The 118,168-nt window shown below is 36.5% G+C and overlaps 1 protein-coding gene across 2 annotated transcripts; it reads right to left on the bottom strand.

The window, feature by feature from the left end:
* Positions 1–1,165: 1,165 nt before the first annotated feature.
* Positions 1,166–73,956, bottom strand: LOC129747684 (protein drumstick). 2 transcript variants are annotated; one of them, XM_055741997.1, is made up of 4 exons: positions 73,014–73,956; positions 27,489–28,080; positions 14,374–14,394; positions 1,166–2,649 (listed from the first exon to the last, which is right to left on the bottom strand). In XM_055741997.1, exons 2-4 carry the CDS (start codon positions 27,710–27,712, stop codon positions 2,598–2,600), a joined length of 297 nt encoding a protein of 98 aa, XP_055597972.1. In that variant the 5' UTR covers positions 27,713–28,080; positions 73,014–73,956; the 3' UTR covers positions 1,166–2,597. The 2 variants fall into 2 exon arrangements, with proteins under 2 accessions (XP_055597972.1, XP_055597973.1); XM_055741998.1 differs by lacking the exon at positions 73,014–73,956 and adding an exon at positions 42,675–43,123.
* Positions 73,957–118,168: the final 44,212 nt, after the last annotated feature.

Consider the following 118,168-nt stretch of genomic DNA (forward strand, 5'->3'; position numbering starts at 1 on the left):
TATGTTTCCGGATTTGTGAATCGGCGTAATCGATGCATTTTTCCAGGCATTGGGAAAAATACCCTCCATCAATGACTGGTTGAAAATAATCGACATAGGAACGGACAATGAGTCAGCGCATTTTTTTACCAGAGCTGGTGGAATTCCATCCGGACCAGGACCTTTCGATTCATCCAACGCGGCCATCTTGCGGAACACATCATTCGGTGATAAAATCAGCATATCCAGGTTGAAGTCTCGGCTCTGCAAACTATTCAGGTACGATTCCGACAAAGGTGGTGAGTTATTACTTAGCACGCTCTGAAAGAATGACGAGAATAGATCTGCAGCAGCCCGCGGCGTCGCAGCGGTTGTGTCGTTTACATACTGTAAATTAAACTTATACCATCTTGAATCCAATGAATCAAGGAACTAATTTGTTCTGCAAGAAAACATCAAAATATTTACCCTAACACCTCCCAAACCCCCCCTTCCCCTCCCCTTCCACCCGAAACAATTCACCCCATTTTGCGATGAATAATAATAATTAATAATAAGGACGTTTTCTTTTTGGTTCTCAGAAATCAACTCAACACAAAAATTATTTACAGCGTTCACATTTGCGTTTATTTCACTTTTTCGCTTGCTCATGCGGGCGTCCTCTTTTACGTTGTTTTTTTTATTGAACTTAATTTGTTTACCATCTTCGGAAAAATTAAATAGATTCAATTTGTTTTCGTTTGTTTCAATGTTTGTTTCTTGAATCGGTGTGATGCAATACGATGATCTATGAATGCGCAGTTTTGTTTCTAAATGTCCTGACTCTAACAGTAGCAGCAAAAGATGAACTTTATGGTTTCAAGGTAAACGATTCTCGTTTTATTCGATTGTTTTTTGTTTTTCTATTAACAAACGAGAGACTACGGCTATTCAGTTATTCAGCATCAATGGAACTATTTTCTTAGTTGCGGTGAACAAGTTAGAAAAATACAATAAATCAGACATCACTGAATGGAATCGTGAGAAGTGCAGACAGATTGCGAAAGAAAGTTCTGGGAAATTTTGCTGGCCCTTTATGAGAAGGAATGTGAAGCATAATCGAGGTCAGAATTTCATGTCCATATTGCGGTGACTGGGCAAAAAGTTGAAAAGGTCGAAAGGAAAACGAGTGACTTTTTTCACTTGATTTGTTTTTTTTTTGTGTTTTTTTTTTGTCGTTTTTATTTTGTTCCGCTTACTTTTTTTAGGTAGACTAGAATCTATTCTAAGCACGGCTTGAGTGAGATACAGAATAGTGTGGATCAAGAGCTTTGAGAGGTGCTTCAGGAAATCGATATGAATTCGAGTGGATCGTTGATTTATGGGAATATTTTCGATATTTTCATCACCAGAACTTCATGGTTAGAAAATTAATGATGATAGGAAAGTGCCGAAAAGAGCAAAAAGTGTGTCACTTAGTTGATCTTTCCTTGTGAAACAGAATGTGTGTGCTCAACTTTCGAGCGAATGGTTGGATGCTTTAGTTGTATCTTTGCAGAGTTGTCAACAAATTTATCGAATTAAATAAGCTTATGACACGGACAGTTCATGATAGTTGGTTAGGAATATTTCGAACCCATTCGAGAGGTTCTCAAACAAGTTGGGGGAAATTCCCTTTCAGAATAGAGGAGAAAAATATCACAAAATCATGAACATTCAACAAAATAAAACCCGATCGGTTCAGCTCCGATTAGACAAAACTCGCATGACAAATTGGGGGGAATAAAATCCTGACAATAAATTCGTTGCAGTCACTATGATTCTAATAATTACAATTTATGTAACTGGGATACTTTGCGCTTTTTTTACTTTAAATATATCATATATTCATAACTACATAACTACGGCAAAATGATTATATAATGTTAATTGTTCGTATATAAATTAGTGCAACTAGCCTACAGTTTTTTTTTCTTCTTCTAACATAGTCAAGTGAAATGCTATTCCTACTCCTTCTCTCAGTAAAGTGTGAATATTTCGATGTTCTTTTTTTAACTTCATCATCATTCACAATAACGTACATCGGCTAATTTTTATGTAAAAAAGTAAAGCAATAAAAACAAGATTAAAGCATTCGTCTCGCTCTCGCAGCTATTTACAGGTGGATGGACTAGTGGCCCATATTTTATGTTTTGCGTTATTTTTTTTTATTTATTAGTAGTAGTAATTGATTTTTGTATGCTTCATCGATGTCCATATTTTGATTATCGGTTTTGAAGTTTAACTTCAATGCTGATCTGTATTTTGCGCTCATTGCCCTAACTAAGTTCTATTTCCGCAAATAAAATGTACAACTTTTAAAATTTGATCGTATAATTTTGTTTAAAAAGATAAATAATTTGCTCCACTCTTTTGTTACAATGAGCGCCTGGAATGACCTTCCCGAGGTTCGTTTTCAAGGATGAGAGAAGTTTGCATTTGTTACATTAAATAATAGAAAAAATAATAATTCCAATAATGAATAAAATAATAATTATAATAATATTAAAACAGTGGCCATCTTTCGATTAGTTTTCTTCTTCTTGTTGTTTTCCCTTTTTTTTTGCTTAAAACTGATCTTACTAACGTAGAAAGAAAGCCTAGTATGCTCGATTGTTGTTGCTACCATTCATGCCGTACGTGTGAATCGATCTGGAAAGAAAGAAAGAAGAAATATAAGGTCAAAAACATTTTTTCAAACAGATTTTCATAAATTTAATTTTTTGATGCCAATTGATGATAATTTAAAAAAAAAATTAGGAACTTCTCTTCTTGATCTGAAAAAAAAATCTTTATTCTTAACTCACAACCAAGGTTGCCGAAAAATATTCTGACTTTCTGTCTTTTACCCAAGAATTCTGTGATGCTATTTCCATGATTGAAAAGTCATTTAAAATGGATCTTTTTTACATTTTACTTCAAAAAATCAATTAACTTTACCAATCTGATCATTTTTTTTTAATTCAAGATAAGAAATCAAAAATTTAAAGGACACAGATTCTGTGTTAAAAATTTACTCAAAATAACTGTGAAATTATAGATTTTTCTATAATTTCGGCAACCTTGCTCAAAAGGTCCAATGTCAAATTCTCAATTTTTTATTTAATATTCTCAATTGGTGATTAATATTCTGAATTTTTTATTTTTCTTAAATGCTCGACTCTCAACTCTCAAAGCCAAGCTCTAAATTTTCGATTTTCAACGTCATTTCAAGATTTTTATTTCTCAATTCTGTACTCTCAATCCTCAGTAAATATTTCTAAGTTTCCAACGTTTTGACCCTCATTGGATCTTATTTAGGGCCGACTGTCTTGTTTAGATCGACTCAGTAATTTTTCGCTCTTGAAAAAGGTTCAAAAAGTATTAAAACGTTGAAATCGTAAAATAATTCGTCATTTTCGATAGATACAAGACTATAGATGGGCTTGTGATATAGCTCAGTTAGCAAGCCAGTAAGTTGCCTCCTGAGTCGATGTCCGTGAGTTCGAGCCCAAGAGTAAACATCTAACACATCTGTACCGGACAAATTTTATATAATAAGGCCGGAACGAATATCAGTCTCATCACATTCTTCCTCTTTCGAAATTTCCAAAAAAAAAACCCGAAGAGGGGAATACATAAAGTTTGAAGTATTTTATTGAAAATTCGAAAAATTTATCAAATTTCCGAAAAATTACAAGAGCGAGAAAAACAAATTGTTAGAGATGATACATAGCACATTTTAATGTTTTTATATAATTCAATTTTTGGTAAAAAATTACTCGATTTTCAAGTTTTGTGCAATGATACAGTATGCAATTTTGTTGCATACAAGGTTTCTTGCAATTTATTCTGGTATATTAGTTTTTTGCATTATTTTTTATTATCCAAGTATGTGCATTTGTTTGCATTTTCCGGTCAAAATAACACAAGAAACTTCCGGACAATCGATTCGCACATCAGAATTCTTTAGAAGCTTCCACATTTGGACATTCGATGGGATTTTTTTGTAGAGGCGCTGCCCTAGAATATTCAATGCAATGTCGGTTGGTCCAGAACAAATAAATTGAAAAAAAGGTTTTAAAAACATGTTGAAATATTTTGATAAACAAACCTCTGTTGTGTTGTGAGCATACTTGGTTGAATGATTCAACTGAATCAAAGCAATAGAAAGATTCCTTACCGTGGTTGAATTAAAAGGAATCTGAGTTTTGAGATAAATTTCTTGACCGTACAGCCATACGAAAAATTTCGCCGCACCCCATTTCTCGTTCGTAAGCTTTTGTAAACATGAAGCTACGTCATCGTGAATCGACGCATAAGAGCAAGTTCACTGGTGTTTTGAAAAAGTGGTAGAAATTTTGACACTTACGGCACATTTTGAAAATTTTGCCATGCAAAAACATTTTCAAGATCTGTGGCCTTCTAGTTTTTTTTACAACACGTGTTGTATTTTCGCATGCTGTGATGCAAAAATAGCAATATTTTTATCACATACGGCAGAAATAGAAACAGTGTTGTAAAAAAATACAACGCCTCAAGATCTTGAAAACATTTTTGCATGGTAAATTTTTCAAAATGTCAAAATTTCTACCACTTTTTCCCAACACCAGTGAACTTGCTCTAATCGTCACATAACCAAAAACAAGGCTGTAGACCACGGTTTTTTTCAAAATTCAGTGACATGAGAAATAAAAATCAGGATGCATGGTTTGACGGAAATTTCGGTCGAACTGAGGACCTTTTTTTGGCCATCAATCCTCATTTTGACCTCAACTAATGTCTTTAATGCAGTTCCATACCACTCATTTTTCATCATATTCACAAAAACTAGGGAAAAAAGGAGGCTTATCAGGTTATCATGTTGTGCCTCCAAAAATCAGGCGAATCGAGAAAAATCAGGCACATTGGCAACACTACTGTAGACCAAAAAATTCTCGAAAGAATATTGTTCAATTCTCCATTCTCGATCTAAGCACCCCATTTTTTTTGTTCTCAACTCTCAGTACTAAATCATTAGTTCTCAATGTCCAAATGTCAATTCTCATTTTTCTATATTTGGCCTCAATGGTTTCATCGACATTTTTAGATAACATACATATAATCGATTCATTATTCTGCCTTAATTTCAATTCATAATTGACTATACTCAGTTTAATACTTCCAAATATTCATTCCAATTCACTTTTCTTCATCCGCAATTCTCAAATATCGTGTTCTAAATTTGCTGTTTTTATAAGCTAAACCCTTCATTTCATATTTTTTATTTTCCTTACAATAATGTTATGCACTTTGAAATGATTTCTATATCAACAAAAATCAGACATAATAATAAAGATTTATCACTTTTTTTCGTACAAAATCTGTTGATAGTTTGTAACTTTATGAAACGCAGGGTTAAGTTCCATTTTTTTTCCTTCCATTTTAATATTTTAACAAAGTTCAGAGTTCTGAGCACTGAGTTCTTAGTTACAAAGTTACAAAGTCTAGTGAGATCTGAGTCTTAATTTTGAATTCCATGTTCTGAGTAACGTGTTTTAGGATTTTCGTTCCGAGTTCTGAATCCTGAGCTTGAATTCTGAGTTCGTGAGTTTTATTTAAGTGCTAAGTTTTAAGTTCAAAATTCTTAACATTCATGCTTTTAAGTATTAAGTTCCGGATTGGGAGTTCTGAGTTTCAATTCTGAGCTCTATTTAAATGCAGAGTTCACATTTCTGAGTGCTATTTATGTTCTTAGTTCAATGGTTTGAGTCAAATGTCTCAAGTCTAAGGTTGTCATATTCCGGACAAATCCTTTCAATTTAATCAAAAACCCTGGCTGACTATTAGGCCTCCAACCAAGGTTGTCGAGACCTCAAAAAGAACTGCATTATCACAGAGTTTTGAGCAAAATTTCGTCACAGAATTTGTGTCACAGATCACAGAATGAAAATTTTCACAGAATTCACAGGTTTTTCTAAAATTTGTACAAATTTTTAAAATTATAAATTTTTTTGAACCTTTCGACTTTTTTCCTGACTATATTTCATGCTAACAAGGTCACGTAAATTGATATTTTCTTTTCAAGCTGTAAGCAGTTTCCAATTTGTTGATGTTTCACATGATTTCCCATTGAACTTCATAAAAATATAGCCTCGCAGAAAACTGTCACAGAATTTTAGGTTCAAATAACAGAATTCGAGAATTCGTTTCCTTCCAACACAATTTTTTTTTATAAAATGAATAAATCCGGGCTTTATGAAATAAAATCCGGGGTCGAACTGTTCTCAAATGTTGTATTGAATATCCGGGAAAACCAGGATAAAACCTGGCAATCTGGCAACTTTACTTTAGTCTAAGGCCGATGACATAGTGAATGCGATGCGATGCGAAACGGCGAATGCGATTCAATGCAGCGAACCACATTTGATGAAAATGTATGTGAATCGCTTAAACCTGACATACTCAACGCGGCGAAGCAGATGTCAATTTGTTCCGCCGCTCGAGTTCGCATTGGCCGCGTTCGCCAATTCGCATCGCATCCCCCTTACTATATGTCATCGGCCTAAGGCTGCCAGATTGCCCAGTTTTATCTGGATTTGCCCGGATATTTAATACTAAATTTAAAAACAGTCCGGCCCGGCCCGGTTGCCCGCATTTCATTGAAAAATGCCTGGATTTTGCCAGGATTTATTCACTTTATTTGGCAAATTAAACAAATAAACACCTCCAAATCGAACTTTTTTAGCAAGTTTTTTAAAAATAATCATGAAAGGTTTTTTTGGAAGCCTAAAATACGGTTCAAAATCTATTGATAAGTTTTGATTAAAAAAAAATTTTCATTTTTTTTCTTGATTTTTGTTGAGGAATTTCTGAGTTTTGAGAAATTTTGCTCGGTATTGCCCGAATTTATGGTCATCACTTTAAAATCGAATGCCTGGAATTTGCCAGGTTTTAAATGAAAATTGCCCTGTTTGTCCGGCCCGGATACGTGCTGCAAAAATTCTGGCAACCTTACTCTAGTCCCTCGTTTTAGTTTCAAATTCAGATTTCTGAATTCTAGATATTTCAGAAAAGAGGTACGTATGCCGATTACTGTGGTCTGTGTTATCTTAATTACGATTCCCTATTTTCGGTTGAGCTCTGAGTTATGAATCTTCGAGCTTCGACTTCTAAAATTCCAAATCTGAACAATAGGATCTCGGTATCGATTTTTCGACTGTTTAATAAGCTTTTTGGGGGAAAATTTCCAACGTTTCGATCCTTATAAGATCATCATTAGGGACTGTCATTTTATTATATTTTTGGATAATAATTTTTGGATATTTTCGGTCTGAGATTTTAATCAAACAACTTTTTATTTGAAATGCCCGACGATTCGACCATTTTTTGTGGTCTTTCTCAAGGTAATTGTCTGTCCCTTGAGAAAGACCACAAAAAATGGTCGAAACGTCGGGTGTTTCAAATAAAAAGTTGTTTGATTAAAATCTCAGACCGAAAAAAGCCAAAAATTGTTATCCAAAAACATCTTCCCGGTCGAAAACATAAATCTTATTTTAATATACACTGCCGGCCAAAAGTTTGGGATCACCCACTAAAAAACATGCAAATTTTGATCGTTCATATCTCAGCCGTCTTAAGACGTATTGAAAATCTTCTGATCTCATTTGAAAGATAATGAGCAATAGCTATCTCGGAGGTATTTTGCCCAAATATAATGTTTTAGTTTTGAACTTAAAACTTAACCTAAAGTTAGAACATTTTCAAAAAATCGCACTCAATATTCAAAGCCGATCATCTCGGGATAGGGTGGACCAAATCTCAAAATTTGAGTGGCATTAGAATTCCTGTTCTTTACTTCTCAAAACACAATCAAAAAATTTTGTGAAAAAATTCAAAAACGTATTTTTAATTAATAAAATAGACACTTGAGTTATCGTCCAAAAGTTTGGGATCACCTCTTTGTATGGTGAGTTTGGGATCATTCTTATAAAAACATGCTAATTTATTTTATTCATATCTTTCTCATCTAACATCGTATTGCAGATCTGAAGGGTTCATTTGGAAGCTAAGGAATTGTTGTTTTTTAATAAATTCATTCAAAAATTATATTTTAAGGTGAGAACTATTAAAAAAATCTGGGAACTTTCAAAAAAACAATAAATTTCAGGTGATTTTTTTATGGTTAACACTTCAAAATATAATTTTTGAATGAATTTATTAAAAAACAACAATTCCTTAGCTTCCAAATGAACCCTTCAGATCTGCAATACGATGTTAGATGAGAAAGATATGAATAAAATAAATTAGCATGTTTTTATAAGAATGATCCCAAACTCACCATACAAAGAGGTGATCCCAAACTTTTGGACGATAACTCAAGTGTCTATTTTATTAATTAAAAACACGTTTTTGAATTTTTTCACAAAATTTTTTGATTGTGTTTTGAGAAGTAAAGAACAGGAATTCTAATGCCACTCAAATTTTGAGATTTGGTCCACCCTATCCCGAGATGATCGGCTTTGAATATTGAGTGCGATTTTTTGAAAATGTTCTAACTTTAGGTTAAGTTTTAAGTTCAAAACTAAAACATTATATTTGGGCAGAATACCTCCGAGATAGCTATTGCTCATTATCTTTCAAATGAGATCAGAAGATTTTCAATATGTCCTAAGACGGCTGAGATATGAACGATCAAAATTTGCATGTTTTTTAGTGGGTGATCCCAAACTTTTGGCCGGCAGTGTATGTTAACACAGTTTTATAAATCAGTTCACAAAAAAGACATCGATAACATACATTCCACTTACGGAAATATTTTTCGAACAATATGCACATAAGAAAAGTTAAATCACAACATAAATACACAAATACAGGAACACAAACCCAGAAACACACCACCTTACACAAACTCGTCATGATCAGATAAAAAAAACAGTTGAAAAGTGAAAAATTAAACTGCGTGACAACTAGATGCTGGTGAATAAAAATCCAAAAATTGTATGACAAAACGGTTATTCAACCGCAAAACTTCGTACACAGTAAATTAAAAAACAACATTTATTGCAACAATACCCATATTTATTTGAAAAATATTGTAACAGATATACAAGACAGCATTATCTGATCAGCCGAATCAATCCAAAGCAAAAAGACGATATTTTTTCGGTAAAAAATTTTATAGTAAGTGAACTGATTTATAAAACTGTGTTAACATATAAGAAAATTACAATCCCTGATGATGATCCTATAAGGATCAAAACGTTGGATCTTAAATAAATAATCGTCTTTGCTATTTAAATTGAAAAAAAACAGAAAAATTTAAAAAAAAATATGAGAAAAAAAAATGAAAAAAATTAAAATAAAACTAAAAAAAAGTCAAAAAATATATGTATAAAAGTTTAAAAAAAAAACAAAAACAATGTTAAGTTTCGACATCAAAGCCTTGAGTTCTAAGTTCCAAACTCTGAAGTCTGATCAATCCAGAGATATTAATTTTAAGGTCTGAGTTTTGGGTTCTGATTTTCAAATCCAGAATTCTGAGTTCCTTATATTGGTTTTTAAGATTTGAGCTCTGAGTTCTGAATTCATAGTTCTGTATGATTTTATGGTTAAGTTCACCACCGTTTAGTTTAATTCATTTTTGTAAATTTATTTTCGGCATATCGGAGAAAATATATATTCTTGGAGAAAGAAAACCAGAATTGAAAATTGATAAAGATGAATAGAAAAGTTAGGAGAAAATTAACAGATGTTAAAAAGAACTAAAGAGCATTTTTACGCAAAAAACTTATTAACGTACACCATACTTTAACCAGCAACATTTAATTATTTAGGAGAAGTAGGACCGGGATAGAGGTGGCACTACATTAACCTATACACGTGTACGTTAGTAAGTTTTCCTCGCAAAAATGCTTTTCGCTCTTTTCAACATCTGTAAAAAATTTTCCTAACTTTTCTATCCATCTTTAACAATTTTCAATTCTGATATTTTTTCTCCAAAAATATACATTTTCACCGATATTCCGGAAATAAGTTTACAGAATTTTAAGTTTTGTATTCTAAGTTCTGCTGAGTTTAAAATTGTTAGTTCTAAATTCTGGGTTCTGAGATTTGAGGCTCTTGAATTCTATGTTTGTAGGTTTGTATTATAAATTTCGTGGTATGAATTCTGAGTTCAGAAATTTTTTTTTATCGGAGTCTGTACCAGAGGATGAAGAATTAGTATTAGTTTAAATTCTCTTTAGTAAACTTATACCGACCAAACATTTTTATAGGTATATTTTTAAACAAACTTTGTTATACGTTTCATATAGGTACATTATAAAATCATCGCATAAAACCTGAAAAACACCATTTACCTACCAAAGTGGAGGCGATGTTCATATTTTTAACTTTTGACCAGAGCGATAAGAATTATACAAATTGAACGATATTCAACACCTTATACGTACATCCTGAAAGTATGCGAGACAGCGCAAGTTTTGCTGTCAATATTTGCTGCTTCCTTATTGGACAATTTTTCCAAATGAACCAACTGATTTTGAGCAATCTGGTTGCACTGCTAATCAAAGAGAAAAACGTGGTTGTTTTCTCACTTGAATCCCGCGCGGGAAAACAATTTGCAAACATGGCGGACTTTTTATCATGTCCGATTTATACCGACTTTAAGTTACAATTTTCACGATCGTTTACTTTTTTGGTAGGAATTGCTATCATTCCTAATGCCATTTTATGTTTGCTGGGTAAAGTTCAGAACCCTGAGCTTGAATTTTTTATTTCTGAGTTCTCATATTTGAGTTCTGAGCCCAGATATCAGAATTTTATGTTGAATATTTTGGACCATTTCGATTTGATATATATTAATTCTTATTTTTGAATAAGTTCAGAGAACCTAATTATAAGTTAACTTTTAAAAAAATTGAGTTCTGAGCTTCAAATTTAAATTAAGACTCCTCCAACCTATTCGAGATTTTTATTTTACTCTAAGCGTATTCTAGCTTGGAAACAAATTTTTTCTCCTGCTTTTGGATTTTGGTTACAGGGTTTTGATTTTTTCAATTTTTTTAACTTCATTCAGTATATATTTCAAACAATTTGAATGCGTCAAACATTAAATTAGCGATTATATATCCAAAAATATAAAAATAACTAATTTTGTGTGATATTTTAACAATTCAAGCTATTAAAAAAACAATTTCGTTTTTGCCGTTAATTTCGTAGTTAGAGGTCAATATAGTTATTTCCCTTGGAGAATTTTTTTTCTCTCATAGAATTCATAGTTCATGCAGTAGAGGTTTAAATTTCTTAATTCTTTATTTTTCAAATTCCTTAAAGAGTTTCAAATTAAGAGTTCTGATTTATGAATTACCAAATTTTCACAATCAATATTTTTGTTGCGGATTAGCCTCGCGACAGAGTTTCGAACGCAATATAAACACCCTTTTTAGCTTGATTTTGATCAGCTTAAAAGCTACAAACAAATTTTATTTTTAATTATTTTTTCAGAAAGTTAATATGAAAAGGACTTACATTTTAGTGTTTTAACTGAATTCTTCAATTGCAATAGATATCGGGTTGTAATTCCACGGTTTTACTCTAATAATTCGACCACGTTTGGCTCTTCCTCACTTTTATTATTTCCGTTCGATGACAGCTCTTCGTTGTGCACCCTCACCAATTCTGCTTGGTTTTGCATGGTTGCCAGTTCCGTTTTTAGCTGAGCCGTTGCTCGAATCGGAGGGTCGACGGATGTACAGTTGGCCTCAACAATCTCCCCCCCGTAAGACGATGTTGTTCCTCCACCAATCTCGTCCTTACACTCGTCCACGACGTCGATCACGGCCAGATTCCCCACAGCTCGACGCATTTTTCCTGAATTGGTTTGAACCACCGCCTGTCTGGCAACCTTGTCTTTTCCAAGAGTGACCTCGATAATCTTTCCTCGGACCCAACTGTTTCGTTGTTTTCCGTCAGCAACGAAGACAAGATCACCAACCTCGATGGGTTTCGTGTTGTTAAACCACTTGGTGCGTCTGGCGATGGTTGGAAGGTACTCCCTTAACCATCTTCTCCAGAACCCGTCTAAAATATGTTGTGCTAGATTCCAGCTGCTCCGTAGACACTCAAGGGCACTGGTGGAATCCTTCGGTGGTTGTTTGACTCCGGTTGAGCTACCAAGAAGGAAATGGTTTGGTGTTAAGGCCTCATCTGTCGCACCGTTCAGTGGTATGTACGTCAACGGCCGGCTATTTATCATGCTCTCGGCTTCCAAGATGATTGTTTCAAACGTCTCGTCATCAGGGACTCTAGGAATGTCATGAAAGGCACGGATCGCACTAGGCGCTCCCAGACTCCGCCTGTGTGAGGTGCTGCTGGTGGGTTGAAGTACCATTTGGTGTTGGTGTTAGTAAATGTCTCCGCGCATCTTTGGTTGATGTTGTTAAGTTGACGTTGCAGCTCATTAGCGGCTCCTCTAAAGTTTGTGCCATTATCGGTATATATTTCGGCTGGAGCACCACGTCGAGCTATAAAGCGGCGTATGCAGAATTTACAGGAGACAGTGGAGAGGCTGTGGGCGACTTCGAGATGGATAGCCCTGGTTGTAAAGCATGTGAAGAGCGCTACCCAGCGCTTCACATGCGATCGACCAACCCTAACCAGGATTGGTCCAAAATAATCCAGACCAACGTAGGTGAAAGGTCGCTGGAACGCTACGAGCCGAGCCTTCGGTAAAGGAGCCATCATCGGTTGCATCGGGGAACTGCCGTAGACCTTGCACCATTGACAACGGGAACCTACAGTGCGTATCAGCTTCCGAAGTCCCGTTATGTAGAAAAGCTGGCGGATCTCGTTGAAAACAGTTTCGGCATTTCGATGCAAGTAGCGGCGGTGATAGTAATCTACAAGAAGGAACGTTATAGGATGGTTTTTGGCTAGGATTATAGGACACTTAGCTTCGATCGGCAAGTTGGGGGCGGCGCCGATACGACCGTCCATTCTGACCAATCCCTCTTCATCGATGTAAGCTGATAATTTGTATAGCGGACTGGTGATCGGCACCACCCCCGCAGGCTTTTTATTTTGGACTCTCCGTAATGCGACCATTTCCTCTGGAAACGATTCTCGTTGGATAATCTGCAGTAATACCATTTCAGCTTGGCGTAGATACTTTTGGTCGAGAAGTTCTAGAGACTTCGGTTCGTTTGATGTTTCGCTGCGACTTCGCGGGGTGCCAAATCGAAATGCATAAGCGATTGTTCGTTGCATTCTCTCCCACTTGTGGAATCGGTGAACGTCAATTAGTTTCTCGTCGGTTTTCTTTGCATGAAAGTGACTTGAGCGCAATTCTTCATTCCCGTTTGCTGGATTCCATTTTTGTTCTGGCCACGAATCTTCGCTGCCCCAGAGGAAATCTGGTCCACGCAACCATCTGCTCTCGGCTTCAAAGCATGGTCCCCGACCCCATTTGGTGGCTTCGTCTGCTACGTTGCTGCGAGAAGGTACCCATTTCCATTCCATGATGTTTGTTGATGTTAAAATTTCTCCAATCCTACACGCCACGTATGAATGATACTTGCGTGTATCAGAATGAATCCAGTGGAGCACTGTCGCTGAGTCGGTCCAGAAAAACCGTTCAGTTATTGGTATTTGATGGTTTTTTTGTATGAAATCTGCTAGTCGTGTTCCCAACACTGCTGACTGTAGTTCGAGCCTTGGGATGGACAGCGTTTTAACAGGGGCGACCTTAGATTTCCCACCCACTAGGGAACACCGAATTACGCCTCCGTCGGTGTAGCGAAAATAGGCGACACAAGCGTATGCCTCTTCGCTGGCGTCGACAAGCACATGGAGTTGGATTGGTTTGCAAAGCTCGGGGACAGCCGCCCCGAAGTAGGATCTTGGAATATGAATGTTACCCAATCCAGAGAACAAATTGGTCCATCGTTTCCAGTTAGAGAATATTTCATCATTTACTTCGTCGTCCCAGTTACATCCAGTTTTCCACAGTTTTTGTATGATTATTTTTCCTTGAATTATGAATGCGGCCAGCAATCCGAGTGGGTCATATATGGTCATTATTATTCATTTCCTCATTCCAATTTTAGTGATACTAATCCATATTTTTTACAAAAGGTTCTCAATTTAAAGTTGAAATTTCGGATATTCAAATCCTCGCTTTGTTCCAAATAAAACGTAAGCATTTGAATTCACTTGAATACAGACAAAATTTATTAAAAATTGATTAAAAAATTGAAAATATTTTGAATAGATAAACCAAAATAACAAAACTTTAAGAAACGTTGTACTCCGTTTTCAAATTTTTTGTTCATTGGCCAAAACTCAACTTTTTGCTCCAAATGTACAATACGTTATCATAGAATAAGTATTTAAGAATATAAGTTTTAATGAACTTACCGCCAAATACATTGACTGCACCTGGAATGAAAAATAAATAAACACACATTAGTATACGAAATTTTGCTTGAAGGCTGTATTTAATATGATCAAAAAAAACCACCATAATCGGTTGTCATCCAATTAATACTTAAAGAAAACACCCAATCACAAAAAAAAACAAGAATCCCATAATCGGAACTCATTTCACACCAGCTTCAAAATACCCTCGAGTTAACTAGCATGTCAAAAGATTATCGCTAGGAGCTAACCAGGCGGCAGCTCTTTGATTTTCGGCGTTTTTTTTTCGCCTCGACTGGACTAGGTTAGAGTTCTAAAATTTCCTTTCCGATTCCCTCGACTTCAAACCTCAGTGCCCAGTCCAAGAGGTTTAAAATAAATTAACAAGAGTGTAAATATTTACCCCACAAACTAGTGCCATGCGAGTGGGAAATACTTAATAATGATTGTTTGGAGAGACAAACAGAAACACACTGCGCCGAGTCGTCGAGTTTGCTTGTTGAAGGTTCTTTCTTTTGAAAAAAAAAATAAAAGTTCTTCCCTGCAGTGTGTTTTTCTATGGAAAGAAACGTGCGACAGAGAAACGCAAACAGATCGCACGCCTCATGAGCAGAAAAAACCCTCGGGACGGCAATATCTCACGGCTCTTTTGGAGAGAGAGAAAAGTTTTGTAATTTATGATCCGAAAGAATGTTGTGCCGAATAAATTTACAACAACCCCATCCAGGTATGATAACCAGAGTTGCCAACTGATTTTTAAAATAGAAAAGTCTGAAAGATTTTGAAAAAAATGTCTGAAAAAATCTTGTTGGCAAATTTTGTAGGCGGGGTCCGTTTTTTTAGTCGACATATCGCAATGCTGCAGATACTCTCAAATCGTATCAAAATCGCTTTGGTGCTGCCAAAATCAATGCCTTGGATCTAACATGCTTTGCCTAATTCCTTGTTTCTCATGTATCATTTCCCATTTGTAATACCTATACACTTTTTATGCCTAATTTTAATATTTTTTCGGTCATATTATGTCCAAACCCAAAATCTGGAAGGTTGACATCACTGATGATAACTCTGAGCACAACGATCTGGGAATGGGAGCGGTGATGGATGAGCGCGGACTTTCGGCTATCAGTAGAGATGATTACTCAATTAACCTCATTAGAACATTAGGTTGGGAGCGCGCTGCCTTCCAATTAGGTGTTTTGTTTATTTATGAAAACAATATTTGTCTTTCGCAATTGCTGCGTAGAATTGATACCATCGAACAGTCCCACGGTCTCAAGCGGAAAATTGTTTGTATCAATAGATACGTTTGAATCAGCTAATGAAAATCGTCTTGATCTCCTGAGCGATAGCATTACTTCTTCAGAAACTTCAAACTACTTCTGTAGCATCTCAAGTTTAACTAACTTGTATACTAATCAGTGCTGTATGTAGAATTAGGATCACTAGTAGTTGTCTGAATCAATATGCTGGTGGCTGGTAGAAGCAGTTCAATTTGTAAAGCTGAATAATGCGACGTCTAGTGTGTATTCTCGGTCAAACGCGGCGTACCTCAAGGAAGTCACCCGAAAACCCTTCTTTTCGTCACTGTTATGAACTAATTCCCCGGAGTGTTTCGTGACGAGTTTGTACAGAAATACGCAAATGATCTTAAAATGTTCCTTCCTAATCAGCATCTCAAGTTTAGTTAAACTTTTCCAAACGTGCTTTAAAGTGTTACTGAATGTTATCACAGTAGCCTAGGATTTGATAAAAAAAATCCCCTTTCTTTACAAGATAAAAATCTTTCTAAATTCCAAGTGACTAACAATAAATAAAGAACGTTCTTGAAACAATGTCGAATACCAAACTGAACGTAATGGATGGAAAATAATCAACTATCGAGAGGTTGCAGCCTAAAGAAGAAGTTGCATAATTTCAATGCCGATTTGATCTAACTCTATGCCGACAATGTGCTGAAACGTGAGTTTCACCAAATTAGTGACTACTATCACAAAGGCTCCAGCTCCCTAGCAAAATTCACCAATTTGGATAATTCATGTCAGAAACAAAAAATTTAAAAAAAAAAGTCTGGCGGAGAGTGAGCATCGGACTAAAAAAAAACTTTTTTAACTCGTCTTGCCAGTCGGACCTCTTTACCAGTGTAAAACATATCTAAATTTTACCACCATGAAAAACGTTCCAACATGAGCACGTTGCATCAACTAACAAATCAACAAGTTTAAACCAGAACAAACCCCAATTCCAAATAACATTTTGCATGTTTTACAAAAAAGGCAAAGGCGTTTGCGAGTTTAATTTATGAAATTGCCATACACAAACACACAAAAATTTAATATTAAAATCAATGAATCTTCCTAAACAATTGAATGAATTTGATTTATTTGAGATGCGCGAGGAAGTCCAATTGTGTATAGATTCTGTGTTGAAATTGTATACCAGAAACTATTGATATTAGGGATATGTACTTTAAGAAATCATCCTGTATTCTGAATACTGCATTGTGAAACGACGTGAAATTAATTGAAGTCAAAGTGAGATTCATTCAGCGATTCACAGTTCCAGCGTTCGTTGCAATCAAAGTGTCTTAAACATAAAAGGTATTCAGGACAGACAGGAAATTTTTGCCAGTTAATTGCTGACGTAGGGGAAAACTGTACAAGACGCACCAGCGGGGTAAGATGGCTCATGCCATTAATTCTTCAAAAATACACTAGACTACGGCTTCGAAAGATGTTTTTCTTCATTTTTATTGCAGCAAACAAGCGTTTTCATCATTCAATAGATGATAAGTTCACAAAAACTACTTTAGCTCTTAGAAACAGAAGAATTAATGGAATCAGCGAGAAACTTGTTATTTTTTATAAGTAACAAATAAGGTTTTATGGTGAACCAGCCTGCGCAATTTGATGAAACTACAGCTTATCGTCTTTCCACTCGTGTGCACTTTCGGAAGACTATAAATATTTAGTTGAATTTCACTAACTTCCCAAAAATTTTCACAAATAAGAAAACATACGAAAATTGGGGCAGAACGCTCACAAGACCACGTGTTTTACGCTCAAATTTTTAATGCTGATAACTTTTGAGAAAAACCGAACTTCAAAACTAAAAGACGTTCTTTGTATTTGCTGTCTCCCAAATGACGATGAGAATGCATAAATGTAACGAATATCGTCTATTTTCAAGTTTAAAAGGTGCACCAATATTTGATTCGAAAAAGTCATATGAATTATTCGTTATTTGTTACAGTCTTTGGCTTAATCTGGTAATCTATAATTGAATCGTACATTCTTGTCCGATGTTTAATATTGAATTTAAATTTTTTTATCAACTTGAGGCTTGTTGGACCTAATTGAATATGAAAATTAAAAAATCGTCTACTACCCGCTCTTTAGAGAAATATCACAAAAAAATATTTTGATTTTTTGGCTCTCCACATGCATTGGTTAATTCACAATAGAACAATAGCAATAATTCAGGGCTGGGAAAAAACATAAATTAAAAGTAGTACTCAAACGTCAAATTGGTGTGATTAAATCACCTACCAGTAAGCAGATAATAAATTTTGTTTGATTACAATGATCATTACAAAAACATTTTTTCAAGTCTTTAAGAGAGTTTGACATTGAAAAGGTTTACTAATTTTACCAAACTGAGCATGCCTTATCTGCCTTATAAAACAATAGTATTGTTGATGTTGTATGGTTCCAGCACGAGATTCTATCTGAAACCATTACAACTCTTTTCTAAAAGTGCTCAGTTTTTTGCCAAATAGTAAAAAAAATGCAGCAAAAATGCTGCAACGAATTTCTATTTGCCTGACCTAGGTAATGATGATTGCAAACAACTCAAACTTGATTCGTGGTGACGCAGCAGTGTTACTAAATATTCTGAGTGGTTAACTCAGAATACCACACATAATTGAGAACGTTAATAAGTGAGGTTATCGCTTCAGTGTAGTAATGCGAATAGCTATCGCTTATGTTATAAGTAGTTATTTAAGGCCTTGACGAACAAAACGAATAAAGATTAGCTCTATTCCACCTCTAAAACCTGTGTTATTTCGACAAAACCTTTAATCAGAAAAAAAAAATATTTTTATGATTTCAGTGCTCTATTAATCATGTTTTTGCTCTTTCACATCTTTTCAAGATCGAGTATTGGTCAATGACCCGAGATGATAGTGATGGTACAAAGACCCCAAAGTCAATCAGTGTAAAAATATAAGGGAAATTTTTCCTGAATAGTTGTATTGATAACTTTTGGATTCTCATGTAGAAAAACGTCTTTTCCAACCATCGAAAAAAGAATGGTATGGTACAACATCAAGGAGCATAGAAATATCTTAGCGTTTATGCTTTCAACAAAAAAAAATTAAATAAACACGGGAACGTATAGTACTGTTGCCTAGGTTTCATCCTCCCTTGTGTTCCAGTTGTCTTTGCGTCCAATACTGCACAGTGGGCTCGGCCGTGTCAAAATGAGTAGTAAATGTATTTTTGCTACTCACCGAGATGCTGACAAGATCTGGCTGTGTATGTATCATAAGCATAAGTATTTATTTAAGAAATTGCCATAATGGAAGGAAAAACATCACACTAAGTCAACTTACATTCAGTGTGTTCTACCATTCATTTATATTAATGTGTGGAGACACCCTAAATCCTTTTTTAATCAAAATATATTCACTTGAAAAAGTCCATTCTTTAAGATAAACTGGATTCATAAATGGTTTTTATACCAAGTTGTTGTTTCGATGTAACGTCTAATTCTGTTTGTAGTTTAGTCAATACGTTTTGAGTACTTTGAGGCCTCAAAGGTTGACTTGTCATGGTCTTCCAACAACGAACTGTAGACGGACCTTCTAACGCTTTTAGATTTATAGAATTATGATAGTAAGAGAATTAAAATAATTAAATAAGTCAAATGTTTGCAGAATTCGACAATCAATCAAACAAATGGTGACAAATTAAGCATGGAAGGGTATTTGAGTACGTCCCTTTTTTCCAATAGGAAGGCAGGAAGGGAAGGAGGGGGCTCTCTAACAATTTTTACATAACTCAAAAACTAATCAAGCAAATGGTACCAAATTTGGCATGGGAGGCTACTTGAATACGAAAAATGTTTCCATGATTATTTGAGACCCCTCCCTTCTTCCAGTGGGGGTATAGGGAGAGGGGCTTCCACACCTTTTTTATTTCACTCGAGAATAATTTAGCGAATCGAACCAAATTTAGCTTAGAAGGGTATTTGAGTAGATCAATCATTTCTAAGATGGTTTTAGACTCATCTTTTATCCCAGTGAGGACATAGAACGAGGGGATGGGCCACCGTACAATTATTTTAACAATTGGAGAATTAGTTGAGCAAACTGAACCAAATTTGCCATGGAGGATATTTGGATATGGGAAAAGGTTCTATGGTTGGTTCTGTTTCCTCCCTTTTTTCCATTGGGAGGAAAGGAAGAGAGCAGGGGACATTCATACAATTCTACTCTGGGAATCCCGATAACTTAAAAGCGGAATGAATCGTATATTTCCAAATGATGAAACAAGTAGGGAGGATGGGGCTCCCATAAATTATTTTCATACCATGAGAAATTATCGAGCAAATGGAACTATTTTTGGCATTTGAGAACATTTGGATCCGATAAAGGACATTATAGTTGTTTGAGATTCCTCCCTGATCTCAGTGAGGAGATAGAAAAAGGAGAGGATTCCAGCATTCAATTTTTTTTTCAAGATATTTATCTATTTTGAAAATAATTAGACTGATTACAAAAGGCACCGAACTTTGTATGGGATTGTATTTTGAAACGATTGATGTTTTTCTGATTATTTGAGACCCTTTCCTCTATCAAGTGTGAAGATAGGTAAGGGTAAGCATTGCATAACTCTAGAGCTATTCGAATAAAGAAACAAGAATTTGTATATCTATTTATTTGGCACGAGCATTATTCTTTGATTAATTAAGACCTCCTTTCTTCCAGTTAGTGAGTCAGGAGGAGAAGACGGGAGCTCCTTAAATTTTTGTTTCATTAATGTATTCCAGTGCGGAGATAAAAAGTGAAAAGGGGGGATCTCATACATTTTTTTTTTAATATCTCGATTACTTTTTGCAAATGGTGCCAAATTTGTCCTGGGAAACACGGCATTTTTATTTGAGACTACTAACTTCTTTTCAGTAGGGAAATAGAAAAAGGAGAGGGGTTCAACCAAACATTTTTTTTTAATTCGAGAAATAATCGGGCAAATATTGCTTAGAGAGATTAGAAAACAAGAATTGTTTTCATGATTATTTAAAAGGGGAGTTCCACTTGTGTTATGAGTAGGAAGGAGAATTTTGTACAAGTAAAACATGTATTTTGGCAGGATTTACGAACTTATGAATAAATAAATACAGAAATAGTTTTAAGTACAGAAATAAAAAAAATAGAGGAAATAAGAAATAGAGATTTTTCAAAAAGTATACAATTATTTCACTGAGAATGACTGCGATAGAGCATATTTTCCAGATATTTCAGACTAAGCGTGTAACATTCAAGTCAATGAAATTGATTATGTTAATGTTTACGAAGAACTTTGAAAACTTGATGCTTTAAAAGGAACGGGGTCTCATGGACTCTGGCCTTGTTTTCTAAAAAAAATTGGCGATTGAACTAACTGACCCTCTTCTAATTCTTTTCAATATGTCGTTCAATCATAGAAAAGTACCTAAATTGTGGAAAATATCTTTTTTAATTGCAATTTCCAATTCCAAAAAAAAACAGATAAACGGAATTATCGAGGAGAAGCTATTCTATCTTGCATTCCCATACTATTTGAATCAATTATGAATGATAAAACTTATAAACAAGTAAAAAATATTAACGAACAAATAACATGGTTTCTTCAAAGGACGCTACAGCATCAAATCTTCTCGAATTCGTTCCATACGTTATCAATGCCATGAGCAAAGGCTTTCATGTTGAGTCTATTTATACCGACTTCAGCAAAGCCTTAGATCGCATCGACATACCACTTTTAATCTTCAAATTAAAGACTTTCATCCAAATCTACTCTCCTGGTTACTACCATACTTAACCGATCAAACCCAAATTGTTCGCTGCCTAAAAGAGTTATCAAAAGCCATAGTTAACCTCTGGTGTGACTCAGGGGTCTCATTTAGGACCTCTTCTTTACATACTGACATTTCCTTTAATCTGAAACGGGTTGATTGCTTATGTATGCTGTCGATATTAAACTATTTCTAAAAATTATTTATTGAATTCTGCCAAGTTGATAAGATACCTAGCAGGACCTGCTCGGCAGGGCACAAAATTAATCTTTCATCCCTTTCTCTTTTTTCAAATCTATCGATCGGCTACTAGGATGTGGCCGGCGCCGTTATTGACTTTCAAAGAGAGAGCAACAGTTTTGTGCAGTGTAAATGAGCTGTTCAATATTCCTGGTCCTGGATCAATCACAGAGTAGCAACCATATTGGCGATGTGGAACTTGGTTAACTGAGTCACGCCAGCGATCGTGAAACACGATGTAATTGTTATCATAATATGATTTTGGAATAAGTAAGTACCTATTGCAGACATTTCGGGTTTTACGGTTAAAAGTGGATGTGAGTATTCAATCAAGCTTAGCATTGTAAGAGGATTCAAATATTTAAATATTTAAATTCTTATAATCAAAATATTGCTGACTACAAGGCGCCTGATACATGCATTGCATATGCATATTGTTACGTAAAATATAGATAAAAGTGGATTAGGCACACTAAAATCCAAAAAAATCCAAAAGTGTATCTGTACCGGCCATGCTCTGTTTCTAAGATTTAGTAGCCACAAATTTTCCAAGTGATGAACGCTCCGGAGCGGTAGCGTCTCGTTATCAAAAAGCCCGAATCAAACCAAATTAAGCCATTCAGTTCACAACAGCTGCATGCAACAGCAACACTCGTAGACAACAACGACGACGCTGACGACGATCTCAATTGCACTACGCCTCTTTTATAAGTTAATTGGAGACCGTGCCGCCATCATCCAGGTCTCGCGGCCGCCGCCGCCGTGACAAGGTATACAATTTCATTCCACTGAAGTGATATAATGCGGACATCAAAGATTATCACGGCTCTGTTACCTTTCAAAACATACAGGTACATATACCTTTTCTAACCGTGGATACATTCTCAAAAATAAAGCGACAGCAGAAGAGAGAATAAAGCCAGGTCTAGTTTTTTGAGCGCGTCAAAAAATTCAAAATATTTGCACGCAAATTAACTTCTCGACAACCAAAAACCGGGTGTCCGATTTCGTTCCCGAAAAGAGGAAGAAACAAAAAAAAAACAGGTGATTCCACTGGCCCTGGTTCACAGTCAGTGTGGTGGCAGGATGGCGTAGCGCGCAGATTACTGATAAAATCTAGCCGCCAAGACGATTGTTTAATCCAAGCAAAAAAAAAGGAAACACAAAGTTTCTTTGGGCTCATAGGATTTCGATTCCTCGATCGCGGTGGTCGCAAACCATTCATTCATTATACGCATGTGGGAGAAGAACTAGTCTCGGTTTTCAGCTTGGAACCGCTTGTTTTCTCCCAAGGGGTACAATTTCATAGTTCCGGTCGGCAGAGACCACCGAAATTTGCCCGGCTCCTCTCACAGCCCAAAAGGTGTGTGTAGATTATTCGGGAAATAGAGTAATAAAACGTGTTGGGTCTGTGGGATCGGAGGGCTTTTACAGCTGCGCGCTCGAGGTTACCCTGAGACAAACGACCGGGCAACAGATAAGTTACGACCGGTGAGTTCACAGCTCAACCCGAGATCTACCCGGATCGAGTGTCATTTTCCCTTTCCAGGCGTGTTTATTATCAACTCAACCTCTCCCGAGCCCTCCTAGCCGTTCCTCTCGCTAGCCATCCGAGTTGCTTTCGTTGACTAATTGAGAAACAACGACCCGAAACTTGTCGTCCACACGCAGGCAGAACATGTTTGGATCAATCCGAATCAACGAATCGTTTATTGATATGTTGTTTGTAGCCTGGCTCCAACTTTTCTATTTTTTTATGTCAGTCCGATCGATAGAGCGGAAGAATAGCCGAATTGATGAGTGACCACCACCAGTTTGTCGAGCGAGCGAGAGACAGGCTCGCGCATCCCGAGGAGCCATCCGACCGAATGATCATGCTTGCCCATACCCATCATCATGGGAATCGCGCCACCATCGTAGATTCCGAACGCCGAGTGATGAGCGTGGAGACTTACATATCTCTAGTTCCCAAATGAGTCAAAATGGGGAAATCGATCGCCAGCTTGTTCACATTTTATCGAATGTCCGATTGGGTACTGGTTTGGGCGATTGTGGCATTGTGGCTAAGCTTTACAATGAATTAGTTTTTATCGAGCGATAAATTTTCGACGAGTTCACACGATACTAGAACGCCTCTTCTGCATTGTTACGCTTGGTTGGATCATAAGAAGGTGAACGTTTTGGTCATGAGCTGAGAAAGAATTCTCTCAATGAACCCAATTACAAATTTACTCATTGACTTTAATGATCTTTAAACAACGTTAAAACGTTCCTTTTTGTTGCGTTTGAATAAAGAGCCTTGTTTTCAATTGTGGCTTTTGATGCACCAACACAAAGTCATAATAAAAATGATAATAAATAAAAATTCTCATAACTTTAAAAAATCATAATACTAAAATACTAAAATTGATAGTTATAAACAAATACAGACTTTTAGAATATTGTTTTTTTTACAAAAAGAACATACCTACATAAAACTTTCAAGTGGTTCGAATCATTTGCTTCGAGTATAACTTCTAGTCAGCCCTAACCCCTTAACACTGCGACATGTAAACCAAATAAGCACCAGCTTCAGCGCCGATTCCCTTAGCATTGCTATACTATCGCAAAAGTGTTGAACTTGCATGTGTTTAGTTCAAAAATTGCTGAGCAACTAATCGAATTCACACAAATTTTTATTTTATAAGCCGAAAATGTCACGTGCGCACGCATGACACAAAATTAAGGTAAAATGTAAAGCATAATAAATAGAGACAAAGGGTGGAACACACGTAACGACAAACAACAGCTTGCTATGATCCGTTGATTTTTCTCGCGGGTCAATTGAAAGTACACTGACGGCCAATAGTTTGCGATCACCCCATCTAAAAAAAGAAAACACACTTCACATTTGTTAAATTTTGAGCTATAAATTGCCTTGCACTTCAAATTATCGAAAGAGCTACTCAAGTCATCGATCAAAAGTTTTGAATCACCCCGCAGTATGGTTTATCGGCCAAAAGTTTGGGATAGATCTTCGAAAAACATGCAACTAAATTCAATTTGTGTCTCTGTTATCAAACAACGTACTTTTAATCTGATAAGCAATTTTCTATGATATTTAGTTAACGTTTTTCTAGTCATACTTCATGAAAACTTCAACTGATAATTGATTATTTTCCGATCATTTTTACCAAAATGTCTTACTTTAAAAAACTTTTTTGACCATAGCTTTGCCATTAAAAAGGGTGATACGGTCAAAATTTGGTGAATATCAACTTGACATATTTCTTTCAATTTTGCATTTAAAAAACCTGAACACCCCTCATTTTGAAGGTGTGTGTGTGTGTAGAATGTTGCTCCTATTTTGATTTCGGAATTCACTCTTCAGTTGTCAAAATGCCGTCCAAGAAAGAAGAGCAGTGTATCAAAATTTTGCTCCCGCATCGCGAAAATCCGAGCTACTCGCACGCAAACCCGGCAAAATCGCTGAAAGTTGCCAAATCAACCGTTACAAATGTAATTAAAGTGTTTGGGGAACGTTTGTCGACAGCCAGGAAGTCTGGATAGGGGGGAAATCGAAAACCGGAAGCCGCTGAGACGACAAAGAGAGTTGCCGGTAGTTTCAAGCGAAACCCTAACCTCTCTCTCCGAGATGCCGCAAATAAGCTGGGTGTATCGTCTACAACCGTGCATCGAGCCAGAAAACGAGCCGGACTATCGACTTACAAGAAGGTAGTGACTCCAAATCGCGATGATAATCAAAATACGACGGCCAAAGCGCGATCCCGGAGGCTGTACACGACGATGCTGACGAAGTTTGACTGCGTGGTAATGGACGACGAAACCTACGTCAAAGCCGACTACAAGCAGCTTCCGGGACAGGAGTTTTATACGGTAAAAGGAAGGGGAATGGTAGAACATATTTTCAAGCACATGAAACTGTCAAAGTCCGCGAAGAAATATCTGGTTTGGCAAGCCATCTGTACCTGTAGCTTGAAATGCAGCATTTTCATAGCTTCCGGGACTGTCAACCACGAAATTTACGTGAAAGAGTGTTTGAATAAACGTCTGCTGCCTTTCCTGAAGAAACACGGTTGTTCCGTACTGTTTTGGCCGGATTTGGCATCTTGCCATAACGGTTGAAAGGCCATGGAGTGGTACGCCACCAACAACGTGCAGGTGGTTCCCAAGGACAAGAACCCTCCCAACACGCCAGAGCTCCGCCCAATTGAGAAATACTGGGCTATTGTCAAGCGGAACCTAAAGAAGACCAAAAACACTGCTAAGGACGAGCAGCAGTTCAAGGCAAACTGGCTTTCTGCGGCGAAGAAGGTGGACAAGGTGGCTGTACAAAATCTGATGGCAGGGGTTAAGCGTAAGGCCCGGCAATTCGGATTTGGAAAAGCGGAAGCCTAACTGAATATTTTTCCCGAATTTTATACTAATTAAACTACAAAAAGAAATTTAATTTGATTTTTTAAATATACGATTTCACCGATTTACACGCGTTTTTCCTTGACCAAATTTTGACCGTATTACCCTTTAAGAATTAGAGCAAATCTGTTGGGTTTAATTTATACATTTTATCAAATACATACGAAGGAAAGATTTGCAATGTGTCATAAGTTGGCTCAGATATAGCTGCTAAAAATTGTCATATCAGGAAATTATTTAAAAACAAAACTGTAGCTAGTGTAGCTGTACCGCGGTAATGATTATTTTAAAGTCTTTCATTTAAGAATATCTAGTCCTAAGGACTGGTTTTGAAAGTCCAGGCATTTTTCCTTGAAATTCGCATGATGACCTTTTGCCGTATCACAATCTTAGGTTGCTTTCACGGGGGCAGATTGGCTAGCTTGAAAGCTTTTTAGATGTATGTAGGTTATGGCCAAAAACTTGAAACGGAGGAAATGGATGAATTACTCCGTGAGAGCCTTTGAATTGTTGGTGCTGACTGAGTGGGCAGCACCTTCAGCGGTGCCAACAACTTCGGGAACACACATCCGCAACCATAAAATTTTTCAACACAACTTGCCAATTGATTTTCCCAGCAGGTTCACTAATAACTTTTCTAGCACAAATTCGTATTGTCGCATTATTGGCATTGGTGTACCAACACAAAACCTATCCGAAATGTTCTTCGAAAGAGATGTCCGTTAATGAAGCGCAATTTTCGTGACGCGAGATCAAGAATTTCATTTTGTACCCCTATTGTGTTGCCGTAAAACGTAATTCTAAGTCAAAAATCGGTTAAAAATACGACACAAATGGTACTGAATCACACTAGAATAACGCTAGAAAATAAAAGGGGTTTTTTTTGCATAACAAAAAGAGACTTAAGCCTTTGGTTGGTTCGTAATTATACTGTAACAGTACTGTAACTGTACTGTAACTGTACTGTAACTGTACTGTAACTGTACTGTAACTGTACTGTAACTGTACTGTAACTGTACTGTAACTATACTGTAACTGTACTGCAACTGTACTGTAACTGTACTGTAACTGTACTGTAACTGTACTGTAACTATACTGTAACTGTACTGCAACTGTACTGTAACTGTACTGTAACTGTACTGTAACTGTACTGTAACTGTACTGTAACTGTACTGTAACTGTACTGTAACTGTACTGTAACTGTACTGTAACTGTACTGTAACTGTACTGTAACTGTACTGTAACTGTACTGTAACTGTACTGTAACTGTACTGTAACTGTACTGTAACTGTACTGTAACTGTACTGTAACTGTACTGTAACTGTACTGTAACTGTACTGTAACTGTACTCTGAAATCTCTTTTCCAATCAAGGATAGCACAGATATGCATCTAACTTACCGTATTGCACGGATGTTGTCCTGCCGCTTGAAGTACTTGCCGCACACCTCGCAGCTGAAGGTCACCTCCGGGCTCTTGTGGGTGCGCTCGTGGATCATCAGGTTGTACGGTTTGGTGAAGCGCCGCTGGCAGAACTTGCACACGAACTCGGTCTTCGGCCGCATCTTGCGCCGGTAGTCGGCCCTGCAGTCGTCGTTGTCGATTCGCATCAGTGTGGCAAACATTTTGATGGATTTGTGGGGGTACGGGTTCGGGTTTCCGCGGGGAATTGGAGGTTGAAAGTGTTTTTTGTTTGATTCAATTAACTTGAGAGAGCTTGATTTATGACGTGTGATGTTCGGCGTTTATTTTTGGTTGCTTTTAGCGTTTTTCTCCAGATCGTTGTTGACTTGATGGGAAAATGAGAATCGATTTGTTTTGTTTTATTGGTCTGCTTACGTCGGGATTAGTCACCAGTTCGGGGGAATTTGCCAAAATCTTCGCGCAACCAGAGACAGAACTCGCGTGTAGCCTGTCAACGAGAAACACTGTCACGATCACTCACACTTGGCACTGCAGCAAAACTGTTCCCAATATATCCGAGCGAGCTCTCCTGCAATGGGAAAAACACGAGACAAAAAGACACATGGGTGAGAAAAATGAACGGTCATGTTTTTGCTTTATCTAAATTGCTGAAATTACTCCGCTCGCCCGGCTCGGTGGCGGTGTTTTATTTTTTAGTAGAAGTTAATATACGAATCATGGTGTGCAATATACATATATATCTCAAGTATAAAGTATAAATATTTATACGAATGGGAGTGCTGTCTGCCCGATCAATATTGTACGTAGCTGTGAACTTTTCTTTTGCGGATCGGCCACCGGGATTGCCGCAAGGCTCGAAGCAAGGTTGAGACCCCAGCGTTGCTGCTAGAAGTATGTTCCCACACATCCCATTCACAGACTTCTCAATATAAACGATCTCGATGTGATGCGTCATTCTTCGTCGCTACGGCCGGCAGCAGCAAGTCAACAGCAGATCAATAATAGTTATCGTTCGATTTTATTGGCATCGTGTAGCGATGCGAAAATCCTATGGAACCAAAATGCTATGCAAGACGAGAAAGGAGTGAGTGATCCACCTTTGGAGTCTGTGTCTATGTCTAGAGATGAATCACTGACTGCAGTGGAGGAAGACCAAACAGACGATTTGTCGCAAGCCAAGGTTGAGCAAATATGAAATTAGGCTTCTTCGAACGATCGATCAAAATCGAACTTCTTCGGTTGTCTTCGCCATTGTTACTTGTACATAATTCATCAACAAATTGTTTAACGGGGATTGTGTATTAATCACTTCCTTGAGCTGATGTTGGAGTCTTTTTTTCTCCCTGATCGTGGGCGTCATTAGCTTTCATCGTAACGCCACCACGACTCGATACGAGAGACAAGTCATGACTTCTGAGGTATGCTTGTAACTATGTACAGACGGTGGAACGAAATTAGTCTTTTCCCCGATTTGCGGCTCAGTGAGTGGGAGTTATTGTCTGGGTTGAAACACTACCTTCCAGAGACACATTGTTCCTTGCTTTTGAACCCAGCAAAGGTGCTTTAAATTAATGGTGAAGCATAGTGCAGAATGACGACATGCTCATGAGAAGGTAGCAAAAACTGACAGCCTTTTTGAAGATGGAAATGTATTTTTGTTCTAATATATTTTTTTTTAATTCAATCTACAGATGCATATACTCAATATCTTATTAACCTTAATACCAGACTATAGTTAGCTAATTTAGTGGTTTCAAAGCTCCAGACCTGTAAATAAGGGGGACTAAGGGAATTCCTTTGTTTTCACCTTGATTACTTGCTATATAAAAGAAGGTGTCATTTTGCAACTTTTTTCGAATTTCAAAAACCCTGTAGTCTAAAAAAATCATTTTTTGTCAAAACTAACGACAGAATTATTGCAAATTTTTAAAAAAAAATTTAAAACCCGGATTTTGATTTGAAATTTTGTTTGGAAAAAATGAAATGGTTCAGAGTTTAGAAAAAAATCATAAACTGCATATTCTTGGATGCTACTAAGAAAATGCAAACGTAATACTCCATCATAAAAAATGAGGTTGCTAAACTCTACGACTATAGGTATCGTTGGATGGCTTTTGGCAAATTGACCAGTAATTTAAGTAAATGAGATCACAAGCTCTCATGCTCTGGTGCTGCCTTTCTATACTTGTCAGCAGAAAAGGTAACCAATTCTCGAGTATATACTACGAAGAGTTAAACATAGTATTCCGATGTAAACAAATCAATGAAAGTGCCTTAGCTGGAGGTTTAAGTTTACATAATATGAGTATGCATTGCTCAGTTATATTGTAAGAAAAGCAAAAATAGCTTAAATTTATAAATTGATGTTTCACTTAGAACGAATGTTTCTCTATTCCTACTAGCTTAAAAGTCTGTTTAGTCTAATTTTTTTTTGCACACATCAGTATTACATCGAAATCTCAAATGATGTATAAGATGAATGTTCAAAAACTCATGAATAAATCCAAATCTGCTATCCTTATTTTAAAGGTTGTTTGAACTGGTTAAAATTGAAACCAGTTCAACCAACCTATAAAATAACTTTCCCAGAAAAATCATTATTTATATTCAATTTGCACAAAAACAAACATCAACCAAGTCAATATTTTCACCCGTATTGCGTCTCGATAGCTGAGGGGATCTGTGGTCAGTCCCAGAGAAACTGGACTGCGGTTTGGTGCCCCCATATGGGCCGAGATATGATCGAGTATCAGCTCGATTCAGTATATGGAAAATAAGTTGCGGTTTTTACCGATAAAAAAGTTGGCCCCCAGGACGAAGGCCTTTTACCCGACGAAGGCGCTTGGGCCGTCGTCGTTGTTGCTATTATTGATATTCGTTGGCCACGGGGCTGATGTTTGCGGTTAGCTCTCCAAATTGATCGATTATGGTGACATTCATTCATTCGGAGCCCCTTCCACTTTCCGTTTTTGTTTGTGTTTTGTCGGCTCCCCCAAAGAGTGGCACTATAAAACTGCATCCGTGACTGACAGATTGGGTAATGTGGGGTTTGTGACCGGGTGGTGTCATTTGAGAATCGGTGGATTTTCCGCGAATTCTCGGATAACAGTGTCTCTGCTCGGAGGCCGACCTTCTGCAGCGAGATCATTTCCGAGGAACTCAGCCTCCCTCTCGCACAACGCGGTTCGATATGATCCGATTTCTGAAATCGATGCGAAAAAATGACATTCGTTCGCTCTTTTTTGGGGTCCAATCGAAGCGGGTGTGGTCGCGCAAAAATATTGTACCTGGAATTCGCCGCTGAGCATCGAATTACGCGCATCGTTATTCAAGTTAGCGAGAGCGACACCTTTGCAGCCGAAAAAAGTGGGCCTTTTCAAGCTACCGCCTCAGCTGTAATTTCAAATCCAAATGGCCACGAAGTAGATACATACACCTACTTTACGTTCATGCGCTAAGCGACCCCTGATTTATGTAATGCGATCAATTTACCGCGAGTTGTCAGCGCAAAATGGAATGAACTTTTAAGTAAGGCAACCGAAAAAAAAATCGGCACAAGCTATAATGGTGTACAAAACCGTGAGTTTAATGCACGTCTTTACAAGCAGGGCGACATTTTCGTGTTTTTTTTTTTCAATTTCTAGAGACCAGTTGGAGGTCTCACCCGATTTAAAAGTGGTTGAACTACGCGTGTCGTTTAGGATTGGTCTGCGGTGTTTTATGAAACGCCAACCATGTTGCGAAGTTGGAGGTTCCCAAGCGAAAAAGATCTTCAACCCACGTAAATATGGAATAAACGTGGCGGGGTCCAGATCAACGAATAAAAAATTGCAAATGGAACGATTTCAGCAGCAGCCCCCACCGACCGGTGACAGAACGGCAGCGATCTATTTTAAGGTGGGAATATTGTTGTTTAAGCGAGCGGTGTTTTCAGGCCATCACCATCATCATCAAAATCGGTAAGTTACAACAGTGTCACTTTTGAGGCCGTCGGTAGTTCAAAGGTGCCGTTTTAAAGGGTGCTGCAGCGCTGGAAACTTATACTTTTAAGTTCTAGTTTAGTTCTTCGTTTAATTTTTATTTGCGAAAGGAACGCACTACCTCAACAGACTGACATAACTGCTTTTGTTATTAAACAAACTATATGCTACCACGAAAATTTTTGAGCAAAACCTTCTTTAGAAATTTTTTATAAAAACCTACTAGCAAAATGTCAAAATGCCGGAATGTTTTAATATCATTTGGTAGTGGAAGCTTCGTAAACTGGCATAAAAAAATGTTGATACATTTTAGTATTTCAACTAACATTTATTCAAAAGTAAGGCCGGAACAAATTTTAAATCCTTCTTTTGTCACTCGGGGTTGTTTATTATGATTGTGGATTTATAAAACTTGAATGTGTATTTGAGACACTTCAGACAAAAATCTTTCGAATTACTTGAAAGGCTGGTGCGAATTTTGGATTGAATAGAGAATATAATATAATTAAAATAAATAAACTTCCGTTTGCAACCATGTTAGGGTGGTTTAACTGGTTTTACCGAAACCGGTAAAACCGTTCATTTTCTAAATCCCGAAAATACCGACTTTTGGACGGTAAAAAACCGGTGTTTCCGGTAAATTTTTCACCATTATTTGGCATTGCAATAAAATTGAAAAAAGGTAGATGGTTTTTTCCAAATACTCCAAATACAAATACTCAAATTTTGTTCAATCAGCTTCAAAATCTAAGCTCAATAAACCTTACTGAGATTTGATTGAGGCTGGGTCATTCAGCATAAAGCCATGAGGCCGAAAGCCATTCGGCCGTAGGTCATTCCGCCGATGGACGTTAGGCCGAATGGACTATCTGACCGAAGAGGCCACAAGGCCGAATGGGTTATTCGGCCGACGGTTATCCAGCCGAAGGCGGTTAGGCCAAAAGGACGCAAGGCCGAAAGGATGTTCGACCGAATGGTGACTAAGCCGAATGGTCACTAGGCCGAATGGTTAATATGCCGATTGGTCATTAGGCCGAATGGTCATTTGGCCGAATGGTCATTTGGCCGAAATGTTATTAAGCCCAATGGTCGTAAGGCCGAGTGGTGGCAAGGCCGAAAGGTCTCAAGGCCGAATGTTCGTAAGGTCCAATGGATGTTAGGCCGAACGGTCGTTAGGCCGAAAGGTCATTAGGCAGAAAGGTCGTTAGGCCGAATGATCATAATGATGAATGATCTTCATGAATGGGTGCTAGGTCAATAAGAAACCTTTTACACTTGTCTGCATGCTAGGCCGAATGGTCATGAGGCCTAATGGTCGTTAGGCCGAATGGCTGTTGGGCCGAATGGCTGTTAGGCCGAATGGCTGTTAGGCCGAATGGACGATAGGCCGAATGTTCATAAGGCCGAATGGACGATAGGACGAATGTTCATATGGACGAATGGCCACTAGGGCGAATGGTCGCAAAGCCGAATGGTCGAATCCTGCCGTGCATCCATTCGGCCTGATGACCATTCGGACTGATGACTTTTCAGGCCTAACGGCCATTCGGCCTAACATGCAAAAAAGCGATAACAAGTCTTATAGGCCTAGCATAAATTCGGCCCAACGACCATTCAGGCGAACAACCATTCGGCCTAACGACCTTCTAGCATCCATTCGGCCTTACGACCATTCAGCATTATGACCTTGCGGCCTAATGACCATTCGGCCTAGTGACTATTCGGCCTAACGACGATTCGACCAAGCATCCATTCGCCCTCACGAACATTTGGCCCGACGACCATTCGGCCTAACGATCTTTCGGCCTAGCATCCATTCGGCCTTACGACATTGCGGCTTAGTGACCATTCGGCCTAATAACTATTCGGCCGAATGACCATTCGGCCAAATGACCATTCGGCCTAGTGACCATTCGGCCTATCGTCCATTCGTCCTAATGACCATTCGGCCAAATAATATTCGGCCAAATATCCTTCGTTCTAATGTCCCATTCAGCCTATTGTCCTATTCGGCCGAACATCCGTCGGCCTTTTAACCCATTCGGCCTAGCGACCTTCGGCCTTACATCTTTCGGCCTATCGGCCTTCGGCCGAATGTACGGCCCCCAGCTGCCATCGCTCTCCTATTTGATGTTTTTTCATGACTGAAAAGATGATACAGCTACAGGAAATTTAAGGATTCACTATAATTCCTGTATTTTTCATTTAAAAAAAACTGGAATCCGTTCAAATTATTTGAAAATGTCAAAAAAACAGGCCAAGTTTTATCGTTCTAAGCGGGACCGGGCTTTCACAAATTTAAAAATTTTAAACCTAAAATTTAGAAAAATGAATATAAACTTTCCAATTCATTTTAAAACATAAAATGTTTCAACAGAATCAGTATTTAAACACATATTTGAAAGTATGTATGAATTTTATTTATCAATATATTTTTGGTGAATGATGGAACTCTGTTGTTTTCTTAACGCTATTGAAGCATTTTCTTTTTCCAGACAAAACAGTAGGGTAAATGATCTTGAGCGGAACTAGTCGAAATCTGATCTTGAGCGGAACCATTTATTTTTCCTAAGATATAGGCAATGATTGATTATGAATCTTATCAAAATGTTGAAAAAACACTTTTTCAAAATCTTTTCAAACAAGCATTAACATTTCTGCTAAAGTTTATTAACTGAAATAATGTTATGAGAAGATTTAAAAACATACGCATTTCTGCTGCAATTTTCATCAATCTACGCTGACTTTTAACGTCAATTTATGTAACCCTTGGCCGTTATAAACTGATTCTTAATGACTAAAATGGTAGAAAAATTCTTAAAGAAGCATTGTTCGGGTTTAAGTAACAAGTTTTACATCAAAATATCAATAAATCGCGTAGTTTTTAAAAGTAAAATATGATCTTGAGTGGAACCATCTTTGATCTTGAGCGGAACTACTAGCTTCCGAAATAAACCGCTAGGTGCGCTGTCTTATGCCTAATGCCTCACACGCGATTTTTACCCCTGAATATATGCAGCACCTTTGTATTTTCCTTATCATATCAGCTTTAGGGAAAGAAAAGATGTAAAATTAAATTCGAATAAAACAAAAATTAATTAATTGGTGTCATAGCGTACCAAGCTAGGCACACAAAAAGTTTAAATTTTTGGGGTACAAGAAATGTGTTTTTGATTCTTTCTTTCAGAGGGTCGGCGGGAAGGAGGAGGAAGGCTTTCATACATACTTTTGGCATAATTCGAGAACTAATGACGCCAATAAAGTTAAGTCATTTTTTCAGAATAAGATTCAATCTTCATTGCCATTACTATTCGTTCTTTAAGAAGTAGCATTCATTTAAAGAGGTTGTTTTATATGTTCAAATTCCAATTGAAAACGATATACTACCTAATAAACAAAAATTTAAATTGTTTTTAACACACATTCCTTCAGTTTTACAAAGTGTAGCAAAGCACACCGGGCTAGCTATTTTATAATATTCCACGATTCAATTGGTGAAACTCTATCCAATTCCCTTGTGTTTGATTTTACACTTGAGCTCGAACTGGAAGTCGGTTTGAGGAATGATTGTTTTATCAATTGAGCTAAACAATTAATGTTTCCGTAAATTTTAAAAATAAATAAATTTAATCTTGATTCATAAGAAACTGGAATTTATAATAAACTTTATTCTATGAATGAGTTGCTTAGAGCAAGATTGCCGAAATCACAGAAAAATCTGTTTTTCACAGAATTTTGAGGAAACTTTCATCACAGATTTCACAGAATTTTTGAACTTTGATCGGATTTCCATAATTATAATTTTTTTTGGTCAATACCAAATTTAGGTTTCTTACTTTGAATTAGAAAAATATGAAAAGATTCTCCGTAAACTGATTTTTCCTAACTAAAATTTAAAAATAATCTATTTTATCATGAATTTCCAATGAAATTAAAAGAATTTAAGGGAATGAGAAATGACAAAAAATCAGATTTTTTTCTCAAAAACATTGATTTAGAGCAATGTACCGTTTTTTTTTGCAAAATCTGTAATTTCAGGCATCTTCTTATGTATTTCTGACTCTGTCGTTACCTTCAAAAATCGTTCGGGTCAATATGATTCAAAGCGTCTTAATCTTAATTACAATATACTGAGGAACTGACATTTTTGAGAGACCAAATATGTTCTATGAAAATGTTAATCAAATTAACGAGAAAAAACTAAATCTTAAGTTTGAAATATCAATTCATTTAGAAATGAGATCCAGCAATGCAAAGACAAAATTGGATATCTTTGTTATGAGTTAGATTTTTTTTTCTAGCGGAAAATCCAGAATAGCGGTCAAAAAAATCATTGGACCCCCACATATTAATACATCGTCAAATAGATGTATTCTTAACAATTCCAGAAATTAAAAAAGTACCCAAATACTGCAAAGTTGTCAGAAATTATAAACAATTTAAAAATACAATTGTTTTTTGGGACTTTTTTCATCCGGAGACAACTACAGACAACCTAGTAGAACAAATTCACTTTCTTTTAAAATATTTAGAAACTAGAAAAAATAACCTACACGATGAATCCAATATCATAAAAATCGGTCAAAATTTGCGGCCATGGGAATAACAACAAATTACAAGTCAAATTTCCCCGAAACGCAGATTTTGCGAACAGCTTTGGAAGGTTAAGCAAGCAATAAATTTGAACGGATATTTTGAGAACAACTTTGGAACGCTAAGTTTCTTTTTTTACGTTAAAACATAAATTTTTGAACTTTAAAATCTTCAAAGATGAAATTTAATTGAAATTTCACAGTTACACAAGTATTAGGAATGAGAGCTATTAAAGATGATGACAGAAGAAAATGGTTCCGCTCAAGATCATATTTTAGTTCCGCTCAAGATCAGCGTGGTTCCGCTCAAGATCAGAATTCTTACTCCAGTAAAACAACTCTAGAGATATTAGGATTTACTCTAAAATATTCTAAAAATCATCATTAGAAAGCAGAAACCAAGATCTATCCGCTGAACTGAAAATTTTTTTGTTCGGATATAACCCACAGCCATACCGCTTGATCAACTGTTTCGAGTTGCGTCGAACTGAGCCATTTAGTTCCGCTCAAGATCATTTACACAAAGTTTTTAAAAATTTACAAAATTCTTATTGCAACAACAGAGCGTACGGATCTGATCCAAGAAAACTATATTTTTAGCTGAATTTTGACTAATTTTTTAATAGAATTAATTCCTAGTTCTTCGTTTTAGTTTTGGAAAGGCAAACTAAATGCGATCATGACTGTGGTTGCGGGGAAAACATCCGTATTTTGGAACCAAAAACTTTGTGACAGTGACTTTGTGATTTGTTCAATCAAATTAAGTCATTTTTTTACCAAAAAAAAAGATTTTGTATATTAAATTTCTAAAAATTTTCATGAACGACTATGAAAAAATTGGGTTCTAGAGGGTCAATATAGGCGACAAAAGTGAGCATCCTCTTGGCTGGACTGCAGTTCAAATCGACAAAATAACCATTTAAATATTATCTGAACCGAAGATTACCAACTGTTGAATAAGTTTAACTATTTTATTGCAGATTTGTTCGCTGTCCTCATAACTTAACTACAAATTCGATTCTTATTGACATTCAGGACAATTCAGGACATTTCAAACACCAATTTTCAAAAATCAGAATAATTCGAGAGTTTTTCAAAAATCAGGACGGTTTTTCGAAAATCAGGACAGATCTTGAAAAATCAAGACACCTGGCACCTCTGACAAAGATCCGAAGAAATTCACAGCATAATACTTGCATTTCTGTTGTCATCTCGTCTCTACTCCCACAAAACAGACTCTACTCCAATAATGGACTTCCTTTCCCTTCAAAGACTAAGGAGACTGAAAAAAAACACCGGCCAAAAGGCAGACGATCAATGCAGTGTGTTTTTTGGTAATCGGCGGTGGCAGAAGGACTATAACAATAAACTTTCGTTTGCTAACCGACTTAGATGGTGCATTGGGTAGGATATCGGACTGGCAAGCCGAATTGAGATGTTGCACGGAGTTTGATAATCAATATTTTTTATGAATTATCCAAGGATGGAAAGCCCGTAAAATGTTTTTCTTTATGTAGAATGTAGTGGTAAGTTTGCTAAATTGGCATTGGATTTCTGCAACGTCTTCTTAGATTGAGTTTTCTTCAAGAAGTGAAACTAAACAAGTTCAGAATTTTAAAAAAATCATTTAAACTTTCAAATTCATTCATTAAATAATGTTTTGACACATCAAAAAGCTGGGTACCATGTGACTTCGATTGTCAACAGAATGACCAATAGACTAATATCCATTGCTTTATAACTAACCTCTTAGATTACTTTTTTTAATATCGTTTCATTTTCAATTTTTGCTGATAGGAAACATTCTTTAAAAAAATTATTTCAGTCTCAATTTTATTTTGTGTTTTTTTTTCGATATGCTGAACATGGAAGTTCAAAACGCCAGAATCTTCAAAATTAGTCATTAAGATATTGGCATCACAAATTCAATTCAAGCAAATATCTATTTTTTTAAATGCCCGACGTTTCGACCATTTTTTGTGGTTCATAACTCCAACATTCATAACATCCATAACTCAAAACGACAGTTACAGTGTGCCATCGAAAATCGGATGAGAAATTGTTTTTTAATCCCGATTATAGAAGTAATTTGATTGTGAAAAATTAAATTGAATTAAAATAACAAACATATACTGACAGAAGAGCAGCGAACACTGAACACTTGAACGTTGGAAAAAAACGATATCTGACAAAAACAACCGTTAAAGAAGTGAGATTACATACTTTAAACCAGACTCTTAACAATGCTCATAGTTATTTTGAAACTAATAAAATTCGGGGACTCTTGAGGAAGACCACCAAAAACGGTCGAAACGTCGGAAATTTTAAAATTCTTTTTTTAGTTATTTGCTTGAAATCCAAGAACAAAAAATAGCCAAAAATGGAACATTAAACATAAAAAACGGTCTATAACATAAACCTAACAGTTTTTTTGAATATAGATCATTTTTGACCTGATCTGAAATTTATTTTAGAATACTGATTTATTTTTTTATCTGGTGTTATATTCTAATTTTTCTTTTCCTTTGCATCAATTCTTATATCCGAAGCTATTAATTCTAGTGTTATTCGAAATTTTAAATCGTATTCGTTTTCTGGTGTTTTACAAAGATTGTTTTCTAATTTATAAACAAGACTGCTTTAAATTTATATTCGAACAAATTTCCTATTCATAATAAAAAAAAAAACACTATTTTGGATAATTTATGAATGACTTATCAGAAAAACAAGCATTGATTTGAAACTTTGATTCTGAATCGTGTCAGTTTAGTTTGCTATTTTTTCGATTAAGTGTTTTAGTCATAAGTAGGAAAATGATTTTAAAAATCAATTCCTTTTTTTGTGCATTTTTGGCACTGTTATTATTTCTAGTTGATTTTGAATTTCTTTATAATCGTATTAGAGTTGAATCTGACTTCTAAACTGAATTTTATCAGAGTTCTAAACTGAAATTTGAATGTAGGTATTGTGCTATGGCCTTCAATTCTTCAATTTCCAAATTGAGATTGGCTTGAGACATTGCAACTGCTCAACCTATCGAAGCTATTTTTCGTTCAGAAGATTTGTTTCAAAAAACCACTTGCTTGCCGTTGCCACTTCTGAACTGCACAGCAGGAACCAATTAGAGCCGTCGAGTGTTCGATAGCAGCATTTTTACGACCCATTCAACACCACCACCGTACCTCCTTGGTAAAGGGGAGAAAACCCCCCTCAGAAGCGGGAAGGTGACACCTGGGGGTTAGCACAAATCATATGACAGAACACGCTAACCTCTCCCGTTCGTTCTCATGTATGCTTTGCGAGGGGTTTGCTATCATTTTTGTAGGTGAACGTCAACGTCGCACAAATGGGTATAGCAGCTCCGCGATTTTATACCGCAATTTTGCGGCACTAAGTGGCTGTCCCGCGTTTTTCTTCCGCGCCGCCGCCCGCCGGCCGGTTTAGTTTTATTTGCAAACATATATTTTAAACTGTACCCTGAAAGCTCCCACAGTCCCACAGCCTATATGCTGTTAACTTCTGAAGGAGCACTTAAGGTGTCTTTAAAGCTTGGAGCGACGTTGTTGTTGTTGATGTTATGAATCGATCCCTCCCGCAACCCCCTTCTAGAAACCCAGCCTAACCTTTGCTAAGAGAGAGGGCGCAGACAGCTTTAAAAGCGATCATCAAACCCAAACTTATCAGACTACCTGACTCGTAAACCCAGCGAGCGACTATAACGCAACCAAAACGACATTAGTCCCAGCTGATGATGACTGCGCGCACCTCGGAAGCGTAACCGGGGTTCGCGAAAACAAGCCTAATTGCTTTCGGCGAAATCGACCTGTCTTCGAAAAATAAGCACCCTATTATAACACCTCTCAGTATATGCCGCGCTCATCTAGAGTCGATAATCTTTCGAGACACCCTCAGAACTTGGGGCCTTAATGGGGACATTCATCATCTGCTGACTGAATGAGTGGCTTATTTAGTCGCCTTCTCTGCAGCATCGCTTATCTTTAGTGCGCGACGACGGACGCGAAGCCATCGTAGGTGGTTTTATTTTTTCCGAGGAGATTGTCACAGCGCAAATGTGCCGTGACCCCAAACAGTCACCGGGTTTATGCGGCTACCCATTTTTTTTTTAAATGTTTCCCAGGCTAGCTCTACTGGCCGGAGACACTCTTAAAACCGTTAAACTAGTTTTGAAGGTCCACACGGAAGTTCTCTGAAGTGACTCCCGGCTAACGAGCATTGGTATACAGTAAACAAAATTTGTTGGGTACTTGAGGTACCTTTAAAGCGGAAATGGGAACAGATTGTTTGTTGGACGGGGAGATCATTGCATAAAATGGGAAGCTAGGTATGTTAGGGTTGATTCTACACACTTGAGTGGTGTCGGATTCGAAATTCAAAATGTTTCTCTCAATGAACTTTAAAGAAAATGCCTATGATTAATAAATGCACGGAATGAAAATAAAATCAAAGTATAGCTCAGCCTAACTTACATAAGCTAATATTTAAAAAAAAATAATTAGTTCAAAACAAACTTATAATGCTATGGGGTAAGCTTTTTTGATTACTAGTTCGATTTCCCATTAAGAGATGGCACTTATCAAAATGGTTCCATTGGACAAAAATTTGTATGGAAAAATTGAGAGTTACCTTTTATAAATTTTTTTGGCGTAACTGGCACACTTTTTTGAAACTTCCAAAGATTCCCACACATTTTCCGGATCCTTTGAACCCGGTGCTGGTTTCGAAAGAGGTGGTGAAAGTTGTTAAAATCGCGAAAAACTGTCGGTGGAAGAGTATATTTTTTTTTTTGTTTTGGTTTTCTATTCTAGGGCCAGCCGGGCTGCCTGTTGGGATATATTTTTATGTTTCGTAAAATTTTCAGACTTGACACAGAATAAAAATCTAAATAAAAGATTTGCTTTTTTTGTTAAACTGTTAAATCGTAACGGCAGATGTCAAGCTATTTTTCGGAAAATCCATAGTAGTACTGTGACAAAGAGTTCCTAAAGTAAATTATAAGCAAGAGACTTAAATGGCAGACGGATTGATTTTGAATATTAACTACGCTTAACGAGAAGGTTCAATTAAAGCGTATTGTATGGATGACCCCTTTTGCCGACCCCTGACACAAAATTCAATACCTGAAATCAATTGCCCGTCCATCCAAACCCCAATGTGCAAATTTTCATCTCAATACAGCTTATAATAAAGTCAATATCACTAAAACAATATTTGTGATGTATGGACGACCCCCTTCAAAATGGGTCATCCGAAAATATAAAGATTTCTTAAAAATTTAATTCATTATAAAATAGAGAGGTGATAAAACCATTGTGTATACCGAAAATTACTATGCTTAAATGATGGAAAAGTATGGAAATAATGTCCAGAATATCCACAAAGTTTTAACCAATTGTAAGAGTGAAGTACATGATCGGGAATTACGGTTAAAGATCATCAGGTAATTCCAGCATTTTAAATTATGTAGATCTCTGAAATTTACAAAAAAATTGTCCTCAAGTGGATAGAATTGTTACCCAGCAATCAATCATGTAACCTAAACCTCAAAATACAAATTTTTGCTAGTTCCAGAGCTCGAAAGCTGTGTATCCGATGCCGTGCCAATGCAACAGATAAATTTTGATGGACGATAAAACTCGTGAAAAAATTTTTTTTCACAAGTTGAATTCTATATCATTTTTTATTATAACTAGGTCCCTAGCAGAATGACGTTTATGTTTGCTGGTTGTTTTTGGGAAAAAACATGATTAGGTAAGACTCCGCTCCGACGAAAACTTTGGATTTCGATGTTTTCAAAAGCCTAAAAAGAGCAACATAGTTTGAAAACTGCGCCATTTACGATCTCAACTAATCGATTTTAACTTCAATTGAGTGTTGTGATAATTCTACTATGTTAATATTTGATTTTGTCAACTAACATTTCAGTAAAAACGTGTTTCAGTGGCACAAAAATAATCAAGTTTTGGTAATTTCGAAACAGCTGAATCCATCAAATTGTCTCATCTTTCTGTCATATAAGAAGTATTTGTCAAAAAAGTAACGGAAATTTAAGAAAATGAATGCAATCACCTAAATCAGCGATTAAATGAAATATAGATTAAAAATCTGATTAATATCATAACTAAAAAAAAGGGTGCGTGACCGATAGGAGATACCTAGAATAAAGTATAATTATTTCTGACAAAAAAGGGTAAATAATATATTACATATTTATCCATAAATAATCATAAGATTATCTTTATTTCCTACTCAGAAAGTTTTTCGATTAAACGAATGGTTTTCCGGAGGTTGCCCATCCGGAAGTTAAACATTGTCGTCACCAAATTTCAAATACAAATGTTAACTTCAAACAAAATAGTGTTAATAAATAGCTCAGTTTCGCTACGTTCGATAAACATATCCCCGAAAAAGATAGAGAAAATTCTAATTTCAACAGACTTTTCAATACTTACTCTATCTAAAATTCCCAAACCAGAAATAAAAGTCGATAAATTCTGAATAAAGTTTCAGAATCTGTAGATTTGATAGGGAAAGAAAAAATCATCTTTGCAAAAAAAAAACAAAAATCTTACCAAATAATCCTTCGCCGCAAACGCACCGATAATCCATAAATCGCAAAACCAACAGCAATGAACAAACTAAACTGCAAATATTTGCTGATAATTTACACCAAGCCACACGTTTGTTACCTTTCGGAATCTGCACCGAAAATGCCGACCTCGCTCATCAGATCTGCAGCACTGCAAAGAATCTGTTCACCAGATGCTGCACTGGGATGAGGGTTTCACGCTTGTTGGCAGAAGAAAATCTTCAAATCACACTCCTTATAACAACCAACAAAAACAACAAAATAGCATACAGCTTCAACATCAGCTGTTGCAGCACACAAAAACCAATAATCACACCGGACCAAAGAATAATAAATAACAAAAACGAACCGGGCAAACTGCGCGCGTAACTCCAGCAGGTTCACGAATTGATGTCGTATGTTTGACTTTTTCCTCCCGACCCGCTCGATCGATGATGATATGATTGAATGAGGAAGCCTTACGACGACGTAAGCCCGGAGGACCCAAGTCAGCAGGATCAGCGCAGAGGATGATGGACAGGAAATTGGGCACTCTTGCGTCGTTGTGACTTTGTAGGTGGGGAGAGAAGAGGACAGAACTACCACAGTCTTCGTCAGGTGAGAACGAGACGGTGCCAAGTAAGGACACACCTTCTCCCTGATCACTCTCTTGGTCTTGGTCTCAGCAGAAGGAATTAGCAGCAGCAGCAGTAACAGAACAAGCAACAACAAGAAACAACTCCGGCGATCTCTACACAGAAGTGTGTGCAAGGCTGGGCAGGACCAGCTTCATGTTTTTTTCCCTCACTGTATTCCTTGCCTTGCCAAGTCGGTATTTGGAACAGTGGAAGGCAAGGAACAATAACAATAACAACGACACCAGAAATCAACTCCGGTGGTTGCGAGACAACCGCTGCTGAGTACACACCTTGAAAAGTCAGAACTCCTCTATTTAGCAGCAACAGCAACAACACCAGTCGCAAGAGGTAAAGTAGAAGAACATAAGCAAACCTCCTGGAGGTGAGGTAAAGTAAAACAGCCAAAAGGTCAATGCGGTGAGGTGGCCTCTGTTTTGGCCGCAGCCGGCCGCCACACATTCGGGGTTTTCTCTCCTTTTATGATGGTGTGACATTACACCCGCCCGTGTGGTTCAACCTTTCAGGAGGGTGGACAGGATAGCTGAAGCGATGCAGAAAGATATGTACAAATGATGGCCTATTTGGATTCTTGAAATTTCTTTGATGTCCCATTTAGACCTATACTTTTAGTTTTCCGGAAATATAAGCATAACATAACAAAAATTATGTATGTATATCTTGCCAATTCTCTGAATGTGTGCTTTGTAATATGCAACATTATACTGCTGTAAAAATTGACTTTCGATCCCATATGTTTTTTTCTATATCCTTTTTTACCCAAGCATCAGTTTAAAATATGAGATTTGGTTCTTAATTAAATTTGCGAAACAAAACATCTTTTTTGTTATTGTTTTATCCATTCTTAAGCTACATTTTTTGCTAAATGATTAAAAACTTAGTGTTTTTTGGAAAAAGCTATGATTATTAAAAAAAAATAAAGTGGCTTTGGCAAATGACGATGCTATTTCTTGAAATTAAAAAGTATACCGTCCATTGGGGCAACATGCAATACTTTTCAACTTCAGTGGCTTCTAAAAAACATACGTCCACAGGTAATAATAACATTTATGCATCAAAAGTTTTAAGGTTTTAAGGTTAGGTTGACATAGTCAGAAAAATAATTCGTTTCTTCAGTTAATTTTTTTTTCAAAAAACAAGCGATTTTCACTATACTTAGAAAAAGGAGTAACTTGCAACCAACTTAGTTTTTATCTAATGAAAACGTTTATAAATTACCTAATAGCTCTTGATACATTTTTGATGGCTTAAAACCTGTTGAATCTGTTGAAACTAATTTTTACATTTTTTTTCTGAACATGAGGACGTCACATACATTTAAAAAAACATAATACAAAAAATAAATGTTAAAATGAATGAAATTTTTATGTAGACAAACGCGTGATGCAAAACTTAAACAGCAAATTTTCTCGAAACACGTCAGGTGGCTTATACGATTTTGTTACAGTTTCGTCAGCAATTGGTTGACGCGTATAATTTAAATAACCTATCTATTTTTACTTTCATAGTCAAGTTTTGTTCACGTTAATTCTCTCGTTTACCATTTTTTTCAACTTTTTTTCAGCCTCTCAAACAAGTGTTGAATTGTTTGTTGGGTATTTATTACTACACGTAAAATATTGGCCGATTTTCTGTGGCCAGGTGGCTTTTGGATCTAGTTTTAAAACGTAAAACAACTCACTTTCCGGTGCCTCAATGATAAGTTAAGGAAGTCCTTTATCATCAGCTCCGCGAAAATAACTGATTTATGTTTTCTTCCAAAACCTAAGTAGATTTTGTTTGGCTTTAGTACTGTAGCGTACCCAAACAACATAAAGCCTTTTAACCCTCAAAAATAAAAATAAAATCTCTGAAAACAAACAACTTCTGTTTCATAAAAATCCTCAAGATTTTGAAAAAGTTTAAAGATTTTTTTTCAACAATTGCATAACTACAGGGGTTGAAGAGCTAAATTTTCAGTACTTCTTCGGTTGAAATTTTTAAACATATCAACAATTCCTTCTTCGATTTTGAAGCATAGAAGGAATGTCTCATAACTATAATGTAACATAATTTTTGTTAAAATTTTTCTAAAAATAACTGAGATATTTAAACTTATACAAAAATTAAACTAGGTACACATTTAACGGGGGGTTTATTTTTCATCACTTCAACCTAACTGAGGATCATATTTTACACAATAATCAAGCCTGAATATTACTCTTAGACCTTAATGTCAATATTTTTATGAAGGTTACGAAATAATGATTTTCAAAAAATAGGTACATTTCCAGATTTTCAATGTTTTTTTTTATTTCTCTAATCTATAGCTTTTGTAAACTACTTGTCAAACTGTGTTTTGAAACATTCTGCGCAAAATAAGGTAACATAATGATTTGCTTTGGATTTATGGCGGTTATAGTAAATCCCGTCTAAAAGCAAGGTTGAGTTTTAGAGAGTTAATTAAATACAAAAATACCATAATTTCAAGTTACATTTTTCATGAGCGAATGAAATAGTGTGGACTATTCTATTCACATCGTCGTACCATTTCTTATTACGTTAATAAATATTTAACAGCAAGTTCGATACCCTGGTTTAAGCAAATGGTTCAGAATAAGTCCCTCAGAAATTATGTAGGGCCTATTTTCGACATGAGTCAAAGTGCCTCGAGCAAGCAAACTAATTTTTAAAGTCTGCTTCATTTAATATTGGAACAAATTCTTTTGTTCATTGTGGCGCTCCTAGTGGACGGATTTGCAAACTTTTTTCACCCACGTGTCGGGAAATTCATTATCTTTCACCATGTATTTATGTCATAACACCAAACGATAGCATTTTGTAAACAACCGCCATGGAAGCCGAACGGAGAGATCAAATTGTGCACAGTTTTCTTGAAAATCCATTGTTGTCGGCATCGAAACTAGCTTAAAATGCCCAGAAATACCGTATGGCGTGTTATCAAGCAGTACAAGGAAGCGTCGGAGCGTCGGAGTGGAACTGTCGACCGGAAACTGCATGGGGAAGTCATCAAGGCCGTCAAGAGGAATCCCAATCTTTCAGACCGCGATTTGGCCAATAAGTTCCAGGCCGCTCACAGTACAGTGCGACGAATTCGTCTCCGGGAAGGAATAAGGTCATTCCGAGCCAGCAAACAGCCAAATCGGACGCTGAAGCAGAACAATGTGGCCAGAATCCGTGCTCGAAAGCTGTACGACCAAGTGCTGACCAAGTTCGACGGATGTATTCTGATGGACGATGAGACCTACGTGAAGGCGGACTTTGGGCAAATCCCAGGTCAAAAATTTTATTTGGCGACGGCTCGGGGGGATGTACCTGCAAAATTTAAGTTCGTGTTTGCGGATAAATTCGCCCGCAAGTACATGATTTGGCAGGGGATATGCAGTTGTGGACAGAAAACCAAAGTCTTTCTCACTGACAAGACAATGACATCAGAAGTCTACAAAAAAGAGTGCCTACAGAAACGGATTCTGCCGTTAATTCGTGCCCACGACCGTCCAGTAATGTTTTGGCCGGACCTCGCAAGCTGCCATTACAGCAAAACGGTTATGGAATGGTACGCAACGAACAGGGTCAGCGTAATACCGAAGGACCTCAACCCCCCAAACTGCCCCCAGTTCCGGCCGATAGAGAAATACTGGGAAATCACGAAGCGGAGGCTTAAGGCAAAGGGAAAACTTGTTAGGAACATGACTCAAATGAAGAACTGGTGGAATCAAATCGCCAAAACGGTGGACGAAAAGGGTGTGCGCCGCCCAATGTGCCGTATTACGGGAAAAGTACGAGAATTTCTTCGAAACAGCATGAATATTTTTTTTAATTTTTTTTATGAAAGAGTAAAGAAAATGCTACATTTGTATGAAAAACAAATTATGAACTCGTTAATAAATGACTGAACTACACGCAATTGTTTGTGTTCCAATATTAAATGAAGCAGACTTTAAATGTTTTATCATAGCTGGAAACATGTTTTAAGTTGTTGAATTCATCACAGCTATGCAGAAAAGCTCTTGAAAGTTATCTCCAATAATGGCACGGCCTTGAGTCGACCAGACTGTGAACAATCAAAACTTTATTATCAATTTTCTATTTCTTATCAGCTCATTTTAACGGAATGATACATATGATTAGAATAATGAAATGGAGCTTTAACTATATTAGTTCAAATTTTTCATGATCAACTTGATTTATGAGTGAAATATTGATAAATAGATGCAAGGTGATCGAAAATATATACTCGGTCAAAAAATAAGTCCGTTACCCTATATTAACAAGTACATTTTTTTAGCAAAATGTCAAAAATGAGTTCAAAAGTGAAATTTAAAAAAAAATCTCAGAAGAACAAGATTTGACTTATGCTAAAAAATAACTCAAATCTTGTTCTTCTTAGATTTTTTTAAAATATCATTTTTGAACTCAGCTCCTGATTTTCATTAGAATCATGGATCAGTCAATAAATTTGTAATTTTTTATAATTTTATAAACTAGTGTAATGCATCCCTACACCATACCGAAATATCAACGAAATGCGAAAAAAAATACCCATTCAATTTTGAATATCTCACCACAGTAAACAAGTATCGCGTTACAATCTTCTAAAAACTTGTTCCTTATTGTGTGAACTTAAATTCTGCACTTCCAAGAGTATGTATATTTTCAGAAAGCCATTTTTCACCTAATGGCACCAATCTGGAGAGAACCGCTTTGAAAAAATGTTAGAAAAATCACCCTCTACAAATTTAACCAATCTAGTGTTCATACAAGAACAAAATCAATTCCAAAATAGTGGAAGAATAGAAGTGGCTTTTGAAGTGGTTGAATTCAAAATGAAAGGATTGCAAAAATCAGCAATTTTGATACATCACATGAGCTTTTATGAACCACTTTTTTCTTCAATTTAGAAACTCTATCCGGTGGAACATATTTTTATTTTCATGTTTCTTATCGATTATATCGTTTTGTGGCTACTAACTGTATGATTTTATTAGATTCGTATGAATGAATTGACAAAATTTACATATGAATTAACTTTCAAAATGTTTAAATTAAATTGATTTGTTCTAATTGAATTTTTGCTAAAACATGCTTAAACATAATGTTTTCCTCAGACACGAATGCCACAAAGATGATAAAGTGCCGCTAAATGAAAATAATGAAAATAAAAGCATGTTTTAACATTTAGGAAGAAGCATGCTGTATGAGCATTGGAATGTCAACGGATCTGTGAAAAAAAAATGTCATGATCGAATTTCGAAAACCTACCAGATACATTTTGAAGACTGGCCCAAAAAACCTGACATGTGCAAAATTTCTGCTCAATCGATCTTGATTTATAGGTGCCTCAAAGCGCTCAAAGTTTCGGTTTTTTTACCCTCGAAAATCACCAAAAGGGGACTAAAGAAATTCGGGAAATCGATATTTTAGTTTTTATGCCAAAAGACTTAAAAATGTTTGAAAGATGGAGATCTGGTGACATCTCGGTAATTGAATGATATCTCGGTGAAATTCATTAACGTCTTTTAGGCTTTATGTTCGAAGCGATTGCATTGATGCATTGATTAAAAATGATGATTTGTAAGCTAATTTGTCAACCGGCTGTGGGTGTGGGAAAGTAACACTTTCCCATTATACCAAACTTGGCAGCTCAATTTTAAACAAAGGATTATTTCCAAATCTGACCCAACTTTATCATTGCAATAAAGTTGATCAAGCTTCAAATAAAAATAAAAAAAAAAGGTTCAGTGTTTTATGTTAACAAAGAAAAACTCTTATATGTTTTCTATAGATTTCGAACACTGTATCTTTCAAAGTTTCAATAACAAATGAAAAAGTAAAACAATTTGATCATTTGTTTTTTTGGGAAATTTGTGAAATTGGTTGACTCGTCCTTTCGGAATGGATAAACCTACCTGGTTTAAAATCCTTGAGAAAAAAGAATCAAAAGTTGAATCGTCCATTTTATTTTCGACGGAGTCACACTAATACTATTAGTATTTACAAGCATTAAGAAGCATTTCATGTTTCTACTATTATTCAATAAAATGTTCAAGCTATTGGACAGTAGACAGGAATAATACATATTTTCGACCAATGTTGGTGACCTTTTCAATTTTCAGCCTAATTTTTGTTCAACGATGAAGGGTTTCACTGCTGCTGCTTATACTTCTTCTTAATCTTCTTCTTAATCTTCTTCTTCTTCTTCTTCTTCTTTTTCTTCCTTTTCTTCTTCAACAAGCATCCTGGAAAATGAAAGAATTGCGTCCATCATTTTTCTTTTCAAAATAACCTCTGTTCCATGTAATCACGCATTGCAGAGATTACTATGGCCAGGCCAACCATGTAGTAAATGCCTCAGAAGATACCGGAACATGGGTAGAAATAAAGCATGCAGCTCCCTACCAAACGTTTGGTATAGGTTTTTATAAAATAATGCAATGTTAAAGTATAAATAAGTAAAAAGGATAGATCTCACCAATTATGTTTTCATCGAGAGGACACACTTTTCACTGATCCAGCTTCGTGCGTTTTAGTTTGCAGGAGCAGAGCTGATGCGTTTATAGTATCGGCTACTTTGGCACCGGAGCTTCCGAAGCCTCTTCTCACATCTTTCCGGTGTATGGAATATTCACGAGATTTTTTCATAAGCTACAGCGCACTTCATAATAATGTTCATGTTCGTCTTCGTAGCTATGATCAACTGGATTCGATGATCTTTAAATCTTTCTTTACACTATTTTCCTACTTCAGGAAAAACTTTTTCAACAGAGCGAAGATTTCTTACAAGGCAACGCCTACTTGAAACCACGCAACGGTAAAGGGTTCCACTGCTCGATATATTAAATAGACAAAATTAATCAATTACTAATCCGTATATTTTCATTTAATTCTGTACTTTCAAGTTTGATGTTAATCATATTATACCACATATAATAAATTTTAAAACTTTCATCTTATATGGAAATGAATTGAAATGAATGATCTGTACCGATTTTCAACTAAACAACTGAATATTGCCCCAATTTTCCATACTTATATCCTGAATTCATTGAATCAGACCGATTTCAGCTAAACAACACTGCCTTCTACATCACAGAGAATGTTTATCGAATATACGATGATTTTCATAGCTGAATCAATTGTGAAATCAAGCGAATTTTGGAAAAGATAACCTAAACAACCAACAGTCCCATATCTACTTAAATGCGTACCTTCGAAAATAATAGTTCGCGGAACAAGGTTCTAAAGGGAATTCGTACCCAATTTTCTCGAATAGCCTTTTTGTGACATGCCAACTGCATCTGCAATTGCATGAGTACCATGAAATGTAAACGAACATCACAAAATGGCATAGAATAAGGTTGCCAGATTGCCCGGTTTTATCCGGATTTGCCCGAATATTTGATACAAAATTTGGAAAAAGTCCGACCCGGCCCGGTCGCCCGGATTTATTCACTTTATTTGCCAAATCAAACAAAAAAAATTATGATGTAAATTTTTTATTCATGTCTCTAAAACGAAATTTTTTGAGCAAGCTTAATAAAAATAATCATGAAAGGTTTTTGGAAGCCTAAATACGAATTAAATTCTGATGAGTTTTAACGAAAAAATTTTTTTTTCTATTTTTGTCGAGTAATTCCTGGATTTTGAGCGAAATTGCTAGGATGGATGCTTCGGCAGAAACTGCGTTGAATCTCTGCACCCTTGGTGGATAACAAAAGAAAAAATGTCTCGAGATAACACCAAGTTTCGACGTTTCAAGCATTATTAAATCATATTGCATAAAAATTAAAATTTCGGTATTTCCGATTTCCTTTAGTTCCTCCTTAGGTGATTTTTGATTGTCAATGAACCAAAACTTTGTGCGCCATTAGGCACCTCTAATTAAAGTCCGATTCAGCTGAAATTTTTCACAGGTCAGTCCTATACGCCAATTTACTAAATGTATACGTTCTGAATTCAAAATTCGATCATGAAATCGATTGCCATCCTATTCGACAGGATAATTTTTTTTTGAATTTTTTCTTTGAATTTCAATCAATTTCTAGTATAATAAATCGTAAACCACTTTTCCTTGTACTTCCTTAAGGGGGGGGGGGGGGGTGGTGGTTAGGGTCTAGCACTTTCAAAAAATCGATTTTTTTTATTTTTTTATTTTATTATTGTAAAACATTTCAAGAATGTTGTGTCAAATTTTCAAGTCAATTGAAGCAAAACTGTAGAAGTTATAGGCCTTTATCTCCTCCTATCTAATACTGCAACGAAGCAAGATCAGAAAATTCAAACGCGTTTTTCTCGAATGCACATTTTTAAAGTCCGTGGACATCGTCATTTGAAAACTACTTATCCGATTCTTTTCAAATTTGGAACATATTTTCTACATATAAAATACCAGACCCCAACGTTTTCTTTTTTTGTTTTTTTTTTTACTTTGGAGAGATTTTACAGATAAAAAATGGCGGATTTTTTCGTGAAAAATCGTAGTTTTTACTTCAATCAGCCACAAAAATTTTATTAAAAAATTTTTAAGTTAAATAAAAACGTTGGGGTCCAGAAAAACATCTATTAAAAATATTTTGCTCTGATTTGTTGACTTCAGATGATTCTGTGCTGAGATACAGTGTCCACCGCAAATCTGGTTTTTAAAAGGCATCCTCGAATATGCTCCGTCACCGGCTCATTTTTCAATATTTTTCTACGAAAAAATTACTAAATGTTCTTTTAACAATGCTTTGTATAATGCAAAAAAATTGAATACATTTGTTTGAACGATAGCTCTAGAAAAAAATCGTGAAAATGGTGTTTTTTTTTACCTGTTAGACCCTACCCCCCCCCCCCCCCCCCCTTAACGAATGTGTCATTTGGTACATGATGCATCATACAATGTACAAACTTTCTATCAAAATTGTAGCTCAATCAAACACTTTTGAATTTCGAGACAAACAGGGCAATGTTGATTTTCGAATTAAAAATAAAAGAAGTACATAAAATAAAATAGTGTTTAAATTTAAACATACATACGTTGCTCAGAAAAGATTCCATTCCCTTTCGATGGCGCCCGTCAGAAATTTGAATATCTGCCAAATGGATGAATAAATGGCAAATATTCAATTTTATTTTCGTAGTATTATCCATTACTCGTGAAATAAATTCATAAGATTATTGTGAAATTGTTTTCTGTACCCAAATTATTCACGAAATATGAACATGATTCTCGAGGTTTTTTCTAATATGTTTTGAGGACAACTCGTCTTATCAATGGCTAACTAGCTAGCGCTAGCATGGGTGACGAAAAGATCACCACTTTCACACGTTTTCACGAGCTCGAGGCGGCTAAACAACAATTGTTCGTCGCTGATAGAGACAAGCGGCGGCGGCGGTCGACGCATATAAATCGTAAAAAGGACCGGCCGAGTCGGCAAAACATCAATCAACACCAATCGGTTGTTGGTTTGGTTTGGTTAGCGGTTTCCTTGTCTCGTTTCCCAGCTCGTTTGTTGTGTTGTTGCTTCGAGGAGATAAGAAACCGTCTTCTTCGCACGTCGTCATCAAAGAATGGCAATCTGTGTAGGAAAACGATGTGTGAACGGACATTGACAATTTGAAAGACATGGTGATGGACGCCACGCCGTTCTGTTGAGAGCCATCAATTGCGGTTTTTGATGGGGCGTAACACCGGCGGCGGCTTGATTGGAAATAGGTGCTAAAATGTGCCATTAAGCTTGAGAAAGCTTGAACTATTCCATTTAGATGAGTAGACGGTTAAAGAGGCTGTTAAATGATTAAAACTGACCATGGAGTTCCACTGAATTTACTCGAATAATGTGAAAAAGTGACTCTTCTTTTCTTTATGGCGACCGTCAAAATTTTGATTGATCCAAATTCAACTACGTTTGAAGATAATCGTGACAGATATTTTGTAAATTTTGTTCATAAAATTCCATCAGTAACTATGTATGCAAATTAAACTTCTCAAAGTTGAAAGACCTATTCATATTTTTTTTCAATACACATTTGCATCCAAAGTATAGCGTCGTGCAATGTTTGCTTCCATAAATCTGTTATTACTCATCATCGCTTTACAGGCAAATCCGCGAACTGCATCCAGAATAAGACTATCAATGAATTATGGGGACAAGATTCGCACTCGGACAGAGAATTCAACTTTCGTGTGGTCAGAAGTTGTTGTTTGTGAGATCCAAAGCTTTGGGTGCTGGTCATTTTATGGATAATCCACATTTATGACAGGTTTGCTCGCTCGACAACTTCAACGGACCAAAGCGTTCAGAAGTTTTCAGTTTGCACTCAATAACAATTTGCCACAAGAGGTGTGGAGATTCGCTGCTGGAAGAAAGAAACAAGCAAGGATTCCACCCTGTAAATATTTTCTCCTGCCAAGGAAGCTTCTCCAGTTGCCACAATAAACAGTAATTATTTATGGCGGTGCTGATTGCCCGAATGAGATGTGGCTTGGTTAGTTGAATCTTAACTGGTTTTTCGTCACGAAAGAGACGCAGGAATTGGTTCGCGCATCGGAAGGTGCATCATCATGTGGGGGTTCTTCCTTCGCGAATTCTACGGCATCCGCTTAGATTCAGGTGACGATAAGTCATAAAGATATCCGAAACACGGTCTATCTTGTTTTCAATGTGTTGAACGGATGCACAATAAGGAAAAAGTGTATAAAACGCGAAGAAATTCAAATCTTCCCACGTACACGAACCAAATCTATGAAAATATACTTTCCCTTAGTGAAAACGTCCGGAAAATCGAATGTACATAGTTTCAGACGCCGCACGAGCTTGCAAACGAAGATATTGTGCCTTTTTAACATCTAATTCCCATTTATTTTTGTAAACAATCCAGAAAAATACTTATTTAGACTAGAAAATGTCGAACAAAAATAGACCTATCTTATGTGATTTTTTTTCCGAGGAATCAAATAAAGGCTATTTGAGCATCAAACGTATCGGTAAATGGCGGTATGGGTGATTTTACCTTCGATTCCCTCATACTTTTCAATGAATTATGAAAAAAAATAAGTTCGAACTTGAAAATTTTGAACTAAATGAGACCTATCTTGTGTGACTTTTCCGAGAAATCGAATGAAGGCTGTTTGAGCCACCGCAGTCATCGAAAAATAAAGTTATGGCTTCATTATTTGAAAAATGTAGGGGGATTGAGGCTTAAAACACAAAATAAGTCTCATTTGGTTCAACATTTCCATCATTTTGATACCAATTAGCACAGAAGACTTGGAACATCAATAACAGTTATTTTGATTAACCATCAATCATCAATAACAATTAAATTTTTAAGATGGACAATGTTGCTGCATACATTTAGGGGCAAAAATTATAAACATTTCTGAATATTGTTTGGCTTCAAAAACAAATGAAATTTTACCTTCACCCTTCCCTTGGTCCTTCCACTGTTCCTATGTTCTTCTTTTATTCAAACTTAACCATTTGATAGGGTTTTAGCCTTTGTTCTTTACAGGCTTTCTCATAGAAAATATCCGTTTTTTTAATATCCAAAAATTATTAAAAAATTGACCATAAACATAACTCTAAAACTATACCTACACAAAGGAAGAAAGTTAAACTTTCATAAAAAAAAACAACCCATTTGCTTCTAAATGCTATCATTTTATCAGGAGAGGTGTTAATTTAGAAGTCATCGAAAAAACAGATAGTTTAAAACTTTAAAACTACATTTAAAGTAATTTTAAAAAAACCCCAACTACAAACCAAATTAAGCCTATTTGAAACTCAATTTATGGCTTTCAAACGTAGGAAACAGTTTTCAGATATTTTAACTTCAAACTAAGTTAATGATAATTATCTCAAAAAATTCATGTTGATCAAAGTTACCCCGATGATCAAAGTTCCCCCAGTTTACGGTACTCTAGAAAAAATATTCGATTAGGGTGACTGAGCCTACTACTAATGACCTCTTATTCTTCTTCAAGCCTATCATACCGCTTTTTGCCATAAAAGATAGTACTAATAAAATATTCAACGCTTTTTAAAATGTAATTTCTCTTCAGTATTAAAACAGATAGCACAGTTAGTGGGGCGCATTTTGAGGAATCAGAGCGAATAAGAAAAAAATCACGTTTTTCAACAGTCCAAGCCAAAGTTTGAAAGGAAACCTCTTTCACTGTGATGAATATGATCTACACTAACCATTTTTCGCTCAAATCATAAGAAAATCAATGGAAAATTCGAACAATTTGTAAAGGGTCCAGAAATAAGACACTTTCAACCATGATATTCCATTTTCATCAATTAAAGTTTGAATTTTAAATTGAGGCATTATTTAGAACTTATATTGAAAATTTCTATTATTTTGTGTCAGGTTTATGCAAATAAACTACAAGCGATCACAAATGTGTTCTAACAAATGTGCTGCTGACAGTGCTAACTAATAGTGAAATATTTTAAAATATCCATAACAACAATTTTAGAGATTTTTTCTAAACGTTAAAAAGCTGTAATTCTTTTTCCCGATAATGTCTGATTTAAAATTCAATTTTCAGTAAACTTTTCGATTTTTCTCGAAAAATCAAGCTTCTTATAAGTATTTTTGATCCAGGTCAAATAAAAGGAAACAATTCCAGTACAAAAACAGGAACAAAAGGTTCAAACAACTTTCAACTTGCTAATCATTCGTATCTTTGTAGATCTATCAATAACGGCAACACCTATGTTAAAAATTCTCATTGAAACTTGCAGATGAGATCATAAAAAATAAGTGGACTTTCTAAAAAATATAAAACTCCCGTCCATTTATAAGAAAATAATGAATTTAAAAAAAATCACCGCTTAAAGGGTCCAAAGCAATCCTACATAAAAAAAAAAGATTTTTTTTAATTTTTTTTTTATTATTTCAGGTCTTTTGACTGCTTATTTGAAAGCTATTTTAATGTAGGATGAAAATAAAAAATCTCAAAAAAATTGGTTTACATAACCAATGAGTTTGTTGATTTATATAACCTCTGCAAAAATATTTAATGAAATAATTGAAAACCCTAGAAAGCATAAACTGCCATTTTTAACACTTTTCTCTGGATTCAGATTTTTTATTATTTTGAAATTATTATAACTTTTTTCATGAAATGATGAGCTTCATTTCATGTCAGCAATAAATGAAGCTTAAGAACAGGCAAAACCATAAATAAAAAGCAAACTTCCTTTCAAGCTCATTTGATATTTTCTAGATGAATTTATTTGCAAAAAAATTCTTCTCCCATACAAATTTTCAAACGAAGTTGAAACATGTTGCGCTGATTCAGGAATTAACCAAATCATCTCAAATTTTGCACTGATGCTTGGTGACCCAAAAGCCATCTAGAATATATATGCGAGCAAAAAGTCAATTTTTGCAGTGATCTAATGAATACATAAAGAAAAGTGAAAAACTGAGTAGATTCTATCTAATTAATCAGGTTTTAGTTATTTTTTTATTATAAGTTATTTATTTTAAATTCCAATTTTCCTTAATAAGTCCTAGAAGTTACCAATTTGTTTATGAAGTTTAAGAAATGAATAAGGCATTTGAAGGCTTTATTTTAAAGAACAGATTTTTGTACATATTTAATTAAATTTACAAATCATAGGCTAATTTTTTAACCACATGCTTTACCATTTAGCATTCGTGAAAATGTATCAAATATGTTTTAAGAAATAAAAGTAAGGGATTAAGTTTGCGGTTCAAATAGATTTATTCTCTACTCTTGTAAACTCGATTGAAATTTAAGATAGAAATATTGTTTAACAACAATATTGTTTAACAACAATATTTCTATCTTAAATTATTTCCAAGTGTCTCGATATATTTCCAAGAGAATTTTCACTTGCAGATTGAGTACAAGTTCTTTAACCAACAAAAATTTCATTTTTAATTTAGTTCATAATTAGGATCTTTTAATATTGTTTTTACTGCGATCTGCTGCATATTGATTCATTAATGAAATTCTCGCACTTATATTTAAATCTTCAATAAAACTTAATTTCGAGCTTAAACTGAATATTTATTTTTAATTCCGAATATGAACCCTGCATTTTCAACCTGAGTTCAGAAACTACCGAATTTTAAGAACGTTTTTTTTTGCCCGACGTTTCGGCATTTGATCTTGGCCTTCTTCAAGGGATAATTTGCATTATACTGTATATGTTCCTGAGTGTGGGGGGAGAGTGGGGATACTCGATCCCATTTTCTTATTTTCACCATATCTTTTTGGAAAAATAAAGCAACTCGCCGTCTTTGACATTTTCTGACAGCTTGTAACTTCAAGTTTCCATGCTCCAAAAATTAGAACGATACTTGAACCCGTTGATGAACTAGAAGCATTTTCGTGGGATTAAGAAAATTGCGATTTTTCTGAAGTTAAGGGAGACTTGATCCCATATTTAAGGAGGCTTGATCTTTTATTCAGGAATCATCAACAAAACCCCAAGATAGAATGTTAATTGACTATTTTGGTCATGTTTGTTCTTATTTCAAATTTAAAACAGACATAAGAAGAACATTCTATAACTTTGTCTCAACGCTAATAACATTGCATACTTAACGGCGCTATTTTTATAATTAAGAGAAAATTAATTATTTTCGCTCTTTTCTTCAGACAATTGTTTGATAAATATTAGTTTTTGGATAAATATTAGTAATTTCGTAATCAGCAATCATAACGATTAATTCAGAAGAAGAATATGCCGTTTCGAACCCATAATCAACATTTTAGAAAACTTTTTCTGAAAAAAGTTGAGAGTTTTCCATTGCTTTGAAAATATGGCATTAAGAAGTTCATTTTACACTCGAACGATTGATACATTGGAACGAACATTTTTTTCATAATTTTCCCATGTAAGGAACATTTTTAAGTGATGGAAAAAGATCTTCAAGTTACATTTGTGAAATTTTTCAAACAAAGTTCAATTACTCAAACAATTATTTTGTTAGAAAACTTTAAACTACAAACATTGTTATTTTGCTCATTTTGGCATATTTTTCTAGAACATTTGATCTTTGTAAGACATACCAGTTTCGAGATATAGCTAAGGAATCAAGTATGCCCAGGGATCAAGTATCCTCATTCTCCCCTACTGTGTGAAGAGAATTTCTATCGGATTTTAACCTATTACAATGAATTTACTCAATCGTAGAGGTCGTAATTAAATAAAACTGTTGAATTTTATGTGGACACATTTCTCGTAGCTTACTTGTAAAAATGGTGTGGATTTGTTTACAAACAATTGTTGTAAAAATCTATAATTTGCTTTCTAAAGACTGAAATGCCAATTAGAAAATAAAGAACATGAACGTTTTTTGAATCTAAATTCCAGATAATAATGAATTATGTATAAACGAAAAAGCGAAATTTGTATCAGAACCCTCAACCAGAAATTTCTTGTTCGAGTTCTGAATTTTTGGTTTTCAATTTTCACCATTATGAAACTAAATAAGTTGATTCCAATTTTAAACAAGAATTAATAGCATAAATTTCAATTCCAAGTCTTAAATATGGTTTGTAATTTTGAATATTCTCTTTTCATACTGCAAAATGATGAGTTTCGAATATGCAAATTGCATTTTATTTAAATTTGAAAGGCAAAACCAAGATTCGTGTCTGGATTTTGTCACAATCTGACAAAACCCGAGACTTTTGTATTGAAATTTTTCCAAAATCCGGTAAAAAGCCAGGCTATTTTTTAAATTATTCAATAAATATCATGCAGAAAACACTTAAAAAATTGTTAAAACAATTTAAATTATTGAGACTCAATTAAAATTTCTGTTTCATTATGCAAACAAAGTGAAAAGAAAAGACAAAATCTGGGCAATCTGGTAAGTTTAGTCTAATCTCATTAAATTTTGATAATCGGGACTAAATTTCTATCACCATGAAAATTGAAAAAACTGTATTAAATCTGTGTACCTGAAAAAAGATTTCGAATGTTTAGCTTTAGTCCTGAGTTGAGATTTATACTCTTGAGTAATTTTAGTCGTTCAAAAGAATTTTATTAGGAAATTGAAACTATCAGTTTACAGAAGAACATTTCGTTTTGAAGTGTTGGACCTTCATGGGGGGGGGGGGGAGATTTAGACCCCAAAATCCCCCCCGTTCCTACGGCCATGCAAGGGGTAATAAAAATGTTTTCCAAGATGTGTTGTTCGATGAAACTTTCATAAACAAACTTAATTTTAGTTGCTATTTTTAATCTCATATCAAAATTATTTTTTCCTATCCTCAAACAAACCTTTTATCTAAGTTTTTCATTTATCACTCCGAGGAATGCATCAATTAGTGATGGAATTTCAAATAATCCCTGCGGAGATCTAACATTCCTGCGGTAGACATATTGATTCAAGAGAAGAGAGAACAAGAAAAAAGCAACTCGACGACAGAAAACCCGACGGCACAATTAGAACCACACGACCCATACTCCTGAGTCCACCAGAGGAATCCCCCTGAGCTGAGAGCTGTGTAATGATAGTGCACTTTTCGGCGATTTTCCCTCCCTCCTAAATGGTTCTAATCCTGGATATCATCGGCACCCATCGAACTATTATTATTATCATCACCGGGATCATCATCATCATCATCATCAGCACCATCAATAACCTCTCGAGGCATTTGAAGGGTGTCATTTTTTTTTTCTCAACCACTCAACGGGAAAGATCCTTTTTTCGGGCTATCAAATCGATGAATGAACCGACTCAATAGCCGACAACACTTTGTCAAGGGTTTTCCATAGAATGGCCACGGTTCAGAATGGGATTGGAACGAGACCCTTGTGGGTTCAAGTATAGGTAGGTAAGGATAGATCCGTCAAGAGAAAAAAAACCTAGCTGCCTCGTTACGGATAATTATGTATTTCAACAACGACACGCCGAATGCCACAATCCATTCTGTATTTAGGAGGAATTTCAAGAGATCGGACTGAGCAGAGGTCGCGTTCCGTGTCGGTTTTGATTCCGAACAAAGGTCAAAATCGATTCACAAAGGTTTCGGGTACAAATCGAAAGGAACTCCTGCGTGTCCTTTACTGACCGAGATGCAGAGAGAGATCTATAAAATAAACAAATCCGATCGATCGATCGATTGCCGTCTGTCCGTACGTCTTCGGGTCAACATGAAAAATGAATTCCATGACTCGGCACAATGCAGGCAAATTCTTCGGAATCAAACAACTTTAAGAAAATCCACTTTTGAGATGGTGCATTGCCGCTACATTTTTATGTTCCATCCCTTGTCTTTTTTTGGTGCTGATATCAGGCGTCTACGGAACAATTCCGTAAAAATGTGGCAGCTAAAGAACTGGAAACTGAAAAAAAAATCGTTCTCAAAAGCGCTCACCAAATCGTCGATGGTCAGATTATGGCCGAAAGATATGTCTTTATTTATTGCTGGGAAACTATTCCGCATATGTATACATACTTATATTTGCGTACCACTTCTCCTCAGAATGAATGCCAACAGAAGTGAATGTTTCGAATTTGGACTGTGGAGAATTTTTGGAACGATTTATGTTGAGCTTTTAGAAGGGTTCTGACAAACATCTCAATTCGGAAGTCTGTGAGTTTATTTCATTCCACATGTGTGAGTTTTTTATGAATTATAATTTTTTGACGGATCTTCATATTCGAATCTTTGACTAGTTATTTTTGTTTTCTACCTTCACATCCATGTTGTAAGATTTTTTAGTGACTCTAGGCTATAGCAACTAAAACCGAAATGTAAATGAATTTTTCATAATTCATGTCTTAATTTCAAAATCAAAATATCAGTTGGATTACTTTTCGATATTTTGGAAGTTTATTTTATGTAGTTGAGTTTTAGAAAATAAAAACGTTTTTACCAGTTGTCCAGACGTTTCGAGCTACTATAGCTTTCGCTCCTCTTCAGAGGATACTAAAATTATATTTTGAAATTAAATCTTACACTTAATTAATAAATTTTAAAATAAAGCTTACAATTTTCTAGCCTTCGTCTATACAATTTGTTCTGGCTCAGTTTGTTTTGTTGTGCGTTTACTTTTTCTTGTCATTATTTGTGTCAGTTTTGTTACGATAGGGTCGTAAACTGTTTTAAAATTACATGAGTTCGTTTGCCTATTAGCTACGTTCTGATTATCTTTTAGTTTAATATAAAATGTTTCGGCAGTTATTCTTGCATTGTAGCCTGTTACACGTTCTAGAATTTTAGTGTTTTCAAAGTCAAATAAATGCCCGGTTTCCAAGCAATTTTGGAAGTTTTAGCATAGAAAAATAAGGTCGAATTTCTAAGAGATAGCATAAAATTTTAAATGAAAAGAATTATTAAATGAATTAATTAATAAATGAAAAAATTTTTTAAAAAATCTAAACTTAATTTATATATCTGCATCGCTGCGCCAATGAATTTACTTCACTAGAACCGGTATGAAATTCTGAATATTTGTAATAAATTCTATACTTCGTATTTTGAAATGACGTAGGAAACTACTTCTTCTTCATTTTCTTTCAACAACATAGCCAAAACATGAAAACATCTTGGAAAATGAAACAACTTACGACCATCATTTTTCAATTAAACGTTACATTAAACCCAGTAAACATGAAATCGTATCAGAAATGATAAATTAAATAAGTCGTTTACGTTGGTGTTGCAAATCGCAATTCCAATTGCATAGTGAAAAGATCGTATAGAATGTTGTCTGAAGTCAGTTTATATCAGATATGATATGAAGTCCGCCATGTTTGTAAACTTTGAAATGGTTTTGCTCCCGCGCGGGCTTCAACTGAGATCATCATCGTCGTGTTCTCTTTGCAACCAGTAGTGCATCCAGTTGGCTAAAAATCAGATGCGAATTGAGTAATACTGAACAATGAGAGAACTGGAAAATATTGTCGCTGGCAACAGTTTGAAGGGTTTAAAGGCTATTAGAGTAAAATCTTGCGCTCTCTTGCATTCTTACAATAGTTACGAATAAATTGTTGGATAGCGCGCAATTGGTGTAGTTTTCGTCGCTTAAGAAAGACATTCTGGAACAAGGGAAGGAAGAAAGCGTGGAGTTCCCTACCAAACGTTTCATATGGATTACTTAAATACCTAAAAAATATAAATTGCTATACTAATCTTATTAAATCAAGGATTCGGATAAGCGCTTGAAATAGAAGAAAAGTTTGGATCTCACGAAATAAGTCTTCGTTGTTTTCGACTAGAAAACTCTCCCTTTAGTCCGGATCGACTGTCGTTTAAATTCCTTCAGCATTCCCCCAACCAGCAAAGCATAAACCACTCCGAGAACTTCCGCTGGTCACTTATTCAATCATTTTCCACTGTTTAGTTTTAAAATTGCTAGTTTAACTTTAATTGAATTAAAATTTTTGATGGTCGAAAACAAAAACGCGTGCGTTTCCCAAAAGTCATGGCTTACTCTTATGGAATGTAGTATGAAACTACTTTGCCAGAAAATGTCCACGCCTCCGGCGGAATTTAATCCTATATCACTCTAGAGTAAGGTTGTTAGATTGCACGGTTTGATCCGGGTTTGCCCGGATATTTTAAAGAAAATTTGAGGATAATCCGACCCGGCCCGGTTGCCCGGATTTGATTGAAAAATGCCAAGATTTTGCCCGGATTTATTGGATTTAAAAAATAAACATCTCTAAAATGAAATTTTTTGAGCAAGTTTTATGAATAAAATCATGAAAGTTTTTTTGGAAGCCTGAAATACGATTCAAAATCTGTCAATAAGTTTTGATTAAATAAAAAATTATATTTAATTTTTTTTCTTGATTTTTGCTTGGTAATTTCTGGTTTTTGAGAAAATTTGCCCGGATTTTCCTTGAATTTATGGTCGTTACTTTTGAAATCGAAAGGCCCGGATTTTGCCTGGTTTTTAGATAAAATTTCCCGGTTTGTCAGGCCCGGATTCGTACTGAAAAAATTCTGCAACCTTACTCTAGAGCCTACCGTCTTGGCTTATGGCATTCCATTTTACGACAAAACATGAAATTGAAAAAAGGTAACCAAAGCGTTGTTATTAAGGTTTGTATGCAAAGTCAGAATTAGAAACCAGCCATTTTAACTTTCAAATTAATTCACAGATATTAACTACTCTAAGCAGTCAAACTTATAAGTGAAAAAAGTAGAAGACCCAACAATCCACTTGAAGGATGAAAAAATATATCGAAAATAAACAATATGTGTCTTGAAACCTTTTTTGCAGATACAAAACATTCTTCAAAAAACCAATTTTAATCTCAAATTTTAATTTTTTTTGTATTTTCTAAATGCTCAATTCCACCTTTCAAAAATTTGTAATTTGTAAAAATTATTTAAATTATTTTTATTGTGTAGGCATTATTTTAAATCAAATTTTAACACTATGGAGATGCATCCACTTTTAAATGAGGGTTAAAGCTTGAATTTCAAATTGCAATACAAAGATAATTTCATATCATTCACACTTTAACATGATTTCTAAATTAGTTTTTAAAGACCACAAATTTCCACTCTGTTTTTAATGCCCTTGGGTAAGATCGCCAGAATTTTTCAGCACGTAACCTGGCCGGACAAAAAGGGCAATTTTATCTAAAAACCAGGCAAAATCCGGGCATTTGATTTTAATAGTGACGACTATAAATCCGTGCAATATCCTGGCAAATTTTCTCATAAACCCAGAAGTTACTCAACAAAAATCGAGAAATTTTTTTTTATAATTTTCATCAAAACTCATCGACAGATTTTGAATCTTGTTTTAGGCTTCCAAAAAAACTTTCAAGATTATTTTTATCAAACTTGCTCTAAAAATTTTGTTTTGAAGGTGTTCGTTGTTTTTTTGTTTGATTTGCCAAATGAAGTGAATAAATCCGAGCAAATACATACATTTTTCAATGGCCGGGCTGTTTCCAAATTTTGCATTAAATATCCGTGCAAACTCGGATCAAACCGGGCAATCTGGCAACCTTACTCTTGGGTCAATTAATTATGCAAAAGTGCATGTTTTACAGGTATGTTGTTGCCACCTTCTCCCTTTTCCAAAGTTGGAAGGGCTCAAAAACTACCATAAAAAATAAAAATTTTCAGTATTTAAATAACGTCTCATGCCACATTTAGCATCTCTCTAAAAAAATTAGGCTTCTTTTGCTTGATAAGTTCCCGATTTGATCAACAAAAGTAAAATTATGTAAACTTTCCAATCCACTTTTGGAAACTTTTCTACTGTGACTGAAACAATTTTGACGGTTCATTGATTAAAAAGTTCGGGTTTTACACCGTTTTTTGTGGTTGTGGTTATAATCTTGAAAAAAATCAAAAAATTTGATCCCTCTAAAAATAAAATATCTTACCATATCGTCGCAAGATTGGACAAAAAAACCTCCGAACTCTCTTCGGGATCAATGTTTAAGCTCTAAAGTGAACGCTAAATAAATCCAACAATACAATATTTGATTTGATGCCCGGTAGAACGCGATAAAGCGTTTGAATGACTTGAATTTGTTAAACAATCAGATAGTTTAATAACTAAGAACAAAAAACACCAGATCAGTGAAAAAAATTGTTCGTAATAATAAATTCATATGACGAGCTTAAAAATTATTTGCTTGAACTACAACAGCAATCACAATATGTACTCTCTTTGGTTGAGTTTTCAATTGAAATCTAAAAGCCATGCGTCAAAAGCTCGGATCGATTGGAATCGATTTTGACATTTCATTTGTATAGATTGTGATTTTATTTTTCAGACGTCGCTTCTCTTAGCTGATGTATAGTCTTTTTTCGAAACATGATTTCTAGATTATTTTTTATCTCAGACTTTGAATAACGTAAACATATATTGTTGTAGCTGAATTCTGTCTGAGAGTTATATTTGGGTTACATTAGGAGGTTTACAAAACTATAAATTTTGTACAAATCTTTTAAGATCCAAGAGATATCGCGATTTTAAGCAAAGAGTGTCAAATTGACAAAAGGGAGTTTCTTTGTATGGATTTCAGGGAGCTTCCATAAAAATGTAAGGATGCCAAGTTGAAAATTTCAAGATTTTTTGTGGGTCCCAGAAGAGATTCTTTTTTTATTTTGATGCACCTGAACAAAGTTACAAGCCGCCAAACTTCCTATTTTGTCCTATTGGCACTCAAGAGCAGATGAGGGTTAAAATTTCATTGTTAAAGCCTTTATTCATCAATAAAATATTTTTACTGTGCTTCTTAGCTTGGTGTTAAATAATGCTAAAAAATATAAAAAACGACATTTTTTAACTCGAATTAGTAAACAAAAAGTGTGTTGAGGTGCAGGTATAAGCGCTGATGTGGTTTAGTGGTTAGGCTGGCGCGAGTCTGGTAACCCAGGCGTACTGGGTTCGATTCCCGGTATCGGCAATAAAAGCTTTCGGGTTCAAATCCCATAAGTTGCCGACAGGTAAGATGCGTTTCATTGTATCAGGTATCAGAATGGGGGTAGGCTTAATAGCGGCATATATTTCAGAGGGAATGCATCTGGGGATAATCTGAAGAGACTATTGCAAGCGGAGTGGATTGCCAACCATTGTAGGTCTCTGAAGGTTGGATGACTTCCCTCGACGAACCATCGGCCGTGAAAGCTTGAGAAGCAATTCGAAGGCCAAGCCACACAGACATAGGCTGGGCCTTGCTACCGATGGGGGAACCATACATACATACAAAAAGTGTGTTGAGGTGCAGGTTTTAAAAGGCAAAATAGTTTATTTCAAAACCGTACAGAAAGTTAAGAATAAGATGTATTGTGAGTTACTTATGAAATCAATCTTTACTGCCACTTTTCCCCTCTTCGAAGCAACTGCGGATATATTTTTGTTCTGTTTATGTAACTTTTCAGCTCATCTTAAGCAATTCAATTAAGTGTTTTCCAATAGCATTTTGCTAATATTAAATATTTAGCTTCATATATGTATGACATGCTATATCAAAACTACATTTTGGGACGACTTGTGATTCTATTAATTCTATGGTTTTATGATGTTTGTGACGAAACGAGAAAAATGTAAAAAAAAATCAATGCTCGCTTAATAAACCTTGATACATTTTTATTGTTTTTTTGAAGATTAGCTATTGAAAATCAAAAGATACATTCTAGAAATAAAAAAAAACAAAAATATGTTTAGAAAACATTTTTGGACAATATAACATTGTCATTACCCTTATCTTTACTGTAACTTGTAATGAAAAGTTTTCAGGCTATCATTTTCTTTTATTTCCCACAATGTATGTGTCACAAAACTTTTGGTCACATATCAAAAGCAACGTATCGAAATTTAAATATGTGGTGTTGAAATAAGGATTGGTCTATCTTGGATCAATCGTTTTAACTCAGAATTTCAATATTTTGAATCGATTCTTTAAGTTGAATAAAAATCGATTAGATCGGTTTATTTTCGATTCAATTTTTTGCTTCTTTGAGTTGTTTTTGTTTTCGTTGAACCGGATGTATTTAGGTCTTATTTTGAGCTTAAAATTAAGGTCAAACAATGCGTAGTGAATATCGATGCTTAAAATGAGATCGGCTTTTGTGGTATATTCTTTTACAGATAAAAATATATTGAGTTAATGAACTAAATCGGTTGAAATAAAAAAAAACATGTTATAATTTTTACATTTTTCGATAAACAATTTTTCAACTCATAAGGTTTTATATTTGCAGTAACTACTCCCCTACTTTCCCTATAATTGAGCTTCCTCTGCTGGAAATGACAAGAAGCACCCGATTCCGGTACCTTTCGCAGTGTATAGCAGCAGTAGATAAATGACCACTTTCATGCTTAGCTGGTCAAGAACAACGGTGAGAACTGCCTCCAGGGAAATTCGAGCATCAAGTAGTGGAATCTTGTCCGGTAGAACCGGAAAACGGGAGTGGAGGACGTTAATGGCCTGTGAAAAATCCCACCTTTCAGGAATCCCATAATAATCACTATCTCAGCCGGGATGGTCGATGTCTTGGTCTTGCCGCGTGTCGTGTTTAAATGTCAAATGCGCCTCCCGATCCTTCCTGTTCCCAGTTGTTTCGAGAATCGGAGAAAAAATATAGGGGAAAACTGCCCGGCAAGAGGATTTCATGGCCTGATACATCGACCGACGGTGGTGGTCGACAAGTCAGGTTGACCAGTTCTTCCAACAAACGGAAACCTACGCGCGAATCAGCGAAACACCGATAACGAAGTGCAAACTTTCCGGTCCGGCCGAAGCGGAGTTTGCTTCTGGGGGCATATTTATTGTGGACAGAAAGTGTCCTACCAACAGTTCGAGTTCCTAGACTTTCAAAGGGGGGGGGGGGGGGGGGGTCACTCAGAGGGGCTCGCGGAAATTGGTTAAGCCGAGCGAGAATGATGTTCTACATCGGTTAAGAATGTTGGACCTTAGGAAGCGATCTTGTGACTCGCAAGTTGCGAGTAATGTTAGGTAAGTTTTCGACATTTTGAAAACTGGTACCGTTGAAATGTATCTTTTGCTTCAAGCAACAATAAAAGTCCACAAGATTACTCAGAGCCTCTGAGTCAGAGGTCCTAAAGTCCCTCGGGCTCAATAAGTTCCAATAAAGTCTTTGTAAAATGTCCTATACAAGACTATAAAGACCTGGGGCAGGAAGACTGAATAATAAATAAATTAAAAAAAACGTTCAAACGTCAAATTTCCCTCATCAATCTACTGACCAGTGCAAAGGTTCAAAATTTACTTTCCTATTTAGTGATTTTCAATAAAACTTTTTTGATATTGAAAAGCACTTGTTTTGTATTAAACAATTATTTAATCAGATTTTGTTTTGTTCTGGCAAATTCTTGCAGGTTCAGGCGCATTAATTCGCTCAAATTTCGTTGAAATTTTTGAAGCTGATAAATAATAATTGTTTGATTAATGGTTGTTCTCAAAATAGCTTAAATAACAGAGTATATTTACAACAAAGTTGATAGACTGGCATTGATAATCTAGCTGGTATATTCGATTTCGATGCTTACTTTAGAATCTGTTGCAATTAACTCAGAAGACGTAAATTTAGCACTTAAACAGCTGAATAACATGACACGCCACTCGAAACTAATCATATAAAGTTAAAATTTGAACGATTACAAATCTTTTCGAAAATGCTGGCTTTTTGCCGAACAGTAAAAAAGACTATATACAAAACTATACAGTGAATTTCAGTCTTCCTCCCCTAGATAAAGACTGTATAGCGGACGGTTTTGAAGAGAATATTGAAAGTATCTTAAATAACAATAAGGAAATAACTTTGAAAATAATTCATCAACTTTGGAAAGAGCGTTTGTTAAATTACAAAAATCTTATTAAAAATTTTAGACACAAATTGATTATTTAAATTCCTTTGACAATTTTTTGAATGTAAGTCCAAAATACTGTTTTAGCTGGCTGTTATTCTGAAAAAAAAAACTATAAACAAATTCAAAATTCAAAGGAGTAATTTAATTGTATTTTAAAATTGGCTTTATAAAAGCTCAAAAGAGTTTAAAGCAGATATTTTTTCTTATAAAAAGGATATTTATCTGTTTGGGGATCGACTGATTTTCGTGTTTTTTTCTGGGAAATTCCGGCTTGCAGTCTATTTTAGAGCAAAAACGATTTTTGTTTTATGTATCCAACGTTTCAATCCGTTTTGGATCTTCTTCAGGGACTAAAAAGTGTCGTTTTCTTAGTCTAAGACTTAGAATTTCTAGAATTTAAACAATACTCGTAAAATATTACTCCACGACTAAAAACGTCAAAATTTCTTATAAATGGTTCTATTTATTTGCCTTCAGATCTCTATTTTCAAAATATCCCTCTACGATTGTAGGTTTTAGCTTACGAGCTTATGATGGTTACGATCTCAGATTACCTGATTTTGGATTTACAATTCAACTGAGCATTTCTACATTTTGATTTCTGAATTTCGATCTCCGGTTTTCATTTTTTAAATTCTGATTTCCGATTTTCAGTAAGCGAGTGAGGGTTGCTGATTTTAGATACTGATCTAGTATTTTCAACGATTAGCGTACAATTTCATGCCTACGAAAATATCGATTCTGCTTTGCTACGTTTCTTTTACTGATTTTCAATTTCTTCTTTCTATTTTATTTACCATTTACGATTTCTGTAGCTGAATTATTTATTAAAATCCTAAAAAAACTGAACTTTTTTTTCATTTTCATTACAAACCCTTTTCAAAAAAATTCATCGATCATGTTTTTAAATCGGATGGAAAAATAAGAGAAATGTAAAATCAATTTTTGATTGCCGTTTTAAGATTTTAGATCTCAGAAATTGGATTTCAGATTCTTGATATCAAATTCTAAATCTCAGATTAAAGATCTCAAATTTTTAATCTCAGATTCAAGATATCTGATTCTAGATTCAATTCAATTTCAGATTTCTGATCTCAGATTTTAGTTTTCAGGTTTCACATTTTCGATCTTTGATTTCAGTTTTTATACTCAGATTTAAAATTTCTAAATAGTTGTTTATGCAACAAGTTGCAAAAGTAGATGTTTTCAGCACGAATCGTAAATTTATCCAACGAGGCTTGTCGAATTAGATAATTACGTCGAGTGTTGGAAAAATCAAGTTTTGCAACGAGTTCCACACACAATTTTATGCAAATTCTAAAAATTACTCTTAAAATCCATTAATTAACCTACAAGAAGGGAATATGAATAATTTCCGTATGTGGACGACCATGCCAATTAATGAAAAATTCCTGATCAAGTAGGTCATGAACAGTACTTTTGCAAGCAAAAAAACCGTGTCGAAAAGTAGCACTTTTCGATACTGTTTTCAGTGTCTTAAAGTTGGTTTTTGAGCACTGAATTGAATAAAACATATAAAAGGTTTCAGTACAAAGATAGAACCATTAATTGTGGACGCAAATTCATTTTGTTGTGTTTGTTGTGTTATTACAATTTTTCACAACTAGGATATTTAATATTTGATAATTGAGTTTGTCTAGAAAAAAAAAACCTCAAAACAGTCCTGGAAGTAGGCGTTGATCGTTTTGGAACGCACGCGATTTTTTTCACTCTTCAAAATTTTCTACTATATAAATCTTATTCAAGTTGAAAATAGTAGAAAAATTTCGAAAATATCATCAGCTTATCACGGGAACTAAGGCGCATTTGATGGATGTAACTGTTTTAAGATGTGTCGTCTTTAAATGTGGGGAACGAAGTTTCTGAAATGAGTGTAGGGTGAAGTAAACTTTTGAAAGTTGTTGAGGGCAAGAATTAGAAAGCACTGCACTGTTATTGATTTTTTGCCTTTTGCATTATGCAGCGATGAAGACTGAGACAAGAAATAACGCCATGGCCAAAGTGTTAAAGTACTGCTCGATGGGGTTCCGGAAATGTGTGCCCAAATTTTCTTAAATGATTCCTGGAGGAAGATCAATGTTGTTCTCGTGGGTTGAGGCTGACCTGACAGGAATATTCTGGTTTAATTTAGAAATACAGACCCCGTTCGTTTTTGGCAACATTCGATTTTGGCAACATTAACAAACGGTTTTTAGAAACAACATTACCTTTTAGTTTTCGTTATAACCGGACCAATTAACTTAGACAAACCCCATAAATTCGTGTTTATGTTCTGAAATGGTGATAAAATGCAACAATCGAAACAAAAGTTTTTACAAAAATTTATAAAGTCCTCAAAAATGACAAAAAGATGAAAAATTCAAAAAGTTAAAAAACAAATTCATACAAAAGACTGAAAATGACAAAAAACAACTAAAAAATTATGAAGAATGACAAAAACAGCGAATATAACAAATGCAAATAAACATTATAAACAAAACTATAAAAGTGCTAAAAGAATCAAAAACATAATGAAAAAAAAAATTAGAAATTACTACAAATTGTCGAAAATTGACTAAAACTAACATTTTCGGTGATAAAAATAGATATTTTGTAAAAATAACTGAAAAAACTAGAGGAAAAAAAACCGTTCGATTTTGGCAACATCCGATTTTGCCAACACAAAATGTACGGGCGTGTTGCCAAAATCGAACGGGGTCTGTAGCTGCTTGTGGAAACTGTTTTGTATGCCTACTTTGTTATTTTTTTTTTCTTGATGTAGATTCCAAATGCACCTAAATGTAGCATTTGAGTATGTTAGTGTATAATTGTAGCACTTACCCCTTGGTAGTGCTACAATTATTGTTGATGAGTTAAGCATGAACAATATTTATATGTGCGGTCGAGACTTTCCGTACCGACTCAGGTTGAAAGACCTTACAGCCACTGGTGAGTGAAACATACATAAATACATACATACATAGAAAAAAAACTCAAAACAATCCTTAAGCTTAATCATAAATAAAAAGTCAACTGCTTAACCAGGAAAATCACGTTTACCTTCTGAAATAGTATGTATACGTAATAAAATAACAAACCATAGTTTTAAGTGCTTCATTTTAAAACGAAACTGAAGATTTATCTTGGATCATTCAAAACCCTAACTATTCAATTTTAAATTTTCATTCCTCAACATAACAATATATTCTTTATATTGAGAAAGTTCTGCTTGAATTATTTATCTTTTCTGGGATTGAATTAGCCCAAGTCACCTTCGTTTGTCATAATTTAGTGATTATTTATTAATTGAATTGTTATTGGTATTTAAACGTGCCTGTAGTTTGAAGGCTCCACTTAATTATTACTTCCATTTTGTAATTGGTAAGATATTATCTGAAGCTAACAAGCCTTTTGTTCCCGCTGAAAAAAACATAAATAATTGTTTGCCCAGCAACCAATCGCAGCCGCCTTCCTACCCGATGAAAACAATCGGCCATCCAATCAAAAACCAGTAGCCAAAACGGAACAACCGAAGCAAGATTGGCCGATGGAGGAGATCGAAATCACCAACCACGAGCACGAGCCAGGCAACCCGAAAGAGAGCAGCTACTGGTCTTTGTTTACCTCGCGCAAGCTGCCAGCTGCACCGCGTGCGTCGCGTAACACCGGTAGCGATCTCTTTCCAGCGAAAGGAAATTTCCCCGGGCACGGACAGCGAAAGACAGGACAGCTAGCGAGCGAGAGAGAGAGTCAGAGAGAGGACCAGAGAAAACAGTAGCAGTCCTTTGCCGAAACAACCGAACGAGGAACAACCAACAGAACCAGTAGCAATAATTAGAGACAACCAAACGAAACGGACACGTACGCGTTCGTTCGTCGTGCTGCCTTTCCGTGCCTTTTCTTCGCATTTTACGATTGCACAGTAAATACGGACGTGTGTGCGTGTGTGAAAGCTTACGAAAAAACGGGTTTGGTTTCCACGGGAAAAGGGCGGATCGAAAACCGGTAGCCGATATTCTCCATTTTTGCGCGTTAGAACAGAGTTGTTTTTTTCGGGTGTAATTGGTACGATAATTGGAAAGGTTTTTCGACAGGCCTTTGTTTGGTGAAAATTCGAGGAACGAATCGCGATGCCGTCGGCATTATTCGATCGGTTGCTTCGATTAGAAGAAAGCCGTCGGTTGGTACCAAGTCAAGTTTGCTGTGTTGGTGAAAGCCACGAACAGTAGCAGAACGGTAGCTCGTGGTCCCACCAAAGAATGGCAAAGGAAAGAGATGAAAAAGTAGGCGGTGTAAATACGGTAGCTCAAACGACGCTTTGTGACAACCAGAGGGCTTCTATTGAACTTGGTTATTTTCGGGATAAAGTGAGTAGAAAATATGTCTTACCTTCTTGACGTAGAGCTCCAGGTAAAAATCCAGTTATGTCTGCAGTTGACACTTTTTATTTCTTAAGGTAATTAGAATCACTTGCACAATTTGCATATCACATCGGATTGCTATCAAATCACTTTTCTTTTGCTTTCAGATAAGATTAAGTTCCCTCACAATTGATGGATATCACTTTTGCTTATAGCAATCACTTTTCCTTTAAAATTTAACCACAATTGGTAAGTTGTAAATCATAGAAATGCAATTATTCTGCAATTTTTCCATACAACTATCTAGAGACGAGTTGATTCTTCGGGCCGACCCGATCGGACGCTCCAAGCCTTAGCACAGTCGAAAAAATTGTGAGAGTTAATAATATCGCAGATGTAATATAACTTCCGAACGCTTCTGTGCGTATCGCTATTATGACTAAATTGATCTTCCGCACTTGAAGGTAGGCGCAGGCAGCGACCCCCAAGTTTGTACAGCCAAGATGAAGATGATGAGACGGGCTCTACTGCTCTACTCACAACACGGCAGCGCGCAATAATACACAACCGAAATAAGCTCAGGCAAGCAAGCTCACACGAGGAGGGCCGAGACCAATGCGCGCAGGCAGCTCACAGGAGGCAAAACGCGTCGGAACGTGTGTGTATGCGCCTTCACAGTCACAGCACAGCACACACCTATCGGCAGCAGCAGTCGGACGGATTACGGAGACGGAGCCGGAGACGACGACGTCGATCGACCACGACAACAACGGCAGCAACAGCAGCAGCAAAGCGAGCAGCGAGAGTCAATCGGGTAACCCGAAAAATTTAAAAGTTATGACGGAGAATTGCAGGAAGGTGGCTACCAAAAAACGGCCTGTTTAGTACGCTGGACTTGGAACGAGTGTTGCGAGCGTTTGCTAGTAACAGAAGTCAAAAGACTTTCTGGCATAGTAGCTGCGAACTGGAAACTGCAGACATCTACTGTACTTAACCGCACCGCATGTCTCGCCCAGCGATTGGGGAAGCATATATGGTAAACAGGCGAACGAGCAAGCGAGATAGCAACTATCCAAAAAAAACTCGAGAAGTCAGGAGAAACCTACACTAGTAGCTGCTTTATTGATGCCCCCCGTAGCACCGTAGACCCCTAGAGTGCGTACATTAAATCTCTTTCTATATACTGCTGGCTGCTAAAGCCAAGCTGCCGTCTTGGAAGTTCAGCGCAGTTCAGCTCAATCCTTGACAATCTGACTCTCCTCAAGTTATATGGGATGATTTCTAACCTAAAGCAACAGAAAAAAATAACCCGAAAGCCAACGAACAGATCACGGCACTTTCTGCCACCGCTGATGACTTTAATCTTGCGCCTAGGTTCTCTTTCTCGTTCGTTCGTTCTGCCCGCGCTCATTCATATCTATCGGATGCCCCGTCTCGGTCCCACGTGTACTGCGGCTACAATTCCTAATTCTCCCATTCACTCATTCCCATTCAAAGCCATTATCCCATAAACATCGGCATCGGAAGGAGCCCTCGTCGTCCGTCCCGTCCACTGCCGGCCCACTGTTGCTGATTCACGACGGCTTTGTCTTCACCGGCCTACGCTCGCGCAATGTGAAGCGAGTGTGAGTGGAATAGCTGGGCGGCCGATATCAAGAGCAAACCAGTGCTGCCGGTGTGATGAGACCAAGTGAGTGGAATGTTTTTGGTTTGGTGTTGATTAATTATGTTCTCATACACCCATAGAAGAGGTTGCAAAAATCCAATGCCTATTTAGCATATCTCTGTGCCGATAATGCGCTGAAATGTGCACTGTGCCGAAGACGGTATGTTTGAAAAACCGTAACTGGCATAAGGACTCGGCTCCCAACCAAAATGATGACCACTACATTCAAGCGAAACAAGAAAAACCTATTCCTATTGGATAATTCATCCCAGAAACAAAAAAAAAATTAAAACCACAGCGCCGTAGTGAGGAATCGAACTCAAATTACCTATCATAGCGTCTTGCCAGACCGGTATTTTAACCAGTGTACTATTCAAGCTTCATACAGGACGAGGGATATTTGTCATAGGCTTTCTGTCACCGATCAATCGAAAAAAACGCACAACGGCGGCTTCCCGGCGTTTGGCCTTCTTTCAATGCATTCCTTTGTCTTTCGATGGAAACGGGAAAGGGAACGGGAGTGAAGGAACGGGAAACCCATTGAATGAGAACTGTGCTTTGCTTACTGCCTGCTATTACATACACACGCTACATATACACAGCTGCTAAAGCCGGGCAGCTTGGCCGGTGCGTGGTTGTTTGCCGGTAAATTGAAGGAATGTTTTTTTTGTTGCTTTTACTGCATACACACGCACAGCTTGGCCGTGGTTTGCCGGTGCCAGTGGATTGAATTAGAAGGATATTTTTGTTGTTGCTTTTGCTACATTCACACGCACAGTGCTCGGTTCGCTGGCTGCCTGGTGTTGGCCGGTATTTATTTCTATCCTTCTTCGTCTTGTGATGCGATAGGGAGGGACGTGCAAACGTTTTTATTTTGTTTCTTTCAGACATACGCAATTCGGTTAACTTGGGAGATTAATGCCAGTGGGAGCAAATCGAATCAGCACCGGTCGCGTTATCTTCTTGTACCAATGATGCTATGTAATTGGCTACACGCCATTGGCACAGAGGCTGAATTTTGGGTGTAGAAAGTCAAAACCACTGCCATAAGGAACTTACTTGTGCTTCTTTTAATTTTATTTGTAAATTGACGGTCAGTTACTCAAATATATTGACATAGGTTCTCTCCTACACGTGACAACGTTTTTGCATTGCTTGTGTAATTTAATAGAAATATGTGAAACTACGTATGAATATGTACATTAAAACCAGTTTTGTTAGAGCAATCGATGTATGTGCATAAATGATTGGACGAAAAAAACCAAAAAAAGTGATTTTTCAGTTTAGCAAGATATGTGATATTTCCATACAAACTTGGGCGTCTTTTTCAGGATTTTCATCCACTGGGATGATCCATGCCTGAAACTTGGGCGTCATTGAGCTACCCTTTAGAGTATGTCATATGAGCTAAAATTTAGCATGGGGCTTTCTGGAGGGGAGACACACGGCCTAAAGAGACTCACGACGCCGAGCGAGCCTTTCGAGACAGTGAAGGTTGTCATCGTGGGGAAACATCAGAGTGGTAGCATTAAAAAGTCCGCAAAGTGTGCCTTGACAGTCGTGAGTGTAGGAAAAGCGATACGATACCGGCACACACCGGTTTGCTATTAAAAATGATAGAGGAAGGCCGGAACACGGTCGTGTTTAGTAGTCTGACCCCATCAAGTGGTGGGCTGGGAGCTGCTATAATTTCTTTGCAGTGGGTGGCTTAGGAACGTCGCGGATTTCTCCTCGCAGTAGAGGGCGTAGGGTTAAGCTTTGTTCCATTGGCGGGGAATATCCCAAGAAAAGATTAGCTTTTGACTCCGGGCGAATCATTGCAGTCTGTGTAGGATGACGTCTTCGTTGGGAATCATCCGAGTCGTTACGTAAAGTCCCGTGGGTTTGTCATGAATGACAGGTCCGAGTCTAGGCTAAGCAGCCCTCGTCCGAAACACGATGGGCAAAAGGTAACAAACCTCGAGTCCTGGTGATAAGAGGTCTGACCTCGGGTCGTTAGAGGAGAGGTTTGTTTTTTTAACCCCGAGTCTTTATGAGATGTCAGGTTTCGAGTCACTGGAGGAGGTATCAGGCCTTGAGTCGACACTAAGAGGGGTATCCGTGTTGACCTCGTATCACACAAAGGATAGATTATGTGTGTGTAACCTCGAGTCAGAACGAAGAGAGGTCAAATCTTGAATCGTTAGCTTCTGGGCTTCTGGTCATATCGAGAAGATGCACAATGACAGCTTAGTGCCTTATACCTAAATATATTCCGCCTTTAGGAAAGATCGCTCAAAGATCGTTTGTATAGAGATCGTTGTATTCGCTCGATCATGGTAATACCGTTAAACACAATAGCGCGAATATGACATCCCATTTTCAAAGAATAGCTTAACTGGAGTTTGGGTTTGGAACAAAAGTTGGAGGCCCTTGAAGAGTTTAGGAAGTAGAGGTTTTAGGCGGTTATATCATGAGTAGCCACATTATAGCCAAGAACCACTATCAAACTGGAAACACGCGATTCACCACCAAGCAACTAATAAAAAGAGAACTTCGAGCTACTATCACTTACAGTAGCAGTGCCTAAAGCAAAGTCTTTAACTAAGGGTTTAGCGCTGGCAGAACTCACTTTACAGGTTCGTCACCATGGGACCCATGTTCGGGTGACGGGTGTATTTCCTGAGAGACCCCGTCACATCGAAAACGGGTGACGCTCTCTTACTCAAGTTAGCCGCTCAGTTTAGCCACACGTTGCAAATCTTGAAGTTCTCCCTCTTTACTTTCTCCCTTCGAGAATTTTTTTGGGTCCGGCTAGTAAAACTACCAAAATGAGTGTCACAACAAGTGTGTTGAAAATACATTTTCTGAGTCATTCTGGAATTAAATGGAAAGTCTCCAAAATGGAATTAAATCGAGATGTAATGAAGGAAGTTTCACAATCACAGCTCCCAACTAAATGGCAACACTTCCCCCAGAAGGAATCCGTTGCGCCAGCAGCTGTTTACTGCGTTTTGGGTTTTAACTTCTTGATTGAAGCGCACTTTGCATGAGTCAACGGCGCACCTTCCATTTCACCTCCAACAGGTTTTCCTCCCCTCGACCATACGATCGATCGTTGCGCGATCGTCGGCATCAACAACAATTTCCCGAGAAAAAAAAACAGTCAGCCACTCAGCAGCAGCACTGCACATCAGCAATCCGGCAGTCTAAACAGTTTAACTCCACCCAAATCCCCGCGTGCGCGGACAGCCTCGGCCACTACTGGCTCTTCAGCTCTCTCACTTTTGTTGGAAGCCTTTGCTTGCAGCAGCAGCAGCAGCCTGGCTGCACTGTGTGCAGCTCAGCAATCCATTACACTCCGCCCACTTTTCTCCGAGCTGCGCGGCTGAATTGCTCCCGCTCTCGGAGTCACACACGGGGAGACGGGTAGCAGTTTAGTTTAGTTTGAAACGGTTTCTTAACATCTCGATTTGACCGACCGCGAGGGCCTCTAGCTTCCTGATTTGGCCACTTGAAAGTTCCAACGGCACCAACACTGACACATCCCAGAAGGTTTCAGCTCTTTCAGTGCGAGGTAGATTGAATTCCTCAAACTAACACCAACCAGCATTAAAGGTACATTCCAGCGATGCTCTCGCAAGACGGACGACTCGCTCTTTGTTCCCTATATGGCACACAAAGCAAAGAAACCACATACAGCCCGGTTTTACAACGTTATTAATTTTAATTCCATTCTTCGTCATTCATGCTCCGTTTAGTTTCTTCTTGTCGTCGGCATGCGGTTGTTGTCTTTTGGTTAACATTTTTTATAACCGGGATCGCAGCAAGCGTGTTTCGCTTTCCCATGAATGCGCATCATGAATATAGCAAGCAACGACCGCAATTGGGTCTTCTTTGCTTTCTTCCTTGACTAGCGTGCCTGATTGTTGTTTTTCGACATTCCGTTCCGTTCTTTGTCCGCTTCTTCGTCGCTCACCGCCGGGTCTTTACACACCTCAGCCGGAAAATCAACGAAGCGGCCCGCTCAGAGGCCTCAGCAAGCAAGCGTATCTCATTCTCCTTTTTTATGTTTATTGTATAAATTCTACCGCTACCGCTGTTACGCGCGTCAAAATCGCCGTCTTCTTGCCTCAGGTTCGTCTGCTGGTATAGCGACTGTCTCTTTCAGACCTTTCCGTTTTGAACCCTCCGCTGGAAAGGGATGGGACTGCCAACGTTAAACTCGGCAGCTCTTTCTGTTGCTGGAAGACGGACGGGTCCAACCGAGGGCAGGTCGTGGCATCATCGATGTTCTCTCGGCAGCGACTCCCTGTCTTTACTTCTGTTGGTCCACCACGAAAGGGGAACACCGGGAGGCATTTCGTGAAGTACGACGAGGTAACCTCCCGGTACATAAGGCTCTCAAACACTAACACCAACACCAGCCGATTTCGGTAGCGGTGATTGGAGGCCTCGATCGTCGAAGTAAGGCCACGATCGCGCAATGGTGCATGTAAAGCCGCAACACGGGGGCAACTTCTTACTCTATTCCATCCAACATAAGAGACCTCGAAACCAATAATGGGAAAGAGTGAGGCGGAGATAGCTGTTTATGTATGTATGTAACGAAGTTATGTCCGTGTATATACGAGATCGTGAAATGTGGGGGCACGCTTTTCTCCGATAGCGCGGAAAAGATAATTTCGTTTCGTTTTGGCTACCGCTACCAATTACGCGGGCGGTGCGCGACTGCCGCGATCCGGAACGCTTTCGTTGCCCGGGCCAATCATCTCGAATTAATAATGGGGTTTTAGGGGGCGCTAATGCCGAATATTTAGCGGATATCTAGATCGTTCTATCAATTTACTTTAAATATCTCTATTAAAAGTATCATTGAGAATGACAGAAACAGTTATTTGAAGTTTAGAAGCCACAACGATTTAGTAATGAAAAATGTTTAACTTGTTTTGTACTGCTTATATCCCTAACTATTACACAAACTATCCGTCTTATAAGGGGTTTTAAGGATGTATTACATAGGGTATACCGCGGTGATTCAAAATATTGTTTGGAACTTTGATAGGATAACGTCAAATTCAACTAAGGAAATGCAGCACTTCGGCACGAGAATATAAAATTTCAATCAGAACTATAATTTTCACCAACCAAAATAACAGAGGACGTTTTTTGCTATTTTTTCGACTTTTCTAATCTTTCTTTCTCCTTTTCCCTCTCACCGTCTAACTATCAAACTGTTACAAGATAGGTTTAATGTTCCCCCTAATTTCACCCTTTCAGGGCCGTAGTAACACTTAGTGTGTACTTTATCTTAAATGAAATACAAACTAGCGGTCAAGAAAGATTTAGAAAACCTTTATAAAGAATTCAAAACTTTTTCACATACTTGTTGTCTTCAATAAAGTATAAATTGACTGTTTGTAACCCTTATTAAGAAAGAAATTACCCTCCACAAAAAAATGCTTTAAAGAAACACGCTAGTTTCCGAAAATAGTACATCACTTCTGTTAATAATTTCAGGAAGGTATAATAATGACAAGCCGAACAAAGTATGGACTGTGAGAAAACATTTAAAATAAGATTTTATCTGCTCATTGACAATTTTGTGCCTTTATAATTTGTAATGCCGAAACGATTCTTCTCCAGGCTGGTGAAATTTAAAATATGGATAAATTTGGTGGTTATATTCATATAAATTTGTTCAACTTGGATGCAGGAATTAGAAATAATTCTTGAAAAGACAAAGATGTTCTATGAAAGAATGCTCTGTTCTACTAATTTGTATGCTCCAACAATTAGAACAAGTATCGTTACATGTAGGTGAATATAAAGTATGCGCATTTTTGTAGAGTGTGTTTTTCTAGTTGAAGGAGACATGGTTCTTTATTCAAGAATACTTGATTCTTCAGCGGTAGACTGACGATTTTTCGGCCACATTATATTTTATTTCTCAGTTTAAAAATCTTAGATATAGGGAATTCTAAAAGTTTGTATATTTCCTTAGTGGTTAGCGTGGTAAGACGGTAATCGCTGATCCACTGATGGCATGGGTTCGATTCCGATCTCGGTACTGGGTGTTAGATGCTAATCTTAAGTTGTCCACGTAATTTATTCAGTGTGTAAAGCCTAAATCGGCTAAGACGGTGTATTTCTTTTCATAACTGACAGGCATACGCACTTCTAACATTAAACATTAAAAAACCCTATAGTCAGAGCGTACTTTCAGGCAAAAATTCATATTTTTTAGACAAAATCTATCTTATAAGCCTTTTTAGCCAGGCAATCATTTGATAAACTATAGTATTCGGATAAATTATATTGGGCTAAATTGTGATCACGGTTTATTTAGTTGATAAACAGGTCTTTTTGAGCTCAAGGGATCAATTGAACGAATACCGTCAACTACGGCATCCTGCACCACTTTTCAACTTCAATGACTTCTAAAAACTTAATGTAGACAGTTAATCTTACCGCATGTACATCAAAAGTTTTAAGGTTAATGGGACATCGATTTGACGTAGTCAGAAAAATTATTCGTTTCTACAGTTATTTTTTAATTTAAAAAAACATGCGATTGTCACCCTACTAAGAAAAAGGGTTAAGTTGCTACAAACTTTGTATTTAATGAAAAATCAAATGAAAACGTTTATAAATTTATAGACTTGGATATATTTGTGATTTCACCGAATGCAGTACTTTTTGACTTTGTTCGAATTAAATATAAAATTTTTCTGAGAAAATATTTTTAAAGAAAGTTCAGCGTCGATGTGGTCTAGCGGATAGACTCTCTTCGCCTTAAGTTGGAAATCTATAAAGTAAGGTAGTATTTAAGATTATCACTTTAAGAGAGTAATAAAAATTGAGAATAATGAATGATTGAGAATCATATAGAAATTATAATTTCAGATTCAATTTGGTTTGCATCGTCAGTTTTTTAATTCAAAACTCATTAACTGAATAAAGTAGGAGAACACTTAAGTATTTTAAAACAAATTAATTTCTTATACGATATGCAGTTATTTTTTTTAAGTCAGCCCACTTATTGAAACCAGTTTTAGTTCATAAATACCTACAGGAAAAAAATCTCTAAATTTAATTTCGATATTTCATGACGATAACAAAACAGATTTGTATTTATGGTCCATGCACTGATTTATCAACAGAACTTGAAATTAAACGTGTTACATCTCGACAATCACTGAAGATAATATAACGTTTCATATTTTGAACTCAATATGTCGAGTTTTATATTGCAGAATATTGTAAAATTGTTATAGGTTTTTATAGTTTTTGAGTTATTTTTTAAGTGTAACATCAGGCGTGCTGTTTTTAAGACGAAATTTTTCATAGTTAGTCCTAAATGTACCAAGGATTTAAAAATCAAATTAAATTTTTTTATCGATAACACATAGCAGAAAATTTCAAGCAATATAAGCTCTTATTTTAGATAAACGTGCAAGAAAATAGGATAAAAAATTCGTTCAATAAATATTTGCGCTGATAAAAATACATGGCAAAGATATAAAATATAAAGTTTTCAATTCAGTCACCGACTTTCCCGAAGACCGCGAGTAATTTTGACTTCGGAGGAAAAAGTGATAAAAGTTTTTGTTTTGTCATTTTTATTCCATTTCAGCAAAAAATGCAAATTTTGACTTAAATTTTAATTAGCAAAATTCAATCTTTTGAATTTCTTGAGTCATGAGTCAAACCATTTTGTGGACTTCCGCAAGGTTGGGGAATAAGTTAGAATTTTCAATATCAAATTCTCAAAGACTTTGTTGAATGATGTCAAAAATAAATTTAATTTGATTTTTTAAAGCGTTGTGTTTCTGAATCTAAAATATCTAAGCAAGATATATGAATGATTGATTGAAAGAAAGGTTTAAAATCTGTTGTACGTATTTTACATGTAGGTTTATTATTAGGTATAAAGAAAATTTTAAAATTTCTATTTAAAATCTGATTGATTTGAAATTAGGAACCAAAAATCTTCCAAAATCAATTAAGGTACACCGGGGTAAGTGTGGACGATGGCTAATAAAACAATACTGTACACTTTAATTCAAACTTTTAATGCAGAATCTTCAATTTACTTGTAATCTATCCAATAACTGTGAAAAAGATACGATTTCGACAATCGCAGATGTTTACTTTACAGTGACGTTTAAGAAATTTTATATTTTCAACTACGTTGTCGAGTTCGAGTGCATTCAAAAACAAACTCGATGTTTACACATTTTTTCAATTTTCTGTTCTTCATCCAATACAATTTATCTATATTTAGCATTCGGATCATGACGGATATACACAATAATCAATGAAAGAGCCTTACTATTAGTATCATGATTTTTTTTTTCAAAATTTTGGACGGTTCGAGAAATAAAGTAACGTATTCAACCAACAAAACTCAACTTTGTTGTAAATTTTCTGAGAAATCAAAGGAAAAATCTACCGTCCACACTTACCCCATAAAGCGTGTTAAGTGAAGACGCCAGCAGTTCATAACAATTTACGTGAGAACTTCTCTCGCTTTGCTTCCATCCCGCTCATCTCTTCAACGTTTAGAAACAACAATTTCTGCATCATATTGAATGTAATTTTATCAAAATTGATCCACTGCTGATTTTTGTAACGATTTTTTAAAAGTTGAACTTTACGAAAACCCGTCCATACTTACCCCGGTGTACCTTATTAAAACATAGGTGCTAAAATTTAATTCCCTTGTGTAGTATGAATTCGAAATTTAAGACTAATAAAAGCATTTTGGGCTTAATGATTTAAGGTGGATATGAGTAGTCAAACAAGCTAATCTAAGCTGTAATGAGAATTCGAAATTTTCGAAAGTTTCGTTTTTATTACCGATTATATATTTCTATCCAGATCAGGGATTAACTTTTTTACTTAGTCAAAATTCAAGGTAATTGAACCAAACTCAAATTTCTCAATGATAACTGTGTAATTGACTTAAATTGATTCACAACTTGAATTCAATTTTCGTACTTAAATAACAATTATTGAATTTAAGATTTCAGAAATAAGGTTGTTAATAATTTAGAATTATAATATAACTTAAAATCATTGAGCTAAATCTCACGCCTTTCGCTTTCCGATTTAGACAATTACAAAAATAGCTTAAAAGTTTTATATATTCAAATGTAAGGATGCTCAACAAAATGCTGCTCAAATGTGACAAACTTTAAAAATTTAGGTTGTTAGGTTGCGGCCAACAAAATTACATTTTTTCAACTGGGGTGAGTGAATTAGCCTTTTGTAATAATTTTAATATCTAACAAAAAAAAATCTTACTACTAACATTTTCTATCTCTAGATTAAGCACAGAGAACAGACGAACAAGCTAGCCCACGAAACTTGTGTAAAATCCCAACACCCTTTTTTAACTAATTTTTTTTGCTACGATTACGCCTTTTCGAAAACTGGGCACTTTAAAGTTGATTTGTAACTCTTGAACGGCGCAATAGATGGCACTGTTTGCAGTCAGTTTCTAACGTATTTTTTTGTTGATAGCATTTGAAATTTTACACACTTTTTTGACGGTTTTTTGTTCGTCTGTTTTCTGTGGATTAAGTTCTATCAATGAAATAAATTGTTAATTTTTGAATAGTGTTGCGGACCACTGAACATGCGTAATAAGCGAGACGTGAGCTCCGAGCGATCTCACCACGAATTGGAAATGTCAGCGCGGTGGATCTTCGAATAGCATATACAACTGTCAACAGGAGCATAAATAGTAGCTAACAAGTTAATGATCAGTTGTACTCAAGAGGAAGTCAGTGAATTGTAGTTTGATGTCGTAAGAATTTATTACCATAACATTGAACCATATTATTAAGCTTTTCTATCTCAATATTAGGGCTAGGACGCGGAAGATTTGTAGTGTCAGTTAGGTGTAAATTTATAAACATCTTTCCCCAACTGGTAAGAACTCTGGATTCTGTCGTTATAGTGCTTGCAATCAACTGTTGTATTTCGATAGATACTCAACTGCTGCAGCTGAACAAGGGTTTGCTCACTAACAGTACGACGAAATATTTACAATAGCCAGAAAAACACTAAAATGTACGTATACACTGCAAATCCTCGGTCCGAACCTAAATCAATTAATAATCTAATATATTTTAGTTTTGAAGCTATTGCTGTCAGAAATACAGTGATTTTTCTTTGTCCAATCTGGAACGAATGGTAAATACGTTAAAACCATTAAAACTGATTTCCAACTCGCATATTAAGCAATTAGCTAACATAGAAAACAATAATAGAAGCCTTTGGTGGTTTAAGTTCAAATACAGATAAATACAGATTTTTTCATAAGCCGATACAGATTTTTTTTAAATCCATCTGACAACCCTGGATTAGGGAGTGATTTCGTCTGGGCTTTCAGGGGCGTCCATGAAAAAAAGTAATAGGTCGAAATTAAAGATTTCATGAATTCTTTGAGGGTCCCTGAAGTTTTTTTTATCATTCGGATGACACTCAAGTATGGATTAGGGTTAATGTGTTGGTCTACTTATCTCGATAATGTGTGAAATTTTAATCATTAAAGTGTGAAATGGTTTGTCAGTGTAGTGCTTGACGACATCATAGTTTTGACCGCATTGCCTTCCGGATGTATTTATTTATTTCGATGCCAGCATTCTCTGCTTAAAATTTGTGAGGAACCTGACTCACAATAAGTTTCCTATCGAGCCGTCTTGAGTCAACATATCTTTTCCTGTTGCCTAATTGCATGTCAACTGTTGGAAATGATTCAACTTCGGAAATACCCTCTTATTGAGAATAATTTTTTGGATGAATCAGCCAGTAAAATGGAAATCTCGAACAAAATGAGAAATCATTTGATTCACTCGTAAAAAAATGAGACAATCAAATAAAGCTACCAGCACATTAAAATTTCCTATGTTAATCATCGCAGCAGAAATCGATTTCCGGCGATGCTTTACCGGTATCACGTTACCGTTTAGCACCGAAGCTGGAAATTATTCATATCACTCTCTCAACATTACAGAAGCCTCAGAAGCCTCCGAGTGAGCCATTACTCATAAATATTATTGGCTATATAAAAACTGATCAAGCCTCCTCAGAGTGTTTGCGGATAGCTAGACTGCCACTTTTGAAGAAATATTTCCCTAGGAGGGAGTCTCAAGTTACAGCTGAATATATCCTACGAAAAGCCCGATCACACGCCGATCAATTCTCAATCCATATCCCCCTCTTCGGGATTTCGCCTTATTAATTTTGATAACTTCATTTAAATATTTGTCCACCGATATCGTCGGGTATAAATCCCAACCTGTTACCAATTTAGATGCCAAATAAACCACATTCTGCTGTTCGTTCTAGCGTCACAAAAAAAAACATCTACCCGCGTATATTGAAATCAGAATAAAAAAAAATACAAATGAAAAGTGCACCCACCCGGCCGGCGAAAAATATGGGAACCTCCCGACGGGAATCCGCCATTCCATAAACCGCGAAACTGATGACGTTGTCGGCGAAACAAAGCCCAACGGCCCATGCAATCCGCAGTTGGAGACTTTTAATTACCGAGTAATTTATTCTCCCATTCAGCGATTTCGGGGATCCAATTCGGTTTGTCATCGTTCGTTTGTTCGTGCGGCGGCATGTCCACACTCCACATCACCCCTTCTGCTGAGCACTCTATTCGCGGGGAACTATCTTCCTAAAAGGGTGGATCGAAATGTTTTCGATAACCTTCATAGTTCGCACATGCATATATTTCGGTGCCTTTAAAAAGAACATATTTTAAGAAAAAAACGTTACATTCAAGCTAATATATGCAGTCATCAAAATCATCTAATCAAGTATCAATTTCACACCAAACTGTACTCTTGAAAGCTATGCAAAGGGAAGGGTGGTTTTAGGGGTTTCCGGTTCATTATATGAAACCATCACAGTTCTGGTAAATAACTGGATCCAGAAAGGTGGTTTAAAATAGGTGTTAACAAAGCAATCGAGGCTGTAGAATCGATAATTTACACTCGCTCTCCTTAAGAGCAAGTTCACTGGTGTTGGGAAAAAGTCGTAGAAATTTTGACACTTACGGCACATTTTGAAAATTTTGCCATGTAAAAACATTTTCAAGATCTGTGGCCTTCTAGTTTTTTTACAACACGTGTTGTATTTTCGCATGCTGTGATGCAAAAATAGCAATATTTCTATCACATACGGCTGAAATAGAAACAGTGTTGTAAAAAACTACATCGCCCCAAGATCTTGAAAACATTTTTGCATGGTAAAATTTTCAAAATGTCAAAATTTCTACCACTTTTTCCCAACACCAGTGAACTTGCTCTAAGAAAAACCTTTAAGAACTGTCAAAAGTGGGGTGAAATTTTAGCTGCATCCCACTTGCACCAACGGAAAACCGTCATCCAATTTCGACAGCGTTCCATCGCCTATTTAATCACGGTACCGTACCTTGAAAAATTTTGAATTTTCGTCGAATACTATTCATTATAATTTGGATACCCTGATGGCTGACCTCAGCGGCCATTTTGTTCCACAATCTCTTCATCTCTATTGCATCCTGAGTAGTCCTACCATTCTTCTTCATCTTCTGTTTGACAATTGCCCAGTGCGCTAACTTCGGCAGAGACTTACTGCTGCACACGGATCTTTACACGCAGCAAGACATAAACACACCAAAGGATCCCAAAGTGGCACAAGATGTGCGATTATCTACAATTCGACGCATACAGGAGCTCATTCAACAACGCATAAAAACAACCACGCAAAATCGAAAAAGCGGTATGACGTGAATAAAAAATCGGCTCCATTCAGTTTAGGGGATTTAGTGTGGCGTCGCAACTTCACTCATCGAAAGTGTTCCACTTCAACCGGAAATTGGACCCCAAATTTGTACCGTCGATCGTGAGGAAGATACTCGGAACCAACCTCTATGAATTGGAAGATGTCCAATCAGGAAAGCAAGGTCGATATCATGCCAAAGACATGAATGCCGATTAAAAAGATTCAAGCTATGTAAGCAGTTGCTGACAATACATATACAAAACACGACATTGAGATGGATGATGGACCTACACAAACACGCACACATTGGAACCTCGCCCCCAATACTATCGGACCACGACAAAACTTTCCTGACGCCGACTTACCGTTGAATTGCGCTTGGGATATTGGAATGCTGGAAATCGTGGAAAGTACAGTAGCTCCAAACACCACGTCGCTGCAGTCAAAGGGATTGTCAGGACAACATCAAGAACCTCGCGGATTACAGTTTTGCGCAGAAGTTGTGCGGAGTAGACATAATGACGGCCGCTACTACCATATCGACTCTCTGCCGCAAACTACCGATACCGCCATGTTCCAGCTATGAAGCAGATCAACCACCATCTGTGAACCACTACGCTCAATGCGCTAAAAACACCGTTAGCCGACCGGGAAAATCGTGCCACCATCGATTGATTAGCAGGATCATCGCTCGCTACCTCCTCGAACCAACAGCTATGACGACAGGCTAGGCCTGTGAACGACTGCGTTATCGCCGAAAACACCGTTGCCGATCGGGACAAATCGAGCCTTCGTCAAGCGCAACGAGCAAAAACACCTTTTACTACCTCCTCGCTTGACAACAATACAGCTACGTCCATTACCAAGGGTGATCAACAAAGAGATCTTCATCGACTCTACAAACACGCACAGCGTCAATCACTACACTACAACGAGCTTTAATTAACGCCATCGCAAGCGGATTGAGCTCATCCGCAGCGACAGTGCGGAACTCACGCTGCAAGCCTGCTCCCCAAGTACAGCAGTAATTTTTTCGACATGGACAACGCATACTGAAGCAGTACGGAGTGTGCAGGTATCGTCTGGACAGGCTCCTCAGTAAATGGAGGTCACAAACAGGACCATGCAGAGCGAGAATACCCGAAAATGACTAATCAGCGCTAAGGCGCTTTCCGTTCACGAACCGAGAAAAATCGTACTCTGTGGGCTGGACGCAGTTCACAGAGAGTCTCGACTAGCAAGAAGCTCTCTCGAGCGCGATCCGTTAGTCAGGGCGAGAAAAACTGACCGTGTACTACATGCCTCGCTCTGTCACGCCTTTACTGAAACGTGACAAACCAGCAGATCCAGCTATGCAAGCAGAAACACGACTGCCAACCACTCCACGAAAATCCGGACAGACAGACCGTTTGCCGATCGGGACAAATCGAGCCGCGGAGAGCAACATTTGGACAACAACACCTATAAACCAGCTATGAGCTACACCAGCGACGAAGAGAGTATACTCCACCAAAATACAGTATTGGAACCAAAACCAACAAACCGTACTAATCTGGAATGGTGTGACGAGGTGAATCCAGTGTTCGAACCACATGCTGAACAAGTCCTAATTTTAGGGGAAGTACCATAAACGAGGTCGTCAAGAAAACCCTCCATTCAAAAGCAACGCGATCTGGATGCGCAGTAAAACCTCCATTCGGGCTCTTGGCGATCAGGGAACTAAATTTTCCCTTTACATGGATTTGCTGCTTCTCCCTTTTTTAATCACCATATTTTTTAACCTCTTTTTAATTTTTATATTTGTTCAATGTTTTGTGTTTTTGAGCAAATTTTTAATGTTTAAGCTACTGTTTTGTGTTTGTAACCGTAGCGGAGGCAAGAATTTGAAAGCTGGTAAAGGAACGCAACGGTCAGAGACGATTTGCCAAGACTCGTTGGCGTTCGGTCAAGTCTTCCAGAAGTCGCTGGAGTAGTATTTTGTATTTGTGCCTTTAAGTTTTGATCTGGCAAGCATTGCGGTGGCTTGCGAAGTTTCGAGGTCGCCTTGGGGTGACCGATGTCTCTGATCGTTGCCTAGGTATAGAGGTTTTTGAATTTTTCATGAATCGTTTGTCTCCGATTCATGAAAAATTCTTCCGTTGCGGTAGTGTATATTATAATTAAGTTTGTCTAGCTATTAAGTTTTGAGAGTGTAGTGAGTGAGTCAAAAACCTACCAAAGAATGAGTGTTTATAACTTAGAGTGTAAATGTCAAACGCACACGGGGGATGATAAACGAAAACAAGAATCAACAAAACAACATCGACGTAAAGAAACAAATTAAGCGCCATATTTTGCCATTCCAACTGTGATCCGAATCGTTCCTCTCATGCGAAAGTTCGCCATCGCTGTTGGGAAGGAACAGCTGGAGCATCAGCAGCAGATTTTTGAAAGGTGAGATCAGAGACAAATAGTCACAAAATAGAAAAGAAACCCACATCCAGACAGCGAGCGATTCGACGGCAACAACAAACAAGCCGGAAAATATTGGAAGCCATTGCACTGCGACTGAAAACAAAGGTAATGGAAAAACATACTTTCGATGACTTTGCCTAATTAACTGTCATCTGATCCCAGATTCCCGAAGCACCGAAACGGAATCAGAACCAACGAAGACGAAGTGGCTCTAGGGTGAGTGTACGGTACAGTTCTCTTACAAGAATTCGTTTTGAGAAGATGATTTTTCGCAGGTGTGAGCAAGAGGCGTATCGCCTTCTCGTCAACCACACAAACGACGGTGGAAGTGTTCCTTGGCAACACACAGACGGTCCCTACTGGGTGAGTGACGAAACTGCAAAACGGAAGATTCCAAAAATGATAGAGTGGTTGTTTGTCAACAGGTTCGTTTTTGGGAGCTGAGCCAATCGCTTTTCGGGACTCGATTTTCGCCATCTTGGTTTTGCGAGTCCCGTTTTTGCGAAATCAAGCAGCGGACGTTGTGAGAGCCAGCCGAATCGAGCCGGAAGTCGTCGGAAGTGATCCGGGTAGCTGCGGTACGCCCGTCGAAGCAGTGCAGTCAAGCAGGGTTGCCAGTTGACCGGATACCACTGTGATACTGTAAAAGGAAGCTGTGATATACCTGTGCCGTCCGAGCAGCTGTGATATGATTGTTGTGCGTTTGATGTTAGGGTAGGAAACGGGCCCGTGAGTAATAATGTTAAGCTAGCTTAGGTTTTTAATATGTCGTAAGAGTAAATTGTGATTGTATCCACGAAGATTTGGGTTTTGCGTGTTTGTGTTTTGGGTAAGAGTTAGCCGTGCAGCACACACTGAAACTCAGTGGTGTTCAACTTGTTTCAACATTCCAGATCCGATAACTAGGAGCGGTATGGTATAATAAACAGTGCGTCCGGATTTAAGATGATCCATGCTTTATCACTATTGATTAAAGTACCTGTCAAGAGAATTTTATGTCATTGATAGTGATCGACGAACAATTTTTTGACCAAATGTATTTATGAAGAGTCGAAACAGGCCTTCGGGCGTATTGCTTATCCCTGCTGAATAATATACGAAAGACCACCGAATATTTGAAATCTTCGATTAAGTTTCTTATCTTGTCATTTTTAAGTAGATAATAATCATTTCTATTATTTATTTTACCCAAATAATAAATGCCATGATTGGTTTAAATTAAATTGTTACATTGATACGGTTCCCACGACTTCTTCAAGCTCAGGTTTTTCGCTCCCTGGAACGAAACCAAGAATAACCATCCACCAAGGCACTTAATGTCCAGCAATCACAACCCTGATGATGGGATGTAGGCAAGTATCGGACCGAGGGAATCCGCTTGCCGATTCGTTGGACTGCAAAAGAAGCACTTGTCCATTAGGAGCAATAATCGTAACAGGCTCCTGCCGCAGTTGGTCGAATCATCATCATATTATTATGATCCTCCAACCGTAAGCTCCCATCATTATTATTGCTGGTCAGTCAAGTCAAATCGCATTACGGCAAAGATCCACAGTTCATTACGTACAAAACGTCTGCGTCTATCTTCCACGAACTTTCATCTTCACGGAAACATGTGTTGTTGTTCAACTTATTTCCGAGCCCTATGATTGACATCGGCGTGATTTACTGTACGATTCACTCTCGGGTAGGATTCAGGTAGATTGAGGTTGACTTCTACTGGCAAGCACAAGGGGTGAAACCGTAAAAGCAATAATCGGCAGCAGCTTCAGGGAGCTTTTTTCGTGCCAATCGGTGGGAATATTATTTCCTCTACTGTTCTGTTGTTTTATCGTATCGCTTTTTTTCGCAGCCACACGGTTGAAAATAATCGAGCTAATTATGATGATCATTTTGCTTTCAAACCATTTATCAGTCGTTTCGAATGGTTGAATGTTGTGAGAAAAATATGAAGGAGTAAGTGAATCATTTCAGAAAAGAATCTCTCGTCGGGAAGCAGGTTCGTGTCATTGGGCATTCAAGTCTTTTCAAGCTACATATTATTATTAAAAAAATTTATTATCGATATGGCTTTCACTATTAATAAGTTTTCTTTTTATGGACTTGAAATTGATTGTTTTTTGGCCTTGACTTGAAATTGATTGGTATTTTTCGAGATAACACCAAATCTTGATTTTTCATGCATTTCTAAATCATTTGGCATCAAAATTAAAGTTTCGATTTTTACGTTTTCCTCTTTTGTGATTTTTGAGAGTAGAAAAAACCCGAAACTTTGAGCGCTTTGAAGCACCCCTAAATCAAGTCTGATTGAGCTGAAATTAGGCACAGGTCAGTGCCAATCTGCAAAATGTATGTGATCGGTTTTTTGAAATTTGATCATGAATTTTTTTTCCATACATTGCCTGTGCACATTAATTTGACAATTTGACAATTTGATTAATTGAACTCAAAAAACAAGAATATGACCATTATTTCTTCGACATCACTGCTATTTTCTCGTACGTTTATTATCAATGTGTAAGAATTTTGATGTCCAGTGATATGAAACAGCTATATGAAACATATTTATATTTGATTTTTTTAACGACACTCATGATTCTTTGAATATTGGTTGAAACTTGAAATCAGTTTTGTTCGTTAGAATTTCGTAAACCTGCATATGTAAGTGTAGTTGTTCGACCATTGTTTGTTTTCAATGCTTTCTACTGATTTATTGTTATGTTATAGAAGTTGATGGCCCACTTTGGTGTCTCAAATAAAAGTTGCATCGTAAATTGGGCTATACACACAATAATGGTATTGTTTTATCGGAATATTTGGTGATGTAGACGATACTTCTAGACACTATTTAAAGCTTACTTGCAATTTTTCATGTTAAAGGTTATTTTTTTTATTTTAAAATATTTTATTTAAAAAGCTGATAGAATTTCAATGCGTCTTTATGTATTATTTTATGATTTCCATTGAAAAATGACTGAGCTATGAAAATTCAAAATATGGAATCCAATCGAATCTAAATCAATAACTTAAATTTAAAAAAAAACCTGTAAAAATACATGAGTTTGAAGTCGTAAAAATCAACCAAATTTAAGATATTGGGGAAGATCTAAAGACCCCCGGCGCAAAATGTCAGATAATAACAAAAAATCTACAACGACTTCTTTTTCAAATTTTAAGTTTTATTTTTAACATTAAAGTAGGCACATATTCTTCCAATTTGTTCAAATTTCAATTAAAAAATTTGCCCATTTTGATTAGATAGTTCATCTTTTGAAACTTTTTTCCGAGGAATTTGCTGCTCACGTAGACTCAGGCGTAAACGGAAACTTTCGACTGAACGTCGGTGATTCACAACACCTTCGCACACAATTTCACAGCGCCCCCGGCAAAAAAAGAAATGATCGGACGATGATGTCTGTCGGATTCGCTTTTGGTAGTTACGAGCTTGTAGTATGTAAATGTTTCTGTTTTACCTTAGGGCACCCAGCTGAGAAAACTAGACGCAGCTTCTCACGCAATTAAAGAATCAATTTATACACTTCCCATGAATGATCGCATGGCTCGTATGGTTCAGTTATTGTCTTTCTTTCTTGTCTGATTCATCGTATGTGGGGTGTGCGCTTTCAGGGTGCTGTGGTGGCCAATTTAGAAATGTGACACTCAAGATCGAAATCATCAAAACATAAGTAGATACAACTGGCACGGTTCTAGTTTTCATGAGTCCCAAGGAAGGTCATGGTAGACATAAACTTGCGGTTTCGTGTGTAGGCGATGTGGATCCGGTTGAGTGAATCAATGAAGAGGGTTTTCTTTTAGAAAACTTTAGTGGACTTATGAGTTGAAGAATTGTTATTCAATAACTTTCTGTTAAAGTTTTTTTGTAGAGCTTTCAGAATGTTTTGCTATATTTGTATTAGCCAATAATTGTTTAGGAGGTTTTTTTAGTTTTATCAGATGTTCATGACAAACGCGAGACTTGGCAATTGCTGGCGACTTGCTTTCCTAAATGAACCCCTGTTTACTGAATAAATTGAGCCTATAATTAAAAATAAAACTCCCAGATAACTTTAAAGAGTAAATATAACATGTAAATGTTGGCAAGCAAATGCCAAATCTCGCTTAGAAGAAACTTGATTATTTAAAAGTATCTACCTAATTTCAGAAGACACCTTAGGCACAACTACGGTATTATCTTCTTCTACGAAAATTGGATTCTTGAATTTCACTATGTTTGTTCGAATAGCCTTTAGTTTAGTCGATATTTTGTTTACATGCCATATCACAGCTCGGCATAATTTACCGTAAATGTATGAGGTTTTTACTCTCTGGAGCCACTCTTGTTGATAACCATTCTGTTGAGTCAAGCATCTCGATACAGTAACTGTAAGTCTCGCTTTGATATTCTGTTTCTCGAAGTGATGTGACTTAATCACATGACCGTCGACCTGTGCCTCTCTTTAGAATTTCTTGGATGTTTTGAAAACGTGTTTGATTGAAGATTCTTGTTTGAGGAGGACTGAATGAGTTTGTGGAGCACTACTGGAATTAAAAGTTCAATTACACGTAAATAGCTGGCTGCAATTTTCAGTAACATCGATTTTTGCTGCAAGTAAAAAAGTAGAATCAACGAGTTCCGTCACGTTTGTAGAGCTGAAAAAAGGCGAAAATTTGTTCGAAGTTTGTTCGAACTTTTTAGGTTTTTTTTTTTTTTTGAATATTTTGTTCTCACGCGATGCAAATGAAATTCCAATACATATATGTAGCTTAGAGCAAGTCCAATGGTGTTGGGAAAAAGTGGTAGGAATTTTGACAGCTGTAGCACAGATGGGAATTTTTCTATCGTGAAATATAGACCAAAAATGTTGGCCGTCCACCGGTGTGATAGAATACGAAGGTATAAAATCGAAAGCAACCAGCGATGCCAAGTGAATTTGCTTTTCAGTAATTTTACTGACTTTTTTTTATTTTGAATTCACCGTTTGAAAATTGAAAACAAATTCATTTTACTTGATCATTAACTTGAAATAGTACCTAGTGTCAATATGAAAATTTTATTATTTATATGTATGAACAAGTATTGTTTAACCCTTTCCTTCCCACGAGGTTTTTCACGTTTTAAAAATAGAAATATTGATTTACAGCTAAAGTTCTAGAACAAAAGATGCATAATTTAAGCCTACTTTAATGATCCATTTGAAAAATTTGGGTTTTGAGGTGGATCATATGTGCTCCATTGGGAAGATAACAACACATAGGGTGTAAATGAAAAAACAGGAAATAATTGCAAAAAACATGGAATTTCATCACTTCATTGATCACGAACTAAAACGATCCTATTTGATAAAAAACTTCTTTGGTATACGCATCCCTCGAAAGTCTATTTATTGAAATATTTGAAATTTTCATTTTTGCCTTGAACAATTGGCCGCCATGACACTTTGCGCAAGGAAAACGGAACATGTCGTTTTTCGAGAAAATCCCGAACTTTTACAAATATTTCGAGATATGTGGTCATTTAAGCAGATGAAATAATTATCCTGAATCGATTTTTTTTGTTGACGAAATGATTTTCTGGAGTATTGATAAGAAGCTTCACAAGAAGAAAAGTACGTTTTGTTCCCAGGTATCACCAGTGATCCACTTTACTTACTCAAAAATTTATATGTTTTAGTTGAAATCTGAGTAAACCATCATTTGATTCTGCTTGCATAAGCAACCTTCTGCCCATCAGTAATTTTATTTGAAGGAAATTATAAAAACTTGTCAAGTTATTGAACAATAAATGACGACTTGATTTAAATACGAAAAAATCCGACTTTTTTACAGCTTTTGATCTGCCAAGCAATACCTAGCGAACCGATTTTCTTCAAATTTCGTGCGATGTTTCTTCACTCATATTCACACATTCGGTGAGAAAATGGTGTTGATCCAAAGCGCCCAGTTCAAATGCGAGCTGTTCAAAGTTGTGGATCACCTGTGCTACCATGGGAAGGAAAGGGTTAAGTTATAATGCATTCCAATATTAAACTGTATTCTGCAGGATTAGGAGTTTTGTGTTGGAGTGCATTTGATTACACGAGTTGATAAAGTTTTTGAACTCTTCCTAAATCATTTTCGAAGTGATAATTAAGCAAGTGACGTATAAAAAGTATAGGTAATTCAAACACAAGCTGAATTTTACTCCCGATTCGACGCCTACGTTTGATCTGATTGACACTTGTCGAATTAACAGCGAGGGTTCCGTTTTCTAAATATGATGGATCCATTAAAGGCGGCGTTCCGAACTTGTTATCGGACATTCCGTCGGAATATCTTTTTCAAATAAAAAAAACGAAACAATTTCCTACTCCCGAAAACCGCTCAAACAAAACAATCAAGCAGAATTTATTTATTCACCCAGCTATCTGGCATCTCTGCGCCTCAAAATGTATTTGATTGGCAAGGGCATGAATAAAATTGGCTGTAAGTTTGAAAGAGTTGAATAACTTCATTGCAATTCGTATCAATTTAAGTGATAAAAGATTTAAAAAAAAGAAAATATCACTTTATGTTTGAATCCTGAAATTGCTCAATTTCCTTTATTTTCCCCTCAACTGAGGTTTTGAGCATAAGTTAGATGGCAGCACCGAAGCGTTTCATGCACGAATACTGTATTGCAACGCCGACTCTATCACTCGGTTCGGTGTTGCAAAACATCGTGTTTTTCTATCACCCTCCGCCAAAAAGTGTTATACGATACAAATTTTGCAGCGCGAAACTGTTCGAATATCAGATTTTCCCAACACCGGTGGACGGCAAATGTGTTGTGATGTGATGTAAACCTTCGAAATTTCCAACTCCATCTCAACCAGTGAACTTGCTCTTAGGGAAGATAGTGGCATAGCGAGCACCCTAGGCATATTAAGCACTCCATTTCCACTTCCATCTGTACCGTTGAGCCATCAACACGTACGACGGAGCATCGTATCTGTGTATCATAGCTGTGTACCTGCAGGAACATTTCACATTATTTATTTTATTCTTACCTGTTTTTCAATCAGCACTTTTCAGTGTTAGAATTATTTTTCATTTTCTTCTATTCATATTTTTCTCATTTCTTTTCTTTCCAGCGTGGGGAAGTCATCGCCGGCTCAAGAGCCGGAAGAAAACGGATTGCCGAACCTAATTTAGGTCCATCGCCCAAAAAAGTAGAAATTTCCAATTCATTCGATGTCCTTCATGACATCGGTGATAAGGAAATATTCATATTTAATTCTGATAAGTGTACTAGGAAACCTTTTTCTTCTTATACTCTTAAAAACGAAAAGGTTTCACCAATTACGATCACGATTCCTGACTTCAATGCCTTTCGGAAAGAAATCGTCACTTCCGTCAAGGATGTCAAGATTTCTTTTCAGATCGGTCGAAGGGGTATTTCTCGTATATTGGCGGAATCATTTAATGATTTAAAAAAAAAATTATTTGAATAATAAAAAACACCAATTTTTAAGGTACGACACTAAAAGTGATCGTCCTTTTAAAGTTGTACTTCGTGGTCTCACCGGCGATCAGACACCGGATGAGATCCCAACCGAATTGAATTCTTTGTTAGGTTTTTCTCCGATTCAAGTAATTCAAATGAGGAAAAAGAACTATCACGAATAATACCAGTAGTGTTGGTTTTGCTCCTGAGCTTTATTTGATCCATTTTAAAAAAGATCAGGTTGATAATTTGTAAATTCTTGAAAAGGTTCGTCTTATGTGTCATTGGCGAGTCAAATTTGAACCTTTTCAAAAATCTTCTACCAATTTTCTTCAAAATATTACGCAATGTCGTCATTGTCAAGCTTTTTGTCACGGCACTAAAAATTGTAGAATGAATGCCAGATGCATGCTTTGCGGCTCATTCGATCATTAAAAATCTAAATGCCTTTTTGGTGGTGATACGCCACAAACAGAATTTTTCAAGTGTGCAAATTGCGCAGGTAATCATTCCTCCAATTCCAACGACTGTCGCGTTAGGGCAAAAATTATTGCGTCTAGGAAAAATCCCAAAATTGTCGGAGAAGCTTCTTCTCCTCCTTCCTCTTTTTTGACTTCACTCGTCAGGCCGGCAAACAATCTGCCTTTTCACGGTCAGCCTCGGCCTACTTGAGAATCACGTGATTTTAATGTTACCTGTGCTGATTCAGCGCCACAGACTCGTTGACGTTCTCAGATGTGATTGAAAATGGGTTGCCTGATTCGGGTATAACTAATGGTAAAAAACCAAGACTCAACGTACATGCGAAGGCTTGGGAAAGTCCCCGAAATACAAATACCTTTTCTTCTCCTTTAGTTTCTGATCCTAACAATTTTGTTGATTTGAAAAATTAAAATTTTTGCATCAAAATTTAATGGAAATGACGCAACTTATGTTGAAAGCAAATTCAATGTTTGAAGCTTTCCAAACTTCTTTTAATTATGCTAACAAAATTATTATGACTTTACCATTCCCTCATGGATCCAAATAGATGTTTAAATATTATGAATTGGAATGCTAGATCTTTGCTGGCCAACCAAGATGAGTTCTTTTTATTTTTGAAAACCCAAAACATACATATTGCTGCCATCACTGAAACTTTTTTAAAGCCAGACAATAACTTGAAAAGCAATGCTTTCTTTAAAATTTTGCGAAATGATCGAGTTGATCGACAAGGTGGGGGTGTAGCTATTGTCATCAATAGTCGTCTTAAATTTAGACTTCTTCCTTCTTTCAATACGAAAGTCTTAGAAACAATTGGAATTGAATTAGAAACTTCTATGGGGAAAATTTTAATTATTGCCGCATATTTGCCTTTTCAATGTAGCGGTGAACAGAAAAATTTTTTGAAGAGAGATTTGCAAAAACTCACCAGAAAAAAGTCAAAATTTTTTATTATTGTTGTCTTTAATGCAAAACACCGATCTTGGAATAATATTTCATCAAATTCTAATGGGAATATTTTATTAATGACTGCGCTGCAGGTTATTCTACTGTTGAATATCCTAATGGGCATACTTGTTTTTCTTCAATTAGAAATCCCTCCACAATTGATTTGGTTCTAACGGATTTAGGCGAGCATTGTAGTCAATTAGTTACTCATGCGGACCTCGATTCAGACCACCTTCCAGTAACTTTTTCTTTATCCCAAAGTCCTATTGAAAACCCTTTAAAATCAACATTTAACTTTCAAAGAGCTGACTGGGAGCGATATAGGAATTTTATTGAACGTAATTTAGATGTAAACGTTCCACTGAATTCAATTGAAGATATTGATTTGGCTGTAGAAAATTTGACAACTTCAATAGTCAATGATAAAGCCGCTTCAATACCTAAAGTTAAACATAAATTAAATCAACCTTTGATCGATGATGATCTTCAGTTTTTGATACGACTGAAAAACATTCGTCGACGTCAATTTCAACGATCTAGGGATCTTTATTTGAAATTTATTTATTGCGACCTTCAAAAAGAGATCAAACATCTTTAAATTTTATTTGTAATGAAAATTTTGCAAAAGCAGTAGAGGACATAAAACCCTACTCAAAGCCATTTTGGATATCAAATAAAATTTTGAAAAAGCCCCAGAAGCCAATTCCTACTTTGAAAGATGGAGATAAACTTCTTTTAACTAACGCAGAAAAAGCTCAAAAATTAGCCCAACAATTTGAGTCTGCTCATGATTTTAATTTAAACGTCGTAAGTCCAATTGATGCTCAAATTTCCCTTGAATTTGATGATATTCTTTCTAAACAAAATTTATTTGAAAGTTCTTTTGAGATAAATATGGATGAACTTAAATTGATGAACAATTTGGTTTTCGTCATGGACATTCTACAACACATCAACTTTTGAGTGTAACTAATAAGATTAACGCTAGCAAATCTGACGATTATTCGACTGGTGTTGCTCTTCTAGATATTGAGAAAGCATTTGACAGTGTTTAGCACAAAGGTTTAGTAGCTAAATTAACTCGATTTGATTTTCCTGTATAAATAGTATCCCTTTTTTTTTCCTTATGTATGTTTCTTTCAATCGGAAATGCTATAGGGAAAATTTTGTCACCAAACCCCACCCCCCATGAGGCAGTTCTTCCTACTGCCCTGGTTCTTACCAATGCTGATTTTTAAGTAATTTGTGTAAAGTGAATATTCATTCTCTAAAATGATCGAAGAACTATTTTACAATTAAATATCTTGTTAATACCAAAGAACTTCAAAATAGTTCTCACGACGATTAAACATAATTATTCATGCTCTTGGCTGGAATTGCTGCCCTCCTTTTTTCAGCGCAACTAGTCATATCAATCAATATATTTAGGTGTTCGCGGGGGACTCTGGGCAAATCTGGCGGCGTCAGAGCGCAGCAGCTCAAGTCCGATGCACATATCCCTATAGGTGATAATTTATTCGCCACATGCCAGGCACCGCCATAGGAAATGAGTTATTTCCATTTGCATAACAACCACACGCCTGAGATGCCTTTTTTATGCATGCATGCGCGCGCGAGCCCATCATCATTGAATTGTGTGCGGTTGAGGCGTGCGCCTGGCTGATCGTCCGTTCGCTCGAAAGCTCGAAAGCTGCCATTGACACTTAATATAGCCATTTAATAGCCATTTGATAATTTAATTATACGCTTATCAAAGCGAGGAATTGCGAGGCGAGCCGGGGAGAAAACATTTCTACGTCTAGGCTTCTATGGAATGATGGCGGTTTGAATTGAGCCATGCGTGAAACGCGCACGCAAACTTCATCGGCGGAAGGTTCGCTTCGCTATGGCTTGCCTACATAGTGCGAGTTGGACTGCTTCTCGGAATAAATCAAAACTGTGCAAATTGAATCTACAGGAATAAATAGTACTGGCAAGTATAACGAACAAAACGTTTGAAGATGGCAAACGCCAGAAACGATGATTTTTTTTGTGTTTCGGTAGATAGGTATCTGGGAGGATTATTTTGATATTAATTTTTTAAACTGTCTTTACTAATATGCGTCAAAAACAGTAATTTTTGGCACGAGCAGAATTTTCTAACGAAGTTCCTATTGCGTGGAAGCCATTTTGACAACTGAAGAGCGTGTGCCCAAAACAAAGTAAGCACATCATTCTACATACATGCCTGGTGGTGTTAAACACTATCCGCGATGCCAGGTAAATGTTTGACGTTTTGTAGTTAGGAAAAATGGTAAACAAAAGGGTGTAAATTTTCGATGTATTTAAAAATCATTTTATTTTTTATTTTTATTTACATAGTATCCCGTCTCACGACATAACTTGACGAACATAATTCCTAAAATTCACTCGGACCATGGAAACCGTTCTCCAATTTCTCGGGCAACCCACGCTCCACTTGGTCCGAACACCTCGCTCGTTGCGCCCCCGCTCGTCTTGTTCCTACCGGATTCGTAGCGAACACCTGTTTTGCAGGACAGCCTTAACCACCTTCTGGATACTGGGTTCGCCGTAGAGTCGCGCGAGCTCGTGGTTCATCCTTCGCCTCCACACTCCGTTCTCCTGTAAGCCGCCAAAGATGGTTCTTAACACTCGTCGCCGAATACTCCGAGTGTACGCAGGTCCTCCTCGAGCAACATCCATGTCTCGTGCCCGTAGAGAACAACTGGTCTAATGAGCGTTGTATACAGGTTACACTTCGTGCGAGGGTCTTCTCGACCGCAGTTGCTTGTGGAGTCACTCATTTTATTACAGGCTTTTACTTAAGAGATCTCTTAAAAAGTAAGTAGAATCAACTTTTAGGTCTTCTTCTAGTGTTTTAAATATTTTTTGAAAAAATATTGATAGCTACTAAGCGATAAATTGAGTTTCTAAAAAGAGTGTTTTTCTTGCTATTGAATACACACCTAAGTATTTTAAAAGTTTTTGAATGAAAAAGTGATATTTTCACAAAAACATTTCGAATTTTGTTATAGGAAATCAAATGTATTTCTGTCGGCGTGTCTTGCAAGTACTATAATTATTAAAAAATAACATTAGAAGCTAATTTCCTTTGTATTATATGCCTGTTCCTAAAAGCTTCCCAAATTTTCTAAACTCAAGTATGGAGCACTTTGTGGCACTACTGTTTGGTTTATATTTCGGATTGATTCAGTGTTTAACGGAAGGTTGACGCATTTCGGCAGATATTAAAAAAAACATTAAACTGTCAAAATTTGCCAAGACATTTCTGGTTTGGCAGGCTTGTGAAGCAAAAAGCAGCTTTTTTGTAACCACTAACTCCAAAATCCAGGAATTTTAAGTCAACAATTGCCTCAAAAAATACTCCTGTTGTTCCTGCAGCTGTTCCGTGCTGTTTTGGCCGGATTTGGCCTCATGCCATTGCGGTAACAAGATCCTAAATACAAAAAGTAAAACTCAGCTAGGGTAGGTGTACCCTCCTCCGTCGTATCCCTCTTATTCGTCTTAATTCATGAATGCATGTTTTAGAGCCGAAAAATCACTTTCCACTTTCATAGGCTACTTCACATGATAAACTTACGCCTGTGAATTTATTTTCTATCACAAATTTGTCACTTTGGAAACTATTTTTTGAGATATTTGATTTTGAAATCTCGAAGTGAAATTAATTATTGGCACACTCCGCCATATTGAAAGACGAACTTAGTGATCCCCCCAACGTGTTTCTTTGTTTTAACGCTTCCTGTCAATGCATATAACAATCAAAATCATCAAATTCAATAGAAAAGTGTTGAAATAAAATTAGAAAAATGTTTTCAAACTAATCTGAACTATATAAATTTGTCAATATTCGATTGAAATCGAATCGCTCAGCCCCCATAATTCGTCGTAATTTTGCGACAGGAATAGGAAACAGTTTTGCAAGAATTGGAATTAGACCGGTTCATTTTTACTATTTTTTTATTTCTAAGTAATCACAACACAATAAAGTAATTTTGAAGCTAGGAACTAGATGCGCTGGGAGATAAGTGCAAAACGTCTTTTTATATTAATAAATTACTTGAATGTATTCAGCATTGCTTATAATGCATGGTTTTAAATGAACATAGAATTGATGGCTTTTTTAAGCTAAGTTGTTGGTGTTTTACAAATTATTTACTACCAGTACCGTGCATAATTTAATAGCCGTTTGAGTGCACGCAAGAATATCTCCAACTTTACACATTTCTAACGTTCAACTTCAATGACATTGTTTCTTAGTAATTTTATATTTTAAGATTTGATTATTTTTGGTTCGATTATCTGATGACACTAAACCTCTCTCAAGTATTTGAAACATTAGATACATCAATAATATGAAAATTAGACTTTTTCAACTTCTTTCATTCAAACTGCAATATCTTACATACGACCAAACGCTTTACTCTACAGAATGTTCACTGAGAGATCCTTGAAATCTAAAACTTAAACTTCTCCAGTTTTCAGAAATTCTCTAAATGGGAATCAATAACTACTCGAGGAAAAAATATCAATTCCTGGACCGATAACCTCGATTTCTATTGAATTTTGACGATGCATGGATAATCGATGCAAAAAACTCCCGTTGAAGTTCAAAATGACAAGGGAATTTAGATGAATGAATAATTTAAACTTTGAAATAACAGTTCACGAGTCTCTGCTTTGGATCTCAATACAAGTTTGGATAAAAAAAAAATCGGAAGATATGATTTTTTGTACATAAAGTCGTTCAAAATAAAACAAAATCGAACCCCTTTTTTATGCTGAATCCTACCATATAAGTTTTAAAACTTGACTCATGTTTGCTTCATATTTTATAAATTCTCAGTGAATTTTCAACAAAAGATGTTTTGTCATTTTTGACATATTACAGTTTGAATGAAAAAGGCGAAAAGTTTTATCGCTCGTAAAAAAAACTCGAATAGATGAGCTGAACCAGTCTAATGCGCATTACACGCATCAACGTGGCGTTGCTTTGTTTCGATATCCTTCGCCAGGGTTCCCACATGTATAAGAATACACATGTTGACAAAACGCAAATGTGATTCTGCCTCTCCTCAAATGTCTTATTATTCAGTCTCATTACGTAGAAAAAACATATAGTTCTATTAAAAATGTTGATGTTCATTAAATATGGGTAGTTTCTGTGTAAATTTGTGCATTGTAATTTGTGTTAAATGTCTGTGTGAATGTTATGAAATTTTATCTTACAGAAAAATCCTGGATCATGGCAGCCCTGTCCGTTGGAGAGTGTGTTGGTAGAAAATACATTTGCAGGGTGGATTCAATTTGTAAGGTCTAATATTGTGCTGCCTGCAATTGCCTTAGCCAAGCAATGGTACCTAGCTACAATAACGCTACCTTGAGATTTCTTGGCAAGACCATGTTATTGCGACTTATATCTCATTCGAACTTTGCCGTTATCCTGCGCAGTTGATCCGTGCGAAGTAAATAATAGCATTTGCATGAACCGCAACCGCAAAATTTCAAATCTACACCTCATGAGGGAGGAATAGTTTGAGACAATTTCGGTATAATTGAATAGAAGGTATAATATTTTGCTGCCTGCAGATGCATTAGCCAAGCAATAATAGACCTGTTTACAATAAAGCTATCCTAGTTTCATGGCTTATTGCGACTGGTTACTTGAAAGAACTTCTGCTGTTATCCTGTGCGGTTGATCCGTTCGATGTAAGCTAATGCCAATTCGCGATTTCGAAGCTAATTTTTGACAGCTCGTGTGTGTGCAAGAAAATGTAAACAAACGGGTGGAAATACTAGCTTCTAATGAATCATTATTTTCTTTGATTTGGTTGGGATTTTCAGAAAATGACGGATACAGATTTGAAGTAGAAGGTTCATAGATTATTGTGAGTTATAGGAGAAAATCTGTATGTACCGTGAAGCATCGCAAATCGACATCAAAAAAGGTCAATTTTTTACTACTCCAAAAACTATTCTGAGTATTTCACATATTTTTGAATGAAAACTCGAGCCAAATGCACATTTTCAATTGCAGTTTGTTAAAAGAGTAGTCAATTAACGTTCCTTTAAAATTTGGAAAAGACCCAACAATTGGTAAGGTAGAATTTTTTATTCGAAAAAACATAAATTTTTGCTATTTTCTATTAGGTTTCCTTCTGCAGCTGCATACAATCAGGCGTAATAATTTTAAAGCTGGAAAGCGGATTTTTATATTTGATGGTGGTTGACATGAAAAAAAATTATATCCTTGGATTACTACACAATTCAAGTTTACTTAAATGCTTTTCAATTGCCATCGTTCAAGGGTTATAAAATGTTTTGTATTTTTATCGGACCTCATGATCTTATTTTTTTTTTTTTGGAAAATTTTATTGAAAATTATATTTATACAACCACTAGCCGTAGAAAATTTTAAATTAAAAGTTAACATTTTATACTGTCTTAGGCTGAAACTATTTAAATTTTTATATAACGTATTTATTAAATGTAACAACTAAACCAAATTCAATAGTTATAGTTTGAAGTAACAACGAGAAAATCGTTCTTTTATATAGACTAACGAGAATCGCATAAAGTTTGATATGAAGATATGATAAAAAATATAGATTATTGGCAAAAATTAAAAGTTAAGAAAATGGACGAAAAGATTGATTCACATAGGGGCCGTTCAGATACCACATGGACAGAAAAATGAGATTTTTGACCCCCTCCTCCCCCTCCGTGGACATTTGGCAAACCCCTGCCTCCCTTCCCGTATGTCCACGTGAACAGATTTGAAATTGTTGTTTTTAAATCTAATTTGTAATAATTATAATTATTATTAATTTCAAAATTATCATATTTATAGCTTGCTTTCAAGTGGCTTCTAGTTGCTTAAACTTAAACTGGAAAGCTTTGCAATTTTAAGATTTTGATTAAAACATCGTAATATTTATTCACCTTTAGAAAATGTTTTGAAAGTAAGTATGTCCACGTGGACACTACTCAAACCCCTATCCCCCTCTCCGTGGACATTTTCATACCCCCTCCTCCCCCCCTAAGTTGTCCAGGTGGTATCTGAACGGCCCCATGTTAGTTTTCTCTGACCGACTGACTTTTTTAAAATGGAACTATCAGATAGAATTGACTCTCCTACCAGGCTAATTTATTTAAATTTACTTTAAAACAAACTCCAATTTTTCAAAGGAGTGTTTTATTTTTCAAAATCATTTGGATTTATGAAAACTTAACTCGAAGCAATGTAAAGTTGTCTATAATTAATCGTTCACCCAGAATGTTGCTCACGCTACATCGTACTACCCCAGATGGCAGCAGCGCAGCTTCGAAAGAGCGGATTGCATGAATCGCAACCGCAAAATTTTAAATGTATTTCTGAAGAGGGTGGAATAAATTGAGACAATTTCGGTCTCCTTGTACGACGGAATTAGGAACCTGGTACGACAATGAAGGAACTTGAATGAGAAAAATAAATCATAAATTGACTAAAAAGTACGTAATGGATTGATCTTTTTCCTTCATAGGTTCATAAAACAGTATTAGAAATACAGTTCAATTACTAAACATCAGTTTTAAACCAACGTGGAAGACAATTCTATTGAAGTAATGAAAAAAACTTCCTTAAGCCGTTGTCTTAGGGTCCTTTACCCTAGATAAAATTTACCCTTATTTATTTATTTTTTACAAATGATAGAACATTTAATGTACCGTAATACGGGGTAAGATTGTTCTAAGGGAGAGAAAATTGGAAATAAACTTTGATTTGGAGGTCGTGTATTGGAGTCAACTTTCAAGAGGTTTTCTGCAGAGCTATGATGAATTTAACAACTGCAAACATGTTCACAGTTCTTTGAAAACACTTTTTTTTAAATATGTCTTTATTTTTATCAATTCATCATTACATGTATATTACATTATTAAATTAAATTAGGTGTTCAGCTCAATAATGAACTGTTCAGAGCCCTACAGTTAACAAGATAATAAAAATTTATTTATAAGACTTAAATTTGCTGAGCGTATTCAAGTATTTAGAAGGAGATCATCCTGTAATGGCAAAATATTTTAAACTTAAAATTAAAAACTATCCTAAAATTAAATTAATTAGTTATTAAGAGAACGAATCTCCGTGACGGAAGACTGCATCGATTTGCCTCTGAAGTTGGAGATGATTTTGTTGGCCATCTCTTCGATCGATTCAATGCCCGCAATCCGATGAAGATCTTCGGTGCTGTGCCAAGGTGGAAGCCTCAAAATCATTTTCAGAACCTTGTTCTGAATCCTCCTCCTCCTGATGCTGCTCTCCTCCTCCTGATGCTATTCTACAAACACCTGTTTGTAGATTAGCATCTTATTTCTCTGGCATAGTCGTGATTTACTGTTGATGAGAGTGTATTTATTACATTAAGATTGAATATCTTCAATGTGTTTTTTGACAGTAAGATTCCGATCAAGTGTGAGTCCCAAGTACTTCACGTGATCAGACCATTCTAATGAAACTTCATTAAAAGTTATGAAATGATTTTCATTAGGTTTTAAAAATTCAGCTCTTGGCTAATGGGGAAATAAAATAAGTTGAGTTTTGAAAGCATTAGGAGAAATTTTCCACATTTTCAAGTAATTCAAAAAGGAATTTAAATTTTGTTGCAATCTACTGCGTACCACACGTAAATTCCGACCTTTGGCTAAAAGCAAAGTGTCGTCAGCAAATAATCTTCTACCTTTTCCTTCTGATACATCAGGAAGATCAGAAGTAAAAATATTGTATAAAATTGGCCCAAGTATACTGCCCTGAGGGACACCAGCTTTAATGGGTGTCCTTTCAGAGAATGAATTTTGAAAGCTTACTTGTAAAATTCAGCTAATCGAATAATTTTGAATAATTTTGGTGAGATAAAGGGTGATACGGTCAAAATTTGGTCAATATCAACTTGACGTATTTCTTTCAATTTTTCATTTAAAAAACCTGAACACCCCTCATTTTGGAGGTGTGTGTATGTGTGTGTAGAATGTTGCTCCTATTTTGATTTTGGAATTCACTCTTCAGTTGTCAAAATGCCGTCCAAGAAAGAAGAGCAGCGCATCAAAATTTTGCTCGCGCTTCGCGAAAATCCGAGTTACTCGCACGCAAAGCTGGCAAAATCGCTAAAAGTTGCCAAATCAACCGTTACTAATGTAATTAAAGTGTTTGGGGAACGTTTGTCGACAGCCAGGAAGTTTGGATCGGGGGAAAAACCAAAAACCGGAAGCCGCTGAGACGACAAAGAGAGTTGCCGATAGTTTCAAACGAAACCCTAACCTCTCTCTCCGAGATGCCGCAAATAAGCTGGGTGTATCGTCTACAACCGTGCATCGAGCCAAAAATCGAGCCGGACTATCGATTTATAAGAAGGTAGTGACTCCAAATCGCGATGATAAACAAAATACGACGACTAAAGCGCGATCCCGGAGACTGTGCACGACAATGCTGACGAAGTTTGACTGCGTGGTAATCGACGACGAAACCTACGCCAAAACCGACTACAAGCAGCTTCCGGGACAGGAGTTTTATACGGCAAAAGGATAGGGAAAGGTAGTAGATATTTTCAAGCACATGAAACTGTCAAAGTTCGCGAAGAAATATCTGGATTGGCAAGCCATCTGTACCTGCGGCTAGAAAAGCAGCATTTTCATAGCTTCCGGGACTGTCAACCAAGAAATTTACGTGAAAGAGTGTTTGAATAAACGTCTGCTGCCTTTCCTGAAGAAACACGGTTGTTCCGTATTGTTTTGTCGGATTTGGCATCTTGCCATTACGATAAAAGGGCCAACAATGTGCAGGTGGTTCCCAAGGACAAGAACCCTCCCAACACGCCAGAGCTCCGCCCAATTGAGAAATACTGGGCTATTGTCAAGCGGAACCTAAAGAAGACCAAAAAAAACTGCTAAAGACGAGCAGCAGTACAAGGCAAACTGGCTTTCTGCGGCGAAGAAGGTGGACAAGGTGGCTGTACAAAATCTGATGGCAGGGGTTAAGCGTAAGGCCCGGCAATTCGGATTTGGAAAAGCGGAGCCTAACTGAATATTTTTACTGAATTTTAGACTATTTAAACTTGAAAAAGAAAATTCATTTGATTTTTTAAATAAACGATTTCACCGATTTACACGCGTTTTCCCTTGACCAAATTTTGACCGTATCACCCTTTAGAGCAATAAATGAGCACGATGACAGCAGTTAGAGCGAACCTAGGTTGCAACTGGTTTGACACTAGGTGAAAAAAACACGCTAATAGAATGAAACACATCTTACCTGTCGGCTGCTTATGGGATTCGAACCCAAAAGTTTTTCTTGTCGATACTGGGAATCGAACAAAGTACGCCTTGCATACCAATACCAGATTCGCGCCAGCCTATCCGCTAGACCACATCGGCGATATCGGTCTTTTTTTTTCGAAACTCCAAAAAATCCGGGCAAATTTTGTCAAAATCCAAGAATTACTCAACAAAAGTCAAGAAAAAAAGCTTGAAACATTTTTTTGTCCATGAAAACTTAGCAGCAGATTTTCAATTGTATTTTAGGCTTCCAAAAAACCTTTATGCTTATTGAATTTTCTCCAAAAATTTCGTTTTGGACGCATAAATAAAAGCTTTTTGCAACACAATTTGTTTTTTTTTCTTTGTATTTGGCAAATAAAGTGAATAAATCTGGGAAAAATCCAAGCTTTTTTCAATGAAATTCGGGCAACCAGACCGGGCCGGACTTTTCCCAACTTTTGTATTAAATAACAGGGCAATCTGGCAACCTTAACCTAGACGGGAACCACAACGTCGGCTCAGAGGACGAGAATAAAAATCATAAAAGTCTCGAATTGAAGCTTGTTTTGTAAGATAATTATTCAACATTAATTGGAAAGAATTTATCATTTTCCTCACATAATTTATTTCAAAAGTCTGTTCTTTGTTCTACTATTAATTTCGAATCCTATAATACTTACATATAGTATGTATGTTATCAACTCGATAATGTTCAAACGATAAAAAATAAATCGAAACACCCACGATTCTCGCATCTAATGGAAGCTTGTTAGGAATATTGTTTGAAACAGTGGTAAAATTGAGCCGGATCCCAAATCAACACGCATTAAAAAAGAACACCAAATGAACACGACGAAAACGGGATATTTACCACCGATATGAGGCTTTCCACTACTTAGCGTCATGGTCTTTTGGCTGCCAAATTTTCGAACAACCCCGCTCAACTCCCCCAACTGAAGCAACCAACCAAAAAGAACAAGAAGAAATTCCTAGCAGCCAAATAAAAATCCATAAGCACCCACCCATAAAACGAGAAGTCCTCGAAATCTGAGCCAAATCACGGTGAGGCTGTTTTTCGGAAATTAAATATTATTTACGAGCGTTTCGGCTGATTTTAATGTATCAATTAGTTTGAAAATTTTATTTTTATTGCCGCCTGCCTTCAAAAGCCTGGCTCACACGTAAAGAAACACTCTTTGGACGATGAAACTGCTGTTGTTTGGGGGGAGGCGAGTGGAAAAATACAAGAGAAAATACGAAAAAAAGACAACATCCCTGATGTTCGAAGCGCGCAAGCAACAACAAAAACTTATTAAATTTTTTTGAAAAACATGTTTTCGGACGCCGTGTTCTTGTTCGGTGTTTTAGCATATTTTCGGGTGGCTTCCCGAACGCGCTGGGTGGAAGTTGTTTAGCCGTTTGTCATTTGACCATTCTTGTAAATTTCAATTATTTCAAACGATTATGTAAATTTCTGTCCGGGGAAACGACTGCCAATCAGCGTTTGTTTTCGGCAGATATTGAAAATGGGGCGAGGGTGGTGGCAAACACTGTGAGGGTGCACTCTTTTTAACGAACCTTGATGGCTGATTGCGGTCATCCCGAGTGCTTAATGTCGGGAAAATGGCCGGGTAAGGGGGGATGAAAACCGTTCCATTCCGTGGGCGTTTGTGACTCGGGTGAAGACAGAAATGTCAAAGGCTTTGACCGGCCCCAAATCGAACGAACCGGCAACGATTGGTGGATTCCCATCATCGGTTAATTGCTTTTTATGATGCATTGGCAGCCGTGACTTATAATATTCAATAACAAGAGAGGATGCTTTTTGTGTGCTTGCCGTCAGATTGGATCGAGAACACTCGACACTGACAGGGGAAAATGAAACAGCCGTTGCTGATTTGATCAAGCTGGATCGTAAAAAAAGTCATGACATTTGATGATTGTAAAGACCTTTAGACAGTGATGATAGAAAATGGAAACCCAAAATGCTCGGTTATTTTCAAAATAGTTGTTTTCTTGTTTTTTGGGTGGTTTAATACACAAACTAGATACCGTTAAATGGTGTGAATCAGAAAAAAGGGGAAAAATAGTTGTGATTCGAATATAGATCAGCTACTAATTTTGTTTCTTCTCCAATGAGTTTCTCAAATAAAAGTTTAAAAGCAAACATAAATGCAATAATGTTGCTTGGAAAAATTAAAGAATATTTATTTGAAGCATAATAAAATCACTAAAATTCATACCACGACAAGTGTTGTTTGGGAACATGTGTGTGCCATGTATGTAGGTTTGATATACATTCGGTAAAGAATATTTTTTACTTTTTGTGAAAAAAGAAGGATAGTGTATTTGAACTGTTTCAAATGGTAACATATTTAAAAAAAAAAATTTCTTGTTACATTTATCATAGGGTTAAGGCTTTGGAAAAATAGTTATTTTAAGATTTTTTTTCAGTTGATTCTATTTTATTCATAGTTGATTGCGTAAAGCATGCTTCCGAAAATCAATCATTTTCACTGAGCCATGCTTGACTACATTCAGAGCCAAAAAATCAAAGCAGTCAAATTTTCCTTCTTCAACCAAATCATACAATCAATCATGCATGACAACGACGCTTCTGTATTTGAAATACTTTTGCGATACATGATGAGGTAAAAAAGGCCGCAGACTATCAGCAACGAACGTCTCGATGCTGATTTCCTTCCCCTAACGACTTTCAACCTTTAGGATCATAACTGATATGTATCAGTTCTGAGCGATCTATGTAGGCTATCAGATGATTTTTTATTTTTCGTTTTTCCTAGAAGGACAAAATCATGTCTAGATAACCGCAATGAACTGTCCAGCATGTGCTACAGCTTTTTTGAACATGTGGTCCTGGTATTTATTCAGATTTTTCCTTTTGAAACATTAATGATCGTCTATCAATAACGAGCATTATCAACAATGATGCGAGGATAGACGTTCGGGAATGATTGAGGGAGCGACGTTCAAAATGTATCACCAAGTATGTCGATCACCGTCGATTAGCCACGTGACGAATAGCAACGGTAGCCTCCGGTGGGGCATGGTATATCTTCTTGTATCAAGTTAGTGTTGATTTTCGACATATATTCAATGGGTACTTTTACCACGTGCGTATCACAGCACTCGGAGGTAGCATCATTCTAGCTAGAAACCATTCCTGATTGCTTGCAACTACGCTTTGATGATTGGAACAATCAGCTGAAATAATAAGATCAACTGTGGTTTTTCTCTCCGTGCTATTACTGGTTTTCGTCCATTTTTAATGGCTTCTTTAAAAGAGAGCATTTGAAATTTTACACAAGTTTCTGAAGGTTTTTTGTTCGAGCTTATAAATCTGTTTATCTGTGCTGCAAGTTTTCCGCTTGTGGGGCGAACCACGGTTGGCTTACTAATGTGTGGTGGTAGATGTAACTCCATCACTTCATAATAGTTGGCCCGCGCTGAAAAAAAATTTGATATGTGATGATAATGCTTCTAAATATTGTCAATGAAGTTGAAATCCGAAGTTTTTGCGCTGGTGATTGGCAACCTTGCCAAACAGCGACGATGAACAATTCTTCAAACACCTCGGCGATTGGCAACCCGTTCTTTTGTTTGGTTCCGACACTCGGAAGATGTTTGACAGGTGTTTGGTCAACATAGAATGTCGTCAGTGATGTCGCCAGTGATGTTGCGGCGCTGATGTTGACGAAAACTCCGGTTTGGGGATTCAGCGACAATATATTCTAGCCGCCCAGTTTCACCATTTTTAATTTCTTCTATCTGTCTATGCATCTATGAAATTTCATAATCTTAAGTCGGTACTAAAAAGGACATCACTTTTCACCGATAAATTAAGCGAAAAACATAAAAAATTACAGTGATTAAACTCTTCATAAAATTGCCGAGAGAGGTATTTGGTTCAAGCCGTCTGGTTTGGCTATCAATTAAGATGTGTACCAGACTGGATGTTTGAAGAAAATTTTGATGTCGTTTCTACACAAACTTTATGCAGATGGACAATACGTGTTTTGGCCGGATAAAGCGTCATCGTATTACGCCAGAAAAACACAATCCTTCCTGAACACCCATTCGATCCCATTTGTACCCAAGAACTACAACTCATCAAATCTGCTTCAATGTCGCCCAATCGAAGATTTTTCCGGAACTTTGAGCTCATTGCACAGTGGTCCAGAAATGAAATTTAGCGGGAATCAATTATTTGTGCTCTTGCCTTAGGTTTAAGACATTTGGTATCCATGACAAAGTTGTACAACATTACAAGGCGCTACTTTTGAATGAAACATTTTTAGGGTGGTTCATAAAACTCCTTAGCAACGAATATTATTTTTTTACTGTAAGGAGATAGTGCTGTATTATGCTCAGCAATTATGTAGAACAACATAATTGATGAAACTTTGCAGAAGGCTTTGAATGTCTATCTATTAACGTTTAGGTTTTATGATGATTTTTCGTGTACAAGTTAGGGTGGTCCTACAAAAACAAGTTTTTTTGTTATAACTTTGTTGGGTATCAACTTATCAAAATCATATGTTCGGCAAGTATTTAGCAAATCATTATGCGCATCTTTTGTAGCAAACAGATTTCCAATATCTGCTTTTGATTCGCAGCTATCATGAATTTTTTGTTCAAAAATGGCCGTTTTGTATGAGCCATAACTTCAAATGGAGCAAACCAACAAATTTAAACTTTAATTCGTTTGAAAGAACATGTTAAAATCTACGTTATATCAAAAAACTGGAGAGGTGTTTTTTGTTTAAAGCTTTTTATTTACATTTTAACTTGACCAAAATTGTCATTTTTCATATAACAAAATATATCACTTTTGCTCTGCGACATGGAATTCTTCTTTGCTTTTGCACCCTTAGTCAATAATTCTAAATTTTTTACCACTACAAAAGCAGAGTTTCCTATTCATAACCTTTTGTAAAAATTTTGAAAGACTAACATATCCAGAGGGGCACAAATGAAAAAAAAATGAAAATGATTCTTGATTATTAATGTATAGAACCATAAACTGGAAACAATGAATTACTAACTACCCAACAAGAAAGTCTTGAATTGTATTTTTCTTAGAAGGAGTTATTATTCACTTATGTCCTTTTGACTGTGAAAGCCAGTTTTGGTTTCTCCGGTGATCATTTTGATCAAACCCAAGTAAACCACACAGTTTTCAGTTCAAGAGTTTCGATTATTCGTGATGAACGTTCAAAGGAAAGTTATAGTCGTTCACTGGCTGAAGGGGTCTAGTGAAAAAGATGTGGTTGAAGTTCTGTTAAAAATGGATCCCAAGCTTTCGAAATTAACATTGAAAAAGAAATAAATTAATTACATTAATTTGGTGGATCATACAGTGGAAAGGTTGTTGAAATATTTACAATATGATTCTACATTTCCGGAAAAAATGCTTCAACTGATTTTCAAATGGGGAGCATACGGTAGCTCAAACCACAGCAGGTATAAATTTATTTTGAACGAACCTTTATCTTTTGATCTTCAAATTATTTCAATATAGATTTAATCAATCATTCGTTGACGAAGATGATGAAGAAGACATGCGTAAATACAGCGATTCACACATTTTCGCGGTTTCTCTTGTTCCGATACGTTTCGTAGATAAATCTAATGGGATACAAAACGTTATCTGGAGTAACGATTGCCCATCCTCAGTGAGTTTGTGCAGACCTATTAGGCTCATTTTTGCTAATGAAAGTGCAAATCTAACAAGATTCGTTGGAAATGTTCATGAAGATCGCAGATCGTCTTTGTATGGACAAACCCACTTGGAGAGTCAGGAAAACCAATATAGAAGTGAATGAACGGCGTCAAAGTCTTCGAAACATACTAAAAGAACAACTGAACTTATGTATTGATGAGCCTAGGGTCACCGGTGGGAATTCCAATACAGGAAATATTGCCAGGAAATTCTTCGAGAAAAGGATTGAAGTTGCACAAATTACGGGACTGAATTTTCAGCTTTTGGAAAAGTTTTACGTGATTTTAACCATTATCAACAGAAGCTCGTTTGAAGAAGCTCGTCTGAAGAAACTCGGGTGCTTTATAACAATTTATATAGCTGGTATCCCGTTTCTCCAACCGTACACAAATTGTTAGTGCATGGAGCAGCAGTAATAAAACATCATATTTCACCCATAGGCATGTATTCGGAAGAAGCTGGTGAAACAAGAAACAGAAGATTACGAAGATTTCGAAGAAACCACTCCAGAAAGTTCGATCGTGTGGTTAGTCTGGAGGATGTTTTTAAAAGACTCCTCCTGACATCAGATCCGTACTTCTCACTATCCAATAGAAAATGTATGAAATATTCAAAAATCAGCCTTCATGAATTGCAGCCGTCATTTGATCTGTGACCCCTAACGCGTTTTTTTATTAGTTTCATTATTGCTAGAATATATGTAAGTGTTTTTTTTATGAATTTTTTATTGATTTCTCAAATAAACTTTTTTCCGTTTTTCCGTTTCTGTTAACTTTAATGATGATATAAATGTTACGATGGTACGGTTGGTGGTACGGTTATTCCTCACGCAGCCAAAAGTAGTCAAAAATAATATGGAAAGGTTATATGAAAAATGGCAATTTTGGTCAAGTTAAAATGTAAATAAAAAGCTTTAAACAAAAAACACCTCTCCAGTTTTTTGATAAAATGTAGATTTTAACATGTTCTTTCAAACGAATTAAAGTTTAAATTTATTGGTTTGCTCCATTTGAAGTTATGGCTCATACAAAACGGCCATTTTTAAACACAAAATTCATAACTGCGAATCAAAAGCAGATATTAGAAATCTGTTTACTACAAAAGATGCGCATAATGATTTGCTAAATACTTGCCGAACATATGATTTTGATAAGTTGATACCCAACAAAGTTATAACAAAAAAACTTGTTTTTGTAGGACCACCCTAACTTGTACACGAAAAATCATCATAAAACCTAAACGTTAATAGATAGACATTCAAAGCCTTCTGCAAAGTTTCATCAATTACATTGTTCTACATAATTGCTGAACATAATACAGCACTATCTTCTTACAGTAAAAAAATAATTTTCGTATCTAAGGAGTTTTATGAACCACCCTAAAAATGTTTCATTCAAAAGTAGCGCCTTGTGATGTTGTTCAACTTTGTCATGGACACCAAATGTCTTAAACCTAAGGCAAGAGCGCAAATAATTGTTTCCCGCTAAATTTCATTTCTGGACCACTGTGCATTGGTGTACAAAAATAATTGAAGAGCCAAGAACTACAAACAATTGTTTTCATGCACAATGTTGACATGAAGGCCTTACAATGCTCCTGTTCCCAAATCAAACGGAAGCTTCGGCGACCAGCCGATTATGAACCGTTTTAAACTGTTAATTTTTTTTTCAACAATGGACAATACACCTTCTATTCCAATAAATCAAACCTTCTTGAAGTACCCTTGATTTTTTTTCTTAGTTGCCCCCCGTTAATCCATTTAGTATATAATTAGAACTATATGAAGAGGCTTTTGCTGTATTTGTTTAAATTTTTCACTATTAACGTAAGTTAAGAGCGGAATTCTGAGAAATAGTTGACAGGTGCTAAAAAATATATACCTGGTCCAAAATAAGTCCGTTTATGCATGTATCTTAGCTCTATAAAAATTACGAAAATGGATGAAATTTAGTTTGGAACATTTTCTTAACTTATAGGTAGTTACCATCCCAACATATTTCCACAGTTCCAACAAAACTTTTGTAACAAACAGCAATATCCAAAATTTGGGAAATCACACGTTGCGGGTCCTAAAATTCCTCGGAGGATCACCTCTCACAATGTCTGATGCTCTCGATCTCTCACGATTCTCTTGGCATTTTTCAACATCGCGTCTTTCACCTCCTATATATAGCATAAGGAGCACATGCATTGTCTGTCGTATTTGATAGGTAGGTTCAGGATCGGGACACAGGCCCATTTCCAACTCGTCGCCGAAGTTCTGGTATTGGGTATTGTGTTTGGGCTTAGGCTTACCGACTAAAGCTGGCTGGCATGTAGATCGATGCGATGTGCAAAGACCGCCACTCGCGCGCGAAAAGAGATCCCATTGCCGTTGCCCCAACTTAGCCGCGAGGGCAAAACTCGGCCCCCATTAGAGACCACTACCGTGCATTTCCCACGGTGTAATCCACTGGCTGGCTGGTTGGAACTCTTTTTTCGTTGTTGTTGTTGCTGCCTTTCTTTCTTTCAATTCGAAATCACATCGCCGTGCGCCCGCGTTTAGCCTGTGTGCGTTGGCTCTTGCGCACAGTTTTGTGTGTGCCTTGGCTTTTGGGGGCCCTACCCTTTTGCTTCTCCTGTATCTAGATGTATGTATGTTGGAAGTTTTGGGGCTGGCGCGGTGGCGGGTCTCTTCGGTTTTTCGAGTCTTCATTCTACTTTTACTATGGCATTGTAGCAGCTTTATGTGCCAACAACAACGGCTGCTCCATCCATGCTTTGGGGGGTCCGTCCTAAGTCTCTGGTGGCTTTTTTCTCCTTTTTTCATGGATGTTTTAAGACCAAACGAGGGAATGGCTTTGGGGGTGGTGAGGAGCTTGATATGGCCAATTGAGAGGCTAATTTTCGGTTCCATTGTTGTCACGATGCGCTTTTTGACGCTAGCTGAATCAAACTGATCCAAAACTCTCTTTCGGATAGGTAGGGCCAGGGGTAGAAACTATAATCGGTGAGATTTGGGTGCGGGTGTTTTGGGGCAGCATTTTTTCCTCTTGCTTGGGGCTGTTGCGATTATTTTATTTGATCGCCCTGTACCATAGCTCGGTTTGATTTGGAATGCAGAGAAAGATGGCTGTTAGCTATAATCGTTTTAATTAGGTGCAGTGACCTAACAAGGAATCAAATGCTCTGTCAAAGAGTTTGAACATCAGGTTTAGTCACCCTAATGATTTCTTTGTTCATGTTTCTAATAAATTTTCTAAATTTTTCTCCCGGGTCATGTTTTATCAAAAACAATCTTCGACTTTAAATAACTTTAAAATTAATGACTGTAGCTGAATACCCTTTGAGAAACAAGAAAGTTTT

This window comes from Uranotaenia lowii, chromosome 2 (assembly GCF_029784155.1).
Source record: "Uranotaenia lowii strain MFRU-FL chromosome 2, ASM2978415v1, whole genome shotgun sequence".
NCBI lineage: Eukaryota > Metazoa > Arthropoda > Insecta > Diptera > Culicidae > Uranotaenia > Uranotaenia lowii.

Excerpts from the sequence above, each read along its gene's own strand:
- LOC129747684 (XM_055741997.1), bottom strand. The coding sequence starts at position 27,712 with ATGTTTGCCACACTGATGCGAATCGACAACGACGACTGCAGGGCCGAC. Across the intron at positions 14,395-27,488 it reads GACAACATCCGTGCAATACG|GTGCAGTCAATGTATTTGGC; the intron begins GTAAGTTAGATG and ends TTTTCATTCCAG. Across the intron at positions 2,650-14,373 it reads TGCAGTCAATGTATTTGGCG|ATCGATTCACACGTACGGCA; the intron begins GTAAGTTCATTA and ends CTTTCTTTCCAG.